The 144,179-nt window shown below is 41.5% G+C and overlaps 2 protein-coding genes and 4 long non-coding RNA genes across 7 annotated transcripts; 3 read left to right on the forward strand and 3 right to left on the reverse strand.

Annotated features, from left to right (window-relative positions):
- Nucleotides 1-25,122: 25,122 nt before the first annotated feature.
- On the reverse strand, nt 25,123-29,367 carry LOC134290491 (uncharacterized). Its single transcript, XM_062857645.1, has 3 exons — nt 28,728-29,367; nt 25,738-26,073; nt 25,123-25,675 (listed from the first exon to the last, which is right to left on the reverse strand). The coding sequence occupies exons 1-3, from the start codon at nt 29,307-29,309 to the stop codon at nt 25,436-25,438; spliced, it is 1,158 nt and encodes a 385-aa protein (XP_062713629.1). The 5' UTR covers nt 29,310-29,367; the 3' UTR covers nt 25,123-25,435.
- Nucleotides 29,368-31,518: 2,151 nt separating this feature from the next.
- Nucleotides 31,519-33,642, reverse strand: LOC134290493 (uncharacterized). The gene is made up of 3 exons (XR_009998886.1): nt 33,228-33,642; nt 33,038-33,158; nt 31,519-32,966 (listed from the first exon to the last, which is right to left on the reverse strand). It is a non-coding gene; the product is annotated as an uncharacterized LOC134290493 (long non-coding RNA).
- A 1,206-nt stretch (nt 33,643-34,848) lies between these two features.
- LOC109424558 (uncharacterized) lies at nt 34,849-36,714 on the reverse strand. Its single transcript, XR_009998887.1, has 3 exons — nt 36,300-36,714; nt 36,110-36,230; nt 34,849-36,038 (listed from the first exon to the last, which is right to left on the reverse strand). It is a non-coding gene; the product is annotated as an uncharacterized LOC109424558 (long non-coding RNA).
- Nucleotides 36,715-37,332: 618 nt separating this feature from the next.
- LOC109406437 (uncharacterized) lies at nt 37,333-38,207 on the forward strand. Of its 2 annotated transcripts, XR_002129276.3 has the most exons (3): nt 37,333-37,743; nt 37,813-37,938; nt 38,005-38,207. It is a non-coding gene; the product is annotated as an uncharacterized LOC109406437 (long non-coding RNA). The 2 variants fall into 2 exon arrangements; XR_009998888.1 differs by having other exon boundaries at nt 37,333-37,938.
- Nucleotides 38,208-47,888: 9,681 nt separating this feature from the next.
- Nucleotides 47,889-78,429, forward strand: LOC109400001 (uncharacterized). Its single transcript, XM_019672461.3, has 8 exons — nt 47,889-48,153; nt 48,219-48,334; nt 48,399-49,449; nt 65,166-68,148; nt 72,794-73,602; nt 75,830-77,160; nt 77,370-77,861; nt 77,921-78,429. Exons 1-8 carry the CDS (start codon nt 48,124-48,126, stop codon nt 78,168-78,170), a joined length of 7,062 nt encoding a protein of 2,353 aa, XP_019528006.3. The 5' UTR covers nt 47,889-48,123; the 3' UTR covers nt 78,171-78,429.
- A 21,749-nt stretch (nt 78,430-100,178) lies between these two features.
- LOC109403470 (uncharacterized) lies at nt 100,179-100,983 on the forward strand. The gene is made up of 2 exons (XR_002128411.3): nt 100,179-100,614; nt 100,687-100,983. It is a non-coding gene; the product is annotated as an uncharacterized LOC109403470 (long non-coding RNA).
- The last annotated feature ends 43,196 nt before the right edge of the window (nt 100,984-144,179 follow it).

Raw genomic sequence — 144,179 nt, forward strand, 5'->3', positions numbered from 1 at the left:
CTTCTGGAAGAATTCCCGAGGAACTTCTGGAAGAATTCCCGAGGAACTTCTGGAAGAATTCCCGAGGAACTTCTGGAAGAATTCCCGAGGAACTTCTGGAAGAATTCCCGAGGAACTTCTGGAAGAATTCCCGAGGAACTTCTGGAAGAATTCCCGAGGAACCTCTGGAAGAATTCCCGAGGAACTTCTGGAAGAATTCCCGAGGAACTTCTGGATGAATTCCCGAGGAACTTCTGGAAGAATTCCCGAGGAACTTCTGAAAAAATTCCCGAAGGACTTCTAGAAGAATTCCCGAGGAACTTCTGGAAGAACTCCCGAGGAACTTCTGGAAGAATTCCCGAGGAACTTCTGGAAGAATTCCCGAGGAACTTCTGGAAAAATTCCCGAGGAACTTCTGGAAGAATTCCCGAGGAACTTCTGGATGAATTTCCGAGGAACTTCTGGAAGAATTCCCGAGGAACTTCTGAAAAAATTCCCGAAGGACTTCTAGAAGAATTCCCGAGGAACTTCTGGAAGAATTCCCGAGGAACTTCTGGAAGAATTCCCGAGGAACTTCTGGAAGAATTCCCGAGGAACCTCTGGAAGAATTCCCGAGGAACTTCTGGAAGAATTCCCGAGGAACTTCTGGAAGAATTCCCGAGGAACTTCTGGAAGAATTCCCGAGGAACTTCTGGAAGAATTCCCGAGGAACTTCTGTAAGAATTCCCGAGGAACTTCTGGAAGAATTCCCGAGGAACTTCTGGAAGAATTCCCGAGGAACTTCTGGAAGAATTCCCGAGGAACTTCTGGAAGAATTCCCGAGGAACTTCTGGAAGAATTCCCGAGGAACTTCTGGAAGAATTCCCGAGGAACTTCTGGAAGAATTCCCGAGGAACTTCTGGAAGAATTCCCGAGGAACTTCTGGAAGAATTCCCGAGGAACTTCTGGAAGAATTCCCGAGGAACCTCTGGAAGAATTCCCGAGGAACTTCTGGAAGAATTCCCGAGGAACTTTTGGAAGAATTCCAGAGGAACTTCCGGAAGAATTCCCGAGGAACTCATGGAAGAATTCTCCAGGAACTTCTGGAAGAATTCCCCTGGAACTTCCGGAAGCTTTCCCCAGGAACTTCTGAAAGAATTTCCGAGGAACTTCTGGAAGAATTCCCGAGGAACTTCTGGAAGAATTCCCGAGGAACTTCTGGAAGAATTCCCGAGGAACTTCTGGAAGAACTCCCGAGGAATTTCTGGAAGAATTCCCGAGGAACTTCTGGAAGAATTCCCCAGAAACTTCTGGAAGAATTCACGAGGAACCTCTGGAAGAATTCCCAAGGAACTTCTGGAAGAATTCCCGAGAAACTTCTGGAGGAATTCCCGAGGAACTTCTGGAAGAATTCCCGAAAAACTTCTGGAAGAACTCCCGAGGAACTTCAGGAAAAATTCCCGAGGAACTTCTGGAAAAATTCCCGAGGAACTTCTGGAAGAATTCCCGAGGAACTTCTGGAAGAATTCCCGAGGAACTTCTGTAAGAATTCCCGAGGAACTTCTGGAAGAATTCCCGAGGAACTTCTGGAAGAATTCCCGAGGAACTTCTGGAAGAATTCCCGAGGAACTTCTGGAAGAATTCCCGAGGAACTTCTGGAAGAATTCCCGAGGAACTTCTGGAAGAATTCCCGAGGAACCTCTGGAAGAATTCCCGAGGAACTTCTGGAAGAATTCCCGAGGAACTTCTGGAAGAATTCCCGAGGAACTTCTGGAAGAATTCCCGAGGAACTTCTGGAAGAATTCCCGAGGAACTTCTGGAAGAATTCCCGAGGAACTTCTGGAAGAATTCCCGAGGAACTTCTGGAAGAATTCCCGAGGAACTTCTGGATGAATTCCCGAGGAACTTCTGGAAGAATTCCCGAGGAACTTCTGAAAAAATTCCCGAAGGACTTCTAGAAGAATTCCCGAGGAACTTCTGGAAGAATTCCCGAGGAACTTCTGGAAGAATTCCCGAGGAACTTCTGGAAGAATTCCCGAGGAACTTCTGGAAGAATTCCCGAGGAACCTCTGGAAGAATTCCCGAGGAACTTCTGGAAGAATTCCCGAGGAACTTCTGGAAGAATTCCCGAGGAACTTCTGGAAGAATTCCCGAGGAACTTCTGGAAGAATTCCCGAGGAACTTCTGGAAGAATTCCCGAGGAACTTCTGGAAGAATTCCCGAGGAACTTCTGGAAGAATTCCCGAGGAACTTCTGGAAGAATTCCCGAGGAACTTCTGGAAGAATTCCCGAGGAACTTCTGGAAGAATTCCCGAGGAACTTCTGGAAGAATTCCCGAGGAACTTCTGGAAGAATTCCCGAGGAACTTCTGGAAGAATTCCCGAGGAACTTCTGGAAAAATTCCCGAGGAACTTCTGAAAGAACTCCCGAGGAACTTCTGGAAGAATTCCCCAGAAACATCTGGAAGAATTCCCGAGGAAATTCTGGAAGAATTCCTGAGGAACCTCTGGAAGATTTCCCGAGGAACTTCTGGAAGAATTCCCGAGGAACTTCTGGAAAAATTCCCGAGGAACTTCTGGAAGATTTCCCGAGGAACTTCTGGAAGAATTCCCGAGGAACTTCTGGAAGAATTCCCGAGGAACTTCTGGAAGAATTCCAGAGGAACTTCTGGAAGAATTCCCGAGGAACTTCTGGAAGAATTCCCGAGGAACTTCTAGAAGAATTCCCGAGGAACTTCTGGAAGAATTCCCGAGGAACTTCTGGAAGAATTCCCGAGGAACTTCTGGAAGAATTCCCGAAAAACTTCTGGAAGATCTCCCGAGGAACTTCTGGAAGAATTTCCGAAAAACTTCTGGAAGAATTCCCGAGGAACTTCTGGAAGAACTCCCGAGGGGAAGAATTCCCGAGGAACTTCTGAAAGAATTTCCGAGGAACTTCTGGAAGAATTCCCGAGGAACTTCTGGAAAAATTACCGAGCAACCGCTGGAGGAATTCCCGAGAAACTTCTAGAAAAATTTCCGAGGAACTTCTGGAGGAATTCCCGAGGAACTTCTAGAAGAATTCCCGAGGAACTTCTGGATGAATTCCCGAGGAACTTCTGGAAGAAAATCCGAGGAACTTCTGGAAAAATTCCCGAGGAACTTCTAGAAGAATTCCCGAGGAACTTCTGGAAGAACTCCCGAGGAACTTCTGGAAGAATTCCCCAGAAACTTCTGGAAGAATTCCCGAGGAACTTCTGGAAGAATTCTTGAGGAATTTCTGGAAGAATTCCCGAGGAACTTCTGGAAGAATTCCCGAGGAACTTCTGGAAGAATTCCCGAGGAACTTCTGGAAGAATTCCCGAGGAACTTCTGGGAGAATTCCCGAGGAACTTCTGGAAGAATTCCCGAAGAACTTCTGGAAGAATTCCCGAGGAACTTCTGGAAGAATTCCCGAGGAACTTCTAGAAGAATTCCCGAGGAACTTCTGGAAGAATTCCCGAGGAACTTCTGGAAGAATTCCCGAAAAACTTCTGGAAGATCTCCCGAGGAACTTCTGGAAGAATTTCCGAAAAACTTCTGGAAGAATTCCCGAGGAACTTCTGGAAAAATTCCCGAGCAACTGCTGGAGGAATTCCCGAGAAACTTCTAGAAAAATTTCCGAGGAACTTCTGGAGGAATTCCCGAGGAACTTCTAGAAGAATTCCCGAAAAACTTCTGGAAGAATTCCCGAGAAACTTCTGAAAGAACTCCCGAGGGGAAGAATTCCCGAGGAACTTCTGAAAGAATTTCCGAGGAACTTCTGGAAGAATTCCCGAAAAACTTCTGGAAGAATTCCCGAGGAACTTCTGGAAAAATTCCCGAGGAACTTCTGGAAAAATTCCCGAGGAACTTCTGGAAGAATTCCCGAGAAACTTCTGGAAGAATTCCCGAGGAACCTCTGGAAGAATTCCCGAGGAACTTCTGGAAGAATTCCCGAGGAACTTCTGGAAGAATTCCCGAGGAACTTCTGGAAGAATTCCCGAAGAACTTCTGGAAGAATTTCCGAGGAACTTCTAGAAGAATTCCCGAGGAACTTCTGGAAGAATTCCCGAGGAACTTCTGGAAGAATTCCCGAAAAACTTCTGGAAGATCTCCCGAGGAACTTCTGGAAGAATTTCCGAAAAACTTCTGGAAGAATTCCCGAGGAACTTCTGGAAGAACTCCCGAGGGGATGAATTCCCGAGGAACTTCTGAAAGAATTTCCGAGGAACTTCTGGAAGAATTCCCGAGGAACTTCTGGAAATATTCCCGAGGAACTTCTGGAGAGATTCCTGAGGAAGCCAAGGATGAGATCATTCATTTGCAATCATTTACATTCACTTGCGTATAAACATCGTACCAAAAACTAATGTACGGAGCACTTTTTTATTTTTGATTTACCTGAAACTTTGTAGAACAATGTACTAGCGTAGCGTCAATAATAAAGTCAACAGAAGGTAACAAACGCAACTCTCCACGGCGTGAATGTAATTTCCGGAAGGAATTTCTGGAGGAATCCTGGAAACCGGAAAGGAGTTCGTGGAAGAATTCGGGGAGAAATTCCAGAAGGAATTCCTGGAGGAATCTCGGAAGCAATTTATGCAGAAATCTCGGAAACCATTCCATGAGAAATGCCGGGATGAATTCGTGGAGGAATCCTGGAAGAAATTTCTTGAGTAATCCCACAAGTAATCTAAGAAAAAAAATCCGGAAGTAGTTTTTGGATCCAGGAGGAGTGCTGGAAAGAATTCGTGGATGCATCCCGGAAGGAACTCTTGGAGGAATTCTAGAAGCAATTCCTTAAGAAATCCCGCAAGCAATTGCAGGAGAAATACCGGAAGGAATTCCTGGAAGAATCCCGAAAGGAATTCCTGGAGGAATCTCAAAAGCATTTTTTTTCAGGAATTCCGGAAGCAACTTTTGGAGAAATCTCGGAAGAAACTTCTCGAGAAATCTCGAAAGAAACTTCTCGAAAAATCCCAGAAGCAACTCCGGGAGGAATCCCGGAAGGAATTCTCGGAGGATTCCCGGTGTGGATTCCTGGAAGCAGAAGGAAGAGAAATCCTGGAAGATATTTGTGGGAGATTCCCGGAACCAATTTCTGGAGATATCCCGAAAGCAATGTCCTGGAGAAATCCTGGAAGGAGTTCCAGCAGGAATCCCGTTGATGGCCATGCTGCGCCATGAAACTTACCATGATGTGGAATGATACAGACAGTAGTAGAAAAGTCTCTTTGTGAATAATCACAATTAATCCAGGTGGATAATCACAAGAAACAGCTCCCGAGACTGGACACGAATGCCAACTTATCTGGTAAAGTGTCTTTAATAATATATAATAATAATAATAGCTCCCGGGAAGCTACGATGGATGGTGTACAAAAGCAGCTTTTGAAAAGCTGCGTAAGAGTTTCGGGTGAACTGTCCAGTTCGTTCGAATATCGTCGGGGACCACGACAAGGGTACGATTTCTGTGCCTGTTGCGAGCCTAACATCCTAAAATTGGCAAAAGCTGGAACGATGGGCAGGGCATGTTGTTAGAATGCCGGACAACAACCCTGCACAGCTGATGAGATTTGGACAGTACACAAAGACCTGAAAATCAGCGTGTAGATGGGCAGATCAGGTGCAGCACGATCTGAGAAGTGTTGGGTAAAGTCGAGGATGGAGGTAAGAAGCAATGAACCGTCACATTAAAGACCCAATTTTGTCTGCACAAATGTAGTTTTGAATACCTATCAAAAACAATCAATCGAGAGCGATACAACAGTAATATTCTTAGCAAGATTCCTTGAAAACGTCGAGAAAAGATTCTTGGATAGACTGCCTGAGGAAGTCTTTGCACAACACTGATAAATCTTCACCAAATTACCAAGAAAATCCTAGTACCTATATTTCGAAAGCTTGGAAATATAGTTTTTTTAGTTATTAAAAAAGCTTCTGGAAGAACTCTGTAAATATATGTTTGAAGGAGTTTACTATAAGGATCTGAACATTAGATCTAACTAGATAGATTGCGGGGAATGCTCTGTTTCTTAAATTAATTGTTAAATTTCAATCAATATATTCGAATTAGAAGATCAACTTACATTAGCGTTAAGAACAACCGACATGCCGGCTTGATAGGCTGTCGAATAGAATACTTTTGTAGCCGATGGTTGATCCGTTGAAGCAGCATATCAAAAATTTGAGGGGTCATCCTTGTGCAGCGGAAGAAATACTCCGGATCCCTTTCACGCATCAACGGATAAGCGGTTTCAAAAAACCCTTCCGTAGGACGCGTCTGGTTGGATGGTCGAACCCACCATCTCCTTTCGCTGGGGGAGGTTATTTCCCGGCGAAGTTGCTGCAGCTCCCGTACGGCTCTCACCATTCTCACCGCTTGTACCGCACGCAACACCATGGAAGCCATTTCTTTAAAAGTGGTATTTATCACAAATTTAATTGTATTTAACTTATGTCGAATTCGTTTTTGAACCTGGGTTGGAACTGGATTGGCGGAAAATGTGTAAACAAACAAACGTCAAACAAACTCAAACAAACTTTAGTACAAGCGAAACCGAAGTCGGGTTGGGGTTGAAACTGTGATCTCATCCAGTTCCAACCCAGGTTGGAACTGAATCAAAAACGAAAACGGCATTAATAACTTTTTAAGTCAGCCGATAAACCCGAATATCGCGGCGAGGAAATTCTACTGAATGAAAACAAACATCAAACGTCAAACCAGAAAACGCACACGGAAAACCGCATACATTCCGTTTTGCCGGAGCGGCAGTGCGGCAGATTTTTTTTAGTACGAACCGCAGTGCTGCCGCAATTCCGCTGCCGCACCGTTGCCGGCCCCATTGCGTTTCCCGCTTTACGTCTGTTTGTCTGTGATTACACGGAGAAAAATCAATCCAGTTTGAAACAACAAACACGTTTGTTGAATTACAATCTAATAAAATAGTGGTTTCAACCCACCTTTTGTTTGTTCCAAACTATTGCTTTTGGTTTGAAATAATCACACTAATTAGTTGTTTCTACTGCCCAAAGTTATCAACAGTATTTAAAGTTTCAAACCAAAGATTTGTTGTTTTCAACTACCGCAAGGTGTTTGTATTTACCTAGGTGCTGCGAATAGAAACGGTTTTATTTTTCAAGCTAGCTAACACACACCAACACACTCCCGGCACACAGCTTGTAAACACGCACGAGCGTTCAATTTTCTTGCAAACACCTCTCTCAGCGCAGTTGTCAAACATGCCGTCGCGACGCTGTTCGGAAATGGTAAACATGATCAATCCACCATTATTCCAGTTTTGTTTTCGTGTGCAAAGTTTATTATTTTCCATTCGCGATGGAAATTTTGATGGATAGTTATTACAAAATTAGCTGAAAAGGGTTCAAAACAATGTTTATCCTTCTCCTCGCTTTCCAACGGATTGACAGCGGCAAATGGAGATATCGTGACTACAGTTTTGATTATATCCGCAGCACCTAGATAACAATACTCTTCAATCAAGCACACAGGTACAACAAGGTTTAACATAACCTCTATCTTCAATGTTTGGCTCCCAATGTTTGGCTCCCGCAGAGAGAGCATATTGAGTCAGTCCGCGATACTCAGGTATTTACTAAAATGTAGGTTGTTCCGGTTCAGGTAACAAACTAAAATTTTGGTTAGATGCAACCGGCTTGGCAGTTGAAGCAAACTACTACACTGCAAAAACTGCAAACATTTATTTTATGTGAAAATACACATCGATCCAATTGGTCTTTCCACACATAAATTTTATTACCTAAAATATAACTAAGATATTTGTTGTTTATTGTCTAGATTAGTTTCACACATACTTGGTATGTGTTAACACCCATAGCAAAAAAATATGTGAGTTCACACATAATACCAATGCTTAGCGTCTGTGTCAGCCGCCGAAGATGCGCAAAGTGAAAAAATGGCGACTCAGTGTAAACATGTGCTGCAGGAGTTGTTCAGATATTTTACTTAAATCATCGCAGCTACCTTCCTTGGAGTACGGAAAAATCATAACCAGTTGCTTTACATCGATAAACACTTAGAAACTCGGGTGAAGAGCGCAGTTTTGATCATTATTCGGAGCTGCAATCAATTAGTAACTCACTGGTAGAAAATAATCAACCAACCTTCCAGCGCAATACAGTGTTTGGCTCTTTCTACATGAGCTTTCGACTTGTTAATTTGTTAATAAATCATATCAACTGCATCCATAAATGTTTCATCATTGATAAAACTTTTTTTTTTTTTTTTTAAAAAAACATTAAGCGCATATATTGATTTTATTTGTCATTCGGTATTGTTTTTATGTTTACACTAAAAATAATCCGCATCTATTTTATATGTGCCGCGCACATAGATTTTTGCGATCAAGCTTCGCAAATAAATGTTATTGGTCTTGCACATAGAACCAGATTTTTAGACCCCTTTTGTTCCAAAATGCAATGCACATAAATAATAAAGGTCTGTACTGTTTCATTTTTGTTGGAGCCGAAGCAATCCGCGATTGACTGGAGCATTTGTAGTATGCCATGATATTAAGTAATTTAATAAATTTGTCATTCCACTATCGTTACTCAACCTATCAAGACGTCTTTCAATTCCGATAGGTTATGAGCCCAGCGAAACGGGAATAACCAGAAGTCCTCAAGATTTTTTCAAAAGAAGATTTTCTGAAGAAGTAGTTCTGAAGCTCTTACCACGATGGCCAACAACGGAGGCGGAGAAGCTGGAAGCGGAACGGGATCGGGATCAAGCGTAGTGGCTTTGGATCGCCGGGTCGCGCGGACCGCCGGAAGCAGTGTTGCCTTGACGTTGGAGAAGCTCAAGGGAAGAGAGAACTACGTGACGTGGGCGTTCTCGATGAAGATGACCCTCATCCGGGAGGCACGTGGAGCGCGGTGGAGCCGCGACAAGGTGAATTCGTTGATGAAGACACGAAGCAGCGGGCGTTGGCCACCATCTGTCTTAGCTTGGAGAAGACCAACTACAGCTTGGTGATGACCGCAAAGGACGCAAGGGAAGCTTGGGACCAGCTCAAGAAAGCTTTTCAAGATGACGGAGTCTACCGGCGGATCAGTTTGCTACAACAGCTTACTTCGATTCGGTTGGAAAATTTTCAAACAACCGAAGCGTACGTGGATGCCATGGTAACGACGAGCCACAAACTGGCGGAGATGAATTTTGCCGTTAGCGACGAGTGGATGGCATCGTTGCTGCTGATGGGACTGCCGAAGTATTATGCTCCCATGGTGATGGGAATGAAGGCGTCGGGTCAAGCAATATCAGCCGATGCGGTCAAGAGCAAGATCCTCCAGGACGTCAAGCCGAAGCAGGGACCCAAGAGCAGCAGCGAAGGAGGTGCGTTCTACAGCGGCGAGGAGCACCAGCGGCGTCGCAGGGGCGGCGGTTCAAGCAAGGGTAAGGACGACAGTTGCTTCAACTGTCACAAGCCGGGTCACTACGCGGCCAAATGTCCGGAGAAGTCTGGACCGTCGTCGTCGTCGAAGCGGAACAAAGGTCGAGCGATGTGTGCAGTTTTTGCCATCGGCGACGTGCAGCAAGAGGAGTGGTACTTCGACTCCGGAGCGACCACCCACATGGCTCGTGTGGGAACTGGATTCGAAGACAAGCAAGAGCTGGCGTTTCAAATCGGGACGGCGAACAACGGAACCATGCGGTCGCAAGCAAGAGGTACGGTCAACTTGGACTGCGTTGAAGGTGACGTGGCCTTGCAAGAGGTACTGGAAGTTCCAGACTTGGCGGCAAACCTGTTATCCGTGAGTAAAATTTGTGCCAAGGGATTCGAAGTGCTTTTCACGAAGCAAGGATGCCAAGTTCTAACCCAGGACGGAGAAGTTTTCGCATCGGGGATTGCGGAACGAGGATTGTACCGGCTCAACCGGCGCGAAGTCAACCGAGCGTACACGGCTTGTAAAAAACTTTCCGTAGTTGTCCGATGAGCAACTCGACTGAAATTTATTTATATTAGATTTGTATCCATATTTAGTTCAATAGACTTACAAATTGGTCTTTAACCAAACTTATAGCAGCGCACTTGATACTGAGCGGGTATTTAGATGGTTCACTACAATTTAAGAGATTAATATTAATAGCAATCCAATTTTACACTAGTTTTAGATAAACTTACGATTCTTTAACAGTAAGAAGATAGATTTGGAGTATTATGTGCTTTAGAGCGCTAATTTTAGGTTTCCTATCTGGATAATATGGAATTTTAGGTTATACAATATAATTTTAGTTTAGGATAGAAATTTTACCAATATAAACAATATTTTGCATGAGAATAGGAATCCACTAGGTAAATAATACAATTCACTATGTTTAATGAGAAATAGTTCAAGAAATTCAAGTTAAATTCACTATTTAGCATTCGCAACAATTTCACCATCCACATGCACGTTCTTCTCGTCTTTTTTATCTCTTTGTTTTGACATATTCATTCTCTCGTATGTTAGCATGAGGCACGCTTATAATCTAAAAGGGCCAATCTCTTACTCGACGCAACACCCCACCCCGTAATACATAATATTTAATTAGTCTTACTATCGTTCTGTATGTCGAGTAACGCTACTTTTGTTGCGGCCCGTTGAAAAAGTCCTGAATCTGTTCTAACATCTACTTTTCTAACTTGCCCATCGTCCGATTGATATATTTTAACCACGCGTCCACGTAGCCATCCATTGCGAACTCCTTCATCGACAATGACAACTAGATCATCGACTCGTAGCGGGCGTACTTCGGCAAACCATTTCGTCCTCTGTGCAATGGTTGGTAGATAGGCCTTAATCCAGGTCTGCCAGAACTGATTCAGTAGATGATTTAAGAGTTTCCAATTTCTCTTCAGCGATATGGGATCGCTGACAGATATGGTAGCACTATTTCTGGTACCGCTGGAATCCATTAATAAGAAGCTGTTGGGCGTCAATACTTCTTGGTTGGGTTCATCTAGAGGAACATGTGTCAACGGGTGAGAATTCACAATCATTTCCGCTTCCATCAAAAATGTTGAAAACTCCTCGTCGTCGAGTTTATCACGATGACTTAATGATTTGAAAGCTTCCTTTATGGAACGAACCTTCCGCTCCCATACGCCTCCCATGTGGGGAGCGGATGGTGGGTTGAAGTTCCACCTGGTATCTGCATTCGTAAATGTAGATGCAATTCCGCTGTTAATGCTTTTTATTTCCTCTGCCAACTCTCGTGCTGCACCTCGAAAATTCGTCCCATTGTCGCTAAAAATTTCTCGCGGTGATCCTCTTCGGGCTATGAAGCGACGGATGGCCATTTTGCACGAATCAGTCGACAAAGAATGCACCACTTCTAAATGTACTGCCCTCACCGTGAAGCACGTAAAGAGGGCCACCCAGCGTTTAACATTAGTGCGGCCTCTTTTGATGATCATCGGACCAAAATAATCCACGCCGACATAGGAAAATGGTCGTACATACGGTTGAACTCGAGGTTGAGGTAACGCTGCCATCTTCGGTGGGTGTGGAACGGCACGATATACGCGACACCACATGCAGCGTTTCACTATACTCTTGACCAGAGTCCGTAACCTTGGTACATAATACCGCTGTCGTAACTCATTCACAACGATCTCAACATTAGCGTGCCCGAATCTTTGGTGATGTTGCAGGATCAACAACTCCGTAACATGACTCTGTTTTGGAAGCACAATGGGATTACGAAAGTCGAAAGCGTAGTAAGCAGCCTTCGGATCAATGCGGCTCTCCATTCTAATAATCCCGTCCTTATCGATGAATGGTGATAATTTGGCCAAACAGCTCGATTTTTCCAAACGTACTCGTTCATTCACAGGTTTCGCAGCATTCGCTTTCAGGGTGTCAATCTCGCTAGGAAACTCTTGCGCTTGAATAATTCTCCATAGACTTTTCTCAGCTGCCTCGTAGTCTTCTTGAGTTAGCAGAACCTTGCGTGTTGTTGATGGGTGCCTCGGTTTACGAGCACAACTTCGTCGAAAATGGTGTAGATGTGCCAACCTTCTCAGCAACGGATTAAGTTGAGAAAATTTTGTGAAGTCCATTATCGGATCAACGGGTATTTCTAGATGAACATTAATCGTTTTAAGCTCCTCTGGTGGATCTTCTATGTTTGGTTGCTTGATGATCCATTCGGCTTCTGATTGAAGAAGAAAACTTGGTCCAGTATACCACTCACACTCTGGTTCAAAATTAGGCCCATGGCCCCATTTTGTTGTCTTGTCAGCAATATTCTTCAACGTAGCGATCCAATACCATTCACTCACCTCGCTTCCGGTAAGTATTTCGGAGACCCTCAGTGCCACATACTGTCTATATTTGCGAGGATCGGCCCTAAGCCAAGATAGAACAGTCGTAGAATCCGTCCACAAAAACCGTTTTTTGATTGCCAACGAATGATGTTTCTCTATCGTCTTCATGAGTCGAACTCCAATAACTCCAGCATTGAGCTCAGATCGTGGAGTCGAAACAGGTTTCAATGGTGTAACTTTTGCTTTCGCAGCTACGAGAGCACATCGTGGTATCCCCCGATCCACGATACGAAAATATGCCACAGCCCCGTAGGCCTGGTCCCCGGCATCTACAAAGACGTGCAGCTGTAGCGAGTCATAGCTGCCAATGCCATAGCCCGGGAAGTAGCAACGCGGGATCATAACATTGCCAAGCTGTGGTGCCAGTAATACCCATCGCCGCCAGTTTGCGAAGTCTCCGTCAGTGATAGGATCATCCCACTTGATGTTAGAGCGCCAAATGTCCTGAAGAAGTATCCTTCCATGGATGGTATAGTTGGTTATGATCCCCAGTGGGTCAAAATAGCTCATGACTATCCTCAAAACTTGGCGTTTAGTGGGCACAATATCGCCTGGCAGAAGAGGCAGTAGGTCTTCACGAAACTGAGCTGAAAATACGAAGACATCTTCTTCTGTTTTCCATGACATCCCCAAGACTCGCTCCATTGGTGTCGCTTTTTCTACAGCAAAACTCTTATCAGGTTCAATGCATTTATCCCCAACACGTCGCAAAATTTCTTTGGAATTTGATTGCCAGTTCCTCAACTCAAATCCAGCTTTTAGGTTGATTGCCCGTACATCCAGTGACAATTGAACAGCCTCTTCGATGGTGTCCCGAGAATCTAGGTAGTCGTCAACGTACGTGTTGTTGACAACTGCATCTGCTGCGTCAGGAAATTTGCTGTGGTGCTCTGATGCATTCAAGTTTTTGGCATATTGAGCTGAACACGGCGAACAAGTGGCGCCAAACGTGGCGACGTCCAGTATGTATATCGTCGGTTCAGATTGGGAATCAGAGCGATACAGGAACCTTTGTACTTGTCGATCTTCTTGTCTGATTCTCAGCTGATGAAACATCTGACGTATATCTGCCGAAACAGCATACTGTCGTTGTCGGAATTGACATAAGACAGTGAGTAGAGGCGTCAGTAAATCAGGCCCAGGCAAGAGAAGGGAATTCAATGAGACGCCATTCACTGTTGCCGCAGCGTCCCAGACAACGCGTACCTTGTCCGGCTTACGGGGGTTACGTACCACTCCCAATGGCAAATACCAGATGCGCTTTGGATTTGTTGTGCGAAGTTCATCATCAGTCGCTACATGTGCATACCCTAATTGTAGATATTCTTCTATCAAGGCATCAACTTTCTTTTTCAATTCCGGATCTTTATTCAGACTTCTCTCGAGGCATTTCAGTCGCCTTGCAGCCATATGGTAGCTGTCTGGCATTTCGATAGCATCACTACGCCACAACAAACCTGTTTCAAACTTGCCGGATGGTGTGCGTTTGGTTGTTTCCTGCAGAATTTTCCTTGCACGCTGATCTTCTGCCGATTCCATAGTTGGACTATTGACCCCGCAATTATCCATGGCGAAATAATCCTTGACAAGCTCCTGCAGTGCGTCGTCTTGCGAACATCCACATTTGTGAACCATAAGGTTGGCGGGTTCGGTTGCGGTTCGTGCGCCACCGAAAACAGTCCATCCGAGACGCGTTTTAGTTGCTACAGGTTCGCCCACCCTTCTTTCGCGACGAGCCAATGCCAATATCAAATTCGCGTTGTTTGCGCCAATTAGTATACGGGGAACAGCATCACGATAGCTCCCAATCGGCAAACCTAGCAAATGCGGAAACTGGCCAGACAACTGTTCGTAGTCCATGGTTTGACGAGGGAGGTCAAGTTTTCTTACGGTACGCACATCAGACATATCATATCGGGATCCTCCATTCACGTTTGAAATGCTCAAGCTCACTTTCCTTGAATTAGGTTCTTTCCTAGTTACATTTGCGGTCCACTGAAGGCAAAGTGGTACAGGTTCTCCGTCGAGACCAAGTTCGTCAGCTAAATCTTGGTCTAACAGCGTATGACTTGACCCATCATCTAAGAAGGCATAGGTTTTGATTGTTTTCCCCGCACCATGGAGCGTGGCAGGAAGAATCTTGAAAAATGTTGAATGAACGAGACAGTGGTGAGTAGACACCAGAGCTGATGAATCTGACTCTGTCTCTTTGACTACAGCTCGATCGGCATGCAGCAATCTGTGATGTTGCTCAGTACATCCGTTCAACCCGCAAGGTTGTTTAGTTCGGCATGGCCACTTTCCATGGCCAACAAGACAGCGCTTACACAAATTACGCTGTTCAACTGTTTTCCACCTTTCTTCTACCGATGAGTCTTTGAACCTTTCACAATCGCGTATTTTGTGTCCGGTCTGGTAGCATACTGGACAAGGTTTAACATCGGTAAAATTCGTAGCTGTCGATTTCTCGGTCTCATCGGAGATGTGAGCGTTGACGAAGCTCTGCTTGTCCTTCTTTCTCATCTGCGAATCTTCGAGCTGGAACTGTTCTGATGGCAATGATACGTGACATGCAGCAGACCTTATAGTAGCTACGAATTCGCTAAAAGCCTTCAATGATACGTCCCCAGTTGACCTTGAATGCAGTCCCCAATCCAGGCGGAGGTTTGGTGGAAGTTTAGACACCAACTCAGCGAGTAACATAGGGTTGGAAAGGTGAGCTTGGAGGTTTGCTGCTTCAATATACGTCACGAGGTTGCTGACCTCGCGTCCAAAGGTGATGAGTGTGTCCAACTTATTGATATTCGGATGAGGTGCACTTCTGACCTTTATCAGGAGTCGGTGCACCAATTGATCGGGCCGACCACATTCATCTCGGAGGGTGCTAATGATATCTGGAACAGCCGCCGGCAGTGTGAGGATGCTTTGGACCTTTTCTCGAGCACTACCGACGAGAGATTTCTGAAGCCTTGCCAAATTTTCATCGAGTTGTATACCACATAGCTGAGTTGTTGTTTCGAAGGCTTGGAGAAACATTGGCCATTCCAAGGGGTCGCCTGAAAATTTCGGCAATTCTCTGGGAACCACTTGTCTAGCGGCGAGTTGCTGAGCGCTAATTAGACCGACCTGTCCCACCGAAGGATGCTGTTGCACTGATTGGTTTTGTTGGTAAACAGAACGTTGCTGGTTATGTGGATCTGAAGCTCGTAGCGATGAAACTGTAGGCTCGGCTATGGACTGGTGTTCGTTCGCACGCACACCATGATGGACGGCCATCGGTTGAGAGGAGTACATAAATTGACGATTATTCCCCCTATCATTCGACAATCGTGAGGGAGTATGTGGTTGGTGGTAACTCACATGCCGATCTTGTTCTTTTGCTGCTGTGTGTATATGTGCAGAGAGAGCATGAGCACCATGGCACTGAGCGAACATTTCTTGATCGGTAGCGTACAGACCTCTAGGTGCGGGTTGGGGGGTACTTCGCGGGGGGGCCGGTACAGCTTCCTCGAAAGTGTACTGGGATTGTTCTAGCCTTTGTGGTGCCGCTGGATTAACGAGACGTTGTTGATGTTCCTCACGTAAAGGTCGATGTGATTCCGTTCTCAGAATTGGTGCAAGCGTATGTAGCTCCTCGCTCATCATATGGTTTCCCGAAGCGGTTGGTTCCAGTATGCCGAACGTGTTAGTCGGTGGAGCCAACGGCATTGTTTGACCAGCGGACGAGTGTATTGGAGCCCGACGTAGCTGACTTCGGTTGGAATAGATCGACGGTGCGTGACGTATATTCAACGGATTATCGTACATCGATGCATGGGCTAGTTGCTTATCTTGCGCAAGATCGTCGGGTTCAACGTCCTCTGCGGCCAGCACTGTTGCTCTTCGATTTGGTAGTTCCGCAGTCGATGTGAAGATAGGCGTTGATTGAAGATTCCCAGGAACAGTTTTGGGGATTGCTCCTGTTCTCAGAACGGTGGACGGTAGTTCGGTCGACGGTCCTGATTCAGTCAGCGCTAGGCCACCTACTGCGCCTTCTAGGGAGCTTTGCTCTTCCACCCAATCCTGCAACATCCTACGACGATCATGGGAAGTTCCAGAGCTTTTGCTGCTGCATGTCTCCGTACCTCCAGACTCGACTTCGATTTCTAATTGATGTTTTTGTGCAAGGTAAGCTCGATCCCTTTCAGCCTTTTCGATTTGGATGCGATCCTCAAGCGCTTTTGCCTCCGCGAGTTGTCGCAGCCGTAGACGGGCTGTTGAGCTGGTTGACTTACATGACTTTAGTGATCTATGGCCCTCGGTACAATATGTACAAACCCACGACCTCTCACTAATCGAAGCTTGCACTCTTGCACAATCGAAGTGCCACCATTTGTTGCACTGGTCACAAGCAACCATATTGTCTGCATGAATGGGACGATCGCATCCTTTGCAGCTCTGAGGCGACGTCGGCATTGATGCCCTAGAATACTTTCCGCTCATCCTGTGTGCAGTGTGCCGCAATTTTCGAGCTTGTAAAAAACTTTCCGTAGTTGTCCGATGAGCAACTCGACTGAAATTTATTTATATTAGATTTGTATCCATATTTAGTTCAATAGACTTACAAATTGGTCTTTAACCAAACTTATAGCAGCGCACTTGATACTGAGCGGGTATTTAGATGGTTCACTACAATTTAAGAGATTAATATTAATAGCAATCCAATTTTACACTAGTTTTAGAGAAACTTACGATTCTTTAACAGTAAGAAGATAGATTTGGAGTATTATGTGCTTTAGAGCGCTAATTTTAGGTTTCCTATCTGGATAATATGGAATTTTAGGTTATACAATATAATTTTAGTTTAGGATAGAAATTTTACCAATATAAACAATATTTTGCATGAGAATAGGAATCCACTAGGTAAATAATACAATTCACTATGTTTAATGAGAAATAGTTCAAGAAATTCAAGTTAAATTCACTATTTAGCATTCGCAACAATTTCACCATCCACATGCACGTTCTTCTCGTCTTTTTTATCTCTTTGTTTTGACATATTCATTCTCTCGTATGTTAGCATGAGGCACGCTTATAATCTAAAAGGGCCAATCTCTTACTCGACGCAACACGGCTGCAGACATGACCATGTGGCACAGGCGACTGGGGCACCTTAACAAGCAAGGTTTGCAGAAGCTCCAAAGGATGGCGGACGGAATCCAATTCAAGAATTCCGATAACCTCGAATGTGTTGCCTGTATCCAAGGTAAGCACTCACGAGATTCGTTTCCTTCTAGCGAGAGTCGCACTGAACTACAAATCAACCCAAATTTAAGTTGTTTTGACGCAATCCCGGTCTTCCGTGGAATAACTCAAATTTGCGTTAAACAGCGAAAGTGGTGAGTGAGTAGTTCTCGTTTGATAGCGGCAAAAAAATTAACCCAGTGGTAAGTTATTTTCACCCAACGGAGGCCTCAAATGACGCAAATTTGGGTTAATTCAAGAAAACCCAAATTTGGCTTCTTCCACGGAAGAGCAGCGGATGCGTCGGTGCTTCTCTCTTTGTTTTCGACAACATTGCGGTGGGGCGAGGGAGAAAACAACCCAACTTTGAGTTAAAACTTTAAGCAGTTTAGCCAAATTTGAGTTTTTAAAACTTATTCTTTGGGTTATAATATTTTTCCGTGCGGGCGAAAGAGAAGCTAGAGATTGTGCACACGGACCTGTGCGGGCCGTTTGAAGTTCCCTCGATCGGCGGCAGCCGATACTTCATGAGTTTCATCGACGATGCGACGAGGAAGGTGGTGATCTACACGCTCGAGACGAAGGACCAAGCCCTCGAAGCATATGAAGAGTTCAAGGCTATGGCGGAGCGCCAGACGGGCAACAAGCTGAAAGTCCTACGCAGCGACAACGGTCGCGAGTACGTGAATTCAAGATTCAAGGCAAGCATGGCTCGTGACGGGGTGCGACACCAGAAGACCTGCCCCTACACTCCCGAGCAAAACGGGATAGCCGAGCGGATGAACCGTACCATACTGGACAGAGTGAGGAGCATGCTGAACGATGCGAATCTGCCCAAACGGTTCTGGGTGGAGGCGGTGAACACGGCGGTTTACCTCATCAACCGTAGCCCAACACGAGCGCTGGCGGGAGAAATGACACCGGAAGAAGCGTGGACGGGCAAGAAGCCACATCTGGGCCATTTGAAGACATTCGGTGCAACAGCGATGGTCCATCAACCGAAACAGAAGCGGAGGAAGCTAGACGCGAAATCCATCAAGTGTGTCTTTATGGGCTATACTGAAGATACCAAAGGCTTCCGGGTATACGATCCGGAGAGGGACAGCATTGTCATCAGTCGTGACGTCATCATCGTGAATGAAGAACGCGGCGAGTTCGGAGCACAGAAGGATCCAGTCGAGTTCATCGAGATTGAATTTCCGGAATGGATCGAAGAAGCACCAGTGAGGGTGCCAGATCGCCGTCTGGATGAACCGGAAGTAGCAAGTGGTGGATCGATTTCGGGAGGAGCAACTGCTCCGGCGGAACCTTCGGAGGGCAGCTCATCGGACACCGACTTTGAAGACGCCGACGACAATGATGCCATTGCGCTCCCACCGCAATCAGTAAACCCAGCTGCCCTAGAGCATGGGTTAAGGCGCAGCGGTCGGGAGCGCCACCGTCCAGGCAAGTATAGTGATTTTGTTTCCTACGGTACGCATACTCGCCCAAACATTTCCCAACAGACACAACGTGATGACCGAGGAGAAGTACACCGGCCGGCAGAGATGAGCGATCCAACTTCATACAGTGAAGTGCTGAAGCGGCCAGATCGGGATCATTGGATTGAAGCCATGCGAGAGGAGATCCAAGCGCTGGAAGGCAACAACACCTGGGTGCTGGAAGAGCTGCCGAACGATCGAAAGGCCATCCGAAATAAGTGGGTTTTCAAAACCAAGCGAGGCGTCGACGGGCGGATTGAGCGGTACAAGGCCCGTTTAGTCGTCAAGGGCTGTTCGCAGCGGCCAGGCATCGATTTCGAGGAAGTTTATGCTCCTGTGGTGAGGTACTCAACGATTCGGTACCTGATGGCGATGGCTGCGAAGCACGATTTGGACATCGAGCAAATGGACGCCGTATCTGCATTCTTGCAAGGTACGCTGGGCGAAGAGGAGCTGTACATGGACCAGCCAGAGGGGTTCAGCGTGGACTCGATGAAGGTATGCCGACTGAAGAAAGCGCTGTACGGCCTAAAACAGTCCAGCCGGGTATGGAATCAGCAACTGGATGTGGCCTTACGAGAATTCGGACTGGAGCGGTCGAAGGTGGATCCATGCCTTTACTACAAGGTCGAAGGCAACCGGATGCTGTTCTTGACGGTGTACGTGGATGATTTCCTAATATTCACGAACAACAAGAAGCTGAAGAAGGCCCTGAAGAAGTTCCTGTGCAGCCGGTTCCAGATGAAGGACCTCGGCGAGGCGAAGCACTGCCTGGGCCTGCGAATAAGAAGAGATCGTGTTAAAGGTGAAGTAAATCTAGATCAAGAACACTACATTGAAGCGATGCTGGAGAAGTACGGAATGGCGGATTGCCATGCCGCGGCTACGCCGTTCGAGCCGAGTCTACGATTGGAGAAGTCAATGTGCCCGAAAACGAAGGAGGAAGAAGACGACATGAAGAAGGTACCGTACAAAGAAGCCATCGGAAGTTTGACGTACCTGTCCCAAATTTCAAGACCGGACATTCACCCTCATTCTTGTTTACGGACGTATCGACTTTCGAACGTTTTTGGTTCGATCGAATCAGTAGGCCATTTGATTTTGCTGGCGTAAACGGGAATGCGAACGATTTTCGATCGAAAGTGGATTCGATCGAAAACAAGAATGAGGGTGATTAGCTACGCCGTAAACGCTGTAAGCCAGTACAGCAGCAATCCAGGACGGCAGCACTGGGAGGCGGTGAAACGAATCTTCCGATACCTGCGAGGAACTGCTGGCAACCGCTTGTGCTACAAAAAGGAAGGGAACCCGGACATTGCAGGCTACACAGACGCAGATTGGGGAGGAGACGTCGACACCCGGAAATCGACGACGGGCTACGTCTTCATAATGCAAGGTGGCGCAATTTCCTGGAGCGTGAAACGTCAGCCGACGGTTGCGTTATCGTCATGCGAGGCCGAGTACATGGCGATGTCCCGGACCATTCAAGAGGCGTTGTGGTGGCAGAACATGCTGGAGCAGATTTTCGGCAAGCGGAAGGTCGATATCCTGTGCGACAATCAATCTGCGATCTGCGTTGCGAAGAATGGATCGTACAACCCCCGGACGAAGCACGTCGACATACGATACCATTTTGTACACGACTCTCTGGAAAACGGTGCGATCGAGCTGAAGTACATCAACACCAAGAAACAAGCTGCTGACGGTTTCACCAAACCTTTGGCGCATCAGAACTTGAAGGCGATGAAGCTACAAATAGGAATCGAAGATTAGGGAGGAGTGTTGGAGTCGAAGCAATCCGCGATTGACTGGAGCATTTGTAGTATGCCATGATATTAAGTAATTTAATAAATTTGTCATTCCACTATCGTTACTCAACCTATCAAGACGTCTTTCAATTCCGATAATTTTAATAGTCAATCTATTGCATTTGATGTGTGATCACAAATAAATACAATATGTGATTTCTGAGGAGTAAAATAAAATTCAGAATAATTTTCACGCTATTGACGGTCTAATGATGAAAAAATAAGATATTTTAAAACGATAGATTAAAAATCAAATACTTGAACATATTATTAAACCATCATCTTTAAATATCTTCTTTTTTGCAACATTAGTACGCCAATTACGCAACTGATAAATAAACGCAAAATGCAATAATACATTTATTACTATAACATTATGTATATACATTTGTACTCTAAATACAACATTGCACTAATCCGTTTCTGTATCCATTGAGGAAAAGTCCTGAGATTTACGAAACAAAAGCTTGTTCATGATATTGTGAACGGAAACCGGAGGGCCATCAAATTCACTTAATCTAATTATTTTTACAATGCTCATCTTAGAAATAGCTTCGTATGCAAGGTAATGATCAATGAATCCGCCAACTAACCATTGCTCACCTACGATATATATGACTTCTTCTACCAGAAGAAACTCTATTATTTCAAAAAGTTGAACTGATTTAATTTCTGTTAAAGTCAAGTACATACCTTCTTTGTAAATAGTTCCGAAGTTTTTAATTTGTTTTGAGACGAGAGTATCCATAGAAGCGTCGAAGGACATAGGCTGAGGCACTTGAGATATATATGGACGGTTTTGTAAAATACATGGTGAAAAATTATTATTCTCTGTGGACTTGAAAAACATTCCATTTTGGACATTATACGCAAATTGTAATGCTGCCTTTATGCATAAGGTGTAACAAATATTTCGGCGCGAGGAGATTACGCGAGCATATTCTTTAAAAGTCTTATGTTTTGCTTCGTAGCGGAAATTCATCATGCTAACTAAAATACCATTCTGCTCTGCCACGGTGCCGTAATGATTAAGAAAATGATGTTTTGGCTTTAGTTTTTGCTCAAAAAGTTGTTGGTATTGCTTATGATGAAGAGTGACCAGTTTTCTAAGCTGTTCAATATCGTTTTCGGTTAAGGTCTGGGAAAGAATAATATCTACTAATTGAATTAGGGTTTTACAGTATTTCCAAACTTCATCATTTTCCGGCACGAATGGACCTACTATTAGAGTGAAAAAATGCAAAAATGCTTTAGCCTCGCTTGCAGTAGCTCTAATAGATACTGTCTTACATTTTTTGGTAGATGAGAACGTCTCGCTGATATCTGGCATTCGTTTTAAAGATGCATTATAGACCTGCTTACTAAACTGGTTTTTGTGTGCATTCAACATACTAAGCGTCAAAAAATGCTTTTTATATATGCAATGATTTAAGATCTCTTCAATACCAGTAATACATATTCCTCCACTAAATAAGTCGTGCATGGGATCCACTGACAAGTTTTTAGTTACATGATAGGATGGAAGTGTGTTGAACACCGAACTACACTTAACTCCTGTTTCCGGGGGGTTATTTAAAGCGACATCGGTATTATAATTCTCCTCGTTCCTCAAATCACTCAAATGCTCTTCACAATCAGTTTGTAGAAGATGTTTCGGTCGGCGACAAAATCTGCAGTAATAGTTAGCACCAAATGCCATAAACATTTGTAACGAGTGAAGCCCTAGATTGTCACCCTGAAATATGGCAACTACGAATCTAACCGTTTTGATGTCCTCAAATGTGTTGAAACTTATTGGATTCATTTCTAATTCTTTAAATTGATTAATCACATGACCGAACAAAATTTACTCCAAATTAATTTATGTCAACTTTTTTTATCATGGCTGCCACGAAAATGTTGCACAGCCTAGACGAATATTGCACCGGTACGGTAGGAAACGAGTAGTATATTCCACAGATTACGTGCTTCTTGTTGTGTGAGCTGAGGCAATCATTTATTTCATACTCATCAGCGTATACTGAGATTGGGATCAAACATTCAGAGCCATATTTTAACCGTACTTCCTGCCATGCCTTTCCGTTTACTACACTTTTAATAACCTTTGACTGCTCGAGCCGCTTTGTGTTTTCAATAGTTTCAGTAAGAACATGTTCACATTTGAAGAATTCCTCGATTTGAAATCTTAGTTGCATAACCACTACGTAACTTTTACTCTCATCTATAATAGGATCGTCGTTATTTTGAATTAGGACTCCTTGTTTCACAACTGAAATAACTGAAGGTGAACTGAAAAGGCTTGCTTCTGTCAAATATTTGAAAAATTTATAATCTGTGTCGATAAAAACAAACATGTTCTGCATTTTTTCTAAATAGGTGTGAAGCTGGTATTCTATCTGTGGGTCCGGGATATTTAGAGGTAACTTTGCGATTTGTAATGCTATGTGTGAGTTGACTTGATCTACACTTTTTTGTATGCTCCTGACATCCGTTCTCGTTAGGTTATTTCGACTATGTAAACTAAGTGTGAAATTAACTGCCTGGTTGTCTATTTGTTGTATTTCGGAGAGTTTTGGGTCAATGTTTTCTTTTATTGGATTTATTTCACGTATTTTGGAAATGGTGCATCTTCCTCAGGAACTTCTACTTCTACCTCAGCAACCGCATCTTGATTGACCGATGACGGATGATCTGTAGCACTTTTATCGTGTTGAAGTACGTGTCGCTTGAAAATGTACCAATTTGTGGTTTTCTGGAAGCATCTTGGAAAAGTACATCGGTAAACATATTCTCTTGGTACTCTGTGGAACTCTCTGAGGTGCGTGACATATTCTCTTGGCGATGAAAACACAGCCGGACATTCGCTTATCATGCAACCGAACATTCTGTCTATTGATTTTTGTTCAGTTGATCGATGAATTTCAAAACAGACGCGTACTTTGCCAATCCAGGTATCTCGTAGAAGTGCGTGCAAATAAAGTTCCAGACCAAACGAGTTACTCGAGAAAATTGTAGTCCAAACACGAGCGTTGTTTTGACCAGAATATCCAGTGCTCTTGCTACAGATTCTGCTTCGAACACAAGATCCTTGTACACAACGTAGAACTGGCCAGTAAGCGATGCTGCACCGGACCCAACGAATACCAATTTCACTGTCGGTGGGAGGCCCCACTCATTGTACATTGCATAGACTTCATCGACTTTGGCACGAATGCCTTCTGCTTTACTGACGAACAGTATGATATCTTCCTGGGCCACCAAAGTCGTTGGCTTGAAGTCCTTAGATATTTTGGTTGGTGGAAGAATGTTGTTGAGCAGAATCAAGACGGCACAAACTTGAGAATCTGAAAAGATATATGTTTGTGTGAATTAATAAGTATATCAGGAAGTATATAAATAATTAACCCTCGAGCAGTCGCGTTTTCGATTACCTGCAACGGCACTACGTTCACGCTGTGTATCACAAGCGTGCATTTTTCATGGTGCGTGTACTCAGTACACGACGCGACCGCTCCCGGGTTAACATAGTCAATAATAACAATTGTCTATCATTGAACATTATTGAATACAGTAGACATTCGATAACTGCAACATGTTTACGTTTCACTTAGCGAACAAAATTCGATAACTGCAACGTCAGACAGGCGTCAGCAACCCGTCAATTGGGGCTTGTCCATTCATTACGTAAGGGTGGGGGGGGAATGGAGAAATCTTACACGCCTTACAAAAATCAGGCCAAACATGTCTAAAGGTCCAATCTGCAGAAGAGAGGCTCTCTTTGGTTTTCCTCTCTTTCGTTAATATCTCAGCTGTTTATTTGAATTATGATTGTCTCCTTGCATGGAACGATGATCAAAACAATCGTCTTTTGATTTGTACTGCAAAAGTAGTTGAAAAGTGTACCATTACATTGCAATAATTGAAAGAGAAAGTGAACAAAGAGAGCCTCTCAAATGCAGATAGGACCTATTGAAATGTTTGGCCTGAAATATTTGGGTTCTCATATAAAAAATCTTACAAGGGAGAGAGGGGGTGTCGAAAAATCGAAAAAATTCCCTTACGTATTGCTGGCTGCACCCCAAATTGGACTGACACAATAGTGTGCACACACCTTCAAAGTGTGATTACAGCGCAGGGATACGTCGGATCGAATTGAGATCTTCGGTGCACTTATTCCTTGTAAATGGAGGAATAAGTGCACCGAAGACGTCGAGACGATTCGAGGCAAATGTGCACTTTTATCACACTTTTTAAGCGTACCAAAATATAGTCCAATTTGAGATGTAGTCTGCAATAATAAATGGACAGTTCCTTGACGTTAAATGAACGTAAAATTCATTCAACTGTTCATTTGGGCTAACTTGGCGCACCGGTTCGACGGATAGCGGTGCGATAACTGCAAATTTGTTGCACTTACCGGACTTGCAGTTAAAAAGCATTGCAGTTAAACCACTTGCACCGACCGAACGTCTACTGTATTGAGGCATGATTTGTTCCAGTTGGGACGTTACGCCCAGAAGAAGAAGAAGTCAGGAATAAATCATTTGACTAGAATGTTCTCGCGGTTAGATACTGTATACACAACTACAAGTACTCAAAATAAGAGCATCTGCCTAAATGGTACAAGACCCTATTGCTACTGATATTGTCGTGAAAGCATTTGCAACTTTCATTGCTTTGAATTTTAAATTACCTCTGCTACAATCAGTCCGCTCCAGTAAGGACACCATCATCGATGAATGACCATCCTTGTACTTTGTAGATACCTGTTCAATAAGTACTGCTAAGTCCTTCTCCAAGCGAATCAGCCCCTCACTCGCCGATGAATACAACGAATGGAAATCTGCGTCAATCTTAAACAGAGAAAATGCCAATTAGTATTCATGATGCTTTTTTAATATTCTTTTTTACTTACAAGCTGATAGCCGTGATCTTGTCTGTAGTGACGGAATGTTTTCAAAACTGTATCGATTGCAAGTGGGTTCTGAAGGTTGTGTTTCCTCTTATTGAAGCTGGTGGTCCATTTAGCCAATGTTGTGTTCCACGGCTGAATGTTCAGTTGAAGCCAAGTGAATGCCTCATCACCATCTGAATCCGGAATTTCCAGGGAACCTGGTTTCAATTTCTTGGTTCGACGTGATTCTTCGAATTTCTCCCGCGTTGCTCGCTTTTGTTTGAGATTGAAAATTCGGTTGTACAGTTTTCCGCCTGGGTTCCGCTTTCCACCACTCCGTGGGATGAAATACGATTCCTATAAACAGATTGATGTTTATTATATTTGATATTGAGCAAAACCATGCATGTAGCTTACAAAGGCATGAGTCAATTGATCATAAATTTGTAGAAGTAAATGAATTGAAAATATTTTAACGATTTACACCAACAGTGAAAAATTCTAAATTTGTTTTGTTTTCAACTGGTTGAATCAAACTGTCAAATGTTTTGACTATCGAATCACCTACACGGAATCGCTAAACTACCCAAATTAGATTATTTTTAAGCAACTTCATTTTGGCCCAATAAACCAAATTTGGGTAAATTGATTAAAACTTACATTCGGTAGTTTGCATTTAATTCCAACTAAAAAAAATATCAAAGGCAGGTTGATTCAGCCCAAACGCGATTTTTGTAAGTTATTTTTTTACGTTATCGGAGTTTACCCAACATTGCCCAACATTTATTTGGACAAACTACCCTCGGTGGGTCGATGCAGCAGTCTATGATGCATTCGTAGAGCCGATGCACACGAGCGTTAATTAACGCTGCGTCCCTATGGGGTATGCGTTAAGGGCGGACGGGACGGTCGAGAAAATATCCGCCATTGCTCTGTTGCTACTAAGATGGTAATCTCAGATTCTACTTCATATTTTGCAACAAAAACCTATCATTGTGTATGCTCACTTGCAGTGCATATGCTGATTGGTTTTCAGCATCTTCAGTGCGATAGGTCTCGAGATTACCATCTTCAAAATCGCGAGGCAAATTGTTAGAAAGAGAGGCAAGATAGGAAAAATAACACGGCGTCCCGTTTCACCTTAACATTGCGTGCTGCACGCTGCGTGGACGTACTGCCCGTGTGCATCGGTTCTTAGCTATGTCTGTTTTTGAAAATATTGGTGAGCGAAAGAGGGTAAAATAATCAATTTTTAAATTGGGACAAACTATGGAGTTGTGTCGCATGAATGCAAATAGGAAAGATTACCGGTACGGATTACGCGTAGAATACCTCTTTCCAGAGCAACTACGTACAAGACTACGTATTGGAAGTTAAGCATGCCTCCAGTAAAAGCAAATTTGAGCAGTTAATGTATTGCTTACAATGAATTATTACATTAATGTACAAAGGCATCGTATGCAAATTACGTAACGATTAAAAGTCTAGCGTAGCGTTATTATACGATCCATACAAAAAATTGTTTTCATACAAAACGCGTTAGGGTTCATTCAAAAATTACGTAACGCAAAATTTGACAATTTTAGACGTCCTCCCTCCCCCACGTAACAACTTTTGTATGGGAAATTTTGAAATTTTGTATGAAGCGTAACACATCGCCAAACCCCCTCCCTCCCCCTTGGCGTAACATAACATTTGAACGAACCCTTACAAGAATCGACAGTCTTAAATGACCAATATTGTTGCGTTACGTAATTTAAATACTGCGCCAAAGCAGCAATATAATAACATACACTCCCGTTCAAAAGTTTGGGGTCACCCCCTCAAAAACATGTCATTTTTTTAGGCCCATATCTCCGCCAATTTGCGTCCGATTTCAAAACCCTAGGTTTCATTCAAAAGATAATAAGTCAAAGAAACTTTGAACATGATTTAAAAGAAACTTTTTCAAAAAAAATTGTATGTAAACTCAACCCAAAGTTGCCAAATTTTCTAAAAAATGAATATAAACTTACGGCAGTGTCGCTAGAAGTTGGGTCGACCAAATTTTAAGATGAGAGCGGCAATATGACCCATTTTCTATTAGCTTTCAACTGCTTTTTACAGAACTTAGCTAAAAAATCTAGAAAAAAAGTTATTAAGTAAATTAATCCTTGATGTCATCGACCAAAAGTTTGGGGTCACCCCTCAATATGATGTATCGGCCAAAAGTTTGGGGTCACTATCGTAAAACATGGAAAAGTGATTTGTTGATATCTTTGTCATCTTTCATTCAATTTTAATTCTGCTTGGCTTATTTGAAACAAAATGAATGATACTTACTGCATAGATATTGAACCACACATATTTGTTGAAATTTACATACTAAAACTTAACGTGAAGTTGCCTCATTTTTTGAAGCGTGGTAAAATGTACTAACTTTACATAACATTTTTATATACAAAAATCGTTAAATACGTTAAGTTGAAGACATCAAACGTAAATTTAGTTAATTATCTTTGAAATGAGCCAAAAATAATTTAAATTGAACTATAGATGACGAAGTTATTACCAAATCACTTTTCCATGTTTTACGAAAGTGACCCCAAACTTTTGACCGATACATCATATTGAGGGGTGACCCCAAACTTTTGGTCGATGACATCAAGGATTAATTTACTTAATAACTTTTTTTCTAGATTTTTTAGCTAAGTTCTGTAAAAAGCAGTTGAAAGCTAATAGAAAATGGGTCATATTACCGCTCTCATCTTAAAATTTGGTCGACCCAACTTCCAGCGACACTGCCGTAAGTTTATATTCATTTTTTAGAAAATTTGGCAACTTTGGGTTAAGTTTACATACAAATTTTTTTGAAAAAATTTCTTTTAAATCATGTTCAAAGTTTCTTTGACTTATTATCTTTTGAATGAAACCTAGGGTTTTGAAATCGGACGCAAATTGGCGGAGATATGGGCCTAAAAAAATGACATGTTTTTGAGGGGGTGACCCCAAACTTTTGAACGGGAGTGTACCTTTTTCTCCTGTTTGAATAGCAGCACAATAGCTGTGGCGTAGTTATCCAATGTGTCCTCCGTTGTTTTGATTCCTAGGCTCAGGTGGTGTTCCGCCACAATGCCTACGAGCTCTTTTTGGCTATGTGTAGAAAAGTCGTCTTGCTTAGCTCTTTCCAGAAGCGATTTTCCGGTGATGGAGCTTTCCAACAGGGCAACCAGTTGGTCCGGGCCGAACGAAATAGATGCTCGGGGTGGGCGAACGGACGAGATTCCTACTGATACTGAGGGTCCGGAAGATTGGGGGATCGCCTCTGGTGGTAGTTCAACTTTTGCCTGTGGTGTTTCTGTAGTTGGCGTCCGGGTTGATGTGCACAATGGAGCTGGGTTTTCTGCCGATGAGGTGCCGTTTTCTGGCTCGTCGGGCTTCTGTGTGCCGGAGCTTTCTCCCCGGAAGATAACAGAGGCGCGAGTGTCACTGGAGCTGTTGTCGGGATCCGTTTCACCATCCGTTTCCACTGGTTCGTGACCCGACCAGTCTTCCAGCACTTCCACCTGCGCGAAACTGATAATTTCAAAACCCTGAAAATAAAAAAAAAACATTTTTTTTTTAATTTAAAGCAATTTTATTAACCAATAAGGAATACTTACAGATTCTTGCCTCCATACGAAAAGGCGCTGGTAGATTTCGTCAACGTTGAAGTTCAGGCCGGATTCGGACAAATCATCCGACAGCTCGTCCTTGGTTACTGTGACGAGTTTTGCAGCGTCGTAACCTCGATCTGTTGGCATATATTATTTGTTTAAACGTACAGTAATATGATTAACATACATTACCTTCAAAAACCTTCAGCAATTCGATCGGGAGTCCTAAAATATCGACCGTTAATTCGGCCAGCGTCACGAAACGTTCCTCTTGCTCCGCCATTTTTTCGGTTAATGACATGTTTTGAATTATCAGTCGATACACTCAAAATTTATTTTCAGCTAATATAGGATGTAAATGTATCATTTTTAGATTTCATAGCTGTGCATATGGAAAATATGTGCAACACAATTATATTCAATGCAAGCACTTTACAATCTAAATGCCGCACATAAAATGGGCCGCACATAAACAGATTCGCTTTTATCTGATTTGCGCACATAAAAAATAATGGAGTTTTCATTTCAGTGTAATCACACATCAAAACGATAAATACCAAAAATAATTGGTTATGTGTGATTACACATAAACATCATTTCTGGAGCTCGATTTGAATAGGTCGTATGTGCTTTTGTCGATTAAAAATTCGATCAGTTGGATTTACTTATTGTAGCGAAAACCGTTGAAATTGAACAAATTTATACATACAGCAGAATCCTCACAAAATAAGCTTTCCGTTCCATCATTAAAAGTCTCAAAAATATCTTCCATGTTGCTACAATAACTAAAATAAACTTATCGAATTTTATATCGACAAAAGCACATACGACCTATATAAATCGAGCTCCAGATTTGTCCAGACAAATTGCAAAAATATATGTGTACAAAACATAAAATAAATATTTGCAGTTTTTGCAGTGTATGTTGTTTGGCGAAATGTTTACTGCCATTTTAGTTCAAAGCAAATCAATTTGTTGGGTTGTTTCACTGTCCGTTTTCCCCCCTAACCGTCAACAGCAACCAAGATTTTGTCGTCCGTTCTCTCAAAAGAACAAACAAAAGCTTTGTAACCAGGTTTCTCGAACAGAAACCATTTAGTGAAAACCATCTTTAAAAAACTGGAATTGCGCATTATGTATTTTCTAAGGTGAGCAATACGATTTGAATATGATTCTTTTTGGGATATTTTTTTTTTATATTTTTCAATGTTTCGTAAACAGATTACAATGGCTGGTGCTGGGGAGGATGACCCTGCTTTTGCGAGTTCTGCGACTATAAGGATTTAGCAGAAAACGGATCCTTTTGTTGTACCCATCCACCTCATAGTACCGAAAATCTACCCTGGAAAACCACCATGCAATGAACCAGAGTGTACCAGGATCGAATTATAAAGCAACACTTCAATCTACAAGAAAAAATGGTTTGTTCGCCGAAAAGAGCGGCGGTCTAAGCACCGACTAAGTCTAAGCGCCGCATCAAACAATGGATGCGAGTAGACTCGCAACTGAGCTTTTGAAGTTTTGCCTCGAGGATTTCGGCGATCAAGCATTTATTATTGGTATAAGTTAAGCTAAAAATTTTAAATAAATCTATTCTTTTAATGTTTTCTTTTAATATTTTTTAAAATTTTGTTTACTTTCAAGAAACACCACTGAATATGCGGGTAATTTTGACCGGACAGGTTGTTGTTTTAAACCGATAATCTGAACGGCAGTCCGGTTTGAAAATAAACCGAAATTCGTTTGAAACAAACCACGATATTTTGTTGAAATTACTGCCAAGGCGTTTGTTTTGGTGGCTGTCAAAACTGAATAACCGACAGATTAGTAGTTTCAAGTGGATATTGGTAGAATCTATCCAGTAAATCTCCGAAAAAAATAACTTAAAATATTAGTTAACAACAACTACCCCGGGTAGTAATTTCAAACTAATATTTCGGTTGGGTCAAATCCAAACCAAATATCCGGTTAAATTAAACTGAAATTTGTTTGTGTTTACTATTTTTTTTCTCCGTGTACGTCGGAAGTAGTGCGCTGTATAGAAAACCGGATTTACTGTACAGCGCACTACTTCCGACGTTATGTTTAACGCATAGGGAAGGCAGCGGAAGTCAATGACGTTTTTTTCGGAAATCAATTTAGTGCTAAACGCACAATAAACTATAGGCACAGACAAACAGACGTAACACTTGCGAAATTAACATCGACCACGCTTTTAACGATAATTTTAAATTTTCATAGTTGTGGCTTTCACAACCAGAGGCGCGCGAATTGTTTTTCTATGCGTTTGACGTTTCACACTAGCGCCTTCTGTTGACGATATTGCACAACACAGTGATTCGTGCAACTTTTCCACCAGGTGATGTTAGTGTGAACTGGGCGATGGATTTCCATGAAAACCGTTCAAGGTGTTACGCGAGGGGGACGACTCTTCCAGATAACGTAGATTTTAAGCCAAAATTGACCAAAACTTAGAAGGATTCTTAATTTGTTTTCATAATTTTAACGAAACTGAAGAAATGGACAAAAATCGATCAAAATCACTCATATCCGAAATATCCGATAAAATCGATTATAATTTTTGCATATTCATATCGAATCGAATAAAATCGGTGCACATCTCTAGCCCAAAATGTCAAATTTTCTCGATTTTTTGTTAGTTTTATTTACAACCGCACCGGATTCGAGGCCGGACTTTTTGCATCATAACATTCAAGCGACGACTGGTTCTGGTGCCTCCAGGTCCTCTGGTTTTCTGGCTGGCGGATTGTGTTTCAACTAAATTAGTTGGAATTTTGCTATGGAAGAGTCATTTGGCTGATGGATCTATCTTGGCGGTAGTGGAGTGGTGCAATCGTTGCCGTACGCTTTGGAATCATGATATGTAGTTAGGAGTTGTTGGGAGTGGATGTTGCGATACGTTTGGTGCTTGGTTTAAGGGAAGATTCTACGAGAGTACTGTCGTACTCTTCCTGGTGGCTGAGACCCATTTAACTCGCACGCAACTTCCGGTGATTTTGAGCAAGACCTTCATTGTTCATCAACGCCTTCGAGGATAGTTTTTGGGTAGGACGTTATTCGGCCGTGTATCTGATCGAAAGGTTCACTTCCACAAGTTTATATAGCTTTCATTGTCCGTCATTGCATGTACTCGTACATAAATACTACATATTATATTGTGAGACTCGTGAAAAAAGCTTTTCTCAACAAGCGTCTTATTTTACACCTTGTTTTTTTTTTAAGAATGCTAACAGAAAAAAATAGATTTATCTAACAAAGCATGCTATTTTTATTTAGTTCTTATTTATCTGAAATTCACACCTGTACTGTTTAGACACATTCGACGAAGCAATTTTGTAGAAAAAAACTGACACCTTTTCAGTGCTCTCATCATTGCGTAATGGCCGAGGTAATGGCAGTTTCCGAGAGCAATCCTCAGGCTGTCGGTTTGAATCTGAGCACCGAATCCTCCGAAAATGGGGATGTCCAGAGATGTTCGTAAAACCGGTTTACTGGTAACCGCTGGTAGCTACTCCAAATAATCCTGCGGTACTCGTCTGAGGGCTCTTCCGATTTGCTTGGTAATCTTCTTTTTTGGCAGTTTTCCACCCAGTTCTAAAATTTCAACATAAAGGTAAAGCAATGTTACTTTACATGAACTGTTGTTTGGGTCTGTCTTACCTGACCGATTCTGCAATTTGATAATATGATCTCCGCTGTTCCTTTTCCAGTGCCGATCGGAACCGTTCATCCTAATTCCGGTTTTTGCGCCTCAAGATGCCTTCCACATGGTGTCGTTTGATCAGTCTGAAAATACGACAATAAACATAAAACAACAATGCTTTCTTTCTGCATCTTATTTCAATGAAAACTCACCTAAATTCCTGAGATAGTTCATAGTTGTTGAACTGTGGATTCGACTCAGAACTTGTTTTGATTGAACAGCTGATGGATCGACGCAGCTGATTTGTTAGGTGGAAGAGCTGTCAAATTGAATTGCACGGCGTCGCGACGTCGAAACGCTTTTAGCGATTTTAAACGGTATTGGGCGATTCTCAGACGATTTTCGTCATTATGTTCGATTTTTTCGGATATTTCGGATTTTTGCCATTTTGATGAAAATGGAAAGCATAAAACCGACAAAAACCAGACCAAAACTTAGAAAATGGGGAAAATCCGATAAAATCGATTTCAAATCAAATGTAATGAAAACTGTTGCGAATAATGAGGGTAATCAAATAAAATTACGTCTTATCGCATGAAAATTGAACCAAATCGATTAGTGTCGACCCCCTCGGTGTTACGTCTGTTTGTCTGTGCTATAGGCGACACTGAAAAAAGTTTTCGCATTGTTTTCATCTGATTTTCACATGGACTGTTTTCATACGCGTGTCCATTGAATTTTATGGGAATCATAGATTTTGCAAAGTTATGTGATTTTCCAATAGAAGCTATGTGATTTCCTGATGTTTCCCATAGACCGTATTGACACAGACAAACAGACGTAACACCTTGAACGATTTTCATGAAAATCCATCGCCCAGTTCACACTACCATCACCTGGTGGAAAAGTTGCACGAATCACTGTGTTGTGCAATATCGTCAACAGAAGGCGCTAGTGTGAAACGTCAAACGCATAGAAAAACGATGCGCGCGCCTCTGGTTGTGAAAGCCACAACTATGAAAATTTAAAATGATCGTTGAAAGCGTGGTCGATGGAAATTTCGCAAGTGTTACGTCTGTTTGTCTGTGGTATTGATTTCATGTGATATTTCCGAAGAAATTTTCATCGAAAAATCCAATAACAGTTACATAACCAAACTAATGGAAATTTTCCATTGGACATGAGGGGGTTAGAAGCAAAGGGGTGCAAGTGACAAAAATTCACTTTCGAGTAAATGAGGTTTAAAGTTTTTCATCAATTTTTCATCTCATACAAAATGTATGGAGTTTCAAAATCAACCCAATTTTCTACGATTTATTGTAATTTTCTAATCTTCGTAAAAATAATCCTAAAAAAGTTCCTGAAAGCTTGAAACATGAAGAATTTTTTGATATGCTCAGCTCAAAATCGACAAAATGGTCAATTATACCCCTTTGATTCTGGGCCCCTCATATGTGATTTATTTTTTCAGTGTATTACACTGAAATTGCCATCGACCACGCTTTTATCGATCATTTTAAATTTTCATAGTTGTGGCTTTCACAACCAGAGCTGTGGCTTGCGATTGAAATTACTATTCTGAGGGTCAATTTAAATACACAAGGCCACTAAATTTGTGCAGACTGAGTTTTGGTTTCAATTCAACAAATTAAGGTTTTCAATTTTACCATGGACCCGATTTACAATTAAAAAAAGTTTCTGTTGGCAACCGGATTCGAACCAAGAACCTTGAGATCACCAGGCTCGCACGCTACCACTCGGCTATTGAACCGGTTGATGTGCGAGGAAACAAAATGCACACAAGAAGCATTCGTAGGTTGATGACGAGGGGGACGACTCTTCCAGATAACGTAGATTTTAAGCCAAAATTGACCAAAACTTAGAAGGATTCTTAATTTGTTTTCATAATTTTAACGAAACTGAAGAAATGGACAAAAATCGATCAAAATCACTCATATCCGAAATATCCGATAAAATCGATTATAATTTTTGCATATTCATATCGAATCGAATAAAATCGGTGCACATCTCTAGCCCAAAATGTCAAATTTTCTCGATTTTTTGTTAGTTTTATTTACAACCGCACCGGATTCGAGGCCGGACTTTTTGCATCATAACATTCAAGCGACGACTGGTTCTGGTGCCTCCAGGTCCTCTGGTTTTCTGGCTGGCGGATTGTGTTTCAACTAAATTAGTTGGAATTTTGCTATGGAAGAGTCATTTGGCTGATGGATCTATCTTGGCGGTAGTGGAGTGGTGCAATCGTTGCCGTACGCTTTGGAATCATGATATGTAGTTAGGAGTTGTTGGGAGTGGATGTTGCGATACGTTTGGTGCTTGGTTTAAGGGAAGATTCTACGAGAGTACTGTCGTACTCTTCCTGGTGGCTGAGACCCATTTAACTCGCACGCAACTTCCGGTGATTTTGAGCAAGACCTTCATTGTTCATCAACGCCTTCGAGGATAGTTTTTGGGTAGGACGTTATTCGGCCGTGTATCTGATCGAAAGGTTCACTTCCACAAGTTTATATAGCTTTCATTGTCCGTCATTGCATGTACTCGTACATAAATACTACATATTATATTGTGAGACTCGTGAAAAAAGCTTTTCTCAACAAGCGTCTTATTTTACACCTTGTTTTTTTTTTAAGAATGCTAACAGAAAAAAATAGATTTATCTAACAAAGCATGCTATTTTTATTTAGTTCTTATTTATCTGAAATTCACACCTGTACTGTTTAGACACATTCGACGAAGCAATTTTGTAGAAAAAAACTGACACCTTTTCAGTGCTCTCATCATTGCGTAATGGCCGAGGTAATGGCAGTTTCCGAGAGCAATCCTCAGGCTGTCGGTTTGAATCTGAGCACCGAATCCTCCGAAAATGGGGATGTCCAGAGATGTTCGTAAAACCGGTTTACTGGTAACCGCTGGTAGCTACTCCAAATAATCCTGCGGTACTCGTCTGAGGGCTCTTCCGATTTGCTTGGTAATCTTCTTTTTTGGCAGTTTTCCACCCAGTTCTAAAATTTCAACATAAAGGTAAAGCAATGTTACTTTACATGAACTGTTGTTTGGGTCTGTCTTACCTGACCGATTCTGCAATTTGATAATATGATCTCCGCTGTTCCTTTTCCAGTGCCGATCGGAACCGTTCATCCTAATTCCGGTTTTTGCGCCTCAAGATGCCTTCCACATGGTGTCGTTTGATCAGTCTGAAAATACGACAATAAACATAAAACAACAATGCTTTCTTTCTGCATCTTATTTCAATGAAAACTCACCTAAATTCCTGAGATAGTTCATAGTTGTTGAACTGTGGATTCGACTCAGAACTTGTTTTGATTGAACAGCTGATGGATCGACGCAGCTGATTTGTTAGGTGGAAGAGCTGTCAAATTGAATTGCACGGCGTCGCGACGTCGAAACGCTTTTAGCGATTTTAAACGGTATTGGGCGATTCTCAGACGATTTTCGTCATTATGTTCGATTTTTTCGGATATTTCGGATTTTTGCCATTTTGATGAAAATGGAAAGCATAAAACCGACAAAAACCAGACCAAAACTTAGAAAATGGGGAAAATCCGATAAAATCGATTTCAAATCAAATGTAATGAAAACTGTTGCGAATAATGAGGGTAATCAAATAAAATTACGTCTTATCGCATGAAAATTGAACCAAATCGATTAGTGTCGACCCCCTCGGTTGATGATTATGTTTTGCCATAGTAAATTTGACAACATATACATGCTTATCATTACCGCAAGGCGTGGTGATAGCAAAACCACAGACAAACAGACGTAACACCTTGAACGATTTTCATGGAAAGCCATCGCCCAGTTTATACTACCATCACCTGGAGAAAAAGTTGCACGAATCACTGTGTTGTGCAATATCGTCAACAGAAGGCGCTAGTGTGAAACGTCAAACGCATAGAAAAACCACAGAAAAACAGACGCCTCACTCTACTCACTTCCCATCGTTTCCCTTTTTAACCGATTATTCAAATATTCCGTAGTTCGCAAATCGCTCGCTCATGGCGCTCGTATCGCTTTTGTTACTGTTTGACGTTTGCTCACTACCGCCATCTACTCAGTGGGTTTGCGTAGCACAGCATTGGGCGATTATGTTTGCGTAACGATGATTTTTATCGCATTTTGTTCCAAGTGATACGTCTGTTTATCTGTGGAAAAACTATGCGCGCGCCTCTGGTTGTGAAAGCCACAACTATGAAAATTTAAAATGATCGTTAAAACACGCTTTTGATGGAAATTTCGCAAGTGTTACGACAGTCTGTGGCAAAACCCGAGGGGGTCGACACTAATCGATTTGGTTCAATTTTCATGCGATAAGACGTAATTTTATTTGATTACCCTCATTATTCGCAACAGTTTTCATTACATTTGATTTGAAATCGATTTTATCGGATTTTCCCCATTTTCTAAGTTTTGGTCTGGTTTTTGTCGGTTTTATGCTTTCCATTTTCATCAAAATGGCAAAAATCCGAAATATCCGAAAAAATCGAACATAATGACGAAAATCGTCTGAGAATCGCCCAATACCGTTTAAAATCGCTAAAAGCGTTTCGACGTCGCGACGCCGTGCAATTCAATTTGACAGCTCTTCCACCTAACAAATCAGCTGCGTCGATCCATCAGCTGTTCAATCAAAACAAGTTCTGAGTCGAATCCACAGTTCAACAACTATGAACTATCTCAGGAATTTAGGTGAGTTTTCATTGAAATAAGATGCAGAAAGAAAGCATTGTTGTTTTATGTTTATTGTCGTATTTTCAGACTGATCAAACGACACCATGTGGAAGGCATCTTGAGGCGCAAAAACCGGAATTAGGATGAACGGTTCCGATCGGCACTGGAAAAGGAACAGCGGAGATCATATTATCAAATTGCAGAATCGGTCAGGTAAGACAGACCCAAACAACAGTTCATGTAAAGTAACATTGCTTTACCTTTATGTTGAAATTTTAGAACTGGGTGGAAAACTGCCAAAAAAAGAAGATTACCAAGCAAATCGGAAGAGCCCTCAGACGAGTACCGCAGGATTATTTGGAGTAGCTACCAGCGGTTACCAGTAAACCGGTTTTACGAACATCTCTGGACATCCCCATTTTCGGAGGATTCGGTGCTCAGATTCAAACCGACAGCCTGAGGATTGCTCTCGGAAACTGCCATTACCTCGGCCATTACGCAATGATGAGAGCACTGAAAAGGTGTCAGTTTTTTTCTACAAAATTGCTTCGTCGAATGTGTCTAAACAGTACAGGTGTGAATTTCAGATAAATAAGAACTAAATAAAAATAGCATGCTTTGTTAGATAAATCTATTTTTTTCTGTTAGCATTCTTAAAAAAAAAACAAGGTGTAAAATAAGACGCTTGTTGAGAAAAGCTTTTTTCACGAGTCTCACAATATAATATGTAGTATTTATGTACGAGTACATGCAATGACGGACAATGAAAGCTATATAAACTTGTGGAAGTGAACCTTTCGATCAGATACACGGCCGAATAACGTCCTACCCAAAAACTATCCTCGAAGGCGTTGATGAACAATGAAGGTCTTGCTCAAAATCACCGGAAGTTGCGTGCGAGTTAAATGGGTCTCAGCCACCAGGAAGAGTACGACAGTACTCTCGTAGAATCTTCCCTTAAACCAAGCACCAAACGTATCGCAACATCCACTCCCAACAACTCCTAACTACATATCATGATTCCAAAGCGTACGGCAACGATTGCACCACTCCACTACCGCCAAGATAGATCCATCAGCCAAATGACTCTTCCATAGCAAAATTCCAACTAATTTAGTTGAAACACAATCCGCCAGCCAGAAAACCAGAGGACCTGGAGGCACCAGAACCAGTCGTCGCTTGAATGTTATGATGCAAAAAGTCCGGCCTCGAATCCGGTGCGGTTGTAAATAAAACTAACAAAAAATCGAGAAAATTTGACATTTTGGGCTAGAGATGTGCACCGATTTTATTCGATTCGATATGAATATGCAAAAATTATAATCGATTTTATCGGATATTTCGGATATGAGTGATTTTGATCGATTTTTGTCCATTTCTGGAGCTCGATTTGAATAGGTCGTATGTGCTTTTGTCGATTAAAAATTCGATCAGTTGGATTCGCTTATTATAGCGAAAACAGTTGAAATTGAGCAAAGTTTATACAGACAGCAGAATCCTCACAAAACAGGCTTTCTGTTCCATCATTAAAAGTTTGCAGAATATCTGCCATATTGCTACAATGACTAAAATAAACTGATCGAATTTTATATCGCCAAAAGCACATACGACCTATTCAAATCGAGCTCCAGATTTCTTCAGTTTCGTTAAAATTATGAAAACAAATTAAGAATCCTTCTAAGTTTTGGTCAATTTTGGCTTAAAATCTACGTTATCTGGAAGAGTCGTCCCCCTCGGCAAAACCAAGAGCTCGCGTGAAATAAATGATACTTCACACATTATAATTTTGGCCTAGAGGACTACAAGGGCAATATAACATGGAATCCATGTGCATCAAAACACGGAATTGATGTACTCACATGTCGAATTCAACTAGATTGAAATGGTATATTTATGAGCAATTCAATAAAAATGCAAAGGTATTCAATAACGATTTTCCACAGACAAACAGACGTAACACTTGCGAAATTTCCATCGACCACGCTTTTAACGATCATTTTAAATTTTCATGGTTGTGGCTATTGTGGTTTCGGATGGGCAGAAGACGGAATAAAACGGAATAAACTCGGAATAACTTTTGAAGAACACGTTTTAATTCAATGGCGTTTTTGTTTGATTTGAGAATATAACAGTGGGTTATGAAAAGGAACAAAATGTATATAAACACAAAGGTGCGCATAGCAGCACAAGTTAGGTAGTGGTGGTAGGGTTGCCAGGATTGCTATTCCAACAGCCCTCCTCAATCGCAGCAACTTACCAATCCCGCATTGGTCCGATGACGACGAAGTGCAGTCACTGGGAGACCCTTCGTCATCATATCCGCCATTTGGTCCGTTGTCGAAATATACTGGATACGAATACGGCCATCCTTCACCAAGTCACGTAGGAAGTGGTATTTAACATCGACGTGCTTGAGCCGACCGTGATTCTTGCTGTCCTCCGCGATTCTTATTGTCGACTGGTTGTCTTCGTAGAAGCACACCGGCAGCTCGGCATCCTTCCCCAAATCCTTGAGCAGCCGAACCAGCCAGATCTCGAAACACGCCGCCGCACATAGAGCGTTGAGCTCGGCTTCAGTCGACGAGAGCGATACTACTTGTTGCTTCCGCGTTATCCAGCTAACACAACAGCCAGCTACCTTGAACAAACATCCACTAACCGACCGGCGGTCCACCGGATCGTTGGCCCAGTCCGCGTCAGCGAACACCTGAATTAACGGCACCTCCGAATCAGCACGATACTCCAGTCCGATGTCTAGTGTCCCTTTGATGTACCTCAGAACACGTTTCAGGTACGACCAGTGCTCATCAGTCGGGCAGCTTTGAAATTGGCTAAAGAAATTCACGGCTGCCGACAGATCTGGTCTTGTCGTGAGCGATGCGTACGTCAGGCAGCCGATGAGCTCGCGGTACGGTTGCGCTGTACGCCCCTTCTCTTCACCTCGTGGTAGCTTCAGCCGACACTCCATAGGCGTGGATATCGGCTTGCATTCGTCCATCTGGAATCGTCGAAGCAAATCTTCCAGATACTGTCGTTGGCTCATCCGCAATACTCCTGCTTCCAAGTCTCGATCGATCCGAATCCCGAGAAAACTGTGGATCTCGCCTGCGTCCGTCATTTCGAACTCGGATGACAGGCAACGCTTCACGATTTCTACCGCCTTCAGGGAAGTTCCAGCCACAATGACGTCATCCACGTACAGCACTACAATGACAGTCTCGGTCCCGATCCTACGAGTATAGAGGCAAGGATCGTTCGGACTACTGTTGAATCCCATCCGGTTCACCATGAAACCATGAAAACGGTCGTTCCATGACTTCGAGGCTTGTTTCAGGCCATAAATCGACCTCTGCAGGCGACACACTTGGTTTGTCCCGTCCTGGAATCCTTCGGGCTGAGCCATATAGATCTCCTCTTCGAGCTGCCCGTTGAGGAACGCCGTTTTGACGTCCATCTGGTGGATCGCCATCTTGTCCCGGTTCGCCAAAGCCAGTACTGCCCTAACCGTGTCGAGCTTTGCCACTGGAGAGTACGTTTCACAATAGTCGAAGCCGTACCTCTGGCTGAAACCTCTAGCCACTAAACGGGCTTTGTATCGGTCAGGCTCACCGTTCGCTCCTCGCTTAATCTTAAACAACCACTTACTTGTAATCGGTGTTCGGTTCGCCGGCAGCTTCGCTAGAGTCCAGGTCTGGTTCTTCTGCATAGAATCCATCTCCTCCTCGACGGCCTTCTTCCACAGACTCCAGTCGCCCCTCTTCTGAGCTTCCGCTAAAGACTTCGGCACATCCTGAACGTAGGTTACAGCATTGAAGGCGTAGGCAGCATAATCCACATCATAATCTCGCTGCCACGCCGGAGGGCGTTTCTGCCGCTGCGGTCTTCCGGATTCCACATCCGCCGCTGGAACATTGTCGTTCAGTCCATCTTCTTCTTCGTCAAAACTGTTGAACTCTTCATCAGACTCTTCTGAAACAGCTCCGTCTGATCCTCCAGCCGCACCACCGGTGGCCCCACCGACGGCTTCATCTTCTTGAATCTCTTCGGCCGCATCCTCAGCGACTACTGGAGGCACCACGATCACATCAGATGACTGCTTTAGCTTGACATCCACTTGACCAGTTTCTTCTTCTTCAGCGAAAACCACGTCCCGAGCATGGACGATCTTCCTTGACTTCGGATTCCATATGCGGTAGCCATTATGGGCGTATCCAACGAATACGCCTTTCCAGGTCTTCGAGTCGATCTTCTTCCTCAGCTCCTTGGGTACGTGGACGAAAACGGTACATCCGAACGCTCGTAGCTTCGACACGTCCGGCTTCTTACCCTCCCACAGCTCGTAGGGAGTCACATCCTCGCTTATTGCTCGAGACGGGCTTCGGTTGACCAAGTACGTTGCCGTCTGGATCGCCGGCGCCCAAAACCGCTTCTCAACTCCCGAGTCTTCAAGCATCGACCGCGTACGCTCCACTAGAGTGCGGTTCATCCGCTCGCTCACCCCGTTCTGTTCGGGTGTGTGCGGAACCGTCCACTCGACTTGGATTCCCTTTCGCTGACAGAACTGCTCGAACTCCAGGCTACGGTACTCGCCTCCGTTGTCGCACCGCAAACGACTCACTTTCACGCCGAACTTAGCGGTAACTATCGCTTCGTATTGCCGGAACAGATCGAATACTTCACTTTTGTTCTTCATCAGGAAGGTCATCGTAAAATGACTCCAGTCATCGATGAAGGTCACGAAATAGTTCACTCCCCCGACGCCGATGGGAGTTACCGGCCCGCAAACGTCCGAATGGATTAACTCCAACACTCGCGACGAACGTTTCTCGTTACGCACCGGAAACGGTTTCCGGGTTTGTTTCCCCGCCACACACGACTCGCATATCACGCTCTTGTCCACCTTTGCACCGGTCAGCTCGATTCCAGTGACCATGCCGCCGGAAATTAGTTTCTCCAGACTTCGCGCGTTTAAATGGCCGAACCGACGATGCCACAGTTCCAATCGCTTCGGTATCAGTCCACAGGTCAACAAAGAGTCACTTGCACTACGTTTGTCCGTGTAAAAATCGAGTCGGTACAACTTACCACAACGCGAGCCCATCGCAACGAGTTCCGATCCGCGATGAATCGCCACTCGGCCCTTTTCGTAAGTTACTCTCATTCCCGCTTCATCAACTTTCACCACAGAGAAAAGATTGCAGCGAGATTCAGGCACGAACAAAACATTTCTCACCGTGCATTCCACCCCCGTACCGTTGACATTGGCCATCACCTTGATCGTCCCAACATGTTTGGCAACAATCGATTCACCGTGTTTTGCTACCGCAATTTCAACCGGACACTTTAGAGGCTTCAGCGTTTCGAACAATGCTCTGTCATTCACGATGTGGTCGGAACATCCCGAATCAATGAACCACTGGACACGGGACTCTTCGGGAAACACTTTTTCTTCTTTTCCGCCACTGCCAGCAGCAAAACAAACACCGCTCGATCCAGCCTCTGCTGAGTGCGCTTTCGGGGAGAACTTTTCGCGAGATTTCTCATCACTTTTCGCTTTCTTCTTCGTCGGGCAGTCGGACAGCTTATGCCCCTCTTTCTTACAGCCGAAGCACTTTATCTTCCACTTATTCTTCGGCTGCTTGGAGCCCACGAAAACAGCTGATTCTTTACCCCCCTGATCACTGCACATACCCTTCCGCTTGGTTTCCTCGTCCAAGAGGCGACACTTCACGAATTCGATATTCAACTGCGCCTCTGGCATCGTCTCCAACGCGGTAACGACGGTATCGAACGAAGGACCCAAAGTTAGCAGAAGATGGCAAATCACATCTAGTTCTTCCATCTCCGCACCCGTTCCGCGGTACTCACGCACTAACCGGTCGAATCGAAGAAAATGTTCCTGCAGCGCACCGCCGTCGTGTCGCAGAGCCAGCATCTGTCGCTTCAGGTGCATGCGACTGGCGATGCTGTGCCGCTCAAACACTCTGCTCAAAGCCGACCAAATTTCTTTCGGTGTGCGTTTTCCCTGCACGAACTCCAACTGGGAGTCGTGAATCCGGGAGATGATCAAACTTTTACACTTTTTCTCATTCTTCAGCCGCTTGGCTCGTTCCTTTTCTTTCCGCTGCTTCACCTCCGCCGTGTCCTCGGGCTCTTCTTTCAGCTCGTCCACGTCAGCAACATCAGCCTCGACGCATTCCAGCAGGTCGTGCTCCTCCAAGAGCACCTGCATTCGGAATTTCCACGACGCGAAATTCGACCCGTCGAAAAGCGGCAGGTGAAAACGTTCCACCCGGTCTTCCTCGGCCATCGCGAACACTACTTCCACTGTACGACCGTAAACCGTTTCGGAAACGACCCGGGCCCACAACCTATTGTGGTTTCGGATGGGCAGAAGACGGAATAAAACGGAATAAACTCGGAATAACTTTTGAAGAACACGTTTTAATTCAATGGCGTTTTTGTTTGATTTGAGAATATAACAGTGGGTTATGAAAAGGAACAAAATGTATATAAACACAAAGGTGCGCATAGCAGCACAAGTTAGGTAGTGGTGGTAGGGTTGCCAGGATTGCTATTCCAACAGTGGCTTTCACAACCAGAGGCGCGCGCAACGTTTTTCTATGCATTTGACGTTTCACACTAGCGCATTCTGTTGACGATATGGCACAACACAGTGATTCGTGCAACTTTTCCACCAGGTGATGGTAGTGTGAACTGGGTGATGGATTTCCATGAAAATCGTTCAAGGTGTTACGTCTGTTTGTCTGTGGATTTTCTGTGAAACACCCATTAGAATCATGTGGGCTGTTGATAGATCGACGTAAAAATAATGTTGGCGAATCTATATGTTCAACACGTGACATTCGTGAGTTTTACAATTTGCGCAAATCTATATGTAAAACACATTACACCGACGTGTCAATTTTTTTTGAGTGAACAAAACAAGACGGGCTACAAATTGAGTAAAAAATGATAAATTTAAATTTATACTTTCAATATGTAGTTCTCCAAAGTCTAACACCGGATATCAAACCGTTTTTAATCAGATTTTGTTTTAGATTTTATAGAGGCATTTTAAAATCTTTCCCCACAGACAAACAGACGTAACACCTTGAACGATTTTCATGGAAATCCATCGCCCAGTTCACACCACCATCACCTGGTGGAAAAGTTGCACGAATCACTGTGTTGTGCAATATAGTGAACAGAAGGCGCTAGTGTGAAACTGAGGGGCAATTCACTCTGCTAAATTAGTAATCCTACATTATAGAGATCTGCGGAGGCGGCCATTGTGAGCCAATCGTGCAGAGAGAACTGTCAAAGTGTGAGCCAAATGAACATGCTTATCGTTCGTAGGAAGGCGTCGTTTGAACGGTATTGCAATCGGGACTAAATAAATTAAAATTATTTATTTTTAATATCGAGATATTGGCGGCATATGTATGTTTAGTAAAAAGATAAAAATGTATTGATTCTGCTTTCAAACGCTCATGCTTATGACGACACTTTTGTTGCGGCACTTGTCGAAAAAACTTCCATTGCTGCTTCTTGCTTCACTTCTGCCAATATGTTAAACGTAACACTTTTGCATTGAATTTCAGATTTCTTCGATTGCTCCGCTATTTCAACAAAAAATTTTGGAAAAAAATTCTATCATAATTAGAAAATGTAAACAAAACAACTTGAACCACAACGAAGTCACGCATAAAGTTTGAACATCTAGCTTTGTAGCAAGTGTTGGCAGCTGTTGTAAACCAAAACAAACAGCGTTGCCGAATCGACGTATGTAACTTCCGCTCATCTCTATGTAGAGGATTTCTATGCTAAATTACTGAATTGAAAATACACGATTCAATAAAATGCACAAAAATACTTCAATGCACGAAAAATACAAAAATGCATCAAAAATACACTAAATTCGATAAAAATACCTCAATTCGAAATAAAAGTGCATAAATGCGTCAATACCTAGAAAATGCAAAAATATTTCAAATTCGTCATAAATGCACAAACTTGATACAATACATGGTAAAATGCAAAAATGCATGTAATTGTAATGTTTTTGATTAATTACAACGAAAACATTGAAAATCCCAAGAATATATTTATATTTTCATCGAAGAGCACCAGCCACTTTGAAGCTGTTTATTATGGCATCGTTCTGCTGAGTCAGGAATCCGGCATCAAACTACATTCTGGATTCAGACTCTGGAGTTTATAAGTTTAATAGAGAGTTTATTACCATTGTGCACATACTATTACTAGATCAAAAATACTATTTCCCTTTCGAAAGTTGATTCAATTTCGGAAGAAGCAGATGCTAAAAATGAGATACTGGAGAAAAAGCCGATTATTTTTGTTTTACTGGATGAAGTTGCAGGAATTCGAGATCAGCAAATGAAGTTGAATTGAATGTGATGTCTTGATTTGTGTTAGGTTTCACAGAGTAGTGAATTTATTTTATTTAGTTTTAAACATACCCTGGAACATACTGACTTTTGCTCAAGGATGTTGAATTGAAACCAAGATTGAAACATAAAAGAGCCTATAATGCATTTAATAAATTTTTGATCATATTATGGATACATTATAGCTAACGTGTAGCGTTTAAGAATTGCATTGTTTGCTGCTGAATCGCAGCCATGGCCATAGATCCGGGCTTCCAGGTTGTCGGGTTGATCACCCCATGTTCGTCAGAAACGGAATGCTTGCACTAGGAGGCTTGTTCCGTACTGCAGCATTCCGCAGGAAGGGGCCAAGTCCTGCATGCTTGCACGGTAGATTGACTCATACCCCTGCTCATACCCGATGATCGAAATGGCATGGTCACTTCGCAGTCGATCCTTTACACAGTCCAATCCAAACTGGAAATGATTTCGGTCGAATAGACAAAAAAGTATTCAATCTTTCCAGTTCCTTGTCAAATTCCTCCACAAATTTTGAGGCAGGCTTCTGGATCTGGAGTTCCGGAGCGGCGATGGTTGATGGGGAAATGAGTTCTGGAGCGAGGACTCGCTGAGCTCTTTTTTGCACGAACTCTCTCGGTCAGAGAAGGATTTTTGTGATATTTATAATGCCGGATTCAGTCTCCAACAGATTACCAATAATATTGTTAATAATCTCTACAGACAGGCTACAAAAAGAGAAACATCACACGAAAATGTTTGTGCGAGTACTACGAGGGATTTTTTTTTTCTCGATTACAAACAATGAATCACAACAAAACATGCGGAATTGGAAAAATATGGAAAAATGCGTTTATTCGAAAAATTGCATTTTAAATCGGTTTGAAATCACAAAATGCACATCAATACAAAATTATTAAAAAAGCTCAACATATTACACTATTACAAAAAATGCATAAAAATTCACAAAAAATACGTAAATTCGCTTTTCAATACATCAGGTTGCGTCGAAAATATATAAGTGAATCGCCCCTCGTGTGAAACGTCAAACGCATAGAAAAACGATGCGCGCGCCCCTGGTTGTGAAAGCCACAACTATGAAAATTTGAAATGATCGTTAAAAGCGTGGTCGATGGAAATTTTGCAAGTGTTACGTCTGTTTGTCTGTGCTTTCCCTGTGTTAGGGATAGGGATTTTTCAAAACATCATCGCTCTTCTTCTTCTTCTTTCTCATGCAACATCAAATCACCAATGGTCCACTGCACGAATTTATGCTGGCCTGCTTACTCTCACCGACAATCTGACGTTTGAGCGGTGCCGAGCATTATTTCGAGCAATGGACCATAGGGATTTAAAAAAAAAAATCATCACTTTTCTTTTTTTTCATGCAACATCAAATCACCAATATTGTCGTCGCAGTTGAAAACCGAAGTTTGTCTGTGCCCGAAATTTCCCCACACGCGACAATCGAGTTTTCTCCGCTGGGCAGCGGATCTGGCCCTATATTCTGCGCACTTTGCCCGACGTACGTCCAACGCACGGTTTGGGAAAAATCGATTTTCGTGTGTCAAAAATTCCGATTTTCAACTGCGCGAACAATATTTTGCCAAATAAATCTTGTGATCTGCGTGCTTATTATTATGGCAACCCTTCCTGAGTTTCAAAGTCTGAACCGCTGTTTTGACATGAGCACATACGATAAAAATTTTCTTGTCAAACACCCGTCAACGAAAGCGGTTATTTTTTGAAGCAACCGGTTCTTCTCGCGCACTGCACCCCAGTGATGCATCCCCGACCCGAAAAAAGCGAAGCGAAAACATAAAACAGTTTGCAAATTTGTGGTGGATTGTTTTTGTGCATTTATTTTCCGTAAAAGTGATTTGCAGCAAGATAGCAGTGTAGAGCATACAATTTTGAGCTGCCTGCAATTGTTAGTTTGAAGAAAAATTGATGGTTTCCCCTTCGTTTGTGCTGCAAACCGTCGGTAAACATGAGCAGTTCGCGTCATAAACGATCGTCGGTAAGTCCGTTACAAAACATTGGGACCGAAACGGGTGGAAGGAAACCAGTTATGATTTTTTGTAGATTCTGAAGAAACGGCCCTCCGTTGATCCGGCAAGTTTGGAAGGAAGTCCGTCGGAAACTACGACCACGTCAAAGGTGACCAAGCGGATCGGATTCAAGCCGAAAAAGTCCGTGAAGTGAGTTTGTTTACATGTTTATACGAGAGATTGGGGTTTAATTCAATGTCTGGGTTTTTTGCAGAGAATTTTTCGCTTCTGAGGAAACGGCAACGATTTGGTGCAATTCTTACGAAGTATCAGCAGATGGGACACCTCCGTGTCTGGTTGTTGCGGACGTCAGTACGATAAAAGATGCGTCGAAGATTGATTGTGCTCCTGGCTCGACAAAAACCGATAGTTGCCAGACGAACAATAAAGAAAATCGTTTGTCCGCGGAAGAGCTAAGAGCCAGTTTTGGGGACAGCAGCAGCATTTGGAATTTGTCCATATCGGTCAGTGAAGAGGAAAGACGACGACTGAAAGCGGAAAATTCAGTTCTAAATACGACAGATAAACTAACTCAGGATCCAGTTTCTCTACCGAGGCCAGTTCTGCGACAGAAGCAACTGGAAGTACAGGAGGATTCCAGCGCCATGGACATTAGTCCGGTAAAGTCCGATGGCAATATGGCCTCCCCCAAGAAAATACTTTACCATCATCCCAAACAGAACATGTTTATAACGATTGCGAATGAAAACAGACCATCGGTGGCTTCGCCCAACGACTCGGAAATTAATTTCTTCGGACCACCTCCGGGAGGGAGCCAGCCAGCACAGAAACAGTCACAACCAGCGAAGATACTTTTCCAGACATCCAACATTAACAATCAGTGGCGAAATAAGTCGATACAGACCGAGCCGCGCGCATCGATGGTTGGCAACATGCGTTCGACCGCGGTCAATGCCGATTTGTCCGCAGACGGCTGGAGTTCGCACGTTGCCGCAACGGAACCATTCGGCCAGCACCGGTACACCTTCGGAACCAGTCAGTTTGAAATATCGGAAGCGTGGAACTCTCATCCGGCGGCGGCTCTAAAACTGAAAATGCTTCAGCAAGGGAAAATATCGGCGCAGTTTGATCCACGGCTTTCGGATGACGGCGGTGGCGAAGGAGGGGGAGGGGGAGAGGATATCGATAGCACCCTGGCGATTACGCAGACGGTGGCGAAAATGTTAGGGCCCGGTTCGAGGCCAGTTTCATTGGAGAACACCCGAGTGATGGAGTCGGAGCCCATGGACGTCACTACTAATAAGGTAAGATTATGGTAAAGCTTCTACACCCACAAAAAGCGTATAAATACCGCTTGGAAACATGACTTTCGATTCAATGTCATGAGCAGAGAGTAAAAAATTCGGAGATTGAAAGTGAAGATTGACATTCTCATTTTTTCATTCGTGTTTGGCCACATTCATTGTCAGCTGAATGCCTGTCTTTTTTCATTCAATTCTCTGTCACGAATATTTTTTCGCACGTCGTAAAATGTCCAATTTCTGTTAACAGACGCACAATCCGGCTCAATGGACAAATAGAGAACATGATTAATATTGTAATTAAGTACTTTACACAAGTTGAAGTGATTGGAAGTATAATCGGGAGTTACGGTCCAGTTTTATTTCTCAGTGAAAATTGTCAGTGACAGAAAAATGAATGAATAGGTGGAAAAATTCATTCACCAAAATGAATTTTATTTTGATCCCTCAATTGAGAATTTTCAAAATTCACGCTGAATTTCACTCATTGAAAATGAAAATTTTTAACTCTGGTCATGAGGGCCAAGTCACATACCAACCAATCAACTCAGCTCGCCGAATTAAGCAAATAAGTAGCTGAAAAACAATAAGCTTATACACTGTAAATGAGCCTAAACAATTATTACCATCTTAGTAACAACAGAGCAATGACGGATATTTCCTTGATCACCCTATTCGTCCTTAATTTTCATGCTTTGGCAAGTGTGAAAAAAATGAAAGTTCCTCAAACAGCAAAATTCAGCGAGGCAAATTCTAGTTTATTTCAAAATCAGTTCGCGGGCCGCAGTTGGAGGATAACTGGTTGAGGACCTTCGGGGATGCACTTACACCGTCAACAAAATGCGCAGTTTACAAGCTTTCTGTTAATGGTATTGAGATGCGCGGGAGGCCCAGAGACTATACAGAAGCGTGTAATAGTAGATTCCGCTTGAGAAAATTGATAATTGAATCACAGACATCAATCTGTGATTGAATTTTGCATACTGTTGCAAACCACTGGATAGCCTCTCATGCTCCCGTTGTTCGGCTTGTTCGTCGATAGCGTTTCGATATGCCTTAAGTAACCGTTCCAAAGTATCCGTTTTTATGTTAAAATTAACCTAACTGTCAAAAAATTAATGTCAATCAATAGCTGGTTTCAACAAGGAATCGCGCATTTACTAAAAATGTTAAAGCTTATGTTTAAGGCGAAACTGGAAGCATTTCCTCACTTTTTGGTTTTTGATTTTTTATTTACCCTTCAGCGCGCGCGCTGTTGTAAAAAGTACAACACCACCAAAAAACCTCGCTTTTCGTATACAGCGCGAGCGCGGTGCAGTTTCGATTGTTTGATGGCGCGCGTCCTGGAAGGTTAAAAACCCAGATTAATCCACCTAGTGGTGATAGTGCCTTTCTCGTCGAATATGTATTCATGATCTTTACGTCGACACTAGTCAATCCTGAGAACACTTATACCTGTGCTTGCTTATACGCTTAATACTATTCATGTAAAATTTGACCTCCTTATGGACCAAATTGTGCACAGTAATTTTAGACGCAAAACGAGATTGGAAAAACTTTATTCAGTGTTGATGCGATAAAATTATAATTTTCCCATAACACGTTGATCCATCCTACTTTATATTAACACCACAGGAATTTGAAATGGTGTGATTTGATGAGATTGCGTTGGTCACAATTTTATTCTCTTGCATATATGAAGTCTTTGACCATTTCTTCACTTTTAATCTTACCCACCGTTAACCAGGCTTTAAGAAAAGTCAAGATTTGATTTATCGCTAACATTGGTTTTGTTCACTTTCATAATTCCACTATTTGATGTACCGCATGCCTGGGTTTGGTTCAATTCCACGCTTGATCTGGCGGATACCTGGAACCGATTCCATGACACTACTGGTTGTCCTAAATATTGTATATGGCTATTTTCTTGTCAACTGGTTATCAGGCTGCCTAAAAAGCCGCGAATCGATGTGTTACATGGGGAGCATCCGCTGAAATTGGGAATTTTCGAAGCTCCCCCTCCCCTCTTCGTACGGGTTTTTCCTATACTTAACCCGGGAGCGGTCGCGTCGTGTACTGAGTATACGCACCATGAAAAAAGCTCACTTGTAGTACAAAGCGTGTGCGTAGTGTCGCTGAGGGTGGCTGAAGACGCGACTGCTCGAGGGTAAAATAGCTTGTCACACTTTTACAACCCCCTCTCCCCGTACTTAATGGATAACCTCATGCATGATTTTATTTTACTTCTATATTTTACCCATTTTCGGTGGGGCACTCGTTACCTGTTTTTCAACAGTACCGGTTCTCCCAAATGTGCGTCTGAGACTTTTTGCTGACAAACTGTCAATTAGGTTATTGAAAAAGCCGCGATTTGGTGTGTCGCATGCATAGATTCGGTTCACTTTTATATTTTACCACTTATGATGAGACACCCAAAATCGGTTCCCGGACAGGACCTGTTGTCCCAAATTTGGTCTGCGACTACTTTTTTGCTAACCGTTCATCAGGTTACCGAAGAAGCTGCTGTTTGGTGTGTCGCATGCATGGGTTTGGTTCACTATTATATTTGGACATCAATTTCTTGCTAACTTTTCATTAGGTTATCAAAAAAGCCGCGCTCTGATGTGTCGTATGCATGGGTTTGGTTCACTTTCATATAAGGCGATTTCCGACGAGACATCCGGAACTGGTTCCGCAATACAACTGGCAATCTCCAATGTGGCCTGAGCCTACTTCCTTAATAACCGGGCATCAGGGTATTGGAAAAGCCGTGATTTGATATGTCGCATGTGTGGATTTGGTTCACTTTTCTATCTGGCCTTTTCCGGCGGGACCCCCGGAGCCGGTTCCGGAACACTACCGGTTCATATATGGTCTGATACTGTTTTCCTGCTAACCTTTCATTAGGTTAGCGGAAATGCCGCTGTTTGATGTGCCGCATGCATGGTTTTGTTGCATTTTCATGTCTGGCTCCTCCCAAGGGCACCGGTCCGGATTACCTAAATGGCCATAACTCCGGAACGGCTGGACCGATCCGAACCATTTTCAATAGGAAACAATGCGGTAAAATTCCGGTTCGATGCAAGCTATAATCCGAAAAATCGAAAAAATGGGAAGTGTCTTAAAAGTGAGTGACCTTTTTTGTACAGATACAGTCGACTCTCCACATGTCGATGTTCTACATCTCGATATCTCTCCTTATCTCGATGGTTTGGTCGGTCCTTTCAATCTGCATACATTTTACCTTTCTACATGTCGATATCTCCTTATATCGATATCTCTCTATCTCGATGCGATCTGGTTCGTTTTTGTTCTAGATTTTCTCTTCATATGTCGATATGCCCGTTTTTACAGATTGCTAGATCTCGTTTCTTAGGTGCAAAACATTCTGGGAAGGCGGAGTGACATCTGTTTGTTGACGGTTTTTCCTAGTTACGGACGATTTTTCAATCTAATGTGCATTACAAATTGGTTCTTGAGTTCGATCTCTCCCTATCTCGATGGTCCCTTCAATATCGAGATGTAGAGAGTCAACTGTACATACATACACTGCCGTGAATCGCATATTTGTCCCATTTGCATAGGAAATCCAGCAAAGATGGGACTGATATGCGATTCACGGTAGTACATGCAAGCATGGGAAAACTCATTCGCTCACCCGAATGCCGGCGATGCAAACTAGCAAAAAGAACGCCAACAACTTAATACTGAGTGAGAGCACGGCGCACTAAGAACGAACGCAGCACGAACGGCTCGCTACCGACGGCAACGAAGCGAATCAGGAGAGAAACAAATAGTGAGCGAAATGAATCACCCTGCATCGGTGTATACGAAACGAACGATCGCTCTCTCAACTACCGAGTGGCATTCAGCTGATTGAATTAACACGCACTCGCTGATTCAATTCCCAGTACTGAATGCTTCCACTGAACGCTAAATGAACGTTCCAAAACGATTGCTCTCGCACCCGACTCAGAACGCAAACATTTGTTCAATATTGGTTCGTTCGCCTTCGGCACTCAGATTCTGTAGCGATTCATTCGGCCGCCGTTGCTTGCGTTGCTCGGTGCTCGGCGATTAGAAAGAATGGGCAATGCAAGTGGAAAGATTTTGCTTGGCTGGGGGAGAAGCACACTCGCATCAGATTGTGCGTGGATGTGAGTGAGGCATACGCAATAAATTAATGATTTTTTCCCAACCTTGCATACATGCATACATACATACATACACACAACTTGGCTGATCGACACTTTTCGTGCCTTCCCTGCGAGGTCCGGCGTGCGAGACCTCCTTGGTGCAATTTGCGTTCATGGTGCGAGGCTAAGGGGTCGTCCATTTATTACGTAAGGCAATTTTTACGACTTTTCGACACACCCACCCCCCTTTGTAAGATTTTTTGTATGAAAGTCCAAATATTTTTGTATGGCGCGTAAGATTTCTCAAACCCCCCCTCCCTCCATAAACCCTTACGTAATTAATGGACGGCCCCTAAGCATAACAAACGGGGTCGGTTGTATTGCAACAAACGTACCACGCATTGCGCCCTAACCTGTACACTATGTACTGCTTCTGCTTGGTATAGTAAAATCTACTTGGTTTATGGTTGCTGCTATTAATTGAATGATTGTAGAGGTATAACTGCGTATAGCACAGTGGCCATTTCGAAAACAGTAATCTAGTTTTGTCGTCGCATGTAAAATCTATATCTATATATATAAAAATGCAGTGGCATACGTGGGACCGCGCATAACTTGCGAACGGAAGGTCCGATTTTGGTCATCTTAGTTTTGTTCTGTTAGTTTTCACCCAAGGAAGGTTTATGAGGCAAAAAACATGGAAAAATTGAGAGTTCTTTAAAATTTATCTTCCACACAGTTTGTGACCGGGGACTTGGTTTTGGATAGAAACTTGAAACGTCAAAAAACGCAGTAGGCGAGACAAAGTTTGCCGGGTACAGCTAGTATATATATATAAAAATGCAGTGGCATACGTGGGACCGCGCATAACTCGCGAACGGAACGTCCGATTTGAATCAGTGGTCGTCTCGGAATAAGTGGTTGTTTATTAGACTGGTTTCATTCTTATCTAGTCGATCGATTTATGACTGTAAAGATAAGTGACACGACGTCCACAGCCTTTTGTGTCACTTCCGGTGTTCCGCAGGGCAGTCATATTGGACCCTTCCTTTTTTTGCTCTATTTGAACGACGTTAACTCTCTACTCGACTGCTTCAAACTCTCATACGCAGATGATTTCAAACTATTTCACGTAATCACTTGTCGTCAAGATAGTGAATCTCTGCAGATTGAGCTGAACAACTTCACCTCTTGGTGCTCTGTGAACCGGATGTGTTTAAATCCCTCAAAATGCTCGGTTATCTCTTTCGGTAGAAAACGCTCGCTCATGCGTTTTGATTACTCTATTGCCGGCAAGATCATAAATAGGGTATCTTCGATAAAAGATCTTGGCGTCGTCTTAGACGAAAAACTAACCTTTAAAGACCATATAGGTTATGTCACTTCGAAAGCATCAAAGTGTCTGGGCTTCATTTTTCGTGTTGCTAAACATTTTACTGATGTTCACTGCTTAAAAGCTTTGTACTGCTCCTTAGTGCGTTCCATACTTGAATATGCTGCTGTCGTTTGGGACCCTTATTACAGGTGTAGCGTTCTTCAAATCGAAAGGATCCAACGTAAATTCGTTCGGTTTGCACTCCGCAACTTACCCTGGAATGACCCATTGAATCTCCCAAGTTACGAAGATCGCTGTTTATTAATAGATCTCCCACTTTTGGAAACTAGGCGAAAAGTTTTCAAAGCTTGTTTTGTTGCTGATGTCTTACAGTCTCGTATAGATTGTCCCTGTGTTTTAAATTCTTTGAATATTGATATCCGTCGTCGTTGTCTGCGTTCATACCAGTTTCTTCGTCTACCTGCTTCACGTACCAACTACGCTTATAATAAGCCAATAATTAGTATGTCCCGTATGTTCAACCGGTGTTTCCATGTTTTCGATTTTACTCTGTCTCGCTCAACTACTAAAAGGCTCTTAGTGATGTTTTTCGTGTTAGTTAGTTAGGTTTGTTAGGTTGTGTGAATAGTTTAAGTAATTTATAATGTTAATGTTAAGTTAAGTCATTTTTTGTTCATCATTTGGATTGTATTATTTCTGTGGATGAGTAAAGATGAGGAGGTTTTGCGCCCATTTGAGAAAGAGCTTACATGATTGCTCTACTCAAACGGGCTTTTCCCTGCTCCTAAATAAACAAATCATCTTTGTTTTGTTCTGTTAGTTTTCACCCAAGGAAGGTTTATGAGGTATAAAACATGAAAAAAATGATAGTTTTTGAAAATCGATCTTCCATACCGGGGACCGGGGATTTGGTTTTGGCTAGAAACTTAAAACGTCAAAAAACGAAGTAGGCAACACAAAGTTTGCCGGGTACAGCTAGTACGCAGCAAAAAAAAAACTCCCCTATTGCTTCGTTATTTAATAAAAAATCAAAAACCGAAAAAAGGAGATGGGGGCAATTCAAATATGACGTCCATCATTTTTCGGGAATTTTAGACCCCCCCCCCCTCCCCCCTCTGTCGCGCTTTTTCGTATACCTTATACATGGAGTGTCACACTTTCTCAGACCCCCCCTCCCCCCTAAACTATGGACGTCATTTTTGAATGACCCCATGGTGAAGTTTGACTACGAAGACGGTTTGCTAGAAACCACAGACAGCAAAATGACAGGATTTTCGTATTTCGATGGGAATGGCGATGAGGAAGAAGCAGCATTCCAAGAACATAACCAAAATTTATTCACATTTGCTAAAAAAAAAAAACAACACGATCGAACGAAAACAGGAAACAGCAACTCAAGTTAGAAACAACACCAGTATTGCTGGTTTTGTTTTGAAGTTGAGTTGCAATGTTCAAAACGCTTACCCCAAACAAGCGACTCAAAGGTAAATTACGTTGACCATTTAACTAACAACACATTCTCTTACAGCCAGTGCTGAAATAGTAGTTTATGCAACAAAGTGCAGAATGAAGATTTTTACAGCACGAGTCGTACATTTATCCAACGAGGCTTGCCGAGTTGGATAATTACGACGAGTGCTGTAAAAATCGAGTTCTGCACCGAGTTGCGTACAACGTTTTTTGCAGCTTCATAAATTACCACTTGAGGATAGTTTTTAACAAAACTGTTTCATCAGACTGCACACTGATGTTCATAGCCATGATTAAGGAAATCTGATAATTGCAGGTTATACAGAACAGTTGTCACAATTTTTCAAACCTTCATCCAGAAAGCATCAATAAGTTGATCAAAACTGAAAACAGTGCTGTAATGGTTCATTACGCAACGCAAATCAGTGCTGTAATGAACCATTACAGCACTGTTAATTTGGTGTGGGAAAGTAGGCCTTTTCCTGGCAAGTTGGCGTGAGGTAAAATGGCCTATTACGATGAGAAGTTGCAAAAATTTCATTACGTAATATCTTAATTCAATCACCTACAGCTCATTTTAGAAGCTGAACCTGAGAATATGGTATATGAAAAACTTGTGCGGCTAGACTACTACTACAAGAAAGTCACGGAAAACCCGCCATTTTTCAAATATTTAAGGTAAATGTCACGTACCGTGAGGGCGCCATTCACCGCTCATGCCCCATTCACCGCTGATTTTGGGTCAATCATACAAAAATGATCAAATGTTAGTAAAGTATCGTGACAAAAGTGAATGTAACATGCTGCCACATTAAAAAATTATCATTTCACCAAGTTTTTATATGGGTGTACCTGAAATCACGTTCTCAAAAAATATTTCTCACACTGCGCTGCAGGACAACATGGGAACTGTTTAGGGCAAACAGCGGAAAAAATATCCAACAGGTAAAACCCGTTAAAGATTCCATTTTGACAAAACAGGATGAACTGAACGTCATGAATCATCAATACATTGGTAAATAAAAGTTATTTCGTTTTTATAAATGAATAGTTTCTGTGATTCAATGAAAAAATAATCCATTCCACGTTTATCTTTGGTCGAGAACGGTCGTGTTTGCAAAGCAGTGGTCGATAGTTGTGTTGTGAGAACGGCCTATTGTTTCCTCCGTCGGACGATCTTTTATCAGGATAAGTACCATTGTTCGCTTTCTACTGAATTTCTATCGCGATAAATAACCGGTGGCCGCACGGGCGTTGCGGTCATGGATGCTGACGTTAAAGATCCTCCTGATAAGACATCTCCAGAAAATTCACCAAGATCCAGAGCTTACCATGCCACAGCTAAGCCTCCTTTCGTTGTATTTTTCCGTCAAGTTGAAAAACCTTTGGATACTACGTCAATCTCTAATGATCTCCACAAGCATTACCGCTCGATCCAGCAAATTCGTAAAATCACGCTTAAGAAAATCCGCGTAGTAGTAACAGATCGAAACGACGCTAATGCTATCGTGAAGAATAAGCTCTTTAAACAGTACAGAGTCTATATCCCAAGTGAACAGGTGGAGATTGACGGCGTCATCGATGATTCTTCTTTAGTCCCACAACACATATTTGAAAATGGCGTCGGTAAATTCCGGAATCCAAATGCTCCCTCGGTGAATATTCTGGAGGTTGTTCAACTCGTCGCTTCTCGCAAAGAAGGAGAGAATATCGTTTATGACCCAAGCCACTCTTTCCGTATAACATTCGAGGGAACAGCCCTTCCTGACTATCTGGAAATCGATCAAGCGTTGATCCCGGTTCGTTTGTACGTCCCAAAAGTTTTGCTATGCACAAACTGTAAGCGATACGGTCACTCAGCCAAAATGTGCGATAACAGAGCACGATGTGGCAAGTGTGCGGAGCTCCACGATGAATCAACATGTACCTTCGTATCTCCTTTGTGTATCCGCTGCAATGGAGAACATGACCTTTCCCCAAAAAGTTGTCCCTCATATGTAGATCACGTGACGATGACCCGACGAAAGCTACTAGAGAAATCTAGGCTCTCATTCGCTGAGTTGCTATCGAACGCCGACGAAGAAGCAGTGGCACTCGAAAATGCATTCTCACCTCTTGCAGACCTCCCTGAAGATCCCGATGAGAACGGTAATTGCAGCTATACCTATGTCTTCCCAAAAAGAAAGAAAAAGTCCGCTACCATAAAGAAATCGCCGGACAATCCTCCCACACTAAATCAGTCTCTCCAAAACATTCCTCCATCAGATCGATTACCCTCGACAAGGTCTACTCAGAGCAAACCTAACCAGAGTAGTTCTCAACAGTTCTACAGACTCTCCCAGCACGAACCGCAACAACCCACCAATTCTAGCTTCAACATTCATGACAAATCACAGTTTCCCTCTCTCCCAGCATCTCAGAAGAGACCTAACAATACTCGCTCTGATCAGTCCAACCTGTCGATACCACAGTTGATTCGTATGATGTGCTCTGTACTACGTGTTTCTAACACGATGATGTCTGTCGTAGAAAGCATGATGCCCCTGTTCAGTTTAATCTGGGAAAAGATAATCGTTCACGTGCCCCTCCTTGCGTTCATTACTGCTAATGATGTCTAACGCCACTCCTAATCAAATATGCTTGCTTCAATGGAATGCGCATAGTATTCTCCCCAAGATAGCAAATCTCAGATCCCTCATTAACTTTAATCAAGTTCAAGTGTTCGCCATATCGGAAACGTGGCTAACAGAAGACAAACATTTCTATGTGCCTCGTTTCAACATAATCAGAAGCGATAGAGATCAACCGTATGGAGGTGTCTTGCTGGGTTTCAAACACGGGATTGAATTCAATCGGATCGATATTGAACAATCCTCTCCTGTTGAAATAGTTGCGGCCACGGTTAATTTAAAGTCCCTTACACTAACAATTGCGTCACTTTATATTCCTCCCAATGTTAACCTCAGATACAACGACCTCAAACATATTGTAGACTCTCTCCCTCCACCTTTGATGCTCTTAGGAGATTTTAATTCTAAAGGGTGTGCGTGGGGTGAACTTGTAGATGATAGCAGGGCAAAAACGATCTACGACCTGACTGATGAATTCAATCTTGTAATTTTGAACACTGGAGAAATAACTAGAATCGCATGTCCTAACCAACAGTGCAGTAGATTAGATTTGTCGTTATGCACATCCAGATTAGCTTTGAACTGTTCGTGGAGAGTTATCGATGATCCATCCGGAAGCGATCATTTACCAATAATTGTGTCGCTTCAATCTAGTGAAACCGAATCGAATACCACAACGAACTACGATTTGACGAAGTACATGGATTGGGACAGATATAGGCGGAAATTAAGTACAATCGTTTCTAGTCTCGGGCATTTTGAAGATCCTCTTGCATTACACACAGTTCTGATTGATACCATCAAACAAGTTGCAATAGAAAGCCAAACTAAGCCGATTCCTATGACTGGACGTGTTCGCAGTAATCCTACAATTTGGTGGGATTGGGAATGTTCTAAAATGTTGAAAAAACGTTCAAACGCATTTAAACAATTTAGAGCTCTGGGGAGGTCTGAGGATTTTCTAAATTACAAAAAAGTGGAGGCTGAATCAAAAAGGTTGTTCAAAACTAAAAAGCGTGGATATTGGAAACAGCTAGTGGAATCATTCGACAAAGATACATCTCTTCGATCTTTGTGGTCAATTGCCAAAAAAATGCGCAACTGTTCAGCTCCTAGGGAAAATCTGAATAGCTATTCAGAAGAATGGATTACACCATTTAGTAGTAAAATTTGTCCCCCATTTGTACATAACGAGAAACCCGATGTTGCCACCATTGATGGATTAGATGATAACAGCGATTTGACAAAGGCTTTCAGCATGGAAGAATTAGAATCTGCCTTAGTTCAGGCAGAAAATAACGCGCCAGGAATTGATGATATCAAGTTTGCTTTATTGAAAAACTTACCGGTAAATGCAAAACAACTTTTACTACAGCTATACAACGACTTTTTCAAACTGAACACTTGTCCCCAATCATGGTATGAAGTAAAAGTGCTCCCAATTTTGAAGCCGGGAAAAAATGCTACGGATCATAACTCTTATCGACCCATTTCACTTCTAGTATGTGATAGGAAAGCCTTTGAAAAAATGTTGCTAGTTCGTATGGAACACTGGGCGGAAAGGCATAATATTTTTTCAGCTACACAGTACGGCTTTAGACGAGCACGAGGCACACGTGATTGCTTAGCAAAATTTTCTACTGCTATTCAAGTAGCATTTGCCAAAAAAGAAAACCTGACTGCCGTGTTTTTAGATATTTCAGGAGCATTCGACTCCATTTGCATTGATATTTTATACTGCAAACTAATATCTGTAGGATTTCCCATTCAAATTAGCGATTTCTTATTCACGCTTCTGAAAACGAAACAAATGCACTTCATTGTTAACGGGCATACTAAAGTAACTCGTACAGGATACATTGGTGTCCCGCAAGGATCGTGCTTGTCCCCTCTTTTGTACAATGTATATGTTAAAGATATTGACTCCTGTATTCCCGATGACTGTGAGCTCGTACAGTTCGCCGACGATGCAATCATATGGATTTCTGAAAAAGATGATGAGATCGCTAGAACTCACATCCAACACACGATTCAAAATCTCGAAACATGGTCAATCTCAAATGGCTTATCCTTCTCCAGCAGCAAAACCGAACTGATGGTATTTTCTAAGAAACATAAAATTCCAGAGATGAAGATTTTGATGGATGGAATTGAGCTAAAGTTAGTTGAATCACACAAATACTTGGGAATTTGGTTTGATCGAAAGTGTCTATGGGGAGGTCAAATAAGAGAAATTGTTAGAAAATGTCAAAAAAGAATAAACTTCTTGAGAACGATTTGTAGTACCTGGTGGGGAGCCCATCCTTCCGACATGATTACTTTATATAAGACTACCATACTCTCTGTAATGGAATATGGTAGTATAACGTTCTGCAGTGCCGCTAAAACTCATATTTTGAAGCTGGAGCGCGTTCAATACAGAGCCATTCGAATATGCCTTGGAAGCATGATGTCTACGCACACTTTTTCTTTGGAAGTTATGGCTGGCATTAAACCTTTGATGTTAAGATTTGAAGAGTTAAATCTACGGTTTCTCGTAAAAAGCATCACTACGGACCACCAACTCAACAGTGACCTCGCTGTTCTTAAAAATTTGAAACCTGAACACCATCTTGCCGCGCTCTACAACTCTCTTACCGAAATGAACGTTCACACAAGTATACATACATGCACCACCAATTTTGAAATTGAAGATTTACTATTTGTTCCTCACATCGATCTATCCTTACACGAAGAGTTTCAAAACATTGCTGATTGTTGGCATGAACAATTAGCAGTTAACGCGTTCCGAAATAAAACAGAAAATGTGCCACTAGAAAATATATTCTTCACAGATGGTTCAAAATCTAATGACAATGTAGGTTTCGGATTATTCCACAAGACTATCAGGCGTAGCTACAAACTTGAACCTCCAGCATCAATATTTTGCGCAGAAGCTTTGGCAATTCAGCAAACGTGTCAAATAATAAATGATCTTCCCCAAGGATTCTATTTGATTTGCACCGACAGTATGAGTACTCTCAAAGCCCTATCTTCTTGTGTAGTTAACAAACATACAAACGTAATCGTCATTCAGATCAAACGTATTCTAAGAATGCTATACTCTCATGGATATGTTATAAAGTTTTTGTGGGTCCCGGCTCATTGTGGCATAAATGGCAATGAGTCCGCTGACGAGCTCGCAAAAGCGGGAGCATTAACAGGAGATCTCTTTGAGCGTCCCATCCACAATGAAGAATACCTACCCATGATCAAAAGTTACATACAAAATAAATGGCAACAAAAATGGACTGAAGATGACCTGGGCAGGTATTGCTACTCAATATTACCTAAAACAAAAGATAAACCTTGGTTTAGTCAACTCAACTTTAACCGGAACTTAATTAAAAATATGAGTAGATTAATTTCCAATCATTTCTGTCTCTCTTCCCATCTTTATCGAATAGGCGTCAAACAGTCAAACCTTTGTGACTGCGGAAATGGATATGAAGACTTCAACCATGTGTTGTGGGACTGTCAGAAATATAACGCCCATCGCAGGACAATGATGGATGAACTGCGAAAAGAAGGATTTCCGGCTCGAAGTTGCATCAGAGACATTTTGAGCAAAACGAACACCAAGTTTTTGATAATCATAAATAGTTTCATAAACAAAGCGAAAATTACGCTTTGATTGTCACTCAATTGTAAAAAAAACTCTTAAGAAGAAGTGTATTTTTTTTTTAATATCTAATATTAATTATTATATAAGTTATTCGCTACTCGGCGCCGTTATGCTGTATTTGCTATTGTGCCTAATAAAAAAAATAAAATGGGATCATCCCGAAAAAAAAAAAAAAAAAAAAAAAAAAAAAAAAAAAAAAAGAAAAAATAATCCAATGAGCGGTGAATGGATCCATTATGAGCGGTGAATGGATGCATGAGCGGTAATAGGAACCAAGAGATAACACATTTGAATTTTTATTTTTTCGGCCGTAAACATATTTTATAATCGTTCTATATTTTTTCTATAATAACAACATCATTGTTGAGTTGTTAACGTAAATTAAAGTGCAATATTCGCAAACGTCGATTTGTAATGTCATGTACTTTACGAAAATGCCGTTAAATGAGCGGTGAATGGCGACCTCACGGTACTACCTTTGAAAAATGCCAAATGATATTCACCGTGAATATCATTGGCATTTTTCGAAGGTAGTCCGTGACATTTACCCTTTATATTCGAAAAATATCGGATTTTTCGTGACTTTCTTGCAGAAGTGGCCTAGCCGAACAAGTTTGTCATATACCATATTCACAGGTTCAGCTTCTAAAATGAGCTGTAGGTGATTGAATTAAGATATTACGTAATGAAATTTTTGCAACTGATTGATTGTAGGTGTACTGTACTGCCCCCACTCGCATAACAGTCCCATTTGCAAAAAATAGGAATTGAGAAAACGGCATTTGAAGTTTGAAAACTTGTTTCCATATAAAACTTTAAAAAATCGCCAAAATTTGAAAAATATTTTGATTATCTCGAAACTTTCACAGATTGCTTTGTACATGAATATATTGCTGTAAAAATATTACAACCACTACAAAGTTGTTCAGTTTTGTGTTACGTAACACAAAAATCCATGATGGGACTGTTATGCGGGTACTTTTGATATGGGACGCTCATAACTTGGTATTTTTTTCACACATTGGCATAAAAATTCGTACTTTTTATTGTTGTTTTTGGAAGTACATAAAAAATGATGACTATTCATAACGTTAACTCAAAAGTGATGAAAAGTCAAATTGGACTGTTATGCGAGTGGGGGCAGTGTAGGTGATTGAATTTAGATATGACAAAATTAAATTCTCAGCACTGCTTACAGCTCAATACACCACATCGATTTCCCACCTTTCCTAATCCTTAAGGCCACGCAAAACTTAAAAGCCGCATGGCTAAAGAGGTTGCTATGCCTACTCCCTAAGTCAAAGGTGTACCTATTATGGACGATGCGAGTTCTCGGACTTGCATTGGAGACTTGGCCCTATGACCCCCTTGTGCATCAATAAAATAAATAAAATAAAATAAAATAATTTTCCTTAGGAAGTGCCATATTTGGTACAGGCACCCTATCAAGAAAAATGATGAAATAAAAATCTCCAAATGCCTGGTCGTGCACCAGAGCACCACCTCAGATTTGAGTTCTAATGGCCTTGGACAATATTTTATGCACATAGAATAAGATTTTGTTCTACCATTTTTAGCAAAAGTAATCAAAAAATATTTTTAAACACAAAAAGAAGTCATGGGCGGGATAGGGTTAAGTGATCGGTGGCATACAAGTAACCGATAAATCCACAATGATGTTGATAATGATATTTATTGATATTCACGTGTTGTGCGCCACCTCGTATCAAAATTTTATTGATTTATGTGCCGATTTATAAAAAAGAATAAAAAAAACCAAAAATAAAAAAAAAAAACCTCGCCTTCTGCTTTAGATTTACCTCTGTAGTCTTTTCATGCGAGCCCTTCTGGCCCAACCTGGTGCAAAAGGTAAACAATGCTGTATGGTCCACTGCACGGCATAAAGATCACAAGGCAGGCTCACGAAGTGTGATCTTTATGCCGTGGGCAGGCTAGTAACCTATGTAAACATCTATTTTGTATGTAAACATGTGACGTCGTTCTCATTGATTACTGCCGTTGATCAAATTGGTGTGGAGTACTAGATCGCCTATGAACGATTTGAATTACGTCATCAAAAAGCTGTCAGATTTCGGGAATAGGGCACTGCACTGTTTTGAATTTGCATGGGATTTTGACGTTTCTTGGCCTTGTTGTTTACAAAATTTCTGTAAGAGTGAAAGAGAAGGAGAGAATTTCATGCAGTGCCCTATATATCACCTTCTGTACACCGTGGTCCACTGCACGAATTTATGCTGGCCTGCTTACTCTCATTAAAAATTTCACTTTTGGGAGGTGCCGACACCGCTCAAACGTCAAATTTTCGGGAAGAATAAAAGCAGGCAGCATAAATTCGTGCAGTGGATCATACAGCTGTTCTATGTATTTTCCTCAAAAATTAACCGAACACGGTATTCCAAATTAAGTGTGTACAACCTCCTACAACTAATAAACTTACATCACCTTATTTTTTGTCATTCCAGGAAAACCACCCTGATGAACCTATGGATACTTCTGCTAACGTTATGGACCTTGCCGAAGATGCAACGGTTAGCGATGTACGCATCCCGACTAACGCTTTGAGCAGAGCCCGGCCTTCGTTTGTTCCAAGCGCTACTCCAATGGACGAAAGCGTTTCTCAATCACCCGAACAAATTGTCTCAGTCTCTGGTCATCGGCGGAAGTCGAAGCAGCGAGCCACATTGTTAGAAACTGTTCCAATCGAAAATATTCAAGTAGAACGGGATGGTTCACTCTTGAACCCCGGCCCATCCCATGAACCATCACCCAAAATCTCCATCTCATCTGGAAATCGGAAAACTATTGTTCATCATGAGAAAATAATCGAGGATGATCCCTTTCTAGGCGTTCCGCAGCTTGAGGTCAAAACTCCACCAAAGTCCAATACGAGAAAAACTGTTTACAATTCCAACATGGATCAATCACCTGTGGCTGAACACGTAGATAAACGTGGCCAAACTCCCATGTTCATGGTGGAACCCATAAAGTTGGACTTGCCGGAATTGATTTTTGGTGAAAACAGTATTGGGCTGGAGTTGACTAAGTACAACGAAACGGAGCAGCACGAAGTGAATCGTCCCAAAATTCACCGAATGCCGCCCAGAAATTTGAAGCTGGAATTTGGTACGATCAAATCTGTGGAGAAACCGACCAAACCAGACGATCATGTCAGTACGATTGTTATTGATTCGCCGGATCCTAAAGTGCACGAAGAGCCAAATCGCAGGACTGTTAATGTGGTTGCGAATATTTCCCTTGACAATGAATTATTGGATGATGGTAGCGACTCTAATCCGTTGCCATCTCGGAAAACTAACTTTCAAAACCTTGACGTTTCGGTGGAAAAGGCAGCGGAAGACAAGCCAGACGTCAAACGAGTTACGGTTTTCACCAACGAAAAGCTTGACGAGTCTGATTGCCAGCCGAAGGAATTGGCCAAACCACCCCGAGGGACAATCTTTTGCAATGATGATCTGGAACAAACTGCGGTGGAGTCTTGTGCCCCTCGGGGGCCTTTGGAATCCCAGTCTGGATCTCTGGAAGATATTAGAAGTAACAATCGCAAGACTATTCTGCGTAAAGACGACGCAATGGAATGCTTATCTCCGGATTCGGAACCGGTTGGTAGACGGTCGAAAGATTCACGAGCGACCAACTTTATTTTAGGCGAAATGGACCAGTCTCGCTCCGGGGATTCAGTTGTAAAACCCAACCTAAGACTGACTACAGCTGCTGTTCAGGACATGGATGAAACTGTTTGTCAATCTCCAAAGAAAAAATCCATTGAGCAGCCTGGAATAGTTACTCGCAAGACTGATTTCCACAATCTCGACGTTTCTGTGGACAGTCCTGTAGGTGCCCAACCAGCCAATGTACAGGAGACAATTTCCGTGAGTCAATCAGCTCCAAAAAGTTTGCGACCGACAATTTTGTTCAACCAACAATTGGATCAAACACGATTGGAACCGCGTTCCGGGTCTTTGGAAGATCTCAGAAACTATGGCTTATCACGCAGAACAAGCAGTGCACGCAAAACGAGCTATCTGTTAGGTGAAATGGATCAAACTCGAACTGACGAGAAGGTTGTCGATCCCAAGTCAAGAATGATCTCTACCCTTGTCCAGGAAATGGATGAAACTGCCAGTCGATCTCCGATCGTGACAGCGGCGGTCCCTTCAGAGAGCGGAAAACATCGCGGAACCACGAGTTTCAATTTGGATATGGATCAATCTAGCTGTTCACGGAAATCGGTTGTACAGGATGCACCTAAGCAGAAATCGCGCCAGACTATCATCGCTCGTGAAAGTATGGAACAAACGTTAGTGGACAGAGAAGTGTCTCAGCAAATGCCTCAACGGATAAGTGTAGTTCACCCGAAAACACGTCAAACAATCACGGGACGCCAAAGTATGGATGAAACATTGATCGACAGACATGTAGAGCTGCAGGAAGGACCACAGGCTCTGCTTGAAGCAAATATGGATGAAACGGGAGCAGATGTGGAGATAGTACAACGCTCTGGGCCCATTTCGAGAGAATCCGGTGTAGTTAGTCAAAAGTCACGGCATACCAGTTACTACGTAACGTCTATGGAGGAAACTAAAGTGCATCAAATGGAAAAAGATGATCGAGATAGCGATTCTTCTGTTGATAAATCGGATCATCGAATAGAAACTCGACAAAGTGTTCTGACAGAAATGAACATGGATGAAACTGCTTTCAAAAGTCACACAACAACGAACATCTCAAGGTTTCACATCGACGAAACTATCAGGCAATCTCCAATCCAACCGGAGTTCATAAGTAACAAAACTGTTGAATCTCGTCATACCAGTTATGCCACAAAGAAAATGGATGAAACTCTTTCCCCTACCGTTAAATTGGAGTCAATCATCCTCGAAAAATCCAAATTATGCGCAGACAATACAGAACCATCGTTATCGAAACAAAGACCATCGACTTATCAGGAACAGGCAATGGATGAAACGGGCTACGAAACTCCCCCGGAAAACCTACCGTTGCCACCGCGAGGCAGTATTATTCGTTCTAGTATTACGATTCCAAAATCATCACCCCAGATGGACAGATTACCTGGTCGTCAAACGACAATCTACCAGAAGGATCCCATGGACGAAACAACACACGATCTGCAGAAGACTCGTGCTGCTGCGGAAGAAATCTGTGTACAATCTCCTCCCGTCGTGGTGCATTCAACTGAAGTTGATCAACTTCGACGGACGCTTGGCATGGACCAGGACATGGATCGGAGCACAGCGGAAATGTGCCATACGTTTTATAACCAACGAAATATGGAGTTGACTGCAGCTGCTGCTGGGGTGTCTGTTAAGATGGATGAGTTTGGTCAGTTAGCGGACGAAGATGTGTCTACCGAAGCAGATGCTGTTCCGGTGGATTCTCAAAAAACTGCTGAGCAACGCAAGAGTGGTAAGTATTTTTTCACATTAGTTTTTATTTAGATACGTGATATTACAAAATAAATACCGTAAAATGGGGTGTTAAGGGACGGAAAAAAATTTCGTCGCCATTAATTCATGGGTTCTACTTCTTAAAACTTTCAGGAAAAGCAGTCCGATCATTGTCTTGCTGCCTGCTACGCATATTATAGATTACAAAATTTGTAAATTTTTTGGAGAAATTGAAGATATTAAACAAAATGTGCGAATTTTTGGAAAATATGAAAATGGGGTGTTAAGGAATTTAAGGAAATGAATGTAAAAGCTCTTATATTTCAAAGAAAGATAAAAATTGATTAATTGTAAACAGTGACTGTAATATTTCTTGAACATCCTGAAGGTGCAGGAACAGTTTCATTGTCATCTACCTTTGTATATGAGTTTTTTAAGGCCTCAAAATCTAAAAAAAATACCGTCAATTGTACCCTGCCCATAACTGCATAATTCGGCACCACCATTTCAAAAGGGCGTAACTGCATTTGGAAGTAATTTCTTCTTTTAAAGCTGTAGGTCGTACTGCCTCCCTTACACTCAAACCACCGTGATTGTCGGAAAGAGGAGAGTTTTTCCCATCTGGTACTTGTTGTGAAAAACATGGAAATCATAACACATGATCCACAGCTTTAAAAGAAGGTGATGATTCCAAAAGCAGTTACGCCCTTTTGAAATGTTGGTGTCGAATTGTAACATTTGCATTTTTTGCCTTGGGCTTGGATGATATCTTCCAGGAAACTTTGATTTCAGGCATGTGGTCGATGTGCTTTGCAGTAATGATTGGAATAGCTGAACGTATAATCAATGGCAAACAATTCTGTAAAAATCAGATCTTCAAGCCATCGTCATCTGATATAGTTATACTGATCATGATGCTGCATAGTCTATCGAACATTTGTCGAAGTCATTTATGTGCCGGGAAAATATAATTCCAAGTTGGTGAGAATATTACAAACTGAGGGAGGGTAATAGGCCCAGTCAGACCCCTGAATGGGCAATGTGGGTTAGTGTATGGGAATGCTATTGAAGGTTTGTAATATTCTCCGAGGCTTTCGAAATCCAACAGGGCGCGTCCCCGGGTTGCGGATAGGGGGAAAAGGGAGATTTTTCGCATTTGTACTGTAATCAGCCAATGTGACATTATCTCCTATGGTGTTGTAGTGCGAATGGATGATCTCATTCTATGGGAATTCGAACCTTGTAATGCATTGTTTATTAGCTTCAATTTTCTAAGCTTGACAAGGTTTTGAAGACAAACATGAGATGAGAGAATTGCCTAATAGGAAAGTCACATCAGCAAAGCTTTTACATATGCAAATGCTATCCATGGGGTCATGTCTAGCATTTAATATGTATGGCAATGACTGGTTCTTACCTAGCAGGGGTACTACAAGACCACGCGGACAATTCGATTAAGGGCTTAATTGGGGATAATATATTTTCCAGAACTGAAGGAACATTTTTTCCGGGTGACTGGTGAGTCGGTGAAGTTGGAAGTTTCCGTTTGTTATAAATGACAAAATAAACAATCGGGCGTTTTTTCTTTCTATGACTTGCTTGGCATTTTGAGGATAATTTTTCTTTTTGGTTTTGGAAGGTATGTGTTCGGATTAAACGCTATCGGTGCAGGACCCTACCGTCATATACCACTACATCTTATATGCACCTAAATATTTACAATGTGTAATCTATCTATACCACAACGTAGGCTAAGCTAGATGTATTTCTGTACTGTGATAGTTCTTATAGAAATAAAGTATGTGAAACGAAGTTTAAAATCACTTTGTCGTGCGGAATCGAGCCTCCCACCTACCACTTGCTCGATCATATGGTGCCGTGACCAGTTGGCCGTGCGACAAAGCAGTGATGGATCAAGAAATTTAACGACCGAACCTACGCGCCGTCGGTGCCGCAAACAATGGTGGAGAAGTCAACAATGCCTGCTGCAGCACACAAGCGGTTCGTCAATTCATCTGCTCGATGCGAAGAGTGATACCCGTTTGGCTTGGTGTCGAATATAGATTGGATGTGAATGTGTGCTTCTCACAGCGTCTTTCCTGATTTCCAATCTGGAAACATCTTTGAAGAATTAGCTTGCCATTAGTTCGTTTTTCGTCTGGCTCCGTGGCCCCTGCGTCAGTGGATCAACGGAATATAACTCATTTGGAAGCTCGCCTGTTCTGAAGATGACCAAGACACAGATGTATGCTGGCATTAGCAGCGATTTGTTGAAGTTCTCACTTCAAGGCGGGGAGTATGTTCGGATTAAACGCTATCGGTGCAGGACCCTACCGTCATATACCACTACATCTTATATGCACCTCAATATTTACAATGTATAATCTATCTATACCACAACGTAGGCTAAGCTAGATGTATTTCTGTACTGTGATAGTTCTTATAGAAATAAAGTATGTGAAACGAAGTTTAAAATCACTTTGTCGTGCGGAATCGAGCCTCCCACCTACCACTTGCTCGATCAGTATGCGATTCACTATTGAGACTTAAAATTATTTTGTATCTGAATAGCATTGATATTGTCAAGTCTGTACCAACACCCTAATCCCTCACCAAAATACCCTTTTCCTATCCCATGGCGTTTATGTGGTCAGCAAAGACTATTCAGCCATTACCCCTCCTTATCATCGGCTTTGGACTGACTTGCGCTCTCATTGCCCCACCAAATGCTGCAAAATGAAAATATTGAGTTAATACCGGGGATCATTTCCCAATCTTCAGTACTTCCATCCACCCAAATGAACTTTATAAGTTTGTTCTGCAAAATGTGAAACAAATACCAAGTCGTTTTGTCTACTTCTGTCGAATGTGACTGTTATGCAGTTATGGGCAGTCTGAGTAGCTTAAATTTTTGACAAACACATTATTCACAGTTACTATTTAGAGGAACCAAATTGAACAGACTGACCAACAGGTTGTAAACTAAGGATGTGTATTTACAGTTTTTTGTTTACTTAAAAACTCATTTATATTAAAATGTTTTATATGCAAGCATCATTAGATGGCCCAGGGTGTAAACTGTATTCAATGCTGATATTTCTACTCTGGAGCATCGCTGATAGGTCGTATTTTAGATTCTCACATATTTTAGCAGCTATGAGTCATCTTCATAAATACTTTCTTCTGCAAGAGTTAGTGGCAGTCTGGTTTACACAATATATGGAACAAGTGAGCATTTTCCACATTTTCAAAAAGCTGTCACATTTTAGCGCTAATCATTAATCATATTTAAATAAGAATAATAAGAAAACAGACTAAAAATCTATTTTTCGACTTCGTTAAAACATAACAAAACACTTAAGAACACAAACTTCTGTAAAGAGTGGACTACTGCGGCATTGAGTAATAAATATTTGGCCAATTTTCTAATTATATGCATCAATCAAACACTTGTTTCTAAAGGTCTATATTGTATTAGTTTGCGGCGTGTGTATGGGAAAGGTTTATAACAAAAAAATGGGCATCGCCAAATTTTTCGCTATTCAAAAATAGAGGCTTCCAGCTTTCATTTGCACGGTCCCTCAAAAAAATCCACCGAGGGATCTCGAACAACTTTTTCAGAATACTGTTTTTCCCCATACAAAATGAACGGTTCCAAATTAATCCCTATTTCTACTTAACAAACATACCCAATTTTTGTATGAAAAAGTTCCCCCGATGGAATATTTCGATGTTGGGCTTGAATGAAAGCTAGTAGCGTCAACTTTCACGTAACGTAAAAATTAGCGATGCTTATTTTTTTGTAATAAATTTCTTCTACCAGACACACCGTGAGTTGAATTTATCATCCATAGCAACTGTTGGGATGTCTATGAACCAAAATGAAACCCGTAATACGTCATTCAGAATAGTAACTGTTATACAATGAATCAATCGTCTCAAAACTTCAAGATACAAATAAAAAAGTTATATGAGAAATTTAATCCCCTAACACCCCACCAGTTTATGAAACTATACTTTTTTCACAAAAACTGTCGGTGTTCGAAAGCCACCTTAGTTACATCAAATATTTTACCCTAGTTTTGTTTGAAATGAGTTGTAGAACACCTTACGATTACTTACATATTTTTCCTAGTAGTATTTCTGACCTCACAAATGTATGTTTTAATGGTAGCGAAATTGAGAAAAAGCAATGCCGTTCTATTTTTGATGTCTAGTGTCCAGTTAAGGGCAGACTTGTTGGAATCCCAAAATGGCCGCCACAATGGCCGGCTTTGGCACCTATTCACGATTTCGAAGGCACAAATCTCCTCGAAAACAAAATCAGCGCACCAGATCTTCTGATTTGTGCGTTTGAAGTTTTGATGCATTGTTGAAGCGGGATGTCAAAACGTTTGTCCTTAAAACGTATTTTCATGAGTGGTAATCCTTATAGTATGCCTTTATTTCCAACAGACATTTTAAGCAAATTTGGAATTAGTAAATCAATTTTTATACGGTTTGGTGATTTTTCAAAGTAGTGTGTGAAGATGAATCCCTTAACACCCCATGAGTTCTTAACACCCCATTTTACGGTACTTGCTCTGATACGTAAAGATACGTAAAACACGTAAAATTACACAAAATATTAACACCTGATAATTTAATGCTTACCTTAATCTTAGGTATTGTTTGTAAAGCAAACATCAGTTTGAACCATCACAACCCACCTGCTGGAATGAGCAAACCAAATCGTCAAACAATTCTCGTCCCTGAAGATATGGACCAATCACTCGAAATGGATACTACTGGTGATATATGTGTGCCCGAAAGATCGCAAGCTACCCGACGTACTATCATCCATCCTGACAATATTGCAGAGGAATCCGCCAGGTATTCGATAAAGCTTGAGCTTGAGGAGTCCACATTGAATGTAGCAGTATCCCCGACGTTCGTTCTACAAGAGCAAACAAAACAGGACTTTTCCTTCGCAGTTCCGCAGTTGCCGGACGACTGCGTGTTAAGAAGTGCGGCCCCAATGCCCGCTTACAAATCGAATCCAACATCGCAGCATGCACCGCAATTGGCCCAACCGGAGTTTGCAAATTACTCGATTACGGACCCGGGTGCATCATCCATCAGAAAAACTATCAACGTTGATAATCTGAGTGAGATATCCGGACTGGAACTATCCAACTTGCAGTCGACCAGGCCACTTGGTAGGGTCACTCTTCCACCGCCAGGTGACGTTTGCAGTTTGACTCTGAAAGAAGTGCCGGAACCGATGATTGCTCAACCGGCACCTGTACCAGTGTCGGTCATACAGGAAACCCCCAAAAAGGCTAGCTTGATACCGATACGCAAGAATCGTGGTTCCATCTTTGACCGGCAGTCGATGGATTTGGATGAATCTGGAATCGCGCCAATTCTGTCCCAGGAACAGATCGAACAGAGTGAACCGAGCCGCGATCTGCCAGTTGTGAGCATGACAAAGGTAAGCATGGGTCTGACATTATGCCAAATGTCCCGCTCTCGAATTTTTGGTAGCTGTTTGTGGAGCATTATTAACCGTGCGTGTGTCTTTGAATAAAGAAAATACAAGATTCCGACAAAACTTATTTCAAAATCGCAGTTTTGTTCACAATTCTGCGCTTATGATAAATTACACAGCGCAACATTTTGTTTATCTCAAGAGCAAACTTATGTGTCTCTAACATATATTGGGCCGCTGAATCCGAATCAGATTTGCTCCAGCACGTCACAGTTTTGAGCTATACCTCAATTTATACGGCAAAATATGCGATTTTGGGCTTTTTTGACTGCAAGCCATTAAGCATGGAAATATATTTTTTAAGCATGCAAAGGATAAATTGGTCAATCAACGTGCAAATTAATGACACATGCAAAGTATTTCGTTTTACCAAATCAAATTTGATAGATTTAAGCATTTTAGGTCAGTATGTAAACTTGCATGCAGCTTTTGGAGGGTGTCTTGTATGTAAAATATCGAACGTAACATAAATCGCTTAAAACTTAGCAAATCGGACTTGGTAAAACGAGATATTTTGCATGAGTCATTAATTCAGATGCTAATTGACCAATTTATACTTTGATTGATTAAAAAAAAAAATATTTCCATGCTTAATGGCTTGCAGTCAAAAAAGCCCAAAATCGCATATTTTGCCCTATAAATTGAGGTATAGCTCAAAATTGTGACGTGCTGGAGCAAATCTGAGTCAGTCCAGATTTGGATTCAGCGGCCCAAAATCTGTCAGAGACACATAAGTTTTCTCTTGAGACAGACCAAAAGTTAGTTTTGTTACGCTGTGTTATTATACCTATAGGTACCGTGGAGGGCCCATATTCTGCGCATCTAAGACTTTTTCAATTTCAATCAGCTGTAACAAATTCCAAATCGAACCGATTTGGCTGAATTTTTGACTGCACATAGTTATTAGCTTTGTTAATGAGGGAAAAATATAATTCTTATACAAAACACTCAATTTATATGTAAAATCATGAAAATTCTAAAGTGTGTCTCTGTTCCTAATTCTGCGCACCCATTTTTGGGATGTTCCTTATTCTGCGCACTAATGTTCCTAATTCTGCGCACATGGGAAAAACTCTAAAAAGATAACATATTGTAATGAGAACATGATTCATAGATAAAATTCAATTGAATTCTTTATTTTCAACTTTTATACGACATTACGACCATATTGGAACTTTGCATGTCCTCAACATTGATACTACCTACTTTGATTACTAAGCACTACTACTACGTAAAGCTTTTTATTTATTTGCATATGCACATTTTAGTAAAATTTACTTTCATTTGTAAAGGCAATATAAACTTTTTCGCCATGACAAGGTGGCACAATCTTTGTTTGCAAACTGAGATTTCTTTCTTGTCTAACTCCAGGGTTTCCACTGTTTAAGAAAATTCCATGTAAACTCACATCATATCTCGCATTTGACGAATGCTTGCATGAATACATAAAATTTCCCCCGAGGTTGATAGAAAATGTTTAAAACAAGTGGTTAGTCCGGTCGAACTATCAAATCAAAAATTCAAAAATCGTAAATTAGCCTTCAAAGTTTATAAACTAACTTGTTGAGCCGTAATTACATTCACCGGATTGCTAGAAACATAGAATATCCTAGTTATAACTATGGTGGCATTTATATGATGTTTGTTTATTAATTATATGTTCAAAACTTAGTGTTGGAATGTCTGCGCAGAATTAGGACCACCATTTAATACCGGTTCCTAATTCTGCGCACCTAAGAAGAACAAGAAGATTAAAAAAAGAAGAAGAAAACTCAATTGTTTTTTTGCCGATTCTGATTCCTCGAAGACAGCAGTACAGGAAGCGCATGGAAAAGCAGACATCCTCTTCATTATTTATTTCGCAAAATGCTTCAGCTCATGAAGCAACTTTTTAGCAGTTTCGCTAACGGACACAGATTTCAAGCAATTTACTGTACTTGCGACATCATTTTATTTTTTTACAAAATAATGATCGTTGATTTGAAAATTTTTTCTTCACAAACTTTTTCATTACTACTGAAGCAATATTCAAAAAATATATTTGAAGCTAATATTGAACTAGCGTCCGTGATTTTGTGGTATATTCGAGAAAGTGCGCCGAATTAGGGACTGCGCAGAATTAGGGCCGGTCACGGTAGTTGAGTATACTCGAATAAACCTCTTTTTTCAGATTCTTGATGCTTTGCCCCCAGTCGTGAGCGACGACGAAATCGTTGTGAAGAACGAACCTGTAGTGGAATCCAGTGATGACGAATTTTATGACGCAAATCAAGACCCAGAGACCCAGCAGAATGATGATCATGTTGACCAGGTCTATGTCACAAAAGAAGCTGTTCACCGTTCAGGTTTACCGGGTCGAGGAAACTTGAAGTTCGTCGAAGTGAATGATAAAGATCAAACGCAAATAACGATGATTCACAATCAGACCACTAGCGCCGAGTGCAGGACGCTCAAGTTCATTGATATAGATGATCTTGAACAGACCACGCAGAAGCGACAGCTGTCGCGAATATCGAAATCTGTACTGATGGAACTTGAGGATGATCCTCTGAATGTTTCCCTATCCGATGATTATCCTATGAAGAAAAGGAAAACTAAGATTCCTACTCCCATCAAAAGGTCTACAGTAGCATCACCAGTTGCGTCTGAACAAAAGTCCATGAGACGTGTTACCTTCCATCAAGATGTGGTGGATCCAGACGAGAACGAGAAGCGGTCAGAACTAGACGTAACAAATCTTCCTGAAGTCGAAACGGTAACAATTAAAGAAGAATGTTTAACTATCAACGTCGATGAAGATGAACAGACTAAAATCGGACAAACGATTCTAACAGATCCCTCCGTCTTCATCATAGACGAAAGTGATATGCTGGCAAACGAGTCCAATATATCATTCATTGGGTCTCCTCCTCCGGAGCACAACAATCGCGGTAGCACACTGAAGTTCGACAACACCTACTATCAGGAATATGTCAATCTGACGTTGCACGTGAATCAGACGACAAACAGTTCCTGCATAATTATCAGTGATGACTCTGTGACAGTGGCCAACCACAACAATGGGCAGAACTCGAACACTCCACCACTGGAAAGGCGATTAACCATGGAGGATCTCCCGGAGCGCATAAAACGGACGCGGGAGTCGTTGGTGATGAACTCGACGGTGGCAAGCGAAGTGATGTATGAACTGAACCAACAAATTACCGAAGCAAAGAAAACATGCTGCAGCTTCCAGGGGAATTGCAACTGTCGGCACAGGCGAACCATGGCCGTCGTCAAGCGGGAAAACGTCGAAAAGGTACGCGAGACTTGGAATCAGAACTTCGATCGAATACTTGGCTCCGTGTCGGATTTGCCCGTTCATAGCCTGCCCTTGGATGACCGGATTTCAGAAGTGCTCAGCAGACCCATGCGACCTTTGCCCCTTCCATGTTTGGAGAAACGGAAGCCGCACCTTCCTGAAGTCCCTTCGATACGGTTTCTCTGCGAAAATTATTTGACGTAAGTATTACTAAGTCTCTAACATGGGGTGAAGAAATAACACACAAAGCGTTAAGGAGGTAAATTGCCCCCAATCGCACAACAGTCCCATGTGAATAGGAAACCCAGCAAACATGGGACTGTTATGCGAATAGGGGTAGTAAAATAAGGTCAGAAAACCTCATTTTTTCGATATTCTGTTATCATTTGCTCTTTCTTCCATTTCTAAGGTCTCATAAAGCCGATCACAAACTATCTACAGAATGCAGCCCATGTGATCTACCAGCGACTCCCAGCGTAACGGCACTGCTTTGTAATAAACTTCAAACGGAACGGTTTCGATGGTTTTTGGATACATCAGAAGAGCACAGGATGTGCCTCTATCTGCGACATCGAGTGTTGCGCAGTATTCGATTCAAGATTCAACTTCAAAGCTCTCGTCGCTGGTATAGCAAAGCAGAGGACACTCGAATCGTTCGGATAGAATGTATCGAAACTCCAAGTGACCTTGTAGACTCGCCTCGGCTTCAGCTGGCACATTCCGAGGTTGTGCGCGTTATGCATAAAACGGCAGTGGATCTGCTGTCTTCACAGTACCCTACTACGGCTCACATTATGGGACTTATTGTTCATATTGACACCACTGTTGAGCAGATTTTTGGCAAGGTCGACCAACTGTACCGTATCGTACGAAACAACGGCGCTATCCTGGAACCGTTTGGGTAGGACCGAATCTAGAGTTCTTTGACCCAAAAGACTAACATTATTTTTCTATCCACAGAGACGGCACTCGGCATCAAATTGACAAGTTCTACGAATATCAACACGACGGAGCCGTTCATTGGAACCGCATCTACGTGCAGTTCGAGTCCATCGATCGGATAGACCACCATAGTGTAATATTCCATCGGAAAATGATCAACGCGGCATGCTTGCTCCCAACGGAGCAGCAATGTGGGAAAATCCCCATCCAAGGGTTGACCTTTCTGGAGTGTTTACTGTGGAATGTTGAAAAAATGTCTATTTCTTAAAACGTACCTATATTTAAGACGATTGTACAGCAGTTTTTCGTTTCTAATTTAGCTTGGCTATAAGTTTTGTATCTATAGTGTTTACTATTTTGTAATCAATAAATAGGAAAAAAATCTCAGTATCTGAAACAACCATGACTAGTGACTATTCAAGTTGCTATAGATGATGCATTTCTTGTATTTAATTTTCCCAATATTGTTGACCAATAAGTACTTTTTATACCCTTCGGTCCTTCGGATAATATATACATTTTTCAAACGATAGTATTTTTTTTTGAATATCAACGTCCATTAATGTAACGTATTTTGAACTTAATCATTTTATGGCTATATCGGTCTTTTTCTCCTCAGAGTGTAAGGGAGTAGAGATAAAAATGGATAATGAAAATGATAGATATGATAGTATTCACTATAATAATACTGCCATCCCGTCTACATCTACACCCAAGTCTACACCTCAAACAAACTTTAGTCACAAAAGAACTTTATCATAGTACCGTGGAGGGCCCATATTCTGCGCACCTAAGACTTTTTCAATTTCAATCAGCTGTAACAAATTCTAAATCGAACCGATTTGGCTGAATTTTTGACCGCACATAGTTATTAGCTTTGTAAATAAGAGAAAAATATAATTCTTATACAAATCACTCAATTTATATGTAAAATTATGAAAATTCTAAAGTGTGTCTTTGTTCCTAATTCTGCGCACCCATTTTTGGAATGTTCCTTATTCTGCGCACTAGTGTTCCTAATTCTGCGCACATGAGAAAAACTCTAAAAAGATAACATATTGTAGTGAGAACATGATTCATAGATTAAATTCAATTGAATTCTTCATTTTCAACTTTTATACGACATTACGACCATATTGGAACTTTGCATGTCCCCAACATTGATACTACCTACTTTGATTACTGAGTAAAGGGAATTTCAATCATAACACACAAAAGGATTTTGTAGCATTAGCATTATCGAATACTTGTACGTAAAGTTTTTTAGTTATCCGCATATGCACATATTAGTAAAATTTACTTTCATTTCTAAAGGCATTATAAACTTTTTCGCCATGACAAGGTGGCACAATTTTTGTTTGCAAACTGAGACTTCTTTCTTGTCTAACTCCAGGGTTTCCATTGTTTACGAAAATTCCATGTAAACTCACACCATATATCGCATTTGACGAATGCTTGCATGATTACATAAAATTTCCCCAGAGGTTGATAGCAAATGTTTAAAACAAGTGATTAGTCCGGTCACAAACTATCAGATCAAAAATGCAAGAATCGTAAATTAGTTTTCAAAGTTTATAAACTAACTTATTGAGACGTAATTACATTCGCCGGATTTCTAGAAACATAGAATATACTAGTTATAACTATGTCAGCATTTATATGATGTTTGTTTATTAATTACATGTTCAAAACTTAGTGTTGAAATGTCTGCGCAGAGTTAGGACCACTATTTAATACCGGTTCCTAATTCTGCGCACCTAAGAAGAACAAGAATATTAAGCAAGGAAGAAGAAAACTCAATTGTTTTTTGCCGATTCTGATTCCTCGAAGACAGCAGTACAGGATGCGCATGGAAAAGCAGACATTCTCTTCATTATTTATGTAGCAAAATGCTTCAGCTCATGAGGCAACTTTTTAGCAGCTTCGCTAACGGACACAGATTTCAGGCAATTTCCAGTACTTGTAACATCATTTTATTTTTTTACAAAATAATGGTCGTTGATTTCAAAAATTTTTCTTCACAAACTTTTTCATTACTATTGAAACAATATTCAAAAAATATATTTGAAGCTAATATTGAACTAGCGCCCACGATTTTGTGGTATATTCGCGAAAGTGCGCCGAATTAGGGACTGCGCAGAATTAGGGCCGGTCACGGTATTTCAATGATTCTTCTCAGCTGCGGATGGGTTCAAGCGCCGAAACTACATCAACTGGATCCCGCAAGTTTTGGCTGTTTTCACCAAAGTGACAAAGCATACCTTAAAACATCAAAAAGTGGAATCTAGATCACAAAAAAAGCAAATAACAAACATTCTGATTAACGTTCAAACCAAAGTGTTGGCTTGCGCTTGATGGAATTCAGAAAAATAACAAAATTCTGCTATATATTGGAAATATCTAAGAAAAAAATCTTATATAAATATATGATAATAATCATAAACAAATTTTCTACGTAATTTAGGCCCAATACGTTACATTTTACTTGATTGATTGTTTAAATTTAAAAAAAATTGATCTGTTTCAACTTACCCCACTGGCACTGTATGGGGCAAGATGCAACAAACAGCTCAAGGCGAAACTGGAAGCATTTCCTCATTTTTTTGGTTTTTGATTTTTTATTAAATAACGAAGCAATATTTTTAAAATCAACACCGCTAGCCATCATGGTTCCCCATAGCGGAAATCATCATGATTACAGGTCGCAAGCCCTGGCAAAGTGTGGAACGTTTTGATGGCTGTGATCCCTGACCATCATGTAATCAAAATCCCAGGGATACTCAAGTGACCATACTGTTTGGTTGTAGGGGTTGCGTGTGTGGGGTGCATATATTGACAAGCATTGCTATGGATCGTTAGGGCTGAGTAGGAGCGGGGAATGGATCTACGATTGCTGAATTGCGATTATACCTACTGATATTATAGTCGTGGTTTAATAGTTGTGGCGCCGCTTTTCGCTTGTGTTTGGCCTAGATGTGGTTTGTTTAGGCGGTGCGGGTAGGTCTGTATGTACTTCGCACGTGCAGTGCGTATGGCTTCAGCATTGTGGTTACTTGGGTAGTGTAGGATAATTGGGTTTGGGACTGAGGAGGTCGTCATTGATGCTGCCGACACCATTGGGTGCTCATTGTTGGCGGTTGTGTTGGTGACGATTTCTTCAGCTAATCTCATTTATACCACGCATAAACTTTGGGAAGAGGGACTGCTTTGTAATGTAAGAGAGGGATTTAAACTCTGCGTTACGGGTTGGGTGAGATCATGCAGATAGAAGCAACCCAGGTGACCGTGCGGCTCGGGTCTTGATGGATGCATGAGTGCAGTGTGTGTGGGGTGCGCTACCCTGTGGGTGCAGTTGAGTCCGGGATGAAGTGGAAAGATACCCTTCTCTACCCTAGATCGGTTTCGGTTGTACGGGCAGGGTAGTGTTTGTCTTATTTGCGACGTGTTGTGCGTGATTTGCGGCCCGAGCTGCATGGTTACTTGGGAAGTATTGTGCTCTGCAATCTAGATTTTGGTTTTAAGGAGAAGCTATGGCTGGGCTGTGCCTCGGATTTGTTGGGCGCAGGTCGGGAGAGCTGGTGGCGGTTTGTGCTGGAGGGTTTGCTCGATTGGTTATTCACTGGTGATGGCTAGTCGATCGACTGTTCGCGCAGCCTGTCATTTGGTTCTTGGGGTTTGTGCTCTCGAGGTTCGGGGCGTTGCTTCATTGTATCTTCACTTTAATACTAATATTCCTTGTTTGATTAACTGACTATTATGTCCAGGCGCTTAACTCATTCTATTTCATAGATTGCCAGATTTAAGGGTAATGGTTCAATAGGGTGTTAGCAATCAGAGTGGATTAGAACGAGTTGGCGCCTACAATACACCAACACTAACACACATACACCAATACTTACACGCACACATGCACCTACAACTAGCTGTAAAAGACCAGTGGGCGGGACAATGGTGCCTACCCAACAGTTGTAGGTGGGGTGTTTGGCTTAGCTACATGACTTGGTCCGGCAAGCCCATAAACATCAATTAGTAGACGTATTGCCTAGTGAAAAGACAACGCAGATGGGCGAAAGCCAGGGGATGCGTTGATAATAGCAGAATAGCAGAATAACGAAGCAATATTTTTAAAATCGGTTTTCGTGCACATGTAGAGTATGGATCAGGGTATCTTCTGATTTTTTTTACGCTGTAAAAAATGTTTTTCGTTTTTGCAGAAACCATTTTTTAGTGAAATTTTGTTCAAAAATAGTTTCTGTAAAAACGAAAAACATTTTTACAGCGTAAAAAATCAGAAGATACCCTGATTCATACTCTACATATGCACAAAAACCGATTTTGAAAATATCGCTTCGTTATTTAACCCTTTTTAAGGCAGTGGCAACTATATTGCCACCTACTGTTTGTATTTTTTTCTGTTTTATAACAATTTATTTCGAACTTTTTTTTTTTTGGTTTACTCAAAATTGGGACTACCAACAACGCCTGGTATTTTTTTGGTACTAAACAAAGCTTTAACAACAATTTAGGAGCCATTTGTAGTCTCAAAAATGGCTAATTTTGACAGCGTGAAGAAAATTAGCTCAAACTTATTGTAAAATTATAGATTTGGTAAATATTTTAAGAAATAATCAAATTCTGGGTTGACATGAGCTGAATTACACAGTTTATATTATGGGTTAAGCCCCAATCCACTCTAAAATCTCTTCTCCGGCTTTTTGTCGAAGTCAAAAGAAGAAAAGTACCCTAAACGGGCAGTGGCAAGAATATTGCCACCAGCGCTGGTGGCCTAAACAGGCCTAAGTGGCAACTATGTTGCCACCTAGATTTTTGAGAGTTTCTTTCAAACAAAAATTGTTCTGTACATGTAATCATGTATATAATCATTTGCATAATAGTATGCGATGACAACTCTTCTAGTTTTCACGGCCTTATAAATGGTTAATAAAAAAAATCAAAAACCAAAAAGTGAGGAAATGGATCCAGTTTCGCCTTAAAATGTGTTCATTAAAATTAAAACTCTGGCCTTGGATTATATCTTCCAGGAAGCTTTGATTTCAGGCATGTGGTCGATGTGCTTTGCAGTAATGATTGGAATAGCTGAATGTATAATCAATGGCAAACAATTCTGTAAAAATCAGATCTTCAAGTCATCGTCATCTGATATAGTTATACTGATCATGATGCTGCATAGTATATCGAACATTTGTCGAAGTCATTTTTGTGCCGGGAAGATATAATTCCAAGTTGGTGAGAATATTACAAACTGAGGGAGGGTAATAGGCTCAGTCAGACCCCTGGGTTAGTGTATGGGAATGCCATTGAAGGTTTGTAATATTCTCCGAGGCTTTCGAAATCCAATAGGGTGCGTCCCCGGGTTGCGGATAGGGGGAAAGGGAGATTTTTCGCATTTGTACTGTAATCAGCCAATGTGACATTATCTCCTATGGTGTTGTAGTGCGAATGAATGATCTCATTCTATGGGAATTCGAACCTTGTAATGTATTGTTTACTAGCTTCAATTTTCTAAGCTTGACAAGGTTTTGAAGACAAACATGAAATGAGAGAATTGCCTAAGGGGCTGTCCATAAACCACGTGGTCATGAGGGGGGGGGGGGGGGGGTTCGGCCTATGAGCATTTTGTATGGACGAATAAAAAATTTTGTATGGACAAATGACCACGCGGGGGGGTTGAGAAGTCCCAAAAAAATGACCACGTGGCTTATGGACAGCCCCTAATAGGAAAGTCACACCAGCAAAGCTTTTACATATGCAAATGCTATCCATGGGGTCATGTCTAGCATTTAACATGTATGGAAATGACTGGTTCTTACCTAGCAGGGGTACTACAAGACCACGCGGACAATTCGATTAAAGACTTGATTGGGGATAATATATTTTCCAGAACTGAAGGGACATTTTTTCCGGGGTGACTGGCGAGTCGGAGAGGGTAGAAGTTTCCGTTTGTTATAATTGACAAAATAAACAATCGGATGCTTTTTCTTTCTTTGACTTGCTTGGTATTTTGTGGATTATTGTTTTTGGTTTTGGAAGGTATGCGATTCACTATTGAGCCTTAAAATTTATTTTGCATCTGAATAGCATTGATATTGTCAAGTCTGTACCAACACCCTAATCCCACACCAAAATACCCTTTTCCTATCCCATGGCGTTTATGTGGTCAGCAAAGACTATTCAGCCATTACCCCTCCTTATCATCGGCTTTGGACTGACTTGCGCTCTCATTGCCCCACCAAATGCTGCATAATGAAAAAATGAAAATGAAAATGTGTTCATTAAAATTTGTACAAGTTTTTGAGTAAAAAGTATGACTGTAGTATTTTTCTTCAAAAATAGAGGCTCCTTTAAAGTTAACAACGTGGAGTTTGAAAATGTTCATGTCAAATTGATTTTTTTGGCAGAACTTTGAATTTGAACTTTTCAAAAACCGTTTCAACTTGCCCCGGCTTACATCATCCCTGGAAGCCTGTTTGAGATACCGATTTTTTTAAGATGAAAACATTTTCAGATTTTATGAGTATTGTTGAAATATTTTGATTTTAAATTTTTGTCATGGTAAATTTTATTTTCCGTGTAACTTTAAAGAATCAGTAGATTCGCATTAGTGTTTGTGACACCGCGCTGTGAGAACTCAGTGGGTGCTTTAGGCGATATTTGAACAGACTCCCCGCATGTCTGAATCGGAATGCGCTAACTGCGAAGAGTACGCAGAGCTTGTGTTCTTCGAATGCCCACGCTTCGTAAAGCAAAGGTCGAGTATGCAAAAGACCTGCTGTAGACATATTTATCACTTCATACAACATTGTTGAAAGGATGTGTATGGAGCGGACAAGTGGAGTCCCGTTACTTCCACGATCTTCCGAATCGTACTTGAACTACAGAGAAAATTGCGGGCCAACCAACAACAAGTTGAGTTCACCCCCACCCCATCTTTCCATTCGGAAGCTTGAGTTCAACGGGCCAGCACTAAGCCAGCACCAACTCTTCTAGGGCAGAGGACAACTTAAGGCAGTTGCTGGTGGAAAGCTTACCAATAGAGTGAGTATACTCATGTCCGCCCCCACCCTTTCTCGAAGGCACCCCTAATGCAAAAAAAAATGAGATGTTAGAGGATTGACCCCCACATCACCCGTGGACCCCTTTCCCAGGTATTCCTTAGGTAATCCTTAGGAGTTATTAGGATTTACTTACTTTACCGGTCAGACTAAGGCCTGAGTGACCTCTGCTGTACATAGGAGTTGTCTCCATTCTGCTCGGTCCATGGTTGCGTGTCTCCAGTTCCTCACCCTGCGAAGGGTCCGAAGATCGTTCTTCACTTGATCGACCCACCTAGCTCGCTGTGCACCATTGTTTCTTGTACCGGTCGGATGGCTCTCGAGAACTATTTCAATCGGGTTGCTATCCGACATCCTGATGACGTGACCCGCCAACCGTAGCCTGCCGATTTTCGCGGAGTGGACGATGGTTGGTTCCGAGGTTGGTTCTCTCAACAGCTGATGCAGTTCGTAGTTTATTCGCCGTCTTCAATTCCCGTAGATGGTACGCAGCACCTTCCGTTCGAAAACTCCAAGGACGCATTGGTCCTCTACACGTAGAGTCCATGCTTGGTGCCCATAGAGGACTACCAGTCTAATAAGCGTTTTGTAGATATTTAACTTTGTATGACTGCGAACTTTTTTTCGATCGTAGAGTTTTGCGGAGTAAAAAGTAAGCTCGATTTCCTGCCACAATGCGTCTCTGAATTTCTCTGCTGGTGTCATTTTCGGCCCAAGTACACAAATTCGTCAACCGCCTCGATTTCATCACCGTCGATAGAAATTCTTCATTCTTTAGTCGTACCGCTATCGTCTCAAATTTGCGAGCAAAAATATCTATATCATCAGCGAAACCAAGCAGCTGAACGGACTTCATAAAAATCGTTCCACTCGTCTTTCTCCTCGATGAAGTAGTCGAAGATATTGTCGTAATGCAGACATTTTGAATCATTGTTCTTATTTTTTCTAAATCTATGATAAGTTTCAGTATACATCTTTACAATGTTTACAAGAATCCAAAAGAAAAGGTTTTTTTTTCTTGCAATTTCAACATTTGGTTATGACATTTGAATTATGATAATATCCCGACTTTTTGTCTATCTCCGCATTATCACATAAAATCCCATCGTAGCGCAATTGACAAATCCATACGCAATCCACGCCACTTCACAGCCTTATTCAAATTGAATTATTGCGTTCGTTATGTAGCAGAAAGCAGGTAAAATTGGAAAGGATACAATAAATTACCAGTGTGGCGTACAACATGTAGGGAAATAAATTGCAGCAGTTGCCATTTGCCAGTAGGCATCACAATGAATTTCCACATCAGAAAGCATTAAGCATTTGCCGACTGGATGGTTATCACTCGCACAGTTTCGCCTTTGTTCCAGAGCATAATTCATTCCGGGCAAACTTATTGGCGTGTAATCCTTACAGAAAAGAGCAAACTCTTTCGCACATGTGGAACAAGGCTTTATTGGCGCGACGGCACCGCGTGTTCCTGCGCTCAATCGGCCAGCAGCCTCCACTTCCCCCCAATCGTCGAAAGCCGCGTGGCTATCACCGCTATCTCTAGAGAGCATAGGATAAACATTTCCACGATTGCCACCTTCTGACTGTCACAGCATTAACATCAATACGCTTATGGTCAGGCCGGCTCCGGTCGGTGTGGTGCTGATTTCCCGATCCACACACAATCCCCAATCGCGGAGGGTGCTTGCTCGTATATTGCACTGCAACTCCACCGCCAACCGACAAATGGTGCATTTCGTGGTCAATGAACACGGCAGTTGAGAACACGGCGGGTTGCGATCTGTCCATTATACATTGTTTCCAATCGGCGTCAATTCATTACTACATTAAATTATATTTATTAACGTCGAAATCATTCGGCTTGATTTATTGGCGCAAATTACCAGCGGCTCGAACTTTCCTTTTATGCTCTTTTCGCACGGTTGTTACTCGTCGTATCGCCGCGGGGATGCAGTTTGTGTTATATGTAATACAAAGCGTATGAATTGCGAGGCACTTAATAAGCTGTATTAAAACTTTGCATGTATATTATCGAGGAGAAAATACGGAAAAACTGTGAAAAGTAACATACTTATTGTTTTAGTTATAATAATTAATTTTGATTATTTTGTTTAGGTAAAATGCATCGATTATTTCTCAACATACACTCCCGTTCAAAAGTTTGGGGTCACCCCCTCAAAAAACATGTCATTTTTTTAGGCCCATATCTCCGCCAATTTGCATCCGATTTCAAAACCCTAGGTTTCATTCAAAAGATAATAAGTCAAAGAAACTTTGAACATGATTTAAAAGAAACTTTTTCAAAAAATTTTGTATGTAAACCTAACCCAAAGTTGCCAAATTTTCTAAAAAATGAATATAAACTTACGGCAGTGTCGCTGGAAGTTGGGTCGACCAAATTTTAAGATGAGAGCGGTAATATGACCCATTTTCTATTAGCTTTCAACTGCTTTTTACAGAGCTTAGCTAAAAAATCTAGAAAAAAGTTATTAAGTAAATTAATCCTTGATGTCATCGACCAAAAGTTTGGGGTCACTTTCGTAAACACAGCTATGGAAAATCATGGACGAAAACGGCTGTCCTGGCAAGCTGACAAGACTGATCACCCTGATAAAAATTTCCAAAAAAGTCACCATAAACTACTTTCGAATAATGATAAATTTTATTGTTGAACAACAAATTATATTGTGTATGTATTTTTCTGGCCAAAAATGCTGTATTAGAACTACAATACCGTAATCCGGGGTAACATTGATCAGAATTTTCGATCTTTCTTGAATAATTCTCTTGTTCAAGCAAACGTTACATGTTTTATATTTTTAAAACAAGTTCTGGCCCTCTCAGTATGCGTTAAGGTACTCGAAGAAGTATTGTAAAACTTTAAAACATGTTTCAATAGGCTTTTTATTCTAATTTTTGTTTTTGTTGATTTGGGGTAACATTGATCATGTCAGTGATCAATGTTTGTTTGTGTTGAAAGTACCCTTACTTACTAAATTCGGGGTCGCTGATTTCGAATATGTTGTCCAAATTCTTACAAAATATGTACTTTTTGAGTTATTTTAGGATTAAAATCCTCCAAATCGCGAATAACGCCTAAAGGTAGGCAATGACTTAAGGAAATGATAACCGACTTTTAATAAATCGTATATTTCATTGAAAAAGAGCATTTTCATAAAAGTTTCGGTTATTAAATCCAACTCTAGGATATCATATTGAAGTAATACAGTGATTTAGAAACTCATTTTGTATGTAGTATTCACACCAAGCATGAATGTTTGACAATGTATCTCATTGCGTTACGAAACACAGTTATAAAAAAATCGATTTTTTCAATGCCCATGAAATCCAATTTTCATGAATTGCATGTCATTAAATAGCCAAATGATAGCAGATTACGATATACCATTTGACAGCAGAAACTGATTCAATGTAAAATGCTTCTTTGTACATTTTATGAGGTCGGTCAAGCCGATCAATGTTACCCCGCTGATCAATGATACCCCGTTTTACGGTACTTGCACAATACAATCAATGGCGATAGAGATTTCAATAATAAAAACACTATTAAATGAACGATAACTAACTCTAGATTGAGTTTAAATAAGGGCGAAAGTAACATGAGCGAGTTCTCTTCATCGATTCTCTCTTCTTCAAATTGAAGTGACAAGATGCAAAACGGTGAGTCGATAAGGAGAGCTTCCGACTAGCTCTGGTCCTCAGAAGTTCCTACCTCAGGGTTCCACGGGTCAAGCGATGACAAAGACCGCCAGCTAAGAGTTGTGTGCTTAGCTGGTAGTGCAGCCTGGGCACTGTTGTCCTTCTGACTTCAGGTAGATTGAGGACTTGATGAGGTACGACCCGAGCGTCTGTTCACCAAGGAGGTGCGGCTCAAACAGCGTCTGTTCTGGCATCCAGCGGCTGAGTAAGAAACACTGCACCACGCCCAGCTAGATCCAAGGTGGTAGCCCCATCAGCGTGGTCGTCCCAGTCAGTGTTGGTTGGGTCGTTAAACAGAACTGGCACGATGGCCCTCCGGCGAGACAGGAGTGTTGGCGTAGGCCCAATAAGCCACCCCTTAAAAATCCCCATTGCGAATAACATAGGAGAAAATACTACCAAAGCTGTGGCACCACCAATGAACTGGGAACAGGATTTATAGTGTTGGGCAAGATGCAACAACGTGTGATCGATCAACGCAAGGATGTGCATGTTGAGAGTTAAGGGCCGTTTCTTCAACTACAGCATCATCAACGTCCACTGCCCACACGAAGGGAGACCCGATGACGAGAAAGAAGCGTTCTACGCGCAGTTAGAGTAAACATACGATGGTTGCTTGCCGCGTGACGTGAAAATCGTCGGCGACATGAACGCGCTGGTAGAAGGGAAGAAATGTACAGACCGGTAATCGGGCGAAACAGCCTGCACGCCGTATCGAATGATAACGGCCAGCGTGCAGCCTCCCGTGGTATGGTAGTCCGAAGCACCTTCTATCCCCGCAAAGATATCCACAAAGCCACCTGGAGATCACCCGACCATCGAACAGAAAACCAAATCGACCACGTTCTAATCGACGGTAAATTCTTCTCGAATATAACCAGTGTCCCCACATACCGCAGTGCGAATATAGATTCGGATCACTACTTAGTCGCTGTATGCATGCGCTCAAAACTTTCGACAGTTATCACCACGCGTCGAAGACGCTCAACATCGAGCAGATGCGTAACGTAGAAGTTGCTAAAGACTACGCGCAGCAATTAGCAGTGGCTACCAACGGAAGAGCAGCTTGGCGCAGCTACACTTGAAGATGGCTGGAGGGACATCCGATCCACCATAGGTAGTACATCGGCTACATCACTGGGTTTCGCGACTCCGAATCACAGAAACAACTGGTACGACGGCGGTTCACATTCGTTGAAAAACGAGAAGAATGCAGCATGGGCGAGAATGCTGCAACACCGTACGAGAGCGAATAAGGTACGTTACAGACAGGCGCGGATCAGACAGAACTCAGTCTTCCGGATGAAGAAGCGCCAGCAGGAAGAACGAGATCTCGAAGCGATGGAAGAGCTGCACCGCGCTAAGGACACACGAAAGTTCTACAAGAAGCTGAACCGCTCTCGCAGAGGCTTTGTGCCACAAGCCGACATGTGCAGTGAAAATCACGGGAATATTCTCACGAGCGAGCGTGAGGTTTCAAGTACCGAAGGTGGCACGGTAACAGATCTAGGAGTATGTGCACAGGACGAAAGACTTCCGGTCCCTGACCTCCAAGAGATTGAGGAGGAGGTTGGCCGGTTGAAAAACAACAAAGCCGCTGGAGAAGATCAACTACCAAGCGAGCTTCTAAAATATGGTAGAGAAGCACTTATGAGAGCACTACACTGGGTCATTACCAAGATTTGGGAGGAGGAAGTATTACCGGAGGAATGGATGGAATGTATCGTGTGTCCTATCTACAAAAAAGGCGACAAGTTGGATTACGGGAACTACCGCGCGATCACCCTACTGAGCTCTGCCTACAAGATACTCTCTCAAATTTTATGCCGCCGTCTATCACCGATTGCAAGAGAGTTTATGAGTGAAAGCGCTACAACGCAACAGATGTTCGCCATCCGCCAGGTGTTGCAGAAATGCCACGAATACAACGTGCCCACACATCACTTGTTCATCGATTTCAAATCGGCGTATGATACAATCGATCGAGAACAGCTATGGCAGATTATGCACGAATACGGATTCCCGGATAAACTGATACGATTGATCAAGGTGACGATGGATCGAGTGATGTGCGTAGTTCGAGTATCAGGGACACTCTCGAGTCCCTTCGAATCTTGCAGAGGGTTACGGCAAGGTGATGGACTTTCGTGAAGAATTCGTGTACTTGGGCTCACTTGTGACCGCCGACAACGATACCAGCAGAGAAATTCAGAGGCGCATTATGGCAGGAAATCGTGCTTACTTTGGACTCCACAGAACTCTACGATCGAATAAAGTTCGCCGTAACACGAAGTTAACTAGCATTAGCATTAGCATTAGCATTAAGCGAGTCGCACAAATTCGTAGGTGGTACAGTCCTAGACCGCTGTTATGAGGGTTGCCTCCTTCCCGTCCGAACCAAAGCACAAAGATTTGGGACTAATCTCTGACTCTTAAACAAGACTGACACAATCCTCCAATGGTCGAGCACTGTCCTGGCCACGTCCTTGCGACTGCTGAGGAATGGGAAAGGATGGTTATTTTTGGACACCTATGAAAAATGTAGACAACTCTACGATCTCTCAGGCCTAGGTGTCACGGGAATTTGGGTGTTGTTAGTGGAAGGGTAAACTCCAAAGGATGCGCTTGGTTAACGTTCAGGCACACCATTGTTAGACTGCTTCGAATCAGTTGTCTGCCCAATTCATCCTGGTTTCCATGTCATCTTGTTGGCATTTGGTTGAATTACTAGATTCTTCGGTTGATAATCTGAAATATAAAATAATATTAACATCGTACGTCAAATAAGCTACATATTAGTGATACGCTCGCCACAGTTACATATTTTTAAATTATTATTTATATCGTACGATACATTTACCTGAATCCTGCTGAAATAAAATGTTAATTAGCAGTACATTGAAACACAAATACTACAAAACACAAGGAAAAGAGCATCAAACTTTGATCTTGGAATATTTAAAAATACGGTAAATATCAAGATCAAAATTTGATTTGATTTGGTAGATCTTACACCGCAACGCACCATTCTAAGGTGATCTACCCACGTTACGGGGTAGTTCGCCGTAACACGAAGTTAACTATTTACAAAACGCTGATTAGACCGGTCGTTCTCTATGGGCACGAAACATAGACCCTACGTGCAGAGGACCAACGCGTCCTTGGAGTTTTCGAACGGAAGGTGTTGCTGAATTTTGCCGAGCTGAAGGCTTCAGCAAACATTTTGCTGAAATTCAGCAAAATTTTTCTGATTTGTTCAGTAATATCTGCTGATCACCAGTAACGTTTTGCTGAAATTCAGCAAACTTTGCTGAAAGTTCAGCAAAAAAATTTGCTGGAGCTTTCAGCTCGGCAAAATTCAGCAAAATATTGCTGAAAGCGTTTGGTGTGTACCGCGAAAATCGGGAGGCTACGGTGGGCGGGTCACGTCATCAGGATGTCGGATAGCAACACGACTAAAATGGTTCTAGAGAGTCATCCGACCGGTACAAGAAGACGTGGAGCGCAGCGAGCTAGGTGGTTCGACTAAGTGGAGGACGATCTGCGGACCCTACGCAGAGTGCGGAACTGGAGACAAACAGTCATGGACCGAGTGGAATGGAGACGGCTACTATGTACAGCAGAGGCCACCTTAGCCTTAGCCTGATCGGTAAGGTAAGTAAGATGCAAGTGAAGTATGGTTGCACTTTTTGGACATAAATTGCTAGGTTGCGATGCAATCTAGCGTCTAAGTGTAAACAAGTTCGATTGAAGTTGCATCTTGTCACTTTAATTTGCAGAAGAGAGAGTCGATGAAGAGAACTCGCTCATGTTACTTTCGCTTATTAAAACACAATCTATAACCACAGAGAACAGACGTCTATCTTTGGTTTCTGCCTTGTGTAAAACTTTGTAACGGTCATATCCGAGTATGTGGTTATGCTCCCGTTGCGCGGCGCTAGCGTTTATCACTTACATTGTTGTGTTGTCAAATTTGTTTCCAGTGCTCGCCGTATTTGGCCGTTTGGCGCTCGTGTCGCTTTGTGGGCTAGTGTATTTTAATGATGAACACTGCCATCGTGGGGTCAAATCGACATTATATGTGGGGCAGTCTCCGTTGGTGGCGTTGAGGTACACTTAAATGCTTTACACACGATTTCGACGTATTTTTGTTCGAGCTTAAATGTCTGTTCTCTGTGCTATAACTTTAATCTGCTCCAGAAAAAGAACATAACCCCCATTTTTTATTGTAAAAGTGCCATCTTCAATGAATGCTATGGTGGAAAACTATAGGATCGGTTATTATTCTCTCGTTGTTAAAATCTGAACTAATGGTAACTACCATTCATTGCAACGTATTGTAACAATAGATGCTATTATATTTATATGCTCTTTTTTATCAGGGAAAGCTTAGATCAACAACCCATCAATTGGTGATTAAAAGTACAGGTTTATGTCGTGAAAATTTGGAAGCACAGACAAACAGACGTAACACTTGCGAAATTTCCATCGACCACGCTTTTAACGTTCATTTTAAATTTTCATAGTTGTGGCTTTCACAACCAGAGGCGCGCGCATCGTTTTTCTATGCGTTTGACGTTCCAGACTAGCGCCTTCTGTTGACGACATGGCACAACACAGTGATTCGTGCAACTTTTCCACCAGGTGATGGTAGTGTGAACTGGGCGATGGATTTCCATGAAAATCGTTCAAGGTGTTACGTCTGTTTGTCTGTGTTGGAAGTTTTAAAGAAAAATATCAGTTTCCGATAAATTTAATCATCAGTTTTTTGATAATTTAACCGGTAACTCGGTTATCATAGCTTCTCTGTTAGACGAAGTTTTACTAGGTTCACTAGAAGACACAGAACTCTTCAAAAATGAGCTTGTAATGTAACATTATTGCAGCTCTACCCTATACTCGTCAAGTGTGACAGCTGTCTGAAACGTTTATCTTTATTGGCAGCCCATCAATATAACTCAAAATGGATTAGATAGTTCCAATCTAGAGTTACTCGGGTTGTTTAGGGAAGCCCCGTAGTCATACGGAATCGTTTGACTCGATCGGTTCGAGTTCTTATTACATACCTACGTTAGAAAAAAGTTTTTCGGTAGCAGTCTTAACCTGAGCCATGTGTAAAGTTTTAGGATGTTGCTGTAATTGTGCTGCCAAGGTGGCATGTTGGTAGGTTGAAGTATTCATTTGAGGGTCTCAGAATCTGCTTCTGCTAATTGATGCCTGCCAACAACATATTTCGATCGCGATTAACGAACTTTTTTACACTGTTCAAAACAGTTCAATCGTATTTGGAAATAGTTATATACAGTGGTGACCCGATTTTGTCAGTTCCAGATTTTGGCTACCTCCGATTTTATTAGCTTTTTGACCCGATTTTGATAAAAGTGTGTTTCCATTTTAAAATCAATATCAAAACAGTTGATTTTTTGGTGTCATATATAAATAACGTAATGAACTTATTTTTTCCGAAGACGCCTACATCGATTCTTATAAAAAATCCTTCCATTTTTTTTCGGGCAATCCTATTGTGAAACCTACAGATTCTTTAAGAAAATCCTGCTGGGATTTGTCAAAAAATCGTTGCTAGTATTCCTACAAGAATTTCTACAAGAACTCCTCTAGGGATGTATAGCATAGCATAGCATAGCATGCTTACACAAATATTGGATGTAGTTGCAAAGTTGTATATATCCATTGACATTGCTGATGTCGCTACTATCTACAATGTCATAGACCCACTCAGCTCCACACTACTGGCCAAGTCCTTGCAAGTATTTATAAATCCCTTCATCAACTCAGGAAGAGCCCAGAACTGAAGCAGCTTCCGATAGATTAAATGATGTTGAAAATAGTGAATTTTCAACTTAAATGTAGTTGTATAATAAATGCATATATTAGTGTGGGTCATCGGAATCGTTTTCTCAGATCAAAGCTTTTTTGGTTCCGTTTCGGGTCCTGAGTATCTGTGCAAAATTTGAGCACGATCGGTTGCGTCTACACTTTGCGCATTGCAATTGAAATTTGTATGGGGTTTTGTATGGGAAAACATACTTTTTTGCATTTTGGCCATAAGTTGAAAAAGTTTGTCTGAAACTTTTTAACCGATACTGTAAATTGATAGCCTGTTCTGAAGAACTTTGTTGAAGACCGCAAAGCGATCCGATGCTTGTGAAAATAACCAACGAACCGCATGCATGTGCTTATGTTTTAGCATGTAAAGGAATAACAATAGCAACAAAATCATGATGTTTCGCCAGGTAATGCCAACGCTATAACTTTTTTCATAAGCATCAGATCACTTCGCTGTCGTCGACAAAGTTTTTCAGGACACCCTAGGCTATGTTTTCACTTTAATGGTTTCACGGTTTTAGAAAAATTCGAGCTTGTTATGAGAGAAATGCAAAAAAGTGTGTTTTCTCATGTGAAACCCCTTACAAACTTCAAACGCGATGCGCAAAACGTAGACATAACCGATCGTGCCCAAATTTTGCACACTTATTTGGGTCCTGAAATGGTATCAAAAAAGCTTTGATCTGATGGGATACCATTGAATTTTTCACTTTTCCATATAAACGATGACCCACTCTAGTATATATATTGAAGTAGAATTATTCATAAATAAATAATATTGGAAAGATCTCACCAATTGTTGTGTGGTTTTGTTTCTTCTTGTATATTTCACTTCTATTTATTCTAATGTAACTTTAGTAGCTTATCGGCTATAACAAATTCTCTAGGGATGTATCCAGGAATTTCTGTGGTGATTTCTCCAATAATTCCCCCTAGAATTATTCAGGAATTAATTTGAGGATTCTTTCTAAATTTCCTCTTGCGATCACTTCAGGAATTCTTGATGAGATTTGTCAGGAAATTCTACCGGAGCTTTAGCCAGGGATTTCTCCGGGGAACTTTCTAGACTACTAAAGCATATTCACTTTTAACATCCCAGCTTTTCTCTATTCTCTCAACACCATTGCCCCATACCGTCACCCCTTTCTCCCTACTAGTATGATCAAAAGTAAAATCGCCTATAAATCACAGACTCTTCCTTCCAAATAAATCAATTTATCATCCTTCAGTTCAAGTACATATATTGATTTGCCCTCTTTTACTAATGGTAACACAACAAGATGTTTCCTAAGTACGTAACGTAGACATTGCATTGATTAACCTACTCAAAGTTGGCGGGTTATCAGAAAATGGAACACGGGTTTCAACAGCACAGGATTAGCGAATTTTATTGCAGCTAGTCCAATTCTTCAATATTGACTGAGCTTTGCGATATCATTTGCTTTGAAGTTCCGGGTTGACAGCTTGCCGCTCTAGTTTGACTACATTTTTAATCTTCAGTGTTGATTCACTGTTAAATATAGGAATTTCTTTATGTATGCGCAATGCGAATGGGACTTTTATCGCGTTTGCAGTGGTGAAGCAAAGCCTGATGGGTTTTCATTTCACGCGGAATTTCAGAGGCAATTTATATTCCATAAACCGTACTAAGCAGTATGGGTTCGTTCAAATATTACGTAACGCTGTGGGGGGAGGGAGGGGGTCTAGCGTTGTGTTACGCTTCATACAAAATTTCAAAATTTCCCATACAAATGTCGTTACGTGGGGGAGGGAGGGGGTCGAAAAGTGTCAAATTTTGCGTTACGTAATATTTGAATGAACCCTATACTAAAAAATCTATGGTAGTGAAAACACTGTTAAAGCAACATATACATTTCTGTCAGCAATACCTATGTCGATCTTGGTGCCACCATTGGCCGCCATTTGGCTACCAAGATATTGAAAGCTTTCAACATTCTTCACTGTTTGCCCAGCTACCGTGAAGCTGGAAGGGTTGATCGTGTTTACATCCAACGATTTAGTCTTGTTGACATTGATGGTGAGATCCGCCGCCGAGGAGCGATCGGCAACATCATCGAGCTTACTCTGCATATCAGAGCACCGTTGAGCTAAGAGAGCAACGTCTTCAGCTGGTTCGAAGTCATTTATGTAATGGGCTGCCACAGCAATCTACGATTTGGTTCACGATCAATCGCACCTACCAGAATATCGTAGATTACGGTGAGGAATAGTAGTGGTGATACGATACATCCTTGCCTCACTCCAGCAACGACCCGGATGAGATCGGACAAGACACCGTTGTGCAGTACTCTGCACAAAATGCCTTGTACTGTGCTTGAATGAGGCCGATGATTTTCTCAGGAACACCCTTGCGCCTGAGGACTCCCCACATGTTTTCATGATTGAGACGGCAGAAAGCTTTTCCATAATCGATGAACACCAGGTAGAGAGATTCTTGGAACTCATGATACGGAGCGTGACAATATGGTCCGCATAGGGTCGTCCGGCACGGATACCTGCTTGCTGCCGTCGGAGAGTTGCGTCAATCTTCTCCTGTATCCGGTTAAGGATCACTTTGCAGAGGACTTTGAAATCGATGCACAGCAACATGATACCCCGCTATTTATCGCATACAAGCAGGTCACCCTTTTTGGGCACCTTTACTAAGACGCCTTGCATCCAGTTGGCCGGAAATGTCGCGGTTTTTCATATGTTGCAGACTAATTGATGCAGCAGTTGTGCAGATACTAAGGGGTCAGCTTTGAGCATCTGGACTGATATGCGCCCCCGGGCCTTGTTCGATCTCATATTGTGGATGGCTGGTTCTATCTCCTGCAATGGTGGAGTTTCGGTGTTGACACGGTTAATGCGTCGAACCTTTGGCGGATCATGCTGAGGTGTTGGTGGCGCAGCCGACACTTGAAAAAGGTTTCCAAAGTGCTCGAACCAGCGTTTCAACTGGTCAACCGGGTCGGTCATCAACTGTCCAGACGTGTCTTTCACGGGCATCGTAGCATTCCCACTAAGACGACATGAAACACCGTAGAAGAGACTACCCAAGTAACCACGAAGCCGTATATAAGTGCATCAATTTTGCTATATATTGATAATTAAAATTATGAATATAATGCTGCATTACTTTATACACCTCATTGAAGCAATATTAAAGTCGAAAAGGGCCCCACTAAAATCAAATTAGTGCCACATATTGCAGCACGCTGACAGCCATTGCTAAAGTAATATAAATGCATGTGCTGTACATTTGCATTCCGCATGCTTGATACGTGCAACACGAAAAACCAAAACAAAAATCTATTTTTAGCACCGTTTCGTTATCGACGGTACTGATGCCCCCACACATGAATGTTTTAAACATTATTTTTTTGTCGTCGGGTCGGGAGTCGAACCAGAAGTGTTGAAGACCGCTAAGATGAGTTCCATACGCGCTGGCGCCTTGGACCGTTTCTGCTGCAATGATAACAACAGATATTTGATTCACTAAAAGGAACCTGTTCTTCTGTCCCAATCATTGTAGTAGAGGGTAAAACGACGATGTCATATGTAATAGAATACAGTAAATTATCTCATTCCGATAAATTACTGATAAATACATAATACATTTTAGAAGATATTTAGTCAACATAAGAAAATTAAAACCTCAATTAAAACACCCTTCGCACACTGCTCATATGCTAATTGTGATTTCCATCGTTATTGGCATGTGATAGCAGCCTACAGAAAAGAGAAAAGTTCATCTCTAAATAGGTTTTGCTGTCGTCGATCGGTTGCTCAAACGGGGAATCAGTTGGTCGGTAGTCGAACCAGAAATGTTGAAGACCGCTAGAGTTGACCGTAAAGTTGTTCAATCTTCTTGATTTCATTTGTTTACCATTAGAGTCAAGCTTTTATAATTGTATTGTTAGAGCAAACTTTGCTAGTTTGTACATTGCATTTATTCAGTTTTTGCAGTGTTGAATTATTGAATTATCTTATATCACCTTTTAATAAACCCGAATGTAAAGAAAAATGCAATGCATCGTCACACTGATAATGCCAATCTAAAGGATTATTGCATGACAAGTGTGGAATTACTGCATTTCGCATTGCAAAGGTTGATATTCAGTCTAATTCGTGCAATGTTATAATGCTTGTGGTTACTTGGGTAATGTCGCCGGTGTTTACAGCTTTCTACATGAGCGTTTCACTTCTTTCTTGAGAGCCGAATAGCGCTGACGGGCTACCGCTTTGGCTCCTCGTATTTTCGCTCGCTCTATCGTAGCTTTGGCGTTCCTTCACTCCTCTATCTTCCTCCAGGTGTCATTTGTGATCCACGGGTTTCTCTAGGTGCGTAGCCACCGAAATTATTCTCGCCGATGGTGATGAAGGCGTTCTTGATGGCACTCCATTGACCTTGTACGCTTCCACTTTCCGGAATATCCGCCGAACGGTTCTCTTGCTCCTCAACGAAGGATCTTTTCACCGTATCGTCTTCCAGTCAGCGTGTGTTGAACCAGCGCCATGGATCATGAAGGGTTTCGAACCCGTGTTCTGTATTCGGCTACAATTATCCTCTCATTAATAGGTTCCCACTTCATGAGCGCAGCGTGGTCGTGAGCGCTGAGCAGGAAACCTATTCTACGGTGGCGAGGAGCGTGTTCACCTCGTAGGCCAGAGTATAGCAGAATTTAGCCCGATGCCAATCTGTGTTCTTTAAAGTTCGGCCAACGGAATTCGCTCAGTCCTATGATCTCAAGCTTCATACGGCATGCCTCATTTGCTTGTTGTGCCAGTTTACGCTGCTGGGCTAGGGCTAACACATTCCAAGTTGCAATTTTTGTCCGTTGTTTCGCGCTAAAAGTCGCTAAAAGTAACGGTTTTTGGTTTTCGAGAAAAGTAGGTTGTTGGCGTATGGTCCCCTATCCACCGTGGTGGGGCTGCCAGCTTACTTATAGCTTCCAGTGGAGGAGCATTTCATACTCAGCCGCTGGATGCCAGAACAGACGCTGTTTGAGTCGCACCTTCTTGGTGAACAGACGTTCGGGACGTATCTCCTCAATCGAGCTGAAGTTAGAAGGACAACAGTTCCCAGGCTGCACTACCTGCCAAGCACATACCTCTGAGCTGGCGGTCTTTGTCATCGCTTGACCCGTTGAAGCATGAGGTATACTGGTATATTCGTAATTCAACAATGGTGGTGTCGCTTTCCACTCTGATTCAACTTTGATGGTCTATATAGAGTAATGCATGCCAATATATATGCTTTATATATGCAACACGTACATCTTCAACCTAGGCTTCAACAGTACGTGGTTACTTGGGGTCTAGCTTGGGGTGCCTTTGAATTCGGCCTTCTGCTAGAGGGTATCAATCTACAGCATTTTGCTCCTTATGTGCCAATTTAATTAACAATGCTATGATGATCGCAGCAGGCATTGTCATTCACTCCTCGTTATTCAAGTGTCATTCATTTCGCAAAGAGCTATAAACAATGTGCTGCATATTCCATGCACTGTTCAAGCTTTGCTCTGAAACTTTTAGGTAAATGTTATCAAGTATCTTTGTTGCGAGACTCATCCAACTGGCCAACAGAAGGAAACCCAAACATCCATTCTCAACAGGTGAATTTAGTAGAGTTGTAGCTATTTATCAGAATAGGATTTTATCAGTATCAGTTGAACTGATAGCGGAAGATAGTCATATTGATTAACAAACAAAAAAAAATGACTCATTGGGCTCTGTTTGGATCGATAAGCGATATCACACCCCTCCTAGGTAAAGGGGAATTTCTAGGTTCGGAATCACCGACAGAGTTGAATCAGGTCCAGCTATTCGGTACAACATCGTGCAAATCCCTATCAATGTTAGTTGTCAGCTGTCTGTAGATAGCATTTACGGATTCCGGCCAAGATAGGGTTTGTTGTAGTGCACTCAGTTGGTCAGTTGGTTGAATTCATTCAGTGAATGTAGAATAGCGTAACCCAATCCATCCGTATTCTAAATTTAAACAATGTGTGGTATTTTCAGATGTTGTTGTGATTGCACGAAGAAAGTCGTTTGCTGGTAACATTGGCGAATAATCTTTAGCATATTTTAGGAAAATTTTCGATTAATTTTATTTCATTTTTTTTCTAGTTGTTGCTCTTGCGCCTTTCAAACGTTGTGCTGCATCATATTTGTAGTGTTGATTATTGCGTTGGCCATCGCTTTGGGAGTTTACTTCGGCATATTCCACAATAGTGACGATTCTTCGGGTAACGTGACAACCACGACCGTTGCACCTGCGAGACTAATAACAGCACTGATGCCGAAACTGGACGATGCTTATTCGAACCCATATGAGTGAACCGTGTATTGAGTAAAGTTTGAAATTGTGTGAATGTCATTATGTAATTTAATGTTGATTATAATTATTAAAACATAGATTTATAACATTTATTTAATTATTTGAACGAGAGAAATGAAAATGTGTTAGGAATACATATGTAAGCAAGCACCCACACGATATACGAATGCTAAATGATCATTGGCAGAGAGTCAATAATTGTGAAAGTGCTCATAGATCATTAAGCTGTCCTAGTAGAGATGTAACACCAACAACACGCTCCTGTCAAATTCAAATTCCATGATGAAATAAAAAATCAGGAAATGATAGCGATATCTCCAGCAGAGACTTGCGGAGAAATAATTATTAGTAACTCTTTAAGGAATTTCCATAAGTAACTTCAAGTAAATCTCGGGCAAGAACTACAGTAGGAGAACTCGTAGAGCAATCGCTTGAAGCAACTCTCGGAGGAATCTTCAGAAGGAAGTTTTGTATAGGAAATGTCGATTTTCATTATCACTGTTGAGTTAAAAAGTATTCGGTTTTGTTAGAATAGTCATTTTCAGCTTAATTGCACTGAATAAAAGGTTCCGCTTGTATGCGATCCTTTTTCGAAAAGGTCACTGCCTCAAACCAGTGAACACTGAAAAAGATTAGGAATTAGAATTAGTATATAGTTTTCCTTGCTTGAAGATCATTCTCCACCTGAACCAAATCGAGAACCATAACTTTTAACAAGCTAATAAGAACCAATAATGACCAAAGGAATCATTAGAAGGATCTCTTGAAGGAAGTTCCGTAAGGAACTCCAAATAAATCCCAAGAAAGGACCTCTGGAGGACTTCCTGAAGGAATTTCCGGAATAATTTCTGTGGAAATTTATGGAGGATTTCCTGGTGGGATTTGAAGAAAAATTTATTAAGGAGTTCCTCGTGGAATTCCTCTGGAATAATTCCTGAAGGAGCTCCTGGAGTAATTTCGGGAGAATTTTTTGGCGTAATTCCTCAAGAAATAAAGGAATTACTGAGGAAATCCCTGAAGGAATTCTCGAACGAATTTTTAGAGTAGGCCCAGAAGTATTTTCTGGAGGAACTTCCAAAGATTTCCTGAAAGATTCTGAAGGTATTCATAGAGAAATTTCAAGAGGAAATCTTTAAAAAAATCATTAACTTCTGGAACTTTTGGAACAATTCTTCGAGGAATCCTGAAGAAGCTCCGGGAGGATTACCTGAATTATTTTCTGTAGGAATTCCTTGAAATATTTCTTTGTGAATTCCTGTGTTTACGCACATAGAGCGACGACGGTTCACTTTCAATCCCGGTATCAGTCACTAAGGGCGCGCGGTGATATTGCCACAATCGAAAACACTGTTTACTTTCGCGGTCAATGAACTACGCACTTTATTTCGTATACCAAACTATACATTACGTTTATTGCGGTTACCGATCGCGGCGGAGGTTTATTTACAACTAACTGCTGTTTCTCTAATCAACTGCCTCTGCTAGGTAGAGGCAGCTAGATCGCAATACACGATCGGGAGGCGATCGGTATCAAAAGGCCTATTCTATAGAGTGTATAGGAACAAATAGTGTGCGTTCGATGAACGTGATTAACCAACCATACCGAATCAATAAAAGCTTACATGACAAACATAAAATAAAAAAGTAAATACAATAGTTTAACAATGATCAGATACTAAAAACAAATCTACAATTCTATACTAAAGAGCTAATTAATTGGAAACCCTATCGTACAATCTACGTTTGAAAGTAGCAGCGGATATGTTAAAATCGAACAGATCAAACTTGTCGTTGAAGCAATTTGACATAAACCGCACTGGATCGTGCATGCCGTAAAGCGTATTGCGTGGTTGAAGCTGCAGGAAGTCACGCTGCCGTAGATGTCTTTCTGGCTGGTACATACAGGTTGAGTTGCGACAAGATATAACCGGAATCTGTTTCACCTAGGAGAATCTTTGCAACAAAAACAGCTTGAGTAGCTTTCCTTCTTCTTTCAAGCGTGTCTAGGTTTAAAAGCTGTAGACGGTCTTCGTACCGCGGCAGATGGATGGGATCTCGCCACGGGAGATCACGGAGAGCGTACCTAATGAATCTTTTTTGCACTGCTTCAATTCTGGCGTTCCAAACTTCTTGATACGGGCACCACACAACTGCGTTAGATTCCAGGATCGATCGGACCAGGGCGCAATACAGTGATCTCAAACAATAGGGATCACGGAACTCCGTTGCTATTTTAAAAATAAATCCTAATTGTCGATTGGCCCTTGAGACCACATCATTATAATGCAGTCGGAAAGTAAGCGCTGAGTCAAGAGTGACACCTAAATCGCGCACCTGAGAAACTCGCTCTAGCGGTTCATTTGCGATACTGTAGTCATGTATTACCGGGTTGACTTTACGATGGAACGAAATTACATTACATTTATGAGTACCGTAATCCGGGGTCAAATTGATAACTTTAAAACAACTTTTGCTGATAACATCAGTGCCAATTCAAATATTGCCAAAAGAATTTCTGTAAAACCAGTACCCTGTGGATCTCCATGGAACCATGTGACAGAATTTTGTCCAACAAATTTAAACTATAAGTTAAATAACTCCAAATATCTAAAAATTGGAAATGTCACTTTGGGGCGAAATTGATCAGTACACAATTAAGCATCGGTTGGAAAGGAAAACTTCCTTTTCTGCTTAATTTTGCTCTTCTAAACACGAATAAAGCGTTTAAAATATTATAACTAGTGAATTTAATACTTAAAATGCAAAATTAAATTTTTAAATTCCCCCTCAAACGCCTAAAGGTAGGCAATTTCATGTGAAATAAGTGATTTCTATCACACTAAATGACTATTTCATCATAAAATGAACTTTTTTATAACTATTTCATGTTTTGATTAGCTACATAACTTCCCAACCAAGGTTCCATAAAAATGTTAAAACAGAGAATTTACGGGAAGTCCTATTAGCAATCGATTGTTTAGTAGCGATGATTTCAGCTTAATGAGAAATACAATGCAAATTCCTTGAAAAAATAAGGCAAAACTAACTTTTTCTAAAAATTTAAAAGTCTACACTCATCTCTAGACAGCTACGAACTAGATGACGTAAAAAGTTTAAGATCATTACAACGCTTAAGAGTTCCTAGTATGGAATTACAATCTAGTACCCGAATGATCAATTTCACCCCGCTGATCAATTTGACCCCGGTTTACGGTACTAAGCGTCATTTGGTTATCATTGCACCATGTAACAAACAAGTCAAGTTGTCGTTGTAAGGTGACGCAGTCCTGGAGGCATTTTACGACGAGAAATAGCTTGACATCATCGGCGTAGAACAAACGAACTCCTGGTGGCAGTATGAAGGACAGCTCATTTACAAACACAGAGAACAGAAGAGGTCCGAGGTTGCTTCCTTGCGGCACACCAGATCGATTAGTGAATGGCTCCGAGTAATCAGCTCCAATTTTCACAACCAGTTTACGATCCTTCAAATACGAAGATAGCCACCCGACAATATTCGAATGTAGTCCAATTTTCTCAAGCCGCGCTAGCAATATCCCATGATCTACTCTATCGAAGGCCGATTTTAGGTCCGTATAAATTGCGTCAACCTGGGCTGAGGATTTCCTGCAGGTTTCTGCAGAAATTCTTGCAGGAATTTCTGGAGTGATTCTTGAAGACATTCATAAAGAAACTCTTGGAGGAATTCCTGGTGAAATTTTTGGAGGAATTCCTGCGGAAATTCTTGGAGAAATTCCTGGAGGGATTCTTGTACCAATTTTTCCTAGAAGAATTTCCTAGAAGAATTATTTTGAAGATTTCCTGGAGGAATTCTAGAAGAAATTATTGGCAGAAATTCTTGGAAGAATACCTGAAAGATTTTTTGAAGGAACTACACCGATAGAGTAAGGAGATGTAAGAGTAGAGCTTGTAGAGCTTCATGGTACATATGTACACATACATATATACATTTATTTGTTCAACATCACATATTTAAGACAAGACATAATCAACAATAGTACGCCACAATACTCGGTTTGTGGCTGCCGCTCTCCAGCCTCTGTCGCGCCCAATAATGCTCGCCAGGTCACGTTCCACCTGGTCCGCCCATCGTGCTCTCTGCGCTCCACGCCTTCTTGTACCAACCAGATCAGTTGCAAACACCAGCTTTGCAGGGTTGTTGTCCGGCATTCTTGCAACATCTCCTGCCCACCGTATCCTTCCGGCTTTGGCCACCTTCTGGATCCTGGGTTCGCCGTAAAGTGCAGCGAGCTCGTGGTTCATTCTTCTCCGCCACACACCGTTCTCCTGCACACCGCCGAAGATCGTCCTTAGCACGCGTCGCTCGAAAACTCCGAGTGCTTGCAGGTCCTCCTCGAGCATGGTCCATGTCTCGTGTCCGTAGAGAACCACCGGTCTTATTAACGTCTTGTACATGGTACATTTGGTGCGGGGGTGAATCTTTTTTGACCGCAGTTTCTTCTGGAGCCCGTAGTAGGCCCGACTTCCGCTGATGATGCGCCTCCGAATTTCACGGCTCACGTTGTTGTCAGCCGTCAGTAAGGATCCGAGGTAGACGAATTCCTCCACCATCTCGAAAGTATCCCCGTCTGTGGAGTTTAGGATTTCTCTGGGAAGGAATCACCCCTCACGTGCAGCACACACAACTTCCCAGGCTGACGTTGGTTCGCAAGTGGCAAGAGTGAACGCGGTTGGGTGACGCCTGGAGTTGTTGCTACGCAAGCAGGGATGCTAACATTGTCTGCTTGACAGTTCGCATCACATTCAAATGCGCTATATCGCCTGCTGTGATCATTCTCTTTATCACAGCTTTATTCAGTACATCTTATATCTCACATCCTTCTTCCACTCTAAAGAAGTTTTACACATTTTTAACATAAAATTGAATTTCCGTATCTCAATTTGGAGTATTTACTTACAACCATTCAACATAATTAACTGTTATATTACATCGTCACATACGTTGCAGCTGCTGTCATGGCTGCCGAATACAGTTTTCATTGTGAGGTACCATTTTGACTATGCTGTCGCTACTTTGTTTTCCAAAAAGATCGATCATTATAGTACTTAATTGTAGGAATGATGTTTTCCGACGAGCAATGGTAGCTTGCACAGTGACGTCATCATTATCTCTCTCTCTCTCTTTTCCTCTCGTTCGGGGTCGCTCGATACAGCTGTCCTTGCTCTCAAAATAGTTTTGAGGGCAATGCTTAAAAATCATATGTGATTTTGTTGAAGTTTTGTTTGTAATGCAAGGCTCTATACTTGTAATATTTAAGAAAATTACCGCTTCGGTACTGGGTGGTTCTGAAAAAAAAATCTTGCTCTTTGAGTCTTTACTCAATTTTATACCCGAATTTATCCCATTGTTCCGTCGTTTAAATTCGAGATATCTAATAAAATACATTATATATAATCTATAAATCTATCTATAGATAAATAGAATAAAGCATTGTCATTCATCGAAACACTAGCCACAGAAAACAAACTGCATCAACATAATCCTTCTTTTAGCTAGCCGACATTGACGACACCTTTTGATAAACGGCACGAATCAAAAGTACGGGATTTTTCTATTTTTTTTTTGCGTACATTGCTAAGATTTATCGGCCACGACAAACAACACGATGTAAGCTTCAGATCCGACATTTGCACGAAAGAAAACAACGCCATCTTCCTAACCAAGCTTTTCGTCAGCGGACATTGTCGGGATTCTCCCTCCACGGCAAACAACATGCTGTAAGCTTTTGATCCGACATTTGCACGATGCAAAACAACAGGATCTTTCTAACCTAGCTTTTCGTCAGCGGACATTGTCGGGATTCTCCCTCCACGGCAAACAACATGTTGTAGGCATTCGATCCGACATTTGCACGAAGCAAAACAACAGGATCTTTCTAACCTTGCTTTTCGGCAGCGGACATTGCCGGAGGTTTTCCCCCACGGCAAACAACACGCTGTAAGCATTCGATCCGACATTTGCACGATGCAAAACAACAGGATCTTTCTAACCTTGCTTTTCGGCAGCGGACATTGCCGGAGGTTTTCCCCCACGACAATCAACATGCTGTAAGCATTCGATCCGACATTTGCACGATGCACAACAACAGGATCTTTTTAACCTTGCTTTTCGGCAGCGGCCATTGCCGGAGGTTTCCCCCCTCGGCAAACAACACGCTGTAAGCATTCGATCCGACATTTGCACGATGCAAAACAACAGGATCTTTCTAACCTTGCTTTTCGGCAGCGGACATTGCCGGAGGTTTCCCCCCTCGGCAAACAACACGCTGTAAGCATTCGATCCGACATTTGCACGATGCAAAACAACAGGATCTTTCTAACCTTGCTTTTCGGCAGCGGACATTGCCGGAGGTTTTCCCCCACGGCAAACAACACGCTGTAAGCATTCGATCCGACATTTGCACGATGCAAAACAACAGGATCTTTTTAACCTTGCTTTTCGGCAGCGGACATTGCCGGAGGTTTTCCCCCCACGGCAAACAACACGCTGTAAGCATTCGATCCGACATTTGCACGATGCAAAACAACAGGATCTTTTTAACCTTGCTTTTCGGCAGCGGACATTGCCGGAGGTTTTCCCCCCACGGCAAACAACACGCTGTAAGCACTCGATCCGACATTTGCACGATGCAAAACAACAGGATCTTTCTAACCTTGCTTTTCGGCAGCGGACATTGCCGGAGGTTTTCCCCCACGGCAAACAACACGCTGTTAGCATTCGATCCGACATTTGCACGATGCAAAACAACAGGATCTTTTTAACCTTGCTTTTCGGCAGCGGACATTGCCGGAGGTTTTCCCCCCACGGCAAACAACACGCTGTAAGCATTCGATCCGACATTTGCACGATGCAAAACAACAGGATCTTTTTAATCTTGCTTTTCGGCAGCGGACATTGCCGGAGGTTTTCCCCCACGGCCAACAACACGCTGTAAGCATTCGATCCGACATTTGCACGATGCAAAACAACAGGATCTTTCTAACCTTGCTTTTCGGCAGCGGACATTGCCGGAGGTTTTCCCCCACGGCAAACAACACGCTGTAAGCATTCGATCCGACATTTGCACGATGCAAAACAACAGGATCTTTTTAATCTTGCTTTTCGGCAGCGGACATTGCCGGAGGTTTTCCCCCACGGCCAACAACACGCTGTAAGCATTCGATCCGACATTTGCACGATGCAAAACAACAGGATCTTTTTAACCTTGCTTTTCGGCAGCGGACATTGCCGGAGGTTTTCCCCCCACGGCAAACAACACGCTGTAAGCATTCGATCCGACATTTGCACGATGCAAAACAACAGGATCTTTCTAACCTTGCTTTTCGGCAGCGGACATTGCCGGAGGTTTTCCCCCACGGCAAACAACACGCTGTAAGCACAAAATAACAGAATCACTATAGCTTTTCCTTACCAGTTACTGCTGCTGGTTTATTTTTCTCGTGTTTTATTTCTTCCTCAATAATTGTCCAAGCGCATCCGGAAGCATGCACCATCCGGAGCCCACGATGAATATCACACCACACTTTTGTTCACTTTTGTTGTTGTCGTAATTTTTTTCTCTTTTGCATGCAAATTGAAGAGTGATTCCTCCCAGCAAAATAATAAATTGGTTCGATTTTTTTCGCAATTGAACGAAAAACTGGCAGGAATTCGCCAATGTGGAGTTTAGGATTTCTCTAGGAAGGAATCACCCCTCACGTGCAGCACACACAACTTACCCAGGCTGACGTTGGTTCGCAAGTGGCAAGAGTGAACGCGGTTGGGTGACGCCTGGAGTTGTTGCTACGCAAGCAGGGATGCTAACATTGTCTGCTTGACAGTTCGCATCACATTCAAATGCGCTATATCGCCTGCTGTGATCATTCTCTTTATCACAGCTTTATTCAGTACATCTTATATCTCACACCGTCTATCGTAACATTACTACCCAGACGGATTCGGTCGTGTTCGGTTCCGCCTACCAGCATGTACTTTGTTTTTGAGGCATTCACCATCAGTCCGACCTTTGCTGCTTCGTGTTTCAGGCGGGTGTACAGCTCTGCCACCGTTCCAAATGTTCTGGCACTAATGTCCATGTCGTCCGCAAAGCACACAAATTGACCGGATTTTGTGAAAATCGTTCCCCGACTGTTGAGCCCGGCTCGTCGCATCACACCTTCCAGAGCGATGTTGAAGAGTAGGCATGAGAGTCCATCACCTTGTCTTAGTCCCCGGCGAGATTCGAATGAACTGGATAGTTCACCCGAAACCCTCAAGCAGTTTTGCACACCGTCCATCGTTGCTTTAATCAGTTTAGTCAGCTTCACAGGAAAGCCATTTTCGTCCATGATTCTCCATAGCTTTGCAGGTCGATACTGTCGTATGCCGCTTCGAAGTCGATGAACAGGTGATGCGTTGGGACCTGGTATTCACGGCATTTCTGGAGGATTTGCCGCACGGTAAAGATCTGGTCCGTTGTCGACCGACCGTCGATGAAGCCGGCTTGATAACTTCCCACGAACTCATTCGTTTTAGGTGAGAGACGACGGAAGATGATCTGGGATAGCACTTTGTAGGCAGCATTCAAAATAGTGATCGCCCTGAAGCTCTCACATTCCAAATGGTCGCCTTTCTTGTGAATGGGGCAGATTACCCATTCCTTCCACTCCTCCGGTAGCTGTTCGGTTTCCCAGATCCTGACTATCAGCCGATGCAGACAGGTGGCCAACTTTTCTGGGCCCATCTTGATGAGTTCAGCTGCGATATCATCCTTACCAGCTGCTTTGTTGATTTTGAGCTGGTGAATGGCATCCTTAACTTCCCTCAGCGTGGGAGTTGGTTCATTTCCGCCCTCCGCTGCACTGGCGTCGTCGTTTCCTTTGATGCCGTGGGCTCCCGTGCCTACATTCTCCACGCCGTTCAGGTGCTGATCAAAGTGCTGCTTCCACCTTTCGACCACCTCACGTCTGTCCGTCAAGAGGCCTCCGTCTTTATCCCTGCATATTTCGGCTCGCGACACGAAGCCGTTGCGGGATGCGTTGAGCTTCTGATAGAACTTCCGTGTTTCTTGGGAACGGCACAGCAGTTCCATTTCTTCACACTCCGCTTCTTCCAGGCGGCGCTTTTTCTCCCGAAAGATGCGGATCTGCTATTTCCGCTTCTGTTTATAACGTTCCACGTTCTGTCGAGTCCCTTGCTGCAGCATTGCCGCCCTCGCTGTGTTCTTCTCCTCCTAAACCGTTCTGCACTCTTCGTCGAACCATTCGTTCCATCGATTCCGTTCCACGTACCCGATGGTACTCTCGGCTGCGTCGTTGATGGCTGCTTTCACTGTACTCCAGCAGTCCTCTAGAGGGGCCTCATCGAGCTCGCCCTCGTCTGGCAACGCGGCCTCGAGATTCTGCGCGTATGCTGAGGCGACATGTGGTTGCTTCAGTCGTTCTAGATTATACCGTGGCGGTCGCCGGTACCGTACATTGTTGATGACGAAGAGTTTTGGGCGCAGCTTGACCATCACCAGATAGTGGTTGGAGTCGATGTTGGCGCCACGATAAGTCCTGACGTTGATAATGTCGGAGAAGTGCCGTCCGTCAATCAGAACGTGGTCGATTTGAGATTCCGTCTGCTGTGGTGATCTCCAGGTGTAACGATAAGGGAGGCTGTGTTGGAAAAAGATGCTACGTATGGCCATATTTTTGGAGGCGGTGAAATAAATGAGTCGTAGGCCGTTTTCGTTCGTCTGCTGGTGGGCGCTGAACTTACCAATCGTCGGTCTGAATTCCTCCTCCTGGCCTACCTGAGCGTTCAAATCTCCTATGATGATCTTGACATCGTGGCTTGGGCAGCGATCGTACTCGCGTTCGAGCTGCGCGTAAAATGCGTCCTTGACATCATCAGTGCTTCCGGAGTGTGGGCTGTGCACGTTTATTATGCTGAAGTTGAAAAATCGGCCCTTGATCTTCAACCTGCACATTCTTTCGTCGATCGGCCACCAACCGATCACGCGCCTCTGCATATCACCCATCACGATGAAAGCTGTTCCCAGCTCGCGTGTGTTGCCGCAGTTCTGGTAGATGGTATGATTACCTCTAAACGTTCGCACCATGGATCCTGTCCAACACACCTCCTGCAGCGCTACGATGCCGAACCTGCGGTCCTTCAGTAGATCGGCGAGTATGCGGGTGCTCCCAATGAAGTTGAGAGATCGGCAGTTCCACGTACACTCATTGCACAATTATGGGTCACACACAATTATTAGTCACTTTCCACTTTAATAGATAAATTCTAAATAATTGCAAGCTTTTGTTAGCTATTATTATTTTTCGCACATAAGTTGATTTGTTTTGTGTTACTATACGTATCGCACACGGGCTTATACATCAAAACATACATATTTTCAATATGTTTTTGTTTGGCGCAAAACTAGTTGTCAAAGTAACGCTTCGATTGTGAATATCGGACAGTGCGTGCGCTACTTTCGTAAGCTCTGTAAAAGCGAGCTTCAGTGATTTTCATGTGCGAAATGGTATCGTCACCAGAACAAAGGTATAATTAACGTTCTAAATGTAGAAATTCATGTGATTGCAGCCAATTAAAGCTTATTTCTGGCAAAATTTAAGTGACTCATTATTGTGCCAAGGAACACCGAAAATCACACAATTATGGGTCACTTTTTGTGCAGCATAATATTGACAGTTCTGCGTACATGGGCATAGCATACTTTTGGGCGTTTATCGGTGGTTGTGTTGGAGATTTTGACCCAATTTTGAAAAATTGATTCCAAATCGTGAAAGCACGCTTCGTTAAGAGGTTTGAGACCAGTTTTAGATTCTACTATAGTTGATCTATCGAGAATAAGTGATCATTCATTGAAAAAATAGGCAAAACATTATTTTTGAGCCGATTTCTTTTAACTGACCCATAATAGGCAACAAATTGACCCATAATTGTTACACAGCCAATTTTGACCCATTATTGTGGTTTTCATTATTCACCAACATTTTAGTAATTTTCACCGCCTAAAGTGAACTTTACAAGCAGATTTTTATTTAAAACAATAAAGAGGGGTTTCAATGATGAGAATATGAAATAAAAATAATGAAAGTTTTATTTTTGTATGAAAAACGATTCATATTATGAAATGGTTGTTCCTTGAGTGACCCATAATTGTGCAATGAGTGTACCGAGTTTCCAATCGCAAGTCCTTTTTGTTCGCTGGGGTCGTTGCCGTTGGTCTCGGTTCGTATTATTCTGTTGCTGATTTTCCGCTACAATGGTTTTTTACGGCTGGCTCGTAGGGCCTGACACCAATCAGTGCACAGTTGAGCTTAGAGTCCTTCCCTGGCACTCGGACGTAGATCAGCCGCCCCTAACATGCGGATTAGACGCTGTTGTGAGCCGCTCCTCCTGGAGAACAGACGCTCAGGTTTGCGAAGCAACCCCCCCCCCCCCCTGTCAGCCTACGACCACCGGGGTTGGTTACCCGATCTTCCCTAAGGTTGCTCATAGTTTCCGGCCGGTAGGGTGGAGGTAGGGATAGGAGTTGCTGGGCAGAGGCTCACAATGGGATCTGAATTGCGCAGCTTACCCAGCCTTTACCGTGCTTAATGGTCTCAATTCCATTATAGTTTGGATGACCTAGATCACCAAGTGAATGTTGCTAAGCTATCAGAATTGCACTCTGGGTCTCTAAGAGTAGCGTAGATTGTATTCCGCGAGCATTCGCTAAATAAACATATCATAAGATTTACATATATTGCGTCCCATACTTCAAAATACATTGGGTCCATTTGTATGGCAGTGGAAGCCAAACAGCAACACATAGAGATACTCGTAATATTATGAGGTGCAACAGACACAATTGTGAAAGAATTTGGCCGATAGAGTGAAGAGAAACAGGAATAGAGCCTGTTGAACTTGAAGGTCCTATTTCCAGAATAATTTGGAAAGCCTGGAATATCCCATGAATGTACCAAAAGCATTATAGTTGTGGCACTGAGGCTCCATCAGCAATGTAGACTACATTCAATTTAAGCATAATACAGTACACTCAATCGTGTTTTTAAACGATTTTATTTTGCATGATTTTTTTACACGATTTTCTCAAAGTTACGCGGCTTTTTTACAAGCTTTCGGTTCTTTTTTTACACGAACTTTTTTGCGCCGACGCATCCATCGTGTAAAAACAGAATTGAGTGTATTGGAGGCCTTTTGTATTTCACGGAATGTTCAACTTCCCCAATATCGAGCTGCTCGTTGCATTGCAAGGGCTAATGGATATCAATGTGACTAAATTTCTAGATCAGAGTGAACACAAATGATGTTAGATGTTGTAGATCTTAAGAAAATGAGTTCTAGAGTAGTTTAGATGACCTAGATCACCCAATTCATGTGGCATGCATTTACTAGGGGTACTTTGAGGCTTTTGGAGTACCGTAGACTATGTTCTGTGATCATTCATCGTGTATAAAATTTGGTTTAGAATTTTTATTTATGTGTATTTTAACATAACGCTAATTCTACACTTCGGTTTAGAATGTTGAATTTGTGAGACATATTTCGGAGTACTCCATAGAATAGCTCTGGGATCAAAACTTCAACAAAACTATGATGGGTAGTAATACATTGCATGTCAAGGATCAGTGAAAACTATTGATGATTAGCAGAACGATGAAATTTGAGCAAAAACATGTAGAATTTGTAAAAAAAATAAGAAACAGTCACGTATTTTGGCTACCAGCCAAAGAGGGGAGGGTGCAACGGAAGGAGGTACCATGCATTTCTTAGCAGTACTATAAAATAGACTCCAGGGTAAAATGTTTTAAAACAAAGAAGATATTGCATTTATACCAAAAGAAAGACGTCCCGGGTGTTTAAGGGTTAATCAGCACGGGTCGTCTGACATCTTGAATTGGGGTTCTCCCTGTTTGGTGGACTTTTCCCTCTAAAACAGCCTCGTAGTGCTGGTGGATGATTTCGCTGTCTAAGCGTATCCCCTTAACGACCAGTGAGATTGGAAGTGAGTGGCTCAGGGCTGGGTGCAGTAGCGCAGTTTCAACGGAGCAAATTTCAGCCCTTCCAGTATCAAGTAGGTTTTCGTGTTACTACAATAGTTCTATGTTAAAATCAAGAGCAAAAACAATACTCTGACGTTGCGGCTTCTAGCTTTTATGTTCAGATTACCATAATTAGTTTACAGAGAAAGAAATGACAGCAGAAGTTTGAATTTCCCATCATCATAGGATCAGTTCCTTTCAACAGCTTAATTCGTTTGGTATTATAGCTATGCTACATAATTTCATCGTTACCGGAGCATAACTTTATCGTAAAACCAATTTTCATTGTGTCTAATTAGTTCTCACTCAATTATAACCACATGTTACCCACCTCGCATGAAACGATAACTTCAGTTAACTTTTGATAGTTTACGCACGAAGCTTGAAATTGGTACCCTATCCAATCTGATCAGCTTCTATGTAGGTAGGTAGGTGCCCAATGTAAAACAGACATCGAGATGTTATCACCTAAATCAGGAATGAAAGCACGTCAGCATGGGCACAATCCAAACCACTTATGCCGCGAAATTAGCCTCCGTTCGCTTGGGTACCTACTACGAGCAGCGGGAAGCACGTTTCAAACGCCCACTTGAAGTGGAAGATAATTATCGAAATTTTGAAACGCGCCACATGATGAGCAACTGGATAAATGAAACCATCAAATGAGCATGATCTCCACCTAGATAGAGTTTGGGGTAGTAATTTTGCCGGTGAAAACACGCAGGCAGCACTACCTACATTCTACGGAAAGTGCAGGGCTAGTCGAAAACTCGCGGACTCAAATAGAACATCGCGAGTTTTGATTGTCTGTTAGGGTAGGTAATCAAACTTTGAACCAAATTGCGGCTTTCTGAAGCAGTGCAAATTTTAAGTGATTTTTTCTCCCACATGGAAATAATTTACTACGGCAAAATCGTATGTACATGAAAGCCACGGGTATAAGCTTTCTGTTGAATGGTAAAAAGTTTGTATTTGCACCGAATTTCATTGAAATATTCGATTTTTCATCAACAATGATTTTAATCTTAATTTGAACCATCGTAATCATAATTTGAACCAATTTTAATCTTAATTTGAACTACTGGCGGCAGCAGCTCGAGCAACTCACAAAACAGCCAATTCCATGCTAAACAATTAAAAATCACATGAATCTGCTAATTCTCATACCTATTTTTCATTAGGCAGTGGAATCTCAACTCAGAATGTTCGAAATTCTTTAGGAATTTGGAAACTAAATTTGGAATTTTTCATCCCCCAAGAGTAAACAAAGCAACCACTAGCGCAATCTACAGGCCAACACTAGAAGCTCACCCCCGTTTACTAGTTCAAATTTAGATTACAAATGGTTCAATTTAAGATAACATTCTCCAAGTAAGAATCACTTAAATTTGATAATTTTATGACAAATAATGCGGAATATTATTCGGTTGGTCGATTCTACGATAAATAAGCTTTCATTTGACGCGTTCACTTATTGCGTGTGATACAATGCATGAGCTGTACGAGTGCACCGAAAATGTGCTTTCTGTTGGGGGAAATGGGTGAAATCACAGTGATTTTTTGAATTGCCTGTTTTCCATGACAAAAACGCTTTTTTCAATGCTTTTGAAGTCCATGTTATCAGGTTATATTACGGAAAGCTGTTTAACATCTTTTTCGGGACAATATTCCTGAAAAGTACTTCGTTTTAATGAATATTGAAATGGTTCAAATTAAGATTACAATTTGACTAGTTCAAAGCTTGATTTCTTACCCTACTCTACTTTGCTAGTCACGGTTGGTTTATAGGGTTTCAAGCAGTGCTTTGCTGGATATCATACATTTTGATTGCACATTTGCTTTGAATTGTGGGCCCTTCAAATCATTTTTTTCTAAGCTGGATTTGTTTTTTAAATATGCTACTTTGCCAGGCTTGTACTGCCTTCTGAAATATCTTAGAATTGTCTTGTACCATTTAGACAGGTGCACATATTTTGAACACTTGCAGCTACCACTAATTCAGTTTAATACCTAACAACTTAATTTTTGACATACGCTGAGATACGTACAGTAACCTTATACAAAATTCAAATTGATATGTGTGAATATTGCGTAACTCACTGGAACAACCTGTTCCTCAGTCATTTTAGCAAACTACTGCAGAATCACTTAGCACATGTTTTGAACTAAGGTTGAATAACTCTTCCACTTTATTCTAATTATCATAAATGCTTTTCGATTGAAAATACACTAAAGTGCCAATAAAATAAAAGCTACCTAAGTATAGGCAATTAAAGAATATTCTTTAACCACTGCTCAAATAGAATCCAAATATTTTGTTTCCAAATTAAAGCCATTCTTAGGAATTTATCCAGTTTTCTTGCGGGTAGCAAGTCTTGAAAGCAAAAAAAAGTGGTAGTCTACACGAGATCTTTTCGTTCGGTCACGCTAGTTGTACATTTCTTCTCGCCCGTGCGTTGTTCTGGCCTAAACTGTTCAGTTTTAGCCCTCATGCGCATGGTCCTCTTTCTGTTTTGATTCGTCAATGATATGTATAATTAAATGATAACCATTTAATTTAATGCCGGCCGTGACTCCTTGGAATGAAACGGATTGGTGTTTTTTTCCTCCTTAATGCACGAAATCGGTCAAATTATATGGAGGGACTCGTGCATGGAATTGTGGAAAGGTTTAGAAAAATATGAATTTTATATAATTGGAGTTTTGGAAGATTGAGCTCCTAAATTGTGTTGTCGGCAAGAAAACATTCAATTCACAAGGGAACTCCAAGCTATTTGATTTTCATCGACAGGTTTTTCTTTTCATATCCAGATTGCAATCATAACGGAATCGAAGCTGCATTTCAACAACTGGGATATGACGATTGACCGTTTCCTGTGGAGACCATTCATCTACCATCTAACCTATAATCTCATTTTATGTCTAGACAGAAGCACAAAGTGAGAGGTTTTGCAATTTATTTCCCAATGATTTGATTAGCTGAATGCGATGTCACGCTTGGATGTGATTGTGACATAAATTGTGCGTTCTTCGAATGAATGTTGCCATTCAGCTAGTTCAAGCATGACAATGTTGCTCCAGTTATTTAATTTAATGACTCAGCAACGGAAGGATGTTTGCCAGTAACGAGGAAGGCAGTAAAAATTTGATGATTGCACTACTGCTTGGCTCCTGGAGTGTTGTGGTGATTTGTTTTACTGCGATGGCGATGATGATGATGGACAGCACTACGAGTTATTATCGTGCAGCATAATATCGTGACAATCATAACGTTTACGGTCGTTATTGAAAGTATCTAATTGGGGTTGTGAAGGGCACGCGAGTGTAAAAAATGTTGCAACTGAAACAAAAATGTAGGTTGCCTTCGTAATCTCAACGTTGTGCTGCTTTTTGTCTAGGGAACAATGCTCTCAAGCTCTTGTGGCGTAGCGTCGACGGAAATATTTTGCACAATTTTCCACAACTCTGGATAAAGGACGATAAATAATTATCGATTCACATTCTTTGCATAAAATATCGCTAAGATGCAGGAAGGAAATTTTCATTATTACAGCTAGTAATTTTTATAGGGAAATTCCAATCTCGCTCACTTTCCTGTGTTCTATTTGGGAAGCTACTAGAACGGTTATGGAACATTTTTCACTTCATTATCGATTCCTTTATGAGCAGCCGTTCAGTGCTCTAGCAGCTGGTAGTTACAAAATACAAAAAAAAAAGAAACAAAGTTAGTTTACGGAACGAAATGCTCTGCTATGACGATGGATTATCCACTCCGGACCCGATCATTCGTGTCTACGATATAAAAGTGCAACATGATAATAATATTGGGTTTCTCATTAATGTTTCGACTGCTGTGATAATTTGAAAATCCACTGAATTGGCTTTTCAAGCAATGTTAAGATAATCTGTACGCCAAACTGAGCCGAAATCCAAATTTTCATGAATTTTGGAGCCCGGGAACCTATTTATAAATCAATTTGAAGTTTGTATGGGAGCGATTTGTCGAATCACCCCTCGTCGGATTTTGTACTGGGTGGAGCTGTCAAGCAGTTGCCCAGCTGCCAAAAGGTGATTTTAATAAATCTTTTTGAAATTGATTTTAGGTATCAACACAAAGCTTTAAAAATCTGAAAAATAAATCATAGAGGCTTAGAAAAAGGTGCTCTTTCGTTTAAAAACATAAAATCATTCAATTTTTCTAAATTAAAAAACCCAATTGTCATTTCCGAGCTACTTTTCACACCGATCAAACTTATTTTGTTTTTAAACGTGAACTTAGAAGTGTTGTGCAGCAGACGACCCTTGCCACGATCTGCCAAGTGAACTTAAGTGAGCTTGTGTACGTTATTTGCTGAGAAGTCATGTGCGAAATTCGACTGTGATGATATTTGGGCCGAGTCTAAATAAGTGAAAATGTCGCAATAAATGGGATAGGACTGACTGTGTGAAAATGACCAAATTCGCGTAAAAAAGTCGCGTAACTTCGAGAAAATCGTGTGAAAAAAGTTGTACAAAATAAAATCGTGTAAAATAAAGTCGTGTAAAACAGAATTGAGTTTATACTGTATTATATTTTAATTGTAAAAAATATTCGTGGAATGTAGTCTACATTGCTGATGGAGCCTCAGGGCCACAACTATAATGCTTTTGGTAGGGGAATTAGGGGCATAATGGACACCCGGGGCGAAATGGACACCCCTGTTTTTGCCGAAACCGTTGACTTTTATGTTAAACTTTTAATGTATGAGTGTGAAGGAACAAGTCATTGTTCTATTTTTCAAAAGTACTATTTATATTGCTTCAAAATAACTGAAATATCATTGAAATTGAAGTATGTTTTTCATATTGTGGATTTCTTATAATTTCGAAGCAGCAGCAAATAAGGTATTACGAGAGTTTGAGTGTGTCCACCATAAAAACAAGTAAATTGTTAGCTTATCTACATGTACACGCAGATTGAGCAATGGATGAAGTATTATATTTTAGAGAGTTTTGAAAAAATCAATCCGATTATTTTAGCCTAAAGTATATTTAATTGACTTTGATGTTATGTAAACTTGTCTAAAATGGAGTATTATATCTGTGGTATTGATCTCCGAAGGCAAATTACTTAACTGGTCGATATTATCAAAGATACAGCATCAAATGTGTAGGGGTGTCCATTATGCCCCGATGGGTGTCCATTTCACCCCGTACCTTACCTGCCAGCCCCAAAAACACACGATTTACAATTCATTATTTCTTCACAAGATTGACATTCTGCATGCTGTAAATGATTGAAATACGTAGGAAACAAGTTAAAGTTGTAAGCCTACTGATAATATGTTAAGTTTTTGTCTGTTATACAGGCCTAACATACTCATTTGCTTAGGGTGTCCATTATGCCCCTAATCCCTACATTCATGGGATATTCTAGGATTTCCAAACTATTCTGGAAATAGGACCTTCAAGGTCTACCAGGCTCTTCTATTGTTTCTCTTTACTCTATCGGCATAATTCTTTCACGACACGATTGTAACTGTTGCACCTCATAATGTTACGAGTATCTCTATGTATGTATTGCTATTTGGGTATAGGTCGTATTATCTGTAAATCTTAGGATATATTAATTGTAGCGAATGCTCGCGAAATACAATCTACGCTACTAGAGCCTCAGAGTGCAATTCTGACATGTAACTTGATTCTGTGGTGATCTTGGTCATCCAAACTATAATGGAATTAAGACCACTATGCTCTACAAGCTCTACTCTTATATCGCTTTACTGTATCGGTGCAGTGCCTTAAAAAAATATTTCAGGTATTCCTCCAAGAATTTCTGCCAATAATTTCTTCTAAAATTCCTCCAGGAAATTTTCAAAAAAAATTCCCGAAAATTCTTCTGGAAGATCACCCATGAATTCTGCCAAAAATTGCTACAAGAATCCCTCCAGAAATTTCTCCAAAAAATCCTTCAAGAATTCCACCAGGATTTTCTCCAAGAATTTCTCTAGAAATTCCTCTAAGAATTTCTCCAGGAATTCCTCCAAAAAAATTTTTGCACGCTAAGAAAAATTTACTCCAAAATGAGTAAGATTCACACAAAACTGAGCTAAACTGGAACAGCTCAAAAATGAGTAAATTGCATTTCCAGCCATAGTGCTGGCCCAAACGCAAAAATCCAACCAATTTAAGCCGTATAATTTTCTTCACATCAGCAAAAATATTATACGACTTGAACTGATGAGTTTTTAGCACTGGGGCCAGCGCTAGCACTGGAAATAAAATTTACTCATTTTTGAGTTGTCCCACTTTAGCTCTAAAATGAGTGAATTTTTTTTTTTTTTTTTTTTTTCTCCAGAAATTCCTCGAAGAATTTCTTCAGAAACCTGCAGGAAATCCTCCAGAAATATTTCTTAAACTCCAGAGATTCATCCGAGATTACTTGCAGACATTTCTCCAGAAATTCATTCAGGAATTCATGAAGAAATTCCTCCAGGAATTCATGAAGAATTTCCTCCAGGAATTCATGAAGAAATTCTTCCGGGAATTCACGAAGAAATATTTTAAGGAATTCCTTCAGAAATTAATTCAGGAAATCCTCCCGGAACTTCTTCAGGGATTCCTCAAAGAATTGTTCCAAGAATTCCAGGAGTTAAAGATTTGTTTTTAAGTATTCCTCTTGAAATTTCTACATAAATAACTTCAAAATCTTTCAGGAAACCTTAGGAAGTTACTCCAGAAAACAGTTCGGGGATTACTCTAAGAGTTGGTCCGATAATTCCTTCAGGTTTTTTTTTCAGAAATTCCTCCATTTCTTAAGATATTACGCCAAAAAATTCTCCCGAAATTACTCAAGGAACTCCTTCAGGAATTCCTCCAGGAACTCCTTAATAAATTCTTCGAATTCCACCAGGGAATCCTTCAGAAATTTACCCAGAAATTATTCCAGAAATTCCTTCAGTAAGTCCTCCAGAGGTTCTTTTTAGGGATTTATTTGGAGTTTCTTACGGAACTTCCTTCAAGAGATCCTTCTAATGGTTCCTTTGGTCATTATTGGTCCTTATTACATTTCACACCTTGTTCAAATTTATAGTTCTCGGTTTGGTTCAGGGGAAGAATGGGCTGCAAAACGGTGAGTCGATAAGGAGAGCGTCCAACATAGCTCTGGTCCTCACAAGTTCCTACCTCATGCTTCCACGGGTCAAGCGATGACAAAGACCGCCAGCTAAGAGTTGTGTGCTTAGCTGGTAGTGCAGCCTGGGCACTGTTGTCCTTCTGACTTCAGCTAGATTGAGAAGGTACGATCCGAGCGTCTGTTCACCAAGGAGGTGCGGCTTAAACAGCGTCTGTTCTGGCATCCAGCGGCTGAGTAAGAAACGCTGCACCATGCCCAGCTAGATCCAAGGTGGTAGCCCCATCAGCGTGGTCGTCCCAGTGTTGGTTGGGCCAGTTAGACAGAACTGGCACGATGACCCTCCGGCGAGACAGGAGTGTTGGCGTAGGCCCAATAAGCCACCCGTAACAATCGACATTGCAAATAACATAGGAGAAAATACGACTCGAAACAATCAGCAAAGTCCCACGCGACGAAATAAGGACTACGATTGGAAACTTGGAACATGGAATTGCAAGTCACTAGGTATCGCAGGATGTGACAGGATAATTTACGACGAACTACATCCCCGCAACTTCGACATCGTGGCGTTGCAGGAACTTTGTTGGACTGGACAGATAGTGTGGAGGAGCGGGCATCGAGTGGCTACCTTCTACCAAAGCTGTGGCACCATCAATGAACTGGGAATAGGATTTATAGTGTTGGGCAAGATGCGACAACGTGTGATCGGGTGGCAGCCGATCAACGCAAGGATGTGCATATTAAGAGTTAAGGGCCGTTTCTTCAACTACATTCAGAAATAAAAGTATACACGGAATTACTATTATTTATGCATTTTGTATCCGCATCTCTTGTAACGGAAAAAAAAGTTTTGCGAAACACTACAAATGCATTGTGCTCCCGATGGGTACCACAATGTAGACAACTGCTAAAAGAACCCTACAAATGCGCATTTTATTTTCCGCATCGAGCCGCACATTTTGAAGCTAGTGGGATACGAAAAGTAAAATATAACGAATATATTGGAACCTTACAAATGCACATTTTAATTTCCGTATCGGGCCCCACGTCTGGGAACTTAGATACGCAAAATGAAATGGAACATTACAAATGCACAAAACACAAACATGCAACACATAACATAAATTGTGCCCAGTTATCCAAATAGATAACGTATTCCAATCCCAGGATGACGAGGTTTCATTTTTGTTCTTGGTCTATCAGTCAATCCTGTAATCGTATTTTTTCTGGCAGTTCGCCTTTTAGTTCGCAGCATCTGCTGCGGCATTCATAGCTTGTTTTGGTCTAGGAGTTTCTAATCCTAACCCGAGCAGAGGAGAATAGCAAGTTAATAACTACGAAATCACATAACCTGTTTTTATATCTTGTTTTGTTATTATTAAATTATCAAGGCATAGCTTTTCAATAACAAATTTTGTTGGACAATCTCATATTGTTATAATCAAGCTATTGATATACATTAACTAAATTACATTAAAATAATATGTTTTGTTGAAGTTCAATCTTAGTTATTGTTGTACTATTGATCAACTTATCAGCAATAGCAAAACAGTAACAAGTTTTGAAATCACAGCAACAATTCGACAATTATGACTTGCCCCTTTGTGTTGTTCCATTTTTGTATTCAGTTAAGAAGGAAATTTCTAAACGACTCCTTTAAAGAATTTCTTAAATAAATTTCGGATAAGCACTTGGAAGTTCTGGAGGAACCTTTCGATAAATCCCTGGAGAAGTCTTCAAGAGAACTACTGGCGCAATTTTCTCAGAAATACCGAGTGTAATTCTTCTGAGCAATTATTAGAATCCTTGGCAGAATCTTTTGAAAAACTCCTGGAGAATCCTTCGGAAAAACTTCTGGTGAAATCCTCAAAGAAATTTTCAGAGAAATCTTAAAATGAAGTTTAGGACTAATGATCACAGGAAATTCTGGAGAAACCCTTGAAGGGATTCTATGCAGGATTCTGGAGGAGTCTTTGAAAATCCATGAAAGATTCCAAAGAATTTTTGGCGAAGACTCTTGGAGTCATTTATGGCAAAGTTCATGACCAAATCTGTCGACAAATTTCTGGAAGAGAAGAATAAAAATATTACAAAAATTTCTGGTGAAAGTCATGTAGGAATCATCAGAGGAAGTTCAGTAGAAATTATAGCAAATTTTTTGGAGGAATCCTTGTAGAATCCAGTAGGAATATTCGACATAATTCTTGAATGCAGTGAAAAATCGGAGGAATTAAAATAATCTTTCCAATATCCGAAAAATTTTCTGCAGAACTGTTGAGCATATTAAAAAAATCAGTTTCTATGCTGAAAAAAAAAAACAAAACAAAAGTCACAAATTGCTATCGACGATCAAAAATTTTCAGGTACACGTGCTGATTTCAAAACCGTGCTCCAAAAACAATTAAAGTACAACAGTTTATAAATTACAAAAAAAAAGACACGGACAACGTCTTCAGCTTTTGGCTGTACAGACTGTTTTAAACTTAACATTAGACAACGGACAACGGAGCATGCACCAGTGGAAACGGGGAAGAAACTATTCTCACGAAAAGTTTCAACGCCCGAAGCGGGAATCGAACCCTCACCCCATAGCATGGTGCGATTATAAGCTTGGTGACCCTAACCGCACGGCTACGAGGCTCCACCAATTACAGGTGGAAATCGAAACTCGTCGTTTATGATAATATAGAAATTACTAAAGTTCGATTATCTTGCGACTTCAAATCTCTTAGAATGAATTAAAAGCTGAATACAGTATTTTTTAATCATTTGAAAATATTTCTTACGTCAGAGTGATGAACCTCATGTTATTTTTGTGAGACAAAGCGAATAATTTTATATAATAAGTATTATAACTTATTTAGTAACGAGTTTGATATCATAGCAAATTCTGCTCTCCGATTATTATCAATAACATATTAATATCAAAATTTGTTATCCAAATATTTTCCGCATTCACTGTTATTAAGTTGTTATTGAAACTAACAAAACAAGTTATTGAAATGGTTTTCCAGGAACATTTTTTTGTTATGGAATTTGTTATTTTGCCGCTTATGACAGACAAGTTTATAACATAATATGTTATGGTAATAACTAAAAAATAATCAATTTTATTATTCAGTTATTTTGCCAAAATAACACAACTTCTTATGCTGTTGTTATTCCCTTCTGCTCGGGAAGGGGGCATCCTGATTTGGGTAACAACACAAGACCGTCTACAATTTGATGTCCGTGTTAGGGGACGGCTTGCGTGTTTTGTGCTGGTTCGCTCCTGAAATGTTTGGAGCGCTACAAATGCACATTAAAATTTCAGGGACAAATGTACAAACCTTAGTAAAACATACAAAATAAACAGACAAAATGTTCACAACAATTTACAAACGTAACACACTCCATGCAACAATCGAAGAATTTTCCATGAATTGGAGAATGCAATCCATGGAAAATTCTTAAAACTACTTTACAACGTATTAACTATATTACAAACGTAACACTCTCTCACTCTCTTTCTGTTTTCATGCTATCTGGTGCTTCGCCTGGGTTGACGAAACACTTCTCTTCAACCCAGGCTAAACGGCAGATAGCATGAAAACAGAAAGAGAGCGAGAGAGATGCGGATACAAAATGCATAAATAATAGTAATTCCGTGTGTACTTTTATTTCTGAGTGTACAACATCATCAACGTCCACTGCCCACACGAAGGGAGACCTGATGACGAGAAAGTAGCGTTCTACGCGCAGTTAGAGCATACATACGATGGTTGCTCGCCGCTTGACGTGAAAATCGTTGTCGGCGACATGAACGCGCAGGTAGGAAGGGAAGAAATGTACAGACCGGTAATCGGGCGAAACAACCTGTACGCCGTATCGAATGATAACGGCCAGCGATGCGTAAACTTTGCAGTCTCCCGTGGTATGGTAGTCGGAAGCACCTTCTTCCCCCGCAAAGATATCTACAAAGCCACCTGGAGATCACCTGAGCATCTAACAGAAAACCAAATAGACCATGTTCTAATCGACGGTAAATTCTTCTCGGATATAACCAATATCCGCACATACCGCAGTGGAATATTTTCGGATCACTACTCAGTCGCTGTATGCATGCGCTTAAAACTTTGGACAGTTATCACCACGCGTCGAAGTCGAACGCCGCGGCTCAACATCGAGCAGCTTCGTAACGTAGGAGTGGCTCAAGACTACGCGCAGCATTTAGCAGTGGCCCTACCAACGGAAGAGCAGCTTGGCGCAGCTACACTTGAATATGGCTGGAGGGACATCCGATCCGCCATAGGTAGTACCTCGGCTACAGCACTATGCTTCGCGACTCCGAATCACAGAAACGACTGGTTCGACGGCGAACCGTTGAACAACACAGTTGAAAAACGAGAAGAATGCAGCATGGGCGTGAATGTTGCAACACCGTACAAGGGCGAATGAGGCACGTTATAGACAGGCGCGGAACAGGCAGAACTCAGTATTTCGGATGAAGAAGCGCCAGCAGGAAAAACGAGATCGGTTTTGTTCGAGTTTGACGTTTGCTCACTATCGCCACCTAGTTAATGGTTGGCCAAACTCAGTCATTTTAGAATTGGCCGGATATTTCCGTGACTATGATTTGAATCGAGAATTGTTCGAAGTGTTACGTCTGTTTGTCTGTGATTTAGGCTTGATATATGGGCTTTATATTTTGGCACGATCTTTTAGTTACAGCTATAGCTACATATTATAATATAATCACTTTCAATGTAGAACATTTCCATTTTATCTAATTTTGATAAGAGGTCTTATGTACACTTTACTGGAACAATTACTCTTTCGTTCATTTATCATCACATTTTTAAGCGATATAAAATCCTTCGATTTGTTAGGTATTTTTGGAATTTCTTTTTTTTTTTGATCGCCTCAAACCCAATATAAATTTTTACGGTAAGAGAATACCAGATACATTTCAAGCGTTCTTCTGCTTCCTGTCATCACAGTGTTACCGATTCCGGAAAATCACTAACCAGAAAAAATCGCATAAAATGCGCGCTTGGATGATCGTCTATATTATGAAATATAGAACCCGCTCCCATCACAACTCATAACCATGACGCAAGATGGTATCTACTTTAATCTGACTAATCCAGTGCTGAAGATTTCCACAGAGCTTTTCCAGAATCAAACAATGTCTGCTTCACTCTACGCAACGAAACAGATGCGTCTGGTGGGGTGGTAAAATATGATGAATGCTAGCGACAGGAGGCAGGAGCATATTTCAAGTTTATGACTCGTTACGGTGTTGGGCAGCGATTCGATTCCTGCGGGCCGATACGATGAAGCACGATTGGTTAACCAGCGAGTGGCGGCGGCGCGCGCTGACTGGACTCGGTGGAGTAGGCGCGAGATAACCATAAATTTGACGAGTGGTGGGTGCGAGCGAATCTGAATCACCAAACTTGAACAGATTTATTCGACCAACGAGAACTAGGCTCTGGTATGATGTTGTGCTAGCTGGAATGTGTACCAAGCCGAGTGTGTAATTTGATGGAAAAAGTTTCGGTAATCTTTCATTTACCGGAAAATCCTGCTTTCAATGCAAAACCGCGATTTCGGTTTCGAGCTCGGCGAAAGATTCGCTGGCTAGGAAAAGGAACCATATTTTTGAACACAAGCAAATAAAAAAAAAATCAAAAATCACAAAGTCAAAATCGGAGTTATGTTTCGCCAACAATCCTCTTATGAAGCTCTTTTCTGCCAGCAGCGTCACCAGACAGGTACACACGCTAATACCGTGCTCAGCTTCATTATCCGTGTGCTCGCGGAACAAGTTTGTTTGACATGAGAATATTTTGCAGCATCCTTCAAACAGCTTAATTAAAACACGGGGCTTTTGCTAGTTTACTTTTCCTTACTTGCTGACGAAATATCTGGCTTGTGTTCGGTCTCATGCTTCGTTAATTTGAGGTAGAGTACACAGAAGTATGTACGTACACGGACATGTGTCTGTGTCTGAGCACTCATATCTAAATTGTGGTCTTCTATATGTTAATTAGCAAAAATGTGTAAAACACACGTGAACGCAGTTTGTTATTCATTTTCAAATACAATGAAAAACAAGGTTAAACATTTTAAGGAGTTTCAGGAGGCTCAGGGTTTGTTGGGGTTTCAAGTATTTCAAGTATAAACACGGAATTGTGGAATTGTGGGGGGGAGGGGGGTGCGGTTGTGAGGTGGGTTAAAGAGATTCAGTATACTCTATAGTACGGTCGTGTCATACGCGCCAACTTGTGACGTAGTTGGGGGGGCAAGGCCTCTCAAAATCAATGAAATTAGGATAATATCGCCGCAGTTCATCTAGTTTATGCATATTCACGTGGAAACTAGTGCATTGAGCTGAAAAAATTTGAATATTATCCATTTTTGGAGAGCTTCGCCCCCCCAACTACGTCACAAGTTGGCGCCTATGGGTCGTGTAGTTCTACCACACAAATTCAGTGAACTGGCCTCAAGTCTATGCCCTTAGTAGATGATTTGGGAACCTAAACTTAAGATTTAGGAGCGAGACGTTCACTTTCTATCGGGCAGTTTTTGCCAAATGACGATTTAGGGTGAGTTTCCTGTATACTAGGAAAAGTGGTTGTTAAAAGTCAAACATTTTTCCTACATAAATTCAGCGAACTGGCCTCAAGTCTTTGCGCTTAGTAGATGATTTGGGGTCTAAACTTAAGGTTTTGGAGGGAGACGTTCACTTTCTATCGGGCAGTTTTTGCCAAATGACGATTTAGAGTGGGTTACCCATATACAACGAAAAGTGGTTGTTAAAAGTCAAACAGTTCTACCACACAAATTCAGTGAACTGGCCTCAAGTCTATGTCCTAAGTAGATGATTTGGGGTCTAAACTTAAGATTTAGGAGGGAGACGTTCTCTTTCGGGCTGCGAAACGGTGAGTCGATAAGGAGAGCGTCCAATATAGCTCTGGTCCTCACAAGTTCCTACCTCATGCTTCCACGGGTCAAGCGATGACAAAGACCGCCAGCTAAGAGTTGTGTGCTTAGCTGGTAGTGCAGCCTGGGCACTGTTGTCCTTCTGACTTCAGCTAGATTGAGGAGGTACGATCCGAGTGTCTGTTCACCAAGGAGGTGCGGCTCAAACAGCGTCTGTTCTGGCATCCAGCGGCTGAGTAAGAAACGCTGCACCACGCCCAGCTAGATCCAAGGTGGTAGCCCCATCAGCGTGGTCGTCCCAGTGTTGGTTGGGACGTTAAACAGAACTGGCACGATGGCCCTCCGGCGAGACAGGAGTGTTGGCGTAGGCCCAATAAGCCACCCGTAAAAATCCCCATTGCGAATAACATAGGAGAAAATACGACTCGATACAATCGGCAAAGACCCACGCGACGAAATAAGGACTACGATTGGAAACTTGGAACATGGAATTGCAAGTCACTAGGTTTCGCAGGATGTGACAGGATAATCTACGACGAACTACATCCCCGCAACTTCGACATCGTGGCGTTGCAGGAACTTTGTTGGACTGGACAGAAAGTGTGGAAAAGCGGGCATCGAGCGGCTACCTTCTACCAAAGCTGTGGCACCACCAATGAACTGGGAACAGGTTTTATAGTGTTGGGCAAGATGCGACAACGTGTGATCGGGTGGCAGCCGATCAACGCAAGGATGTGCATGTTGAGAGTTAAGGGCCGTTTCTTCAACTACAGCATCATTAACGTCCACTGCCCACACGAAGGGAGACCCGATGACGAGAAAGAAGCGTTCTACGCGCAGTTAGAGCAAACATACGATGGTTGCTCGCCGCGTGACGTGAAAATCGTTGTCGGCGACATGAACGCGCAGGTAGGAAGGGAGGAAATGTACAGACCGGTAATCGGGCGAAACAGCCTGCACGCCGTATCGAATGATAACGGCCAGCGATGCGTAAACTTTGCAGCCTCCCGTGGTATGGTAGTCCGAAGCACCTTCTTCCCCCGCAAAGATATCCACAAAGCCACCTGGAGATCACCCGACCAACAAACAGAAAACCAAATCGACCACGTTCTAATCGACGGTAAATTCTTCTCAGATATAACCAACGTCCGCACATACCGCAGTGCGAATATAGATTCGGATCACTACTTAGTAGCTGTATGCATGCGCTCAAAACTTTCGACAGTTATCACCACGCGTCGAAGTCGAACGCCGCGGCTCAACATCGAGCAACTTCGTAACGTAGAAGTGGCTCAAGACTACGCGCAGCAGTTAGCAGTGGCCCTACCAACGGAAGAGCAGCTTGGCGCAGCTACACTTGAAGATGGCTGGAGGGACATCCGATCCGCCATAGGTAGTACCTCGGCTACAGCACTAGGCTTCGCGACTCCGAATCACAGAAACGACTGGTACGACGGCGAATGTGAACAGTTGAAAAACGAGAAGAATGTAGCATGGGCGAGAATGCTGCAACACCGTACGAGAGCGAATGAGGCACGTTACAAACAGGCGCGGAACAGGCAGAACTCAGTCTTCCGGATGAAGAAGCGCCAGCAGGAAGAACGAGATCGCGAAGCGATGGAAGAGCTGTACCGCGCTAAGGACACACGAAAGTTCTACGAGAAGCTGAACCGCTCGCGCAGAGGCTTTGTGCCACAAGCCGACATGTGCCGAGATAATCACGGGAATATTCTCACGAGCGAGCGTGAGGTGGTCGAGAGGTGGCGGCAGCATTACGATGAGCACCTCAATGGCGACGTTGCAAGTACCGAAGGTGGCGTGGTAACAGATCTAGGAGTATGTGCACAGGACGAAAGACTTCCGGCCCCTGACCTTCAAGAGATTGAGGAGGAGGTTGGCCGGTTGAAAAACAACAAAGCCGCTGGAGCAGATCAACTACCAAGCGAGCTTCTAAAATACGGTGGAGAAGCACTGGTGAGAGCACTACACTGGGTCATTATGCACGAATACGGATTCCCGGATAAACTGATACGGTTGATCAAGGCGACGATGGATCGAGTGATGTGCGTAGTTCGAGTATCAGGGACACTCTCGAGTCCCTTCGAATCTCGCAGAGGGTTACGGCAAGGTGATGGTCTTTCGTGCTTGCTGTTCAACATTGCTTTGGAGGGTGTAATAAGAAGAGCGGGGATAAACACGAGTGGGACGATTCTCACGAAATCCGTTCAGCTGCTTGGTTTCGCCGATGATATTGATATTATTGCTCGTAAATTTGAGACGATGGCGGAAACGTACATCCGACTAAAGAGTGAAGCCAGGCGATTCGGATTAGTCATTAATGTGTCGAAGACAAAGTACATGATGGCAAAGGGCTCCAGGGAGGAATCACCGCGCCCGCCACCCCGAATTCATATCGACGGTGATGAAATCGAGGCGGTTGAAGAATTCGTGTACTTGGGCTCACTGGTGACAGACGACAACGACACCAGCAGAGAAATTCAGAGGCGCATTGTGGCAGGAAATCGTGCCTACTTTGGACTCCGCAGAACTCTACGATCGAATAAAGTTCGCCGTAACACGAAGTTAACCATCTACAAAACGTTGATTAGACCGGTCGTCCTCTATGGGCACGAAACATGGACCCTACGTGCAGAGGACCAACGCGCCCTTGGAGTTTTCGAACGGAAGGTGTTGCGTACCATCTACGGCGGAGTGCAGATGGAAGACGGGACTTGGAGAAGGCGAATGAACCACGAGCTGCATCAGCTGCTGAGAGAACCAACCATCGTCCATACCGCGAAAATCGGGAGGCTACGGTGGGCGGGTCACGTCATCAGGATGTCGGATAGCAACCCGACTAAAATGGTTCTCGAGAGTCATCCGACCGGTACAAGAAGACGTGGTGCGCAGCGAGCTAGGTGGGTCGACCAAGTGGAGGACGATCTGCGGACCCTACGCAGAGTGCGGAACTGGAGGCAAACAGCCATGGACCGAGTGGAATGGAGGCGGCTACTATGTACAGCAGAGGCCACCCCGGCCTTAGCCTGACCGGTAAGGTAAGTACGTTCACTTTCTATCGGGCAGTTTTTGCCAAATGACGATTTAGGGTGAGTTTGTTGTTGAATGTCAAACAGTTCTATCACACAGAATCAGTGAATTGGCCTCAAGTCTTTGCCCTTAGTAGATGCCTTAGGGTCTAAACTTAAGGTTTAGGAGGGAGACGTTAACTTTCTATCGGGCACTTTTTGCCAAATGACGATTTAGGGTGAGTTTGTTGTTAAATGTCAAACAGTTCTACCACACAGAATCAGTGAATTGGCCTCAAGTCTTTGCCCTTAGTAGATGCCTTAGGGTCTAAACTTAAGGTTTAGGAGGGAGACGTTCACTTTCTATCGGGCAGTTTTTGCCAAATGACGATTTAGGGCGAGTTTGTTGTTAAATGTCAAACAGTTCTACCACACAGAATCAGTGAATTGGCCTCAAGTCTTTGCCCTTAGTAGATGCCTTAGGGTCTAAACTTAAGGTTTAGGAGGGAGACGTTAACTTTCTATCGGGCAGTTTTTGCCAAATGACGATTTAGGGTGGGTTACCCATATACACTCCCGTTCAAAAGTTTGGGGTCACCCCCTCAAAAACATGTCATTTTTTTAGGCCCATATCTCCGCCAATTTGCGTCCGATTTCAAAACCCTAGGTTTCATTCAAAAGATAATAAGTCAAAGAAACTTTGAACATGATTTAAAAAAAACTTTTTCAAAAAATTTTGTATGTAAACTTAACCCAAAGTTGCCAAATTTTCTAAAAAATGAATATAAACTTACGGTAGTGTCGCTGGAAGTTGGGTTGACCAAATTTTAATATGAGAGCGGTAATATGACCCATTTTCTATTAGCTTTTAACTGCTTTTTACAGAAATTAGCTAAAAAATCTAGAAAAAAAGTTATTAAGTAAATTAATCCTTGATGTCATCGACCAAAAGTTTGGGGTCACCCCTCAAAATGCTGTATCGGCCAAAAGTTTGGGGTCACTATCGTAAAACATGGAAAAGTGATTTGTTGATATCTTTGTCATCTTTCATTCAATTTTAATTCTTCTTGGCTTATTTGAAACAAAATGAATGATACTTAGTGCATAGACATTGAACCACACATATTTGTTGAAATTTACATACTAAAACTTAACGTAAAGTTGCCTCATTTTTTGAAGCGTGGTAAAATGTGCTAACTTTACATAACATTTTTATATACAAAAATTGTTAAATACGTTAAGTTGAAGACATCAAACGTAAATTTAGTTAATTATCTTTGAAATGAGCCAAAAAGAATTAAAATTGAACTACAGATGACGAAGATATCACCAAATCACTTTTCCATGTTTTACGAAAGTGACCCCAAACTTTTGGCCGATACATCATATTGAGGGGTGACCCCAAACTATTGGTCGATGACATCAAGGATTAATTTACTTAATAACTTTTTTTACTTTACTTAATAAGATTTTTTAGCTAAGTTCTGTAAAAAGCAGTTGAAAGCTAATAGAAAATGGGTCATATTACCGCTCTCATTTTAAAATTTGGTCGACTCAACTTCCAGCGACACTGCCGTAAGTTTATATTCATGTTTTAGAAAATTTGGCAACTTTGGGTTAAGTTTACATACAATTTTTTTGAAAAAGTTTCTTTTAAATCATGTTTAAAGTTTCTTTGACTTATTATCTTTTGAATGAAACCTAGGGTTTTGAAATCGGACGCAAATTGGCGGAGATATGGGCCTAAAAAATGACATGTTTTTGAGGGGGTGATCCCAAACTTTTGAACGGGAGTGTACAAGGAAAAGTGATTGTTAAAAGTCAAACAGTTCTACCACACAAATTCAGTGAACTGGCCTCAAGTCTATGCCCTTAGTAGATGATTTGGGGTCTAAACTTAAGGTTTTGGAGGGAGACGTTCACTTTCTTTCGCCTATAAAAGGCGACACAGTACGGAGATGAAATGATAATTACAATTAAATCTATTGATACCGCGCGCAGTGCAGTACGCTGCATGCTACTCGCACGGTGCCTACCGTGTCGTCGGGCTGACGTGTTGAAGGAAACAACGCACAGCGTGGTTGAATGGAACGCACGCCGCTTGGATGTTATTGCAGAGCCAACGTTAGCGCTGCTGTCGGCGCGAGGTACAACAGTGATATTTTACAGGCATGCAACATTTTCCATGCGATGCAACAATTTTCATATCTGCAATATGTCAGCTACATTCTTTCTATTGTTTGACATCCTACCCACATTAGTTTTCTTATAAAGGTGATATTTTGAAGGCATGCAATATTATTCATGTGATGTAACAATTAAAATGTCATGCAACATGTTTTACATCGTGCACATTTTAACACCGCATGAGATTTAGCATATATTAGTACTCTCATGAAGGCGACATTTCACATGCATGCAACATTTCCTATGCGGTGCAACAATATTCATGTCTGCAACATTCCATATATTGTTTAACCCATATTAGTTTTCTCATTAAAATGACATTTTGGAGGCATGCAACATTTTTCATGAGATGCAACATTCTCAATGTCATGCAACATGTTTTATATCGTGCAACATTTTTAATAACGCATGACACTACATCGCATGCCGCCTACATATAGGTACTCTAATCGATTTTTCTCCTAAACCGTGTGACGAACGTACGTCGGGCACAGTGCGCTGGATAGAGGGCCAGGTCCGCTGTCCAGCGCACTACGTCCGACGTTAGGTTTCACGTATGGATTTTGAGAAAATTCGATTGTCGGGTGTGGGGAAACTTCAACCGCGATGACAATATGTAACCATACCATGCAACATTTTTCATAGCAATGCAACTTTTTCACGTTGCGCAACATTTTCAGTTGTTGCGATGGATCGGACACATGTTTTACAGGATTAATCTTTTATCGGTACAAAGTCACCCCTTTGTTCAAGTACGGTACAAAAACTGGTTGTTAGATTCCCACCAACACTCAAATTAATTGACTGATAGATTATATGTGCGCACATAGATTGCCGGCGAGAGAGAGAGAGAATCGCCCGTTTATGTGCAAGTAATAAAATCTATAAGTAAGATAAATGATTTTTATTATCACTGAAATACATTTCAAGTGTAGCAGCATAACATACAATCTTGCGCACATAAAATTTAAAAGATAGAATGACCACAAGAAAACACAATGGCGCGTGAATGTTTTGCTCGAAAACGTGTTGTTAATTTAATAATCGGAAAATTGGAAGTTTTCAGAGGTAATTATAACATATTCCGTTTATTAAATTGTTAAGTGATTAAAACAGTGGTTAATTTATTTTTCAGAATTGGAATCCATCGCTTCAGAACCACAAGGAAAGAAGAACTGAGGATTCTCGAACATCCATCTGAAGTTGAAACAGGAAAGGATTGCATGACCGGATTACAGTCTGTAAGTTCATTCCTGGTGATCGCCAACGCAAGTTCCGTCATGCCAACACAACCATCCGGCCACCGAGACGGCCCCATAGTGGATCACGAGGCGATTATCCCAACCGCTGAAGGAACTGGCGGAGCGCATGACGAGGCACTTTATGCTCTTCCCCAATAATAGCTTTAGCATTGATTGGTTTAACACATAAAACCAGCGCGATCACTGATTATTCAAATTTGGCATTTATTTCTATTTTAAAATCAATCCCACGTGTAAATAGCTGTATTATTCTTTCCAATGGAAACTAAGCGCTGAACGATTAAAAACCAAAAGTGACGCACTTAAATTCTATCATGATTGAATCGACAAAAATTTGATAGCGCTGCACACATTTTTCAAGTGCAAAAGCAATTGGTCACAATCTAAGTGCAAAACTTTTAAATTTAATGTGTTATTTATTCTGAGTGAACCAGTAAAAACAAGGAAAAATAAAACTGGTTGATGAAAACTGGTTGTTAGATTCACAGAAGTCTAAAGGTAGGCAATTTCCTTTGAAATAAGCGATTTCTATTACAATAAATGACTTTTCGTCATAAAAACTTTTTTTTAACTTATTCATACATTCAGAATAGCTTCATAACTTTCCAACCAAGGCTCTACAAAAATGTTGAAGCAAAAAAAATACGGGAAGTCCTATTGGCAATCGATTGTTTAGAGGCAATGATTTCAGCTAAGTGAGAAATACTTTGCAAGTTCCTAAAACTTATAAAGCAAATAAGGCAAAACTAATTTTTTTCTAAAAAAAAATGAAAGTCTAAATTCATCTCAAGACATCCATTAACTAAGTGAGGTAAGAAGTTTGAGATCATGGCGACGCTTATAAGTTCCTGGTATGCACTTACAATGTAGTTCCCAAATGATCAATTTCACCCGCTGATCAATTTGACCCCGGTTTACGGTACATGAAGGTTAAAACATTTCAAGGAGTTTCAGGAGGTCTCAGGGTTTTTGGGTTTCATGTAAATGTAAACACGGCATTTCAATGGATTCCGGGGAGTTTCAAAGGGATGCAGTATACTCTATAGAGTTTGAGCCTAGGGGAATCTTAGGTGTATTTTCTGATGAGATTCAAGATGTTTCAGTGGTTTTCAGAGATTTTTGGCGGTTTCAGCGGAATCAGTTTTCTGAGGGGTTTCAAGACCTTTCAAAGCGTTGAATCGAGAGGTTTCATGAGATTTAAAGCGACGTTAGTAGAGTTTAAGGGAAATTTTAGAAGGGGGAGAGGGGGATAATCCAGAGGCTTGCAGAGGATATGCATAAAGTTCCGGTACTTAAAACCAACAAACCCACCCAGACTTTCGGAATACGCGACTGAAACGAATATTGAACTACAGCTAAACTTCTTTATTCTTGCTAGCTCTAATCAGCTTGGCAGACTATCAAACACTAAAACTCGATAGGATTCAATGCACGATCAGCTGTGTGTCCATATAATTTATAACTAGAGTTTTTCACTTATTTTTCGTTCTCACATGCGTTAGGGCAGATTCTCAGCAGTTTCTAGGTGTTTTGGAAGCTTTCAGGAACTTTGATGGGGCTATCGGAAAGTTTGAGAAAAGGGATTTCGGATGGGTTTCAGGGCGTTTCAGGGGAGTATCATAGGGTTTCTGAGGAATTTCAGTAAGAAATTGATAGAATCGCTTTGATTAATGTATGAGCCTAAGTTAGCTGGTTAGTAAGGTAAAGGAGCTCAAAGCCCAACTAACAATTGCAAGTCACAAACAAGCAAGCTTGCTGAATTGTTGCTTAATAATGCTAATGGTAGCGGAACTAAAATTATGCTCTACACATTACTGTTTAAATGATTTTTCAATTGAGGAAATAGTCAATGTTCGACTTTCCTCATCATTATCAACAATGATAAATTAAGGTGAAGGTTGCTCGAGATCATAATAATAAGCTTGGCTCCCGCTCTAATAACCCTCTCAACCACCCACTCAAAACAAACAAATCAGACGGCGCACAGTGTAGTGTGACTTGGTCAAATAAACTAACAAAAACATTCCAAAATGAGCTGTAGTGAAATAGCAGTTTTACCTTTGAATTTTGGCACACATTTGATTTCTTGCATATGCCCACCAACACAATTTGTTCTTATAAAACATTTTAAAATTTATTTAAATTCCTACTTTGCCCAATGTTTTCACCAATTATCCCATTGTGCAGCACTTTATTTACGTTTTTGTTGACAACTCTCTCATCTCTTCTCTCGTACTTTTTCTCTCTGACCGTAGAAAACTACCGTGTTATGGGGTGACATTATTTGATGTAATTTCAACTCCTAAACAGCGTATGATTGTTCTGTTATCTATTGAAATTACATTGGCAGTATGATATTTAAAATAGATAAAAAGATTAACAAAATAACAGCCTTGTTTCGTGATAAACATAAACAGCGGTTTAATCAATTTCACCGTACGTTGAACAATACCACTCAGTTTAACGGTACGCTTTTCCGTTTTAGCGAACCGCGATGTAAATTGATCCGGGTTTTCGACCACGAAAGTGGAAAACGCGTAAGTTTTTCGCGATAAACGGTAGATCAGGCGAAAGTGAGGACAATTTCACGTAATCGATCAATTTATTACAGTGCTGTGTTGTTTGGAAGACTGCTAAAAAATGGTTTAAAAAGGTGGGACGCACTAGACGAAGAAAAAAAATGGTGCAGTGTGTGCTACATTTTGGCACGAAATCGTGAATAGACTGTGAAAAGTGCAAAGAAGTACTTCTTGACGGACGAAGAATATTGTTGTCTACCACCAGTAGCAACCTAAGTGCATTTTGAGAAGGTAAGCACGTATAATTTTGAGAATTTGTTTGCTTACTTCCGCGCTACTCGACGACTAGGGTGAAGGGAGGGAGGTATAAGAGAGAGAGTGGCGGCCATACTCGCTGCCATATTGTAACCCCAGCAACTATGTCCTTAAAACACTTTTCAAAAGTTTAACAAGAAATTTATTCGACAAGCATTGATTCCTTAACAAAAGAGTTTAACAAAACATTTGTCTGCATCTTATTAAGCTGATGTATCGATAAGCATATGCTCCTGAACAATGTGCTTTTCACTTGTCAAATAAACGCCTTCAGCCCGTCATAGTTTGACTCGGAACTTTGTTCGGATTATGGGATAAATCATGGCTAAAACTGTTTAGGCAACCAAGATATAATGGAACCAAAATTTTAAACGAATCACATAAAATAAAACAGAATGGAATTATGTACACTCATTGCACAATTATGGGTCACACACAATTATTAGTCACTTTCCACTTTAATAGATAAATTCTAATTAATTGCAAGCTTTTGTTAGCTATTATTATTTTTCGCACATAAGTTGATTTGTTTTGTGTTACTATACGTATCGCACACGGGCTTATACATCAAAACATACATATTTTCAATATGTTTTTGTTTGGCGCAAAACTAGTTGTCAAAGTAACGCTTCGATTGTGAATATCGGACAGTGCGTGCGCTACTTTCGTAAGCTCTGTAAAAGCGAGCTTCAGTGATTTTCATGTGCGAAATGGTATCGTCACCAGAACAAAGGTATAATTAACGTTCTAAATGTAGAAATTCATGTGATTGCAGCCAATTAAAGCTTATTTCTGGCAAAATTTAAGTGACTCATTATTGTGCCAAGGAACACCGAAAATCACACAATTATGGGTCACTTTTTGTGCAGCATAATATTGACAGTTCTGCGTACATGGGCATAGCATACTTTTGGGCGTTTATCGGTGGTTGTGTTGGAGATTTTGACCCAATTTTGAAAAATTGATTCCAAATCGTGAAAGCACGCTTCGTTAAGAGGTTTGAGACCAGTTTTAGATTCTACTATAGTTGATCTATCGAGAATAAGTGATCATTCATTGAAAAAATAGGCAAAACATTATTTTTGAGCCGATTTCTTTTAACTGACCCATAATAGGCAACAAATTGACCCATAATTGTTACACAGCCAATTTTGACCCATTATTGTGGTTTTCATTATTCACCAACATTTTAGTAATTTTCACCGCCTAAAGTGAACTTTACAAGCAGATTTTTATTTAAAACAATAAAGAGGGGTTTCAATGATGAGAATATGAAATAAAAATAATGAAAGTTTTATTTTTGTATGAAAAACGATTCATATTATGAAATGGTTGTTCCTTGAGTGACCCATAATTGTGCAATGAGTGTAGTTTAACATTGAGCGCCAAGAAACGTAATCAGCGTAAAAATGAGGCATTTATTTGTTATTATTAGTCTGTAACAAGATATCTTGTACCTTGATTATTATTTTTTTCATCTTCCGCAGCAGTTCGATTGTACGAGACGCTTGGATCGATGCATTTGGTATTTCAGTGCTGTCGTGTTTACTGAATATTGTTCCCACAGTCACCTAGATAACCAAACAGCATTCATAAATCGACACATTTCAAGTATCCCTAAACATCCTTATGCACTATTTATTGAACATACATACATTGTAATATCAAGATTCCATGACAAAAGCAAAAATAAAAAAAAAATGCTCAACGGTTCTTCGACTGAGCATGAGTAGATTACCTGAACAGATGCTGTGAATGCACCATGTCCAAGACCATACCGCACCACATATTGTCATACATTTTTAAAGACCGATATTTAATAATAAAAATAAAAACATATTCATATTGCAATTAGTACGTCTGGAAACAATATCTTCAATAAGGACTAACACTTTTTGGCCGCATTCGATACAAGTTTTCTCACCGTGCGATAAAAATACTGACAGCGAAATCAGAATGGAAAACACGTGATTTGGGCTGAACAGCTGTTGAAGTATAACCCTTTCGTGACGAACCAGCACAATCGTGCTGTTTTTCGGCATTGGTTTTACACATTTTTTTCATTTGTTTTTTCCTCAAAATATGTGATGTAAATAATTTTTATGATCGAGTTAGGCCGTTACAAATATTTATTTCACTTTTTGTCCCACCACCCTTCGGCTGGTCGAGGGGGGGGGGGGGATAAAAATAATAAAGCATTTAATCTTAAAAATTATTAAAAACTCATCGGATTTGTTAAAGAATTTTCAGCAAAACCCGAAATTTTGATAAATAATTTTTGTCTGCCCCCTCAAAATGCAAAATCCAGCCAAAAATTTTTGAAGGGGGGGTGGACAAAAAGTGAAAAATAAATTTGTATCAGCCTTATCACTCTAACTTGTATTTCTGAGCCTCAGCTTTGACTGGAATTGTTTATAAAAAACGCCACAATAAGTTAAACAAAAAGTAAACAATCATCCTAGAAGTTGAAAAAGTTTTATCTGTCGTATTTTTGCAAATAATTTTTTAAACCAGGTATGCAGAGATAAAAATCGATAGAAAAAGAGTAGTTCTGCAAAACGACGAAGAAAAAGTGGTGCTTTGTTGAAAAGCACAAGATTTCTGAGTGGTCAAAGTGAGACCAGCACAATTGTGCTGTTCCGTCCCCAAGGCGGTCCAAGTTCCACCGAAAATTGCCTATTCTTAGGCGTTTTATGGTATAGAAGATTAATTTTAACTATTAGATCACTACAAAGTGTTAGTTTGTAAAAACTTAGACGTATAATTTCAACTCAAGGAACACGATATCAGCTTGTACGAGTTTTTTTTAAAGAACTTTGAATGCTTAGATGAATAATATTACTCCATATTATCGATATCATGAATTAGATTGGGACAGTGATTTGCTGTTCTTATTATCTTCTTCTTATTCAATTCTATGATTTGAATACCCTGTTAAGCTGATCTCGTGTTCCTAGATTTAAAATTATGCGTCTAAATTTCTACAAACTAACACTTTGCAGTGATTATAATTACAATAAATCTTGCGTACCATAAAACGCCTAAAAGTAGGCAATTTTTAGCAATTACCTAGAGAACATCGACCGGCTTAAGGACGGACCAGCACAATTGTGCTGGTCCTAATTTGACCCCAAAAAGTGCATAGGTGGATAAAGTAGCCGAAGTAAAGAAAGTTTTATTCTAGAGGACGTTAAGTTTATGAGAGAAAATTTGAGATAATCATTCTTTTATGGTCCGTCACGAAAGGGATAAGGCGTTGTTCAGTTGATTACCACGTGCTGTGCTAATTCACCACTGCTGAACACAAGTTCAGGAGTGATCATAATTGAGACATGGGAAGATTATGTTTTGCTTTAGGTGCTGCATCTCACCATCTCTAGGATGGCGCAGATAGGAAGGCATGCGGCTGGCAATCGACAGGTCTCGAGTTCTAATCCGGATTTAGGTAATTTTATATGTAATTCTTATTTCATAATAGGCGTTCTCAACAGGAGAGCAAATAATAACTCTAGTAAGACTTCAACATTTTTGCATTTTATTTATTTTCTGTCATTTTTGCCAAATCTTAATAACAACTTTCTTGTACATTTGTAAAACGCTTTGAACAACAAAAAATTAAGTTGGTGCTCAACATGATGCTTTACAACTTCTCCAAATTTGTGTGAACAAAACCCGAACATAGGTTGTACGTGAAAATAATTCAAATGTTATTCAACATTATGCTGAATTAATTCGTCATAATGGTGCCTGTTAAATGAGAGCTTGTTAGTTGGGAGGAGCTCTTCAAACCTCAAACAATCCTGAACTCACTTCTTGATCGAATATACTTACATAAGCCGCCACATTAAGGTGGCCCACACTTATATGAAAAACAAAAATTTCGAAAAATGCCAAGTCTTACCTCCTGAATCAGTTGTTTTGGACCCCCAGAAGCTACGTTCAAAATTTGACCAAAATCAGTTGAGCCTAAGGGGCTTTATTGTTGTTTTTCCAATACATGTAAGGGAATAATATCTATAATGAAATCTCAATACTTTGCCTCACTTTGCCTAGGGTATAACTTTTTTCACTTTTTTTCATAATAGGGCTTGGTGGTCTAGTGGCTACCGCTTCTGATTCGTATGCAGAAGGTCATGGATTCAATCCCTGGCCCGTCCCTTTACATCCTACTTTGTATCTTTCTATCCACTTCCTCACTCTCTCTCTCTCTTTTCTCTACATATACAACTTATGTATATTTATTAGCGTGGTTCAAAAAATCGTTTTTGCTCCACACCGCTTATTCCATTCGTAACCAGATTCTGAGCCTTCTCCCAAAAATTGAGATAATTTGGTTGAAAATTGAGACTGCACAAGCCCTTCAAAGTTTGTATGGGAATTGCTATGGGAAAACGAAGTTTTTCAATCAATCGACTGTAGCATTTCCCCAATAGAGGTGTGCGCCGCCGCGCCGCGCCGCGCCGATGGAAAATCGGCGTGAATCGGCGTGGGGCTCCCCAAGCCAACAAGAATCAAAAATACTATATTTTTTAAACGGGGATAGGTAAAGGGGGGTTATACCCATGCACTGGTGGAAAAAGTTTATAGTTATGTTGTTTGAAGCCGATCCAGGAAGCATCGGCGTGTCGGCGTGGCAAACGGCGGCGGCGGCGGCGTGAAAACCGCACGCCGATCGGCGTATCCCTTCTCAGAAAGGCTACCATCATCAAAACCAAAAAATTTCTGCAGCAGCACATAGCTAGATGTCCATTTGTTGCAATCTAATCATTAGAAAGTAGTTTACTTTGTTCATAATTGTTTGAGAAGCCCCACGCCGATGCACGCCGATTTTACGCCGAATATTCGGCGCACACGTCTATTCCCCAAGTGCCCTAGAGGGTTAGTTGACCCTTGGCGCTCTTAGGCTACTCTATCAGCCACAACTTTGCCGAAAATCGCATTCAAATCGGACGCCTCATTAATTAGTTATCGATTTGTATCCAACTGGGCAAACTTTAACAGTGATCCTCCAGCTTTCCAGCAGGCAACATTGCTGTATATGGCGCCAAAGATAGCACACTGAAATCATGGCTACTATGTTTCACTGCAAAATGCAGTGATGCCCACCGAATAGTTTAACCATCATGAGTAAAGATTTCGATTCTGGATGAAAATCGGTAACTAATTAATGAGGCGTTCGATTTGAATGCGGTCTTCGGCAAAGTTGTAGCTGATAAAGTAGCCTAGGATTACCAAGGGTCGACTAACCCACTAGGGCACTTGGGGAAATGCTACGGTGGATTGGATGAAAAACATCGTTTTCCCATAGTAATTCCCATACAAACTTTGAACGGCTTGTGCAGTCTCAATTTTCAACCAAATGAGCTCAAATTTTGGGAGAAGGCATATAATCTGGTTAGGAATTGAATAAGCGGTGTGGAGCAAAAACGATTTTTTGAACCACGCTAATATTTATATGTTCATAGCCATCGCTAGAACCAGAAACGAATTGGGAAAAAGTCGTTTCCCTCCCTTCCAATTTCCACTCACAGCACAGTGTATATAACGTCTACAAGTTATGCAACCAAAGCGTGCTGTGCCGCTTGACCTTATTCACCTCATTCACCACATAATCTATCACCTTACGAATACTATAAATAATAACCCCCTATCCATGGATCGCATCACCGACCCAACGGTGACTCCCAGATCTCCCATCCTTTCCGTCTAACAAATACCCTAGTCCGTGTTGGTTGTGGGGATGCAGAGGTGATCTCGGTCTTAAGTAGCAACAACCAGCACACTCTAACATTCCTTTCCCTTTCCAACTGGCTATAAGGACGTGGCCGGCGCCGGTATTGATCCAAAAATGTATGAGCTGCTAGAATTGCACTTTGAGAATAAGTGGAGTGTCCCAGCCCTTATTCATTTGGATCTCAGTGCAATTGGTACCAGCTCAGATCAATAACGGAGTAGCAACCATTGACATGTATAGTCAGATTTGATCGTTGATTGATTGATTGGTATAACTTTTTTCACAGCCGTCGGATCACTTCGCGTTCTTCGACAAAGTTGTTTGGCATATAGTCACCTACAATAATACCGAAGGGTATGATTATTGAACGCTTACAGCGCCACCTAGCGGCAAAATTGGAAAATTAAAATTTCTGCATACATTTGGCCAAGTTTTCCCATACAAACTTCAAGCGTTTTGACTTTTGAGCGCCCCCTTAGGCTCAACTGATTTTGGTCAAATCTTGAACATAGCTTCTGCGGGTCCAAAACAACTGATTTAGGAGGTAAGACTTGGCATTTTTCGAAATTTTTGTTTTTCATATAAGTGTGGGCCACCCTACGTCACATATTGCTCCCCTTTAGAGCGACAGCTAAATCATGGATTTTATCTAATCTACAAAGTGCATACACCACGATACTCGGTTTGTGGCTGAAGCTCTCCATCCTTGGTCACACCTGGCTGTCAGCACTGCACGCCTTCTTATGCCAAACACCGTCTATGTTGTAAACAAGAGCTTTGTAGGGTTGTTGTTCGGCATTCTTGAAACATGACCTGTTCACCGTATCCTTCCGGCTCAAACCTGTTAGATGTTGGGTTCACCGTAGAGTGCAGCGAGTTCATGGCTCATCATTTTCCAGCACAAACCGTTATCATGCACACCGCCGAAGATCGTTATCAGCATGGTTCAAGTCTTGTGTCCATAGAAGCCCAACGGTTTTATAAGCGTTTTGCACATGGTACATTTGGTGCGAGTTGATTTTTTTTTTTTACCGTATTGTCTTCTGAAGCCCAACTTGCACTGCTGATGCGATTTCACATTCCACGTCTCATATTGTGGCGTTAGCACTAAATTTACTGTA

The sequence above is a fragment of the Aedes albopictus genome, chromosome 3 (assembly GCF_035046485.1).
Source record: "Aedes albopictus strain Foshan chromosome 3, AalbF5, whole genome shotgun sequence".
Lineage (NCBI taxonomy): Eukaryota > Metazoa > Arthropoda > Insecta > Diptera > Culicidae > Aedes > Aedes albopictus.

Excerpts from the sequence above, each read along its gene's own strand:
- LOC109400001 (XM_019672461.3), top strand. The coding sequence starts at position 48,124 with ATGAGCAGTTCGCGTCATAAACGATCGTCG. Across the intron at positions 77,161-77,369 it reads CTCTGCGAAAATTATTTGAC|GTCTCATAAAGCCGATCACA; the intron begins GTAAGTATTACT and ends TCCATTTCTAAG. Across the intron at positions 77,862-77,920 it reads GCTATCCTGGAACCGTTTGG|AGACGGCACTCGGCATCAAA; the intron begins GTAGGACCGAAT and ends TTCTATCCACAG.
- LOC134290491 (XM_062857645.1), bottom strand. The coding sequence starts at position 29,309 with ATGTTTTTTTTTTATTTTCAGGGTTTTGAAATTATCAGTTTCGCGCAG. Across the intron at positions 26,074-28,727 it reads TATTCAAACAGGAGAAAAAG|GAATCGTATTTCATCCCACG; the intron begins GTACACTCCCGT and ends ATCTGTTTATAG. Across the intron at positions 25,676-25,737 it reads AAGATCACGGCTATCAGCTT|ATTGACGCAGATTTCCATTC; the intron begins GTAAGTAAAAAA and ends TCTCTGTTTAAG.